This window comes from Pleuronectes platessa, chromosome 7 (assembly GCF_947347685.1).
Source record: "Pleuronectes platessa chromosome 7, fPlePla1.1, whole genome shotgun sequence".
In the NCBI taxonomy this organism is placed as follows: domain Eukaryota; kingdom Metazoa; phylum Chordata; class Actinopteri; order Pleuronectiformes; family Pleuronectidae; genus Pleuronectes; species Pleuronectes platessa.
Genome location: NC_070632.1, coordinates 3955383 through 4091700, shown reverse-complemented (window position 1 = coordinate 4091700; position 136318 = coordinate 3955383). Strand labels below are relative to the sequence as shown.

The 136318-nt window shown below is 41.4% G+C and overlaps 9 protein-coding genes across 10 annotated transcripts in view; 6 read left to right on the top strand and 3 right to left on the bottom strand.

The window, feature by feature from the left end:
• The window catches only part of st3gal2 (ST3 beta-galactoside alpha-2,3-sialyltransferase 2), a gene marked incomplete at its 5' end in the record, with an annotated part of 16524 nt that extends 7796 nt beyond the window's left edge, over positions 1–8728 (top strand). The window contains 4 exons of the mRNA XM_053426370.1: positions 4412–4591; positions 5053–5098; positions 6078–6197; positions 6329–8728. Of these exons, the coding sequence (XP_053282345.1) occupies positions 4412–4591; positions 5053–5098; positions 6078–6197; positions 6329–6502 (520 nt within the window). The remainder of the gene's footprint in view (positions 1–4411; positions 4592–5052; positions 5099–6077; positions 6198–6328) is intronic.
• A 5956-nt stretch (positions 8729–14684) lies between these two features.
• aars1 (alanyl-tRNA synthetase 1) lies at positions 14685–25431 on the bottom strand. Its single transcript, XM_053427497.1, has 18 exons — positions 25090–25431; positions 24779–24924; positions 23925–24116; positions 23316–23460; positions 22624–22769; positions 22401–22509; positions 21694–21844; positions 20770–20894; positions 19732–19876; positions 19470–19648; positions 18740–18853; positions 18437–18643; positions 18152–18336; positions 17115–17223; positions 16583–16696; positions 16287–16493; positions 15747–15860; positions 14685–15650 (listed from the first exon to the last, which is right to left on the bottom strand). Exons 1-18 carry the CDS (start codon positions 25420–25422, stop codon positions 15471–15473), a joined length of 2901 nt encoding a protein of 966 aa, XP_053283472.1. The 5' UTR covers positions 25423–25431; the 3' UTR covers positions 14685–15470.
• A 2672-nt stretch (positions 25432–28103) lies between these two features.
• Positions 28104–29988, top strand: exosc6 (exosome component 6). Its single transcript, XM_053427498.1, has 2 exons — positions 28104–28381; positions 29250–29988. Exons 1-2 carry the CDS (start codon positions 28104–28106, stop codon positions 29794–29796), a joined length of 825 nt encoding a protein of 274 aa, XP_053283473.1. The 3' UTR covers positions 29797–29988.
• Positions 29989–31072: 1084 nt separating this feature from the next.
• psme3ip1 (proteasome activator subunit 3 interacting protein 1) lies at positions 31073–37406 on the top strand. Its single transcript, XM_053426643.1, has 7 exons — positions 31073–31226; positions 32808–32940; positions 33028–33126; positions 33599–33721; positions 35994–36132; positions 36479–36561; positions 37138–37406. The coding sequence occupies exons 2-7, from the start codon at positions 32814–32816 to the stop codon at positions 37389–37391; spliced, it is 825 nt and encodes a 274-aa protein (XP_053282618.1). The 5' UTR covers positions 31073–31226; positions 32808–32813; the 3' UTR covers positions 37392–37406.
• Positions 37407–40068: 2662 nt separating this feature from the next.
• Positions 40069–62924, bottom strand: cpne2 (copine II). Its single transcript, XM_053426122.1, has 15 exons — positions 62748–62924; positions 58770–58949; positions 58496–58570; positions 58181–58252; positions 57951–58034; positions 57659–57748; positions 57332–57430; positions 55848–55934; positions 54216–54275; positions 49478–49611; positions 48735–48789; positions 48243–48294; positions 46183–46316; positions 41572–41808; positions 40069–40176 (listed from the first exon to the last, which is right to left on the bottom strand). The coding sequence occupies exons 1-15, from the start codon at positions 62922–62924 to the stop codon at positions 40069–40071; spliced, it is 1644 nt and encodes a 547-aa protein (XP_053282097.1).
• Positions 62925–67291: 4367 nt separating this feature from the next.
• nlrc5 (NLR family, CARD domain containing 5) lies at positions 67292–93195 on the bottom strand. Of its 2 annotated transcripts, none has more exons than XM_053426113.1 (54): positions 93097–93195; positions 91428–91774; positions 90749–90838; positions 89968–90153; positions 89624–89778; positions 89180–89311; positions 88480–88795; positions 87264–87678; positions 86818–86980; positions 86237–86361; positions 84223–84454; positions 83886–84127; positions 82697–82780; positions 82135–82218; positions 81940–82023; positions 81730–81819; positions 81551–81601; positions 81427–81453; positions 81087–81170; positions 80783–80866; positions 80515–80604; positions 80232–80315; positions 80060–80143; positions 79494–79577; positions 79172–79261; positions 78938–78985; positions 78814–78843; positions 78243–78326; positions 78075–78158; positions 77815–77904; positions 77646–77705; positions 77170–77253; positions 76995–77078; positions 76463–76552; positions 76271–76336; positions 75996–76079; positions 75472–75555; positions 75104–75190; positions 74923–74982; positions 74375–74458; positions 74185–74268; positions 73988–74071; positions 73261–73335; positions 73015–73098; positions 72847–72930; positions 71339–71437; positions 71176–71256; positions 70033–70116; positions 69789–69872; positions 69607–69690; positions 69457–69534; positions 69156–69239; positions 68798–68881; positions 67292–68666 (listed from the first exon to the last, which is right to left on the bottom strand). In XM_053426113.1, the coding sequence occupies exons 2-54, from the start codon at positions 91756–91758 to the stop codon at positions 68585–68587; spliced, it is 5697 nt and encodes a 1898-aa protein (XP_053282088.1). In that variant the 5' UTR covers positions 91759–91774; positions 93097–93195; the 3' UTR covers positions 67292–68584. The 2 variants fall into 2 exon arrangements, with proteins under 2 accessions (XP_053282088.1, XP_053282089.1); XM_053426114.1 differs by having other exon boundaries at positions 74399–74458.
• Positions 93196–96682: 3487 nt separating this feature from the next.
• Positions 96683–106992, top strand: LOC128443906 (myosin heavy chain, fast skeletal muscle-like). The gene is made up of 39 exons (XM_053426116.1): positions 96683–96889; positions 96967–97110; positions 97198–97354; positions 97445–97472; positions 97550–97661; positions 97757–97849; positions 97939–98002; positions 98084–98182; positions 98268–98371; positions 98499–98637; positions 98758–98876; positions 99370–99519; positions 99612–99782; positions 99877–100177; positions 100308–100372; positions 100458–100545; positions 100668–100785; positions 100874–100997; positions 101284–101420; positions 101508–101763; positions 101854–102096; positions 102179–102355; positions 102436–102581; positions 102686–102776; positions 102875–103264; positions 103382–103508; positions 103591–103709; positions 103791–103987; positions 104158–104341; positions 104425–104590; positions 104744–104868; positions 104991–105299; positions 105403–105606; positions 105705–105830; positions 105943–106113; positions 106218–106322; positions 106423–106518; positions 106628–106759; positions 106972–106992. The coding sequence occupies exons 1-39, from the start codon at positions 96683–96685 to the stop codon at positions 106990–106992; spliced, it is 5805 nt and encodes a 1934-aa protein (XP_053282091.1).
• A 2495-nt stretch (positions 106993–109487) lies between these two features.
• Positions 109488–120232, top strand: LOC128443905 (myosin heavy chain, fast skeletal muscle-like). The gene is made up of 40 exons (XM_053426115.1): positions 109488–109518; positions 110086–110307; positions 110385–110528; positions 110616–110772; positions 110865–110892; positions 110969–111080; positions 111176–111268; positions 111358–111421; positions 111503–111601; positions 111696–111799; positions 111928–112066; positions 112187–112305; positions 112651–112800; positions 112893–113063; positions 113159–113459; positions 113590–113654; positions 113740–113827; positions 113949–114066; positions 114155–114278; positions 114565–114701; positions 114789–115044; positions 115135–115377; positions 115460–115636; positions 115717–115862; positions 115967–116057; positions 116156–116545; positions 116665–116791; positions 116875–116993; positions 117075–117271; positions 117442–117625; positions 117707–117872; positions 118026–118150; positions 118252–118560; positions 118664–118867; positions 118966–119091; positions 119174–119344; positions 119431–119535; positions 119635–119730; positions 119832–119963; positions 120212–120232. Exons 2-40 carry the CDS (start codon positions 110101–110103, stop codon positions 120230–120232), a joined length of 5805 nt encoding a protein of 1934 aa, XP_053282090.1. The 5' UTR covers positions 109488–109518; positions 110086–110100.
• Positions 120233–123344: 3112 nt separating this feature from the next.
• LOC128443908 (myosin heavy chain, fast skeletal muscle) lies at positions 123345–133960 on the top strand. The gene is made up of 41 exons (XM_053426119.1): positions 123345–123388; positions 123535–123573; positions 123859–124081; positions 124159–124302; positions 124390–124546; positions 124639–124666; positions 124744–124852; positions 124948–125040; positions 125130–125193; positions 125275–125373; positions 125468–125571; positions 125700–125838; positions 125959–126077; positions 126450–126599; positions 126692–126862; positions 126957–127257; positions 127388–127452; positions 127538–127625; positions 127747–127864; positions 127958–128081; positions 128369–128505; positions 128593–128848; positions 128942–129184; positions 129267–129443; positions 129524–129669; positions 129774–129864; positions 129964–130353; positions 130468–130594; positions 130678–130796; positions 130878–131074; positions 131245–131428; positions 131510–131675; positions 131829–131953; positions 132076–132384; positions 132488–132691; positions 132790–132915; positions 132998–133168; positions 133273–133377; positions 133478–133573; positions 133683–133814; positions 133940–133960. The coding sequence occupies exons 3-41, from the start codon at positions 123875–123877 to the stop codon at positions 133958–133960; spliced, it is 5802 nt and encodes a 1933-aa protein (XP_053282094.1). The 5' UTR covers positions 123345–123388; positions 123535–123573; positions 123859–123874.
• Positions 133961–136318: the final 2358 nt, after the last annotated feature.

The following is a 136318-nucleotide window of genomic DNA, read 5'->3' as shown; positions in this document are numbered from 1 at the left end:
ACAGTCCCACCCCCCCCCCCCCCGCCGCCGCCCACCTCCTGTCTGTCTGCCGTCTCACCAGCATCTGCCTGGTTCACAGATAGGTTGGTGCACGGTGGCCATTATGTTCAGGTGCAGCTTCCTGTTGACTTAAACAACGTACTCCTCCTGATCTGGAGTCCCAGTAAATAGAGCAGACGTCTGGAGCTCACTGAGCTGAGAGGCTCAGCTGTAAACAAGTACACAAAGAAGGAGGAATAATGCTGTGAATGTACAAACATACAACTCGTCCAAGAAGCAGATGATCCTCAGCAGCACAAAGTCGACACAGCACAAGAGGAAGAAACTCAAGGAAACTGAAACTATTTCATGTTTTTCTTCTATGATAAAGGCAACAGTTTTGAATTTAAACCTAAAGACCCAACAAACATACATATAAGTGAGTTTTAAAGATTTTGTCAAAGTCAGACTAACTGTTTTTATAGAGTTTAAACATTTAAATTTGTAATGCTGAACCATTGTGTACATACTGTCAGAACAGATCAGCTTCTTCAGATGTTTTTGTTAGTTTTGTGTCCACTGCCCTGTTCTATCTCCAAATGGCTGAAAACATAATTTATGCATCAACACAAAGCTGCTGTTGATCTTCTCAAGACCCAAAATGATGGATTTTCCTGAAAGTGTATCTGTAACTAAATGATGCCTTAAAAAATAGATTGATATCAATGATCATCAACATATATATATTCAATGCCGTTAATAAAGAAGGAAATTATGGCACATTAAAATTGAAACTCCGGTTATATCCAGTGAATCCTAAATAAATCAAATTTTGTTATGGTTTTTAATTTTATAATCGTTATATCTTTGTAAATTTGAATTTAACTTGATTATGGTTTAATATTAAACAGCAGGCTCTGGGGACGTGGAACGTCACCTCGCTGTGGGGAAAGGAACCGGAGCTTGTGAGGGAGGTGGAGCGCTATCAGTTAGATCTGGTGGGACTTACCTCCACGCACAGTCTCAGCTCTGGTACCGTACTCCTGGATAAGGGTTGGACTCTATTCTCTCGCGCCGCGGTGTTGGAGTTTACCCCGGTAGACGAGAGGGTCGCCTCCCTGCGCCTAAGGGTTGTAGGGGGGAAAACTCTGACTGTTGTTTGTGCGTATGCACCAAACAGCAGCTCAGAGTACTCGGCCTTCTTGGAGACCCTGAATGGAGTCCTGTATGGGGCTCCAGTAGGAGACTCCGTAGTTCTGCTGGGTGACTTCAACGCCCACGTGGGCAACGATGGAGATACCTGGAGAGGCGTGGTGGGGAGGAACGGCCTCCCTGATCTGAACCCGAACGGTCGTTTGTTATTGGACTTCTGTGCTAGTCATGGATTATCCATAACAAACACCATGTTCGAACATAAGGGTGCTCATAAGTGTACCTGGTACCAGAGTACCCTAGGCCGAAGATCAATGATCGATTTTGTGATCGTGTCATCTGATCTGAGGCCGCATGTTTTGGACACTCGGGTAAAGAGAGGGGCGGAACTGTCAACCGACCACCATCTGGTTGTGAGTTGGATCAGGGAATGGGGGAAATTTCCGGATAGACCTGGTAAGCCCAAACGAGTAGTGCGGGTGAACTGGGAACGTCTGGAGGAGGCCCCCGTCCTAGGTATCTTCAACTCACACCTCCGGCGGAGTTTTTCTGGCATTCCTGTAGAGGTTGGGGACATTGAGCCGGAGTGGGCGGTGTTCAAAGCCTCCATTGCTGAAGCTGCGGCGGCTAGCTGTGGCCTCAGGGACTTAGGCTCCTCAAGGGGCGGTAACCCTCGGACACCGTGGTGGACACCGGTGGTCAGGGAAGCCGTCCGATTGAAGAAGGAGGCCTTCCGGGATATGATATCCTGGAGGACTCCTGACTCGGTTGCAGGGTACCGACAGGCCCGAAGGGCTGCAGCTGCTGCCGTGTCGGAGGCTAAGCAGCGGGTGTGGGAGAAGTTCGGAGAGGCCATGGAGAAGGACTTTCGGTCGGCACCAAAGTGTTTCTGGAAGACTATCCGGCACCTCAGGAGGGGGAAACGGGGAACCATCCAAGCTGTGTACAGTAAGGATGGGACTCTGTTGACCTCAACTGAGGAGGTCGTCGGACGTTGGAAGGAACATTTTGACGAACTCCTGAATCCGAATAACACGCCCTCTATGTGGGAGGCAGAGCTCGAGGTTGATGGTGTTTCGTCGTCAATTTCCCTGGTGGAGGTCACTGAGGTAGTCAAACATCTCCGCAGTGGCAAAGCCCCAGGGATTGATGAGATCCAGCCAGAAATGCTAAAGGCTCTGGGTGTTGAGGGGCTGTCATGGTTGACACGCCTATTCAACATCGCGTGGGAGTCGGGTACAGTGCCAAAGGAGTGGCAAACCGGGGTGGTGGTTCCCCTGTTCAAAAAGGGGGACCAGAGAGTGTGTGCCAATTACAGGGGTATCACACTTCTCAGCCTCCCTGGTAAAGTCTACTCCAAGGTGCTGGAAAGGAGGGTTCGGCCGATCGTCGAACCTCAGATTGAAGAGGAACAATGCGGTTTTCGCCCCGGACGTGGAACTACGGACCAGCTCTTCACTCTCGCAAGGATCCTGGAGGGGGCCTGGGAGTATGCCCATCCGGTCTACATGTGTTTTGTGGATCTGGAGAAGGCGTATGACCGGGTCCCCCGGGAGAAACTGTGGGAGGTGCTGCAGGAGTATGGGGTAAGGGGGTCTATCCTCAGGGCCATCCAATCCCTGTACTCCCAAAGCGAGAGCTGTGTTCGCGTCCTCGGCAGCCAGTCAGTTTCGTTCTCAGTGGGTGCTGGTCTCCGCCAGGGCTGCGCCTTGTCACCAATCCTGTTTGTGATATACATGGACAGGATATCGAGGCGTAGTCGTGGTGGGGAGGGGTTGCAGTTCGGTGGTCTGAGGATCTCGTCACTGCTTTTTGCAGATGACGTGGTCCTCATTGGATCATCGGCTTGTGACCTTCAGCACTCACTGGATCGGCTGGCGGCCGAGTGTGAAGCGGCTGGGATGAGGATCAGCACCGCTAAATCTGAGGCCATGACTCTTAGCAGGAAACCGATGGATTGCTTACTCCGGGTAGGAAATGAGTCCTTAGCCCAAGTGAAGGAGTTCAAGTACCTCGGGGTCTTGTTCGCGAGTGAGGGTACTATGGAGCGTGAGATTGGCCGGAGAATCGGAGCAGCGGGGGCGGTATTGCGTTCGCTTTACCGCACCGTTGTAACGAAAAGAGAGCTGAGCCGCAAGGCAAAGCTCTCGATCTACCGGTCGATCTTCGTTCCTATCCTCACCTATGGTCATGAGGGCTGGGTGATGACCGAAAGGACGAGATCGCGGGTACAAGCGGCCGAGATGAGTTTTCTCAGAAGGGTGGCTGGCGTCTCCCTTAGGGATAGGGTGAGAAGGTCAGCCATCCGTGAGGAACTCGGATTAGAGCCGCTGCTCCTTTACTTAGAAAGGAGTCAGCTGAGGTGGTTCGGGCATCTGGTAAGGATGCCCACTGGGCGCCTTCCTTGGGAGGTGTTTCAGGCACGTCCAGTGGGGAGGAGACCTCGGGGAAGACCCAGGACTAGGTGGAGAGATTATATCTCAACACTGGCCTGGGAACGCCTCGGGATCCCCCCGTCAGAGTTGGTCAATGTGGCCCGGGAAAGGGAAGTCTGGGGCCCCCTGCTTGAGCTGCTCCCCCCGCGACCCGACCCCGGATAAGCGGACGAAAATGAGATGAGAGATGAGATGAGATTAAACAGCAGCAGAGTTTCTTCAAACATCACACAAAGATCATTATGTTCTGCTGCACATATTTACTATTTCACACGAGGACTGGCAGCCTTATAATATTGATAAATAATAACGATGAGCGACTGCTGCTGGGGTTTGAACCAAAGCTTGTGAGCTCGCTCCTCCTGGTGAGTCAGTGGAACAGCAGCTGACAAGGATTTCCTCCCTTTTTACAGATTACTCCTCTCAGTCACTTATTTTAAACATCTATGGATTCATCCCTGTGTTAACATGACTTGTTCCAATAATGAACCCGTCCAATCCCTCACCCCCCCCCTCTACCATCCCCACTCCCACCATCTAGTCCTTTGAGCTCCTCATCGCAGAGGAAATAAATAAGATGACAATAACAACAATAAGAACAACAAACAATAGTTAGAATAGTTACAGATTAGTTTTTTTTTGGTCTTGACCCAACACGTGTCAGCTTCATTCACCTTTGACCCGTTTCATTGTTGATCCAAATGCACAACCGTCTAATTTTTCTGACAGTTTGACTGTGGGAATTTTCCTTCATGATCATAATCTGAATATTCCGTTGCCCAGCCTCAACAGATGATGCACACATTCCCTCTCTCATGCTGTTTATCTCTCCCTCCTGCTCCCAGGATAAACCTGGCCCCCACAGTGGGCTACGAGGAAGACGCAGGCAGCCACACCACCCATCACTTCATGTACCCGGAGAGCGCCAAGAACCTGGCTGCCAACGTCAGCTTCGTGCTGGTTCCCTTCAAAACACTGGATCTTGTGTGGATCACCAGTGCCCTGTCCACCGGCCAGATTCGATTGTAAGAAGGCACACACGCACGCATAAGCCACATAAGACACAGAGATGCATAAGCATGGATTAGCACATTTTGTGGACGCACATGCATGTGCACAAAAAAGCACGAGACGCTGAAACGTTGGAATACGTCAATTTAGCTTCAGAGTGCAAAGACACACATGTTCAGTGAGCAGAGTGGAGTGGGAGGGCATGCATACATCACTTTGTAGACACACACACACACACGCACACACACACACACATATACAACCACACACAAAGTTATGAGAAGCCAGAGACTCACTGGGTGGGTACAATCTGTCAGCTGTCAATCATCCAGAATTCATAGCTGCAGCAATCACTTAAAGTGCTGATTGGATGTGTTTAATCAATGTCTCTCTCGCTCTCTCTCTCTCGCTCTCTCTCTCTCTCTCTCTCTCTCTCTCTCTCTCTCTCTCTCCCCCCCCCCCCTCTCTTTCTCAGTACTTATGCTCCAGTGAAGCAGTTCCTCCGCGTAGATAAAGACAAGGTATGAATTTTACTTATTACTTTTGGGCATTCTCATTGTAATGTGCAAACACATACATGTAAGCAGATACACACACACACACACACACACACACTTTGACCCCCCCGTCTGCATTAACCCCCCCCCCCTCCTCATGGTTGATGAAGGATTACAGTTAGATTATAAACCTTCCCTTCGTTTCCCGCTCGTTCTTTAATCCATGAAAATAAAAAATTAACTCAAATAAATCCGGTTCTGTGACGTCTTCATGAACATCTTCTTCACCTGGTCGTAGAATCAGGTTTTAACAGTTTCTAACCTGTAGATTAAAACACATTTCCTCTTCCAGTGCGACGCTCTAAGCAGCATAAAGCCCTGTTTGTTGTGTCTGTAAATCATACAGGTAGATAATACATTTATAATTATAATTACGACTCATTTGGTTAACACTGCATTTTAATCTTTCAGAGCAATTCAAACCACGCAGAGAATTAAACCTTTACTTCGGTCGGACCTTGTGAATATGCAGATGCAATTTGCATGAGATTATTTTAATTGTTTTTCTGTTTGACTCCTCTGAAAGACTTGGATATGAAATCTATATTTTTAAGAATATGACACTTTAGGACAAGGCTGTAAAAGTAATAAACAACAACATCTTCAGTTTCAGTTTGATTCTTATACCAGTTTTACACAAAATGTAGCTTTTATAAAAGTTTTTTTAAACCCACTAAAAAGAAGATTGCCTCCTTTTTAAAATGCCAGTAGAGGACTTATGTTTTTTTCCCTGGAGCCTCTTATCTCAGAGCACTGACAACTGAGGCGCTCTCTCACCTCGCTGCCTTGACAAATCAGTGTGATAGACAGGGTGTCACATTTCCATCATGGCTGACCGCAGCAGATTAAAACTTGAGTCTACTGCAGAGCCATTTGACACGGGAGTGAATGTAGATCAAAATCCATTTAATCGTTTTTCTCTGGGTCTCTGTCCACCGTCCAGGTCCAGGTCTTCAACCCGGCCTTCTTTAAATACATCCACGACCACTGGACCCGGCATCATGGACGCTACCCCTCCACTGGCATGCTCGTGCTCTTCTTTGCCCTTCACGTCTGTGATGAGGTCAGTGCTTCACTTTCTCACTTTGCCTCCACAGTGTCACCAACAAACTGTAAAATGCTGAAACCGTAGCTCAGATTCTTTACATGTAAGCACACCCAGGCTTCTGACACTCCCTTGTCCATCTCCTCCAGGTGAATGTGTTCGGTTTCGGGGCCGACAGCCGGGGGAACTGGCACCACTACTGGGAGCAGAACCGCTACTCCGGAGAGTTCAGGAAGACGGGCGTCCACGATGCCGACTACGAAGCCCAGATAATTCAGCAGCTGGCCAAGGCCGAAAAAATCACTGTGTTCCCCGGGAAATAACCAGCAAGTCCCGCAGCATGAACCCAAGGTTTCATGTTCGGAAACAGACACTTAGAATGTGTTAGATATTCTCACTTTCACTTAGCTCTTTCAGTTCTGGTTTGCAGATGATGTCAATCAAATCCAAACTGAAGGCAAGATGAAGTGTCAAAAGGGAACTGGTACCAATTCTCTTTCCCTCACGTTTGGGAAATAGCTCACCAGTCTTGGTTCTGATTGGAGAGTGTGGTGTAGGATCCAGTAACAGGGATCCTAAGACTCATGTAGATAAGTTGTTGTGCTCACTTTAAACTGACATTAAAGGGAGTGTTGGGCCTTAAGTTTGACCGTGAGGTAACTGACTCACCGTGAGGAGTGACAGACAAAGACCACTGAACTCTTTCCCAGGGCAGCTTCACCACAGACGCCGACTTTGACTGTGTACAGTGCCGAGACAGCCGGAGAGGGACAGACTTCACGGATAAATGTCCCACCTCTGGACTCAAACCAGTGGAATTATTATTTAATCCATGCAACATACTGAAAATACAACCCTAACTGCACCATTAGCATCCAGGAGGCCACATGGTGACTGACAGGGAACTGACAGATCACCTTCTCACCTGTGGAGATTAACAAACACCAGGATCAGACCAGATTGAGGATTATGGACACTGTGGAAAACTGTGGAAAGCTGTGGAAACACTATCAGACGTGATTGTACTGTCAAACATTTCGAGGGCACCGGGACGACTGCTGCAGCTCTGTCAGGACCCCAGGGCCTGTTTTGATTTGCTGTCACTTGAGAGAGAATTGTTCTTATCAAATCACAGACGAGGTAAAACATCTCTCGCCTCTTAACTCATTTATGTCAGAAGACTGCGTCTCAAGGACTTTCTCTGATGGGCTGTAAAACGATTGATTAGGAGACGACAGGTTATTGCTGTGGGTTTCTAGTGAGTGTCCTTTAAACCCCACTGAGGTCCAGACCAGCCTTAGCGAGGCTTCGGTACCTTGCAGATCCATTCAAGACTTTTGCTTTAGGTCCATTCTGACACAGAAACGTTGGCTGCAGCTCGAGCATCAGCTTCTCTGGCCTGATTTCCAAAGCCAAAGAAACCACAGGTCGAGCTCCAGACTCCTGACTCACTGGGAGACTGTTGGTTTGACTCGGTGAGACTCTAATGAGGCCAAAAGTCCATCTCCTGGGATTTCATGTTTGGATGGAGGCACGCTGGTTTCTGGACCTGAGTTAAATCCCCATGTGGTGTGTGAGGGTCTAATTTGGGAGGAGGACTACAGACAGAGAGCTGGGGCATGAAGAGCCAGTCTGACAAAGCCAGCATTAGAAACACATCATTGGCTCCAGTGTTTTAAAGGATGAAACAAAAAGGTTTCCCTGGTGTTGTTTATCCTCTTCACACTCCTACACAGATTGTACTGGGTTCACCACTTTGGTTTTTAAAGGACAGAGACAAAAAGAAAACCCGCTGCTTCTTTTCCCTGTCACACATCTCACACTCTAACCTCCTGCGTCCCAGAGAAGTGCTTTCGCCCCAGATTCAGGGGAAAGAAACTCCCACTGGATCTGGGAACTCTTTAACTTCAGTCAGCAGCTCAGCGTCATTAACCACCAGCCCTATGGTCCCTGCTCAGCCAATTAGAACGCCAGCTATGTCTGGAAGGGGGTGTAGCCACCAGACGCCTTAGACTTCACCCCCCCCCCGTTCTGCAGAAACTGCACTTCTTGTTCTGATCCTCACGCTGAAGGCACATCCTCCTGAAGACTGCAGATATCAGCTGTTAGTTTCCTACTGTTTAGAGTTGAGTTTGCACTTTGGCCGGATTTATACTATTGGCTCGGTTTTCCTTCCAGGTGGCACATTAACGGTTCCATCAGCAAACGATATCCACTTACAAATTTGTGTTCTCCATTATTGGTCATTTGCATCTTGAGCAAGGACACCTGAACAAATATTTGTGAAGGAAGTGCTTCTAGACAGGATCAGAAAAACAAATATCCAGACGGTTTCGTAGACAAGCAGGAAAATAGAGGTGTTGGTTTTGAGCTGAAACTGTAAATCCATGTGAACACGATGTGACAGATGTGTTTGTAAAGACGGAGCCGCAGGCTGCAAAGGAGAAGAGCAGCGTGTCAACAGAAGTTCTACTTACGTGTGGTTTTCAAAGTGCAATGACTAATATCTTTCCTTGAGTATTTACACTAAATTTATCGTTTTGAATGAATCAACACTTTCTTCATATCATTTCACGTGCTCAGCAGGAAGCAGTAGAGAAGGTAAAAGGCTCTGTTCACTGAAATCACCTGGAAACCTGAATTCAAATATTTACGAAATTCAAAGTTAAATGTGTCCTGCGGAGTTTTCAATGAACATTAGTGATATGGACTGATCTTTTTTTTTTTTTATGTGGGTCCCTGTTTTATTTATTCATCAAAATGAGAATTTAATATCACATACATGCTAGTGGCAGAAACGCAGCGATGCACCAAAGGTAGAGAAGAAGAAGATGCTGCACATGAATACTAAAAAGTCATGATATAATATGATCTATTAAAAAAATCTAACAAAAACTCCACAAGGGACCTTTAAGTTTGGAAAAAGAAACATCGTCAGCTATTACTCTGTTTGAGTTTTATCACAGAAAGAAAGTAACCACTTCCTGATCCAGATCCGCAGTTCAATGGCGTCTTCCTTGGGTCATTCCCTGCCCCCCCCTCCCCCCACACAATAACTTTAAAACAAATCAATGAAGTCCCTTTTGGAAATTTTTCACAAACAAACAGATTCTCCACAGAGTTTTGCTCCAGTGACTCATACTGTGAAACAAAGAATAGGGAGATAGTGTAAGTTATGAATAGAGGCTGTGTAGGAAGCTCGAGAGTCAACAGCTGCAGCAGACGTCAGAAGTTTAGGGATAAAACCACGTGACATTGTGACGCTCGTTCTTATTAAAGTTTTCTAAGTTGTTGTTCAAATACATATGGTGAGGAGGGTTGGGGCATTATAGCGCCCCCAGCAGGTGATGGGTAGAAATGTGCCTCCGATGATACTTTTCAGTTGTGTTGCTGTTTTTATTGTGTTACTTGTTAATGATGTTGTGTAACCACACATGACTCATGTTTCACTGTTGTACTTTCTGCTTCCAGTGTTTTGATCCGACTTTGCACATAAGAGATTTGATGCTTTGGTTTTGTGCTGGGCTCATTTTAAGAGTCAGAGTGGCTGCGGACATGTTTGTGTTTTCTCTCTGTCACACACACACACACACATAGACACACACTACCACACGTACACCAGCAGACACACACACACACACACACACACACACACACACACACACACACACACACACACACACATCATTCATGCTTTCGTGCCTTGTCCTGCTGCTGGACGTCACTCAGCTGCAGCTGCTCCATCGCTGCTACCATCGCATTCCTTTTAAACACACACACAAACATACACATGTTTTCCGACTGAGAGCTGTGCCTTGTGAGCTGCACACACACACACACACACACACACACTCACAGTCTACATGAAGACACACACTCTGCCTTCTGCTTGGGGAAGGCTACAGGCACCTCTCGCCTCGCTCTTCAATTCTTACAGCTTTGTACCCTGATAGTGTTTTTTTAAAGATGGCTGTGGGCTAAAGGAGAGGATGTGCTGTGAATTCACATCAGTTCATACTGTTGATACGTTTCTCAACAAACGGCCGATGCTTTGGAGGCACGCTCTGTTTTTCTAGATGTGATGGGGGAGAATAACGACGACATTCACACAGGGTCATCTACTAAAACTGCAAATAAAATCTAAGCTCATGAAACACGTCCTGACCTTCTACATCTGTTTCCATCAGGTGAACAACAAGGTGACAAAGCATCTAAAGGTCAAACACTGTAAATAAAGATGGACGACCTCCCACTCTGCTGAAAAGAAGCTGCCAGTCAGTCTCCACTGTCAATCATGACAAATCACCCGTTAGCATAGGAAATCTAATTAGAACCCAAACACACATCACTGATATTAACTAACTAAAAAAATCGGTGAGAAAAATGTATTTGACGTATTTAACTTACTAGTTTGTGTCCCATCCACTAACTTGGAGGAGGCCAGGTTGATGACCTATACTGCAGCCAGACACCAGGGGGCAATCATCTGGCTTATGGGGAGATGTTATAGACAGTCTATGGTTTGGACAGTGTAGCGCTGTTACAGATGTGTGTTTCCCATGATGCTCCCTCCAGCCTCAGAGTGAATGTGGACCTTGTTGTGGAGATGACGTGGTTTCATGGGGACAGTGGGCCAGAACCACACATTCCTGCAGCTGGTGGGAAACTGTTAATGGTCCACTGACCCCCCCCCCCCCCCCCCCCCCCCCCCTCACACACACAGGCGACACCCTCCAGCTGTTATCAAATTCCTGTCTCACAGCTGAACATCAGATACAGAGACGGTGATCCCTCTGCTGAGCTGAAATTAGACTGGACGGCTTCTCCACCTCCAGCACATGACACAGATACTCGAGTCCTCTGGAGCATTTATAACCTAAAACTGCTCTTTTCTCCTGTCGCTGATCCAACACACAGATTTGTCTCCTCCACCAGAGTTGATGCTTACAGTTTTTCTCCATTGCTTTGGATCATTTCACGAAACAGAAATGACATTCTCAGAGCTCTAAGTGCAAATGGCAAAATAGCCCATATGGTTCAGCACAACTACATAGATCACCTTCAAAAGGTCAGATCTCACCCAAAACAGTTAACTCAAGTTTCAAAACCAAATAATTTTCTCATATAAATAGTCAGTCCCCTCAAAATTAAAATTTCCTTCTCGATCGCTGTGGCTCATCTCTCAAAATAACATAGATGGTTCAGCAAAACTCCATAGCACACCTGCAAAAGGTCATATCTCTCCCAAAACAGCAAACACATCAGTCAAAACTAAATCCTTTTCTCATACAAATAGTCAGTGCCCCCAAAATGAAAAGTCCCTTTGGCATTGTTTAAACACTACAGGTCAAAATGTTTAGATGTTTAGTCAGTATGGCAGTGGACCATAGAAATATCCCTCATGTGCACATTTCAATCTTGGCTCAGTCCTTGAATGGTCACTGAATGGTTACAGTAGATGTTTTCCTTCCAGAATATTATGTGTATCAAACAGAAAAAAGATTAATTCAAGGTTTCACATAAAATATGTTTATTGAACTCATACTGCCATGGAAATTGTTACAGTAATTGCCATACACCATGCTTACAGTAACAGAAAATGTGTACAGCACAATATACTGTCAAACAATAAGCACATCAAAACTAAAATTTGGCATAGTGAGATATGACCTTTTGAAGGTGATCTATGTAGTTGTGCTGAACCATATGGGCTATTTTGCCAATTGCACTTAGAGCTCTGAGAATGTCATTTCTGTTTCGTGAAATGAGCCAAAGCAATGGAGACAAACTGTAAACTTACTGTGTGATTGGTGATCAGATGTGTGAAACTCAACCTTGATTACTAAAGTTCTAGTTGCACCTGAAAATTAAGCCAATGATCCAAGATATCCTTATTACAGTATATACCATGATGTTTTTCATGGTATTATGTGCCTGTACGATTTTGACAGTAGAGTGAACTATTGTGCAGGTGATGATGTAAACAATGAAATTATGCCAACATGTTCTGCAGAGAACAACCACTTGACTGAGAAGCGACAGTCAGTTTTGACCAGCAATATATATTCAATTGGTAATTGGGCTAACTGAAGGCAATTGTACCTAACCGTTTGCAAAGGTGGCCTAATTAATTTAAAATTTGTGCAAGCTGTTGGAAATTGAACTTGTCATTGCAAGGATGTGCTAATACAATTGCAATTTGATTAAAGGAATGAGATATTCCAATCTGTTGTGAACAAGTGCCCAGTGGTTTGGAGGTTTGCACGTGTTGTTTTGAGAATGTCATTTCTGTTTCGTGAAATGACCCAAAGCAATGGAGAAAAACTGTAATACAACACTATGTGACAACAGCGCCCCCTGCAGCCACATGTAGTAATAACCTGATTTTCATTTGGGAGTGTTGAGTGCGCGTGAAAGAGTAAAAACATTCTCCATATTCCTAATCTATCTACAATCAAATGTATTGTTATTTAGCTGCTGGTTGAAGTTGTGTAGTGTTGCTTAAGAATAATTTCTGAAATGTGTCAAATCAGGAAATAAAGAGGTTGAGAGCATTTTGGGAAACATGAATCTTCTTGTTATTTTTCTCACATGTCCTGGTGACAGCAGTTTCTCTGGGGAAGTTTGAATGTGTGGTTCAATCCTCTGGTCGTGGTGATAGATGTGTGTTTCCCTCAAAGCTGAAACTGGACTGATTTTCCCTTTTGGGCCTGAATCTGTAAACCCCCCCCCCCCCCCGCACGGTTCTTCTTGGCGATCGGTTGGATCCAGGTTCCATCGTTTTGTCAGCAGAGCCACAAACGTCGGCCAATTACTGTTCTCCTGAAATATGCTTCAGAGCTTTGTACAGCTGCACAGCAGCAGATGGAAATGACTCATATATATATAAATAAAACCACAATTTCCGTTTTCCTGGAATAAAAGACGACTATTAAACTCATTCAATGTATTTTTTTATGGGTCAATTAAACAGAACGAGGAACAATCTGAATCCACACCTGCTCAGAGGGACAATGGGCCATTGTAGGAATATAGTTTCACATTTTAAGAAATACATTCCAGTAAGTGGAAGACTGATACCACTATAATATCCAAAATAACTGTTTCTATAAAGATGGACGACACATCTTCACTTCCTACATTGTTTGGAACCAGAGGTGGCGCTGTAGTCATCCTGCCAAAACATGCACTTAACCATTCACATGTCATGATGACTGTTCACCCTCTGTTAACATGGAGGAGGCAGGGTTTATGACCTGTACTGCAGCCAACCACCAGGGGGCGATCAAAATGTTTCTCCTAGGAAAAAGTAAAGGTGCTAGTAAATGCACTCTTGTTAGCTTTGGACTGAGTGAAGCTAAGCTAGGCTAACCCTCTCCTGGCTGTAGCTTCACATGTCCTGCACAGACCTAAGAGTTTCAAACTAACGCTAAAAGAAGCAATTTCCCCTAAATGTGAAAATACCATTATAATTATAATGTTGACGGCAGAGTGGAGACGATGGAGATGATTTGGCTTCACTTTTCTCTTCATCCATCTTTATTCACATGGAGGTCATATGGTGCAAGGCCACTGCTAGTTAGCTTAGACACTCATGAAATCTAGTATTAATAATACCGATGTAAAATACAAAGGCGTCAAAATAATGTGTTTATTAGTGAGAGGTACAAATAAATAGAATCTGTTAGCTTTGGACAGAGTGAAGCTAAGCTAAGCTAATCTAACCTTTTGGCTTCATATTCTGTGGCACAGACTGGTTTCAAGCTATAACTGAAAAAAAGTGAATAAGCAAATTCCCCCAAATATCAAACTATATCATCATCATGAATTCATGGAGTTTAGAGAGTTTGTTGTCTCAGTTTGTTTGAAATGTCTCCATCGTGTCCTGATGTCTGAATCCGTCTCATCCCGGCGTGGACGTCTCGTTCTCCAGTGGGACGGACACGTGTGTGTTGACCACATGGTAACATCTGTATGACTAGATCAGACTCTTTGTATCTAATGCTTCTGTAAATAAAAGCTTCATGAAACGTGAGGTTGTGTTTGTGAGTTTTTACCGAAGCAGTTTGGTGTGAAACTTATTGACAAAATCTATACAACATAATAAAAATGTTGACTAACAAACAGTCGGGTGAAACGTCGTCTCCTGGCTGAAAGTACAAATAAATAAAATTGTTAGTTTAAAAAGTATTATTTTAAGTATTTACTTTATATGAAACATACTTTATACTCCATTTATCTGACTTTCAAATACTACTAATACTTTCAAAACAATGGAGAACAAAAGAAAAATAATAAAGAAAATATAAAAATATAATAAAACCAGTTAAAAACAAGAAATTTTAAAGACTTTCCTAAAAAAAAGTTTTAACCAATGATTTTAAAACAGGTAAATTATTTTAGTTGTGATAGTTAAGGTAAATCCAAGGGTTATGAGAGTGCGTGTGTGAGTGTTTGTGTGTGTGTGTGTGTGTGTGTACCGATTTCCAAACACAAATAGACACGTTGAATTTAATCATTGCATTTATTCCATTCCCATTAACGTGACATTTCTTCTAGCTGGAACAGCTACGATGAAAACAGAAACAACATTCTGCACTGAATCAATATTAAATGAGGTTAAACATCGTTGAGACAAGTTTGTGATCATTTTATACAGTGTATGAATTTACTCAATTAAACCTGTTAGTACACATGTCAGATAATCGGCTTTTTATTGCAAAAGCACGACTATCATACAGCTACTGTACGACTTCAACCAATCACAGGAGAGAACTCACACAGGTGGACGGAGCCACTGCTCAGGGATCAGAGGCCGACAAAGGACAGACTGAGTTTGTTTCTAAATGAAGAGGCAGGATGAAGTGTCAGTGAATCAGGAGCTGACTGGGAGTCTGAGGCGTTTCTGTTTCTTCAGCTGAGCTGTGCTGAACCTGCAGGAGGAGAAATCAAGTTCTTTTTTCTTTCCCTCGAGCTTTCAGCGATGACAGACGCGCTAAACGCATTTCATAGATCATCTGTTACCTGTGAGGATCTTTTATATTCAAGCAGTTTCCAGAAATGAATTTTACTCAGCAATGATTCTCCCTATAATATATGAGTGGCTCATTTATTGCGAGCTGAGAGTCAGTGGTCATCTGTCAAATGTCCAGAGAGAGATTCATTTGTTTTCTAAATCGTTTACAAGCGAGGAGCGGGGGGGGGGGATGGAGGGGGGAGGATATGTGATGAATTCTAACTCAGTTAAGACTCTTCCACCGTCACCTTGTTTCCACGACATCTCCTCTCTCCTCAGTTTTCTCCCAGTTTGAGCCGTGCAAACTCGTTGGCCATCTGTAGCGCCTCCTGCAGGCAGTGCATGTTCCTGCCCGTGGCCTGTGCCGACATGTCCTTGCCGCCTCCTTTGCCATCCAGCAGGGGGCACACCTCCTGAACCCACTCACTGGCCTTCAGACCACGCTTGGCCACATCCTGAGGGAGAGGAGGTGATGAAGGTTAATCAGAGAGGAGCCTATTGACTGTAGGTAAAGACAATCTGTGGTCTGAATGAACGAGTGGACGAGTTACCTGAGGAACTTGACACAAGCAGGTGATCCTTCCAGCTTCAGGGTCGATGGTGAAGAGCATGGCAGCGGTCTGAGGGGAGTTCGTCTTCAGCAGCTTCAGTGACTCATTCAGAGCCTGAGGGAGGGGGGAGGGGGGGGGGGGGGGGAGTAGAGGGAGGAAGAGGAGGAGAGAGAATAAATGTAAAGGAAAGAAGGAGGGGGGGGGAGAAACACGGAGGGTAGAAAGAATAACAAGTCTCCTAATCAGCACTATTGATGTCTCAAGGTCAGAACTAATGGGCCACAGCGCTCGTTTGGTCCTGTGGCAACAAAACAAGGAGATAAGCTACGAGGCCGCCGGAGAGAATGTGCGATGCTGCAGACACTAAGTGAATTTTAATAGTGTTTGCACTTTTCATTTGTTTGTCTTCAGGAGGCTGATGAAGTCTTAGAACCTGAGTTATGGATTTACTCTGTGTAGGGTCTTCTCTTACGAGGACCTGTTTGTTTTCAGTCTGGTTTTCAACCCAGTCGATAGATTAGACTCTGCCCCGACTCTCACCTTCGCTGAGGCTCCAGTCTCCATCTCCATTACGAGCAGCGGCTGGTTGGGGCTGCTCTCGATCACCTCCTTCGTCTTCTCCAGGACCCTCTTCTGGATGTCAGCCTTGAAGTTGCGGTCCAGGTCGTCCATGGTCTTCTTCAGGCCCTTCAGGGTTTCCCTCATCTCGTCCTTCTGCCACTGGGAGATCACTGCTGTGCCTATCGACTGCAGAGAAGATGGACGTGAAGCCACAGTCCAGTTTTTCTCTCTTCCGAAGTTTGTCCCGGCACAGATATAGAAACAATGTCTCTTACCTCGGTCATGTCTGCGATCTCTTTCTGAGTGTCCTTGTTCGGGGACGTCTGCTGCTTCACCTTGTCTCCCAGTGTGGACAGAGACTGCAGCAGGGCATCGGCTTTTCTCTGGGCCTGAGGGATGGACAGAGAAACGCAGAAGTGTGAGAGAGGGATGAGGGGAAGAGAGCAAAAACCTCAGGAAGAGGTGAAGACAAAAAAGAAAAAGAAGAGTGGTGGGAGTGAGGCAGAGGAGGAAAAGGCAAAAAGAGAAAGCGGAGGATCAAACAGCGATTGTCTAAAAAGAGTAAAGATTAATTTGTCCTCAGGCCTGAAGAGAAAAATGTTTCTTTCTTTCTCAGAGTTAACGTAAAAAAAACAAGCTTAATTAAAGTTTCATTACCGGAGTGCATGTCCTACCTCAGTCTGAGACACATTTTTAATTTAATTAAGCAGGTTAACACAACTCGACACATGCATTGTGTTAAAATTATGTCTTTTTCTTTAGGCTAAGCTCTTGTCTACCAGTGTGGGTGGATGTGTGTTTCTCCACCTTCTGTGCCTCTGCTCCTGTCACAGCAACAATGCGGCGGATGCCCTTAGCGATGGCCTCCTCTGAGACGATGACAAATGGCGCAGCGTGACCCGAGTTCTGCAGATGGCTGTAGATAGCAGACACCAACAACACATTACCAACAGCGTTTCACAGGAGTGGGCGGCAGATGAAAGGCAGCGCGGCGAGTCGGAGGAGGAGGAGGAGGAGGAGGAGGAACAGGAGCGGCAGAGGAAACATTACAAAGCTACAGCAGCAGGAACAGGGATCGTTTGAAGTTGCTGCACATTTAAAAACACAAAAACTTCTAGAAGCACGACAACAGGTTTATAAAACTTGAGATGCTGCTGGTTGTGAGACTTGCAATCAAACAACTTTGTGTGTTTCTCAGAGTTTGAACATCCTTTCAACACAGCTGGAAAATGTTTGGGACTTTTCCCAGTAATCAAATTTAATGAAAATGTTTGGCTGTAATCGGTGTCGGAGCAGAGACGTCCTGGCTTCAGGTGAATTTCACAGCCGGGAGCAGACACTGTAGAAATCAGTGGAGCTCAGCTCATCGAGAACATGTTCAAGGTCTCGTCTGCACAGGGACGAGATGGATCCGCTGTAAAGACCAGTTCATCCAATCCATGGGTTCAACCTCACACTCCAGAACTGGGCAGGAGTGAAATCGGTTTTCTTCTCACTCAGGAGCAGACTCGTTATTTGTTATGGTCTGTGTTGGTCTGTGTTACATTAAGAACGTTCACAGGAACAACCAGCAGCACTTCAGGTGGAACAATGGACACATTCAAATCAAAGCATTGACAGAACCATAGCAAACTAGATATTATAGAGTAAAGACAACTTATGTATTAAAACATATTATTTAACTGGTGTCCTAGATATTTTTGCAGGACCAGGAGAACTTGAAATCAGGTTTTAAACCCCATCTCCACATGATATTTGCTTTCAGCTAAGTGAACAGAAATGCTGACTGAGCTGGTTTTCATCCTGTGTCACCAGCAAGACAAGAAATAAAGCATCACACTCACGTTCCACCACAGAACTCGATGGAGGTGAGGGAGCCAGCAGCACTGGTGGGCTCGTCCAGTAGGTCCTGAACTGGGATGCCGATGGACACGACTCGGACGGGGTCGGGGTACGTCTCGTCGAACACGGCACGCAGACCCTGAATGGCCTTGGCTTCAGCGAGGGGGGTGTCCATGGTGTACACCGGCTGGATGGTGGATTTGGCAGAAGGGAAAACCATGTGTAAGGTCAGGGTTGACTTCTATTTGCTGGTGAGTGATTATTTTGTGTATTTTCCCCAAACAGACCTTAGCATCTCTTATCATGGCACAAGCGATCTCCTCCGTGCGGCGGACCTCCCCTGTGCTCAGGGCCCCTTTAGCAGTGAAGTCAAAGCGCAGGCGGTCAGCAGCCACCAGGGAACCCCTCTGGTCGGCCTCTCCCAGAACTCCTCTCAGGGCAAAGTTTAGGATGTGTGTGGCGGTGTGGTTGCTCATGATGGGCTTGCGTCGAGCCTGGAGAGAGACCGAGGTGGATGTTTGTCAGAGGAACAACTAAGAGCCGCATTCAGGCAACAAGACAGATCCTGAGAATGAGCAGTGATGCCTCACCTCATCTACTTGTAGGACGACGCTGTCCCCGACCTTCAGCGTTCCATAGACGGTCCCCACGTGGAGGACGTAGCCTCCTCGAACCTGTGTGTTCTTCACCGTGAACTCCATCCTCTGGGAACAGAAGGGAAACCCTGTCAGTGTGGTCAGAAAGCTGGGCTGAGGCTTTGTGCCTTTTGTTCTAGTACTCGAAGATAACATGTACTTGTCTTAAAACTAAAGGCAGAGTTTTTGAATTGCTGGAAGAACGTGTGTGGGAGAACAAAAGGTTTATCATCTCAGATAAGGTTCATCAAATCTTCACATCCTCAGCAGAAATGAGAGGAAGAAAAAAATCAAGAGAGAAAAGACACATTTACTTCATCAGTTCCTTTTAGACAGACAGCGTTCTGGAAACTGTGATATGAATGTGTCTTCATGTCATTCGAGCTCACGGGACAAAGACAAGAACAATTTATCATCTTTTCACTCTTCTTCTGTCAGAAATTAGGTATTTTATTTTTCAGCCTTTGTTTTTGCCTGCAGGCACGATTCTCCACCAGCTTTCAGACGCTGCAGTCCCATTTAAACAACTGCTAACTGCTGACTGCTTTGAAGATAAGATATTATAATTATCTTCTCTCCCCAGTTAAGAGTCAACACAAAGGGATATTGTTCCAGCTTTGGCAAGAACTTGTATTTTTGTACTAGGGGGGTGACCTCACACCTCCACCAGCGACTCTCCACTTACGTCCTCTGTGCTGTCATCCTCCCGGAGCATGAAGCCCTGATCGAATGTCTGTCCGCCCTGCTCAGCATAGAAGGACGTCTGGTCCAGCAGCACGCCGCACTGCTGACCTGTGGTCACCTCATCGCAGAAGGCCCGGTCACGGCGCAGAGCCAGCACTGTAGCAGAGGCCTGATGAAACACTGACAAACAGAACGACGGTCAGAACGTTAGCGTCCTGAAACAAGTGACCTAAAGTCCACCAGTGAAGGTGAACCTCACTCACCATAGCTGCCGCTGTCATCAGAGGTGTATTTGTATTTGAGAGAGTCGTCTGTAGCAGGAACGTTCTTGTTCCTCAGCTCATCGATGGCGTAGATGTCCAACATGATGTGGTCCTGGTCTCCTGCTCCTTTGCCCTGGGACTTCAACTACACACACACAAACTTGTGTTGTTACTCACTCATAACGAGAACGCCACAACATCATCAGTCCAGTAGAATCAAACTTGCAAACTAGAGTGGAAACCTCTTATAGTGATTACATTGAATTAACAGTTAAACCCACGTCTCTCTGGGAATATTACAAATAAACTTTACAAGCTTCATAAGTTGGGAGTGTATTTAACAAACTGGTCACTCAGTCTAAATGACAGGAGGAGGAAACTATGCACAGCAAAAGCAAAGTATCGGAGTAGAACTGCAGTGTTAGCATCTGCACTCATGACGCACTTTGTTAATGTTCGTGTCAAACATCACAATCGAGAAGAAAATTTGTCTTTGACTGCACTATAGTTGTTTGTGCCAGATGAACTGGATTTAATAGTTGTGAAAATGTATTTGAATTCCAGGTCCTCTTCTGAGTAATGTTGCTGATCATGTTCATCCCTTTATGGACGACTTGTGGAATCCATACCACAAAGCACTGAGGCTGATTCTAAAGCAGAGGGAGGCTCTACCAAGGATTAATCAGGTGTTCTTATTAAAAGTGCTTGGTGAGCACATACAGGCTGAAGTTAATGGTGAGGTGTTGTACGAGGCTGCAGTGCTTCAGAAGAGAAATTCATCTTCCTGCTGAATCCAACAACAAGGGATCAGAATAGGGCTGTAAAGTAAATGAGGATTTATCCTAACAGCAGGTGCACGGCTGCTGCTTCTAACTTACAGTGCAATACTGGAGAACGCTGACACAAGGCAAACCCGTGTTCCCACAGGAGCACACACATAACACGGCTCGGTGGAGTTTCCCCTCACAGAGCAAGTCAGGGCCAAATTCAAATAATCAGCGGATATCAGAAGGAGTCCTTCATCCCCGTCTTCCTCACCTGTGCTGCCTTCTTCACCTCCTCAAACTGAGCCAGGTCCACGGCCATGCCTTTCTCCTCTGCGATGAGGGAGGTGAGGTCCAGGGGGAAGCCGTACGTGTCGTAGAGCAGCCACGCCGTGTCGCCTGGACGCACACACAGAGAGAAGATACTGCTTGATATTCAGGACAGGTGTCGGTGTGAAGCAACAGTGCTTGAAGACTCGTGTCCTCCAGTCAAACAGTGAACACACGTTATTGATACAAAGCGGTGCAGTCATGGGTTCTGTCGAGCTCTTTGCAAGGACACCGTCTGTGAGGTCTGTATTTGAAGCGTCTCATTTTGGCTGAGCGCACAAATGATGCGGTCTAACCCTCGGGACAGAGATTTTAATTTTTTTAGAAGTAGATGAAATTCAATACGGTGTCGATGAACAGCCCTGGAGGTCGTTTCTGAGGAAAGCTGGACCTGCATTAGTTTTTATGTCATTTGAATTCATGGTGTGAAATATCAGTCATTCGGGTTTTTAGCCTTTTCTACTTTAAAATTGTATTTTTTTAGCCTGAATAAGAACGATTTGAGACTTCACACGTGACCATCAGATGAATAAAGGAAGAGATTGATCCATAATGTCAACAAAAACAATCAAATTGGATTAAGAGACAAAAACAAACGGACAACACGGATATCGATATTAAGGAGTAAAGGATTTTCAATACCGCAAATATATATATAACACGAATTGTCAATGGTTTCAAATCGATCAGACAGAGGAACACAGAGCGAGAGAGGGGAAGTGATGTAGGAGGTGAGAAATACAGATAAATTATTAGTGTTGAATCAGTGGAGAAATGAACACAACAATGATCTGAGCTCTTGCCACTAAAGTCCGGTGGGACATGTTAATGTGAACTAATATGAGTGATAACATTTCTCTCATTTCACCTGGGATGGTTTTGCTTTCTCCAAGACTCATGATCTTCCTATCGAGGATACGCCGCCCCCTGCTGAGGGTTTTGAGGAACTGCTCCTCCTCCTCATTGATAACGTCCTTCACCATCTCCGGGTCTTTCTTCAACTCCGGGAAAGCATTGCCCTGAAGCAAAGAGGAGAGCAAATCCAAATCAATGATGATGTTGTGTTAAATAATAGAAACTGCTACTATCCCCAACGAATGGTCGTTCATGCACAGCCAAAAAATGCTCACATCGTTATACAACAGTTATTAAGAAGATGAAGTGGTGAAGCTCTGGAACTATTATCATCATCTATAAATCAGTCAAACTACAGCAGATCTTCCATAGTCTTTTCGTTTTTAGCTATGACAGCCAGATTCTAACTACTGTCAAACACAAATAACTAGTATTTAGTATTTGGTCCCCTGAGTGTGAAGCACCACTGGTAAATGATTTGTTTGCTCCCCCCCATTGTCTTCAGAGAGCATAGAGAAGGTAGCGTCCTGTACAGAGCAGCCGACCACACAGTTTAATAAGAACATCTGACTCCATAGAGACGGAGAAACAACAGTTTTAAAACACAACGTTAAATCCGGTTGGTAAGTGAGATTTATATGTAAACGTAAGATGAGGTCTGTTTACCCTTTATGGATCATAGATACACCGACATAAAATCAAGAGGAAATACATTCTCACCAGGGACGTGACCACCACATCCACCAAGGAGGCGAAGAAGCCTTTCTTAGCTCCGAGCTTCTCGTGGGAGTAACGGACTGCACGACGCAGGATCCTCCTCAACACGTAGCTACACATGAAGGAAACACTCGATTACAACACAGTGTTAAAAGTAAACAATCTCTACAGATGCTATATAGATTTATGTTCTTCCACTTTCTGCTCTGAGCTGTCCGTGTCTCACCCTCTTCCTGTGTTGTCAGGTCGACCCCCGTCGGACAAGGCGATGGTGAGGGTGCGGGCGTGGTCAGCCAGCACCCGGTAGGCCATGTCGATACCGTCAGAATCCTCAGCTCCTACTTTACCAGTATAAGGTCGAGCACCAGTTCCCTGGAGAAACAAAAAGGCACAAATTGGGTTGGAACTGTGTTTTTTCCCTTGTGTGCAGCTACAGCCTTCAGTGGAAATTGTTGTGTTTTTATACCAGACATCTTGATATTCGTTCTGTAAATGTTTATGCTTGATCCCTGTTTTGTAAAAAAAAAAAATTAAATTTTAACCCTAGTGTTATTGCATGTCTGCCTCTTGTCTTTTCATATTCTTTTGATTGCCTGACACCAAATTGCCTTCAGGATCGATAAAGTTGTGTTTTAAACCTTTAAACTAAATATTTTAAATAATGTTTTTGCATATATTCTGGCTAATATCTTTATTAGATACTTGGGTTTCTTACATCTTCTCTGGTGGGGAGCATTAAAGCAAAAAACTAAATTCACATGCAAACTATATTTGTCAGATTTTAGCCATAATATTATTAAGCTTCAATTTGTAGCTGCTAAGTTCCTCTGCTGAGGAAAGAGCTGAGTTGAGGGTTTTACTGAGCATTCACATCTTTATACTTTGTTTCAGTTACAGGATTCTCTGTAATGTCCACACCTGCTGAATGGCTTCAAAGTAAGGGACGAAGAGGTCAGTGTCGTAGTTGGACATTTTGTTCTGCAGGACAGACACCAGTCGCTCCAGACCCATCCCTGTGTCGATGCTCTTCTTAGGCAGCGGCTTCAGCTCCGTCTCCGACTCTCTGCACAGCGAAGACATGAGTCACAGACACAGATTGTAAACAACACATAAACGAACCTTTCCAAAGACACAACAATTAAAATGAACAGTAAAACCTGTTTGGAGGGTGTTAACATTTTAATTAGTGGCTGCTCTGCCAATTGTACAAAACAAATTGTGATAAAAAAGGTGTGTCCAAATTCCAGCTTCTCCTGATCTTATAACTGTTGGGTGGTTTATATTTAGGTTTGCTGCTGTGAAACTGACTGAACTGGTTTCAAGCCTGGAGAACAAGCAGCACAGGTGCTAATCATGAGCTGAAACACAATCAGCTGTATGACGACTACAAATACTAGACACTTTTCACTGCATCTGAAGAATTATAACACAAACTTTGACTACAAATGAATCAGTTTAAAATGTGGTTTGGATTATTTATTCCCATCAGCGTCTCTCTCTCTCTCTCTCTCTCTGTGAGTCTGTTACCTGTTGAACTGGATGAACACCAGGTTCCAGATCTCCAGGACGTTGGGATCATCCATGTTCACCAGGTGGGAGGCGTCTCTGCCTCCGATGCGGTCGAAGTGCATCTCGCTGCAGGGGCCGCAGGGACCAGTGTCTCCCATCTCCCAGAAGTTGTCCTTCATGCTGCCGGGCAGGATGCGAGCCTCGTCCATCCTGAGAGAAACAAAAGCACAGAGAGAGAAAACTTCATTAAATAAGTTCTATTCAACATCTAAAAATCTAATCCCTGGAGCCATAAGAATGAGGTTTCTTCTCGTTATTGTAAAATCATCATTGAATCACCAAGAAAAAATGTTTCTTGTAGAGTTAAAACTGATAAGATGAGGTATGAGTTGAGGTGTGAGGTATGAGATGAGGTATGAGATGAGGTGTGAGATGAGGTGTGAGATGAGGTGTGAGATGAAATATGAGGTATGAGATGAGGTGTGAGATGAAATATAAGATGAGGTATGAGATGAGGTATGAGATGAGGTAGGAGACGAGGTATGAGATAAGGTGTGCGATGAGGTATGAGATGAGGTAGGAGACGAGGTATGAGATAAGGTGTGAGATGAGGTAGGAGACGAGGTATGAGATGAGGTATGAGATGAGGTGTGAGATGAAATATGAGATGAGGTGTGAGATGAGGTATGAGATGAGGTATGAGATGAAATATGAGATGAAATATGAGATGAGGTGTGAGAGGAGGTGTGAGATGAAAACAAGTGGAGATAAAAAGATCATCTTCTCAGCTGTTGTTTTATGAAGTTCACAGAACTGCAGTATATATATAGTAGCTACTTTGCAGCGCTCATGCATCCTCAAGCTGGTCTTACCCCAAATCGATCCAGATCTGTTTGCACTCCAGGTCGGGCTCCAGGCCGGCTCCTTCGTCGCCCCCAAAGTAGGTGACGTAGAGACGGTCTATTGAAATACCAAACGTCTTGGTCAGCAGCTCCAAGGCCATTTGACAGGCGAGGTGCTGCAGAGGCAGGTGAGGAGATAACGTTAGAGCATCGGACCATGTGACCAAATCCAAATTAAGTTTATTACAATCAATACCAATCTCAACAAGTATCAGTCTGATTACAATTGTGTAAAAGGTGAAACAGAAGTGACGAAGCTGGAAAGGATGACGACACGATACCTTGAAGTAGTCGCCAAAGGACCAGGACCCCAGCATCTCGAAGAAGGTGTGGTGGTAGACGTCTTTCCCCACATCGTCCAGGTCATTGTGTTTGCCTCCTGCACGGATACACTTCTGGGTGTTGGCGGCACGACGCAGCCTGGCCATAGGGTGGGAGGGATCGATGGTGTTGAGGAAGATGGGCTTGAACTGGTTCATGCCAGCGTTGGCGAACAGCAGCGTGGGGTCGTCCATCGGGATGACGGCCGACGAGTGGACGTACTGGTGCTCATAGCCCCGGAAGAAGTCAATGAACTTCTCACGGATCTCGGCTGCACTCAAAGAGGAATCCATTCTGAATCAGCTTTATGGTTAAAAGAAGAAGAAAGTAAAAATCAGTAAGAAAGACAGACAAATTCTTAAGTGTTTGAAATGTTGAAAATCTAAATTGTGCGTCTTATTTTGTCTGAAACCCAAACAGAAAAAGAAAAACCATTTGGACCTCAAATCTGAAATTCGCTCAATTACTTTCCCGTCAACCGACTTCCTCTGCTGACCACTGCCCTTCCATCAAGTGTCTGTGTTCTAACAAGCCGTCTGAGCAGAGATATTCTACTCTGTGATTTCCCTTCTAACAAACTGGCCTCTGGCTCCTCTCATAAACCAGCAGCAGCTCAGGAATCCTGTGAGGCCTGTGAAGCGTTTCTTGCAGCGATGCACTATAATCAAACTGACAATGAGTTTTGGTTCTGACTGACAACACAGTGTTGTAATATTACTGCAGTATTGCATCAGGGAATCATTCAGCTTGCGGTTGATCTCCAAGCTTTTGAATCTTAAATGGAGAAAAACGACCTGGGGGCTTGAATGCTGCAATGCTGCTCAAACAAGTTGTTTGGTGAGATGGAGTTTTAGTGCCGATCCCCTGAGAGCTGCCTTTAGAGACAGGCCTGAATGAACAGCAGGAAAAGTGCAACTTGCAGTCGAAGGGAAATCAAAAACAATTCTGATAATCAATCAATACCTGAACTTATTAATCAGGTCAAATGACAAGCGTTGCTGTTCCCATTCAGAAGAACTAAGAATTTCCTCTTTATATTATTGTAAACGTTTAGCTTTTAAAATTCAATCTTTAGTAACATTCTGTCAAGACATTAAAATGTATTTTATTTGTGTCTCCTGGGTCCCCCCCCCCCCCCCCCAGTTTCCCTGTGTGCCTTGGTGTTTGGCTTTTATTTTTCTATTTCAGAGATGGAAGAAGTCTGAGTGAAAATCTCACTGAAACATTGCTTGTGATTGATTTTTTTAACCTCATTTGTCACGTATATAACCACAAACACTCCTGAATGATTTAAACCACTTTGTATTTGTTGTCTTGGAACAAACCACTATAACCACAGCGTCAGCAAGAACAGAATGCTTCCCTATTATTATTAATGGCAGCAGAAATGAATTCCCATCAGCGCACTGGTTTATGAACGGGCTACCGGCTCTCTGGGGCCGACACACGGACGGTAAACAGGTGCCGTCCCCATCCTGACTACCCAACCACCCTGATGGCAACCAGAGGAAGTGGAGACATTGGGGTGATGGGATGGAAACTTCTGCCTCTGCAATGAACAGACTGTGTCGTAAAGATGAAACTCAATTCAGTGTGATTATGATGAGTATTGTATATTATATGTCTTAGAGATAAACTGAATTTCAATCCTGTCTATGTCCTGAATTCAGAAGTGACAATAAAGTAGATTGATAGCTGTCTTTTCAAATCTGTAAAGTGTCTCTGTCCATTGTTAAAGGCGCTACACAAATACAATTACTATTGGAAGTCAACACAAAATAGGATCCAATACGTGACAACAGGAGATTAGCTGAGAATTATACAGGTTTAAAGGTTGCAAATAAAAATCACAGCTCTGACAAATGATGAAACTACTCATTAGTATATGACTCAATATTCAGATTAATCAATTGAGCATTGGTTTGTTTTGTTTAGAAGAAAACATCCCACATCTGAACTTGATGGAAGCAACAGAAACAGACTAACACAGGTAATAAGCATCAAACTGTCATTTCTCTCCTGCAGACTCAGCAGCTCGGGTGTAAATAATCACAACTACAAATAGAAAATGTCTCCTCTCGTGTGAGAAGACATCATTAATCTGAGTCTGCTTCTGAGAACCAGCTCTTTGAATCGTTAAACCACCAGCTGACTGAGAACTGCTGTGAACTGAGGCAACTAGCTTGACAAGCTGACGTTAGCCAGCTCTAAGTTCGCTGACCCTGCGGCAGCTGCACCCCGGAGGAGACGTGTCCGCTCGGCCTGTGACAGAAACACACTTTATTAACCCGTAACGAGGAGGTGATGGATCCCAGCGGCGGGTCCGAGGCGGGTGATACTCACAGAAGTCGCTTTTTGTGTCAGGATGAGTCGCTGTTAGCCCCGGTTAGCTCCACGCTGCACGACCAGGAGGAGACAGCACACTGACCGAGGACACGCCCAAGCTCGCCACCTATTGGTCTAGCACGCCTACACGTCGGGAAGGCTCTATTCCCATTGGACGAGCGGGTTGTCAATCAGAGCCAAGCCCGCCACTGCTGCAGGAGTTACTTCCCCTGATCGGCTGATGCAATGGAAAAGACACGAGTCTCAATACATGTTGTATTTAATCAAGAAATATGATATAACAGTTTATATCTGTTAAATATTAATGAGTTGAATTTAGTTTTTTGTCGCTAATTATTTATAGTTTAAAATGTATACGTGTATATGTAGAAATCTTAGTCATCATAAGACGTATCACATCGTTTCCTTGTAATAAATTGTGAAGTATTTATGATGATAAATAATAATTATCACAAACACGCAGGTTTAATTTATTTCCATCGCTGATGTTATTTCATTCAGAGCCACCTCCACGATCTGGCGGAACTAATTATCTGCGTGTCGTGTTTCTGGTAGGACGGGTTTTCATGCCGGACCCGCGCACACGCTGTTGTTACTGTGAAGTGTGTTCGTCTCTCTGCTCCGCATCATGCCGACCGACACCAAACGTGTTCGCGGCCCGGAGGCGTCTCAGAGCCCGTCTCTGTTTGTGAGCAAGCCCGCGGCCGCTCCTCCGTCCCTCGGCACCCGAGCGGACGGCCGGCGCTGGGGTCAGGTGGACGTCCGGCCCTTGTTCGTCCGGTGCGGGCTGGTGAGCCAGGCCAAGGGCTCCGCGTACCTGGAGGCTGGAAGCACCAAGCTGCTGTGCGGCGTGTACGGCCCCAAAGAGACTGAGAGGAAGGACGAGACCGACATGAAGTGTGGAAGGTCTGGAGCCACTCATCCATTTGTTCAACAGACAGTTACACACTTTTAAAAGGCGTGAAATCCAGTGAGCCGCAGCCTAACGTGGTCTTGTGTGATCTGAAAGTTTCATTAAAGTGAGAACATGTTTGTTCTGAAACTTGTATCTAAAACCTAAAGAATGCAACAATTATCAATATAACTAGATTATTCAAAGTTATAGTTATGTTTGTATTGTTTTAATATTTGACTGCTTTTATAAAAATGCCCAGTAATGATGAAAAAGCCATTAGTGTAGTAGGTGCTGAAGTGATAGTAGTAAAAGTATCATAAGCTGCTGTACTTTAAAATAAATCTATATATAACAGTATATTCAAAAGTCTAAAAAGAACTTGACCTCTGCTATGTACATATTGAGGATTTATCAAGTTAAATTATCCCAATTTCTCCCAGCAATGCTCAAACTTAGAGAAATCAACTGTCCGTTTCAGATTCAAAAAGGCCCATTTCATTTGTTCACTTGTATTTGACGTGATATCACCTTTTTGCACACGTCTGAGTTATAGTTGTCATAAATTGTTCTTTTATCCAGTTTTAAACCACATTTTAACAATGTAATCACTAGAGTGTGGTTGCTTTTAGCTGTATATTCTAAATAAATACAGGATTTTAATCATTGAACACCTGCATTAGAGGAATAAGCTGAACAAACATCCCTGCGTCCCCCCGCTTTCAGATCCCGAGACCTCTGTGCACAGCTCCCATGATTTAATGTAACCTCACCATGTCTTTGTTTTGATTGAGAGACCACTAGTCATCCATTCACATCACTACAATGTGTTTTGACTGTGATTTGTAATGTATCAACCTCTGTGTTTCTCTGTTTGTCCAGATTAACCACCGACATGCGTTTCGCTCCGTTCTCCTGCCCAGAGAGGGGCTCCTGGATTCAGGGGAGCCAGGACAAAGACTTATCCCAGATGTTGCATGAGAGTCTGCAGCCGGCGGTGTGCCTCCAGAAATACCCGCGCTCTCAGATCGAGGTCAACGTGATGGTTCTCGAGAACAGCGGCTCAGTTCTGGCCCATGCGATCACGTGTGCTTCCCTCGCTCTGGCAGACGCAGGGATTGAGATGTACGATCTGGTGCTCGGCTGCTCCATCCGGCAGGACGGCGACTCTTATGTGGTCGACCCGTCTTACACGGAGCAGAACAGCTGCAGCTCAGTCGACAGCGACAATCAGGGAAATCTGACTGTTGCTTTCCTCCCGAGTCTGAACCAGATTTCTGGGCTGCAGTCGGATGGAGAAATGACTGAAGAGACTCTGACAGCAGGGGTTCGGACCTGCATCGAGGGATGTTACAAACTGTACCCGGTCATCCAACAAGCTCTGGCCAAGGCTGTACGCAGGGCTGCCCCCCCACCCTCAGAGAGCTGAGAGACTCATTAACTGCTTGGTTCATAGTTTTTGATATTTACTGCTGGAGCACACGTTTGAAAATTAAATTGACATTGATCATGTGGGATATTTTCTGAATGTTTTGTCATCATGTAAAGTACTGAGTGAAAGAACAACAAGAAAATAAACATACTTTTTGCAAATTAAAATAATTCATGAACATTCATAATACATGGAGTTGTTACTCTGCTGTTATCTTTGCTGCAGGTTCAAGTTGAATATGTGTTTAAAGTCATTAGAAACTAGACTCTGAAACAATGGTGCTGTTCCCTGAAGCTGTACTACAGACTCTGATTTAGCCAATTTAACACTTTCTTTAGCCAAAACAGGTTAAGTAGAAGTTCAAATGACTAGATTACTTTCTTCTGGATTAATTTCCAGTCATAAAAGAAGCTCCAAGCTCTTTAACGCAAACAACCCACAATGAAATAAAGTAGATTAAGGCATCTTGGTTCTGTAGGGGTCAAATTGAGTCTGGTTCAGGGGCAACTCAGGGTTCAGTATCTTCAGGACACTTTGGCGTGCCTGTGGGGGACTGGGATCAAACCACCGACCTTCTGGTTTGAGGACAACTGCTCTGTCCCCTCCACGAGAGACGGCAAACTATGGTCACATAATAGTCCAGAACTGAAGAAGGTCAGGTTCAAATATACGATGGACCACAAACAAATCAAGATATGTGTGTAACTTCTGCCTCAATATCCAAACATTTTTACAAAAGTAAAGAAATAAATGACATCCGATGCTTTTACTGCGTAATGAAAAAAAAGCAACAACCTAATGCTTTGTTACGGAGCTCTGCTTCAATACTGTTATACCATGAACTGTTTCTGGAAAGGATGTGCTCGGTATATTTACTGTCATATCTCAAGATTCAACAACTTTATTGTCATTTCACCAGCCTGCTTCCTAGAAGTAGGTGTAACTATAATAAATATAACAGTTATAAACACTATCTCTGCGCCCACATGTTATTTAATTAAGTTAATGTCCACTGCAGGTTTGGTTATAACTATAAATTTAAGAAAGTGTAAGTAAAACAGTCAGCAGAGTAGAGCAGAGATTCATCAGGGAATAATAAAGGTGCTATAATATTTTTACATCTGAGTAAATTTCAGAAAAGTACATTTCAGAATAGAAATTATTTAAAAACCTGAAACCATAAATGATCCGCAGCTAATGGATCGATCGCTGAACTGAGCTCTTAGTTCTTTCCTGTGTGTTTTATTTACACACGAACGTGCAGCACGTGTCTTTTTCTTTTAATGGATCAAATTCCCTCGATGCAGCAGAACCCAAAATAAAACCGAGTCGGAACTAAAAGTGTCGCATCGCCAAAAACCGCGTCGGGCCGGTTTCGCGGTGACTCACAACGCCATTGATCTGGAGCCGTAACATCACACAGGCTGGTGAGTGTCACACATGAGAAACACACACACACACACGAAATCAATCAGTCCCGAGATGGAACCAAAGTCTGCGCGTCTGGGAAACGTCCAGATCGCATCCCGAGCTGCGGCGGTAACCGTTAGCTCTGATGCTAGTGCAGCTAGCGTTAGCGGACGGTCGTAGCCCCATCAGGCTCCTTCGTGTTCTCCTATTAGCTCAACGGCCAAATCCCCAGAACAACCACACACACCCACACCCACTGGGGCTGCTCTACAACACAGTAACACACGTGTTGTGTCACTGTTGTGTCGTCAGCCGTGTGTCTTCCACATGCTAACCGGCTGTGGCTGACGCAGGTGCAGCTGCCAGCCCCCTGAGATCAACGTCCACGAGTGAATGAACAGCTGCAAAGTTCACGTTCAACCCGATCGTCACGTCGTGTGTCGTCTCTTTGTGTTGTTCCTTCATTAAATTCATGTAATCTTTCAGTCACTTGCGATGGCGACATGTGACCGGTAGAGGGAGCCAAACCCTCACAGCCGGAGTCCTACAACATTGTTATAACATCCATAAATATGAAACGATATTTAATATGAGATACAGAGGCTAAAATCACTTCTTAAAACCCATTTTTATAGACTTGCTTTTATGTTATCGTTTTCTTTTCACCTTTTACTTTTTATTGTCATATTACTGCTTTTATTGGTTCCAAGTTTCCACGTGACACAGTTGCTCTTTATTTATTCATTTCATTTGAACTCTTGACCTAAACGTTGTTTTCCAGCCTCCTGGTCACATCCTGCTGATTGTTATTCCTCTTATGTTTCCTTTGTAAACTCTCTTTTTAAAAGTGCTATAAATTACATTGTTTTATTATAATTATACTATTATAAGATAAAAAAAGATAATCCTTCTTTAGTCCCACAATGGGGACATTTGCAATATCACAGTAGCAAGAGTCAAAAATAAGCATCAGTAATTAATAATAAGGAACATGTAATTACTGATTGATTAATTAATGGTCGAAGCCGTGCTTGACTCATGTGCCTTTTTTATTAACAGATTTCTGCAGCGAGCAAAATGTGATGAGCAAGCAAAATTAATTCAAGAAGTGATAAGATGAAATTAAAGGCGGCTGCATCAATCATGGATTTGTTTTGCAGTAAAATGAGAAAAAAATCATTAGACTACATTTGATATTTATTAGATTGATGTGGGATCCACAATCAAACATTGTAGACGTTCATAAATTTGATAGAAAAAGGGAAAATGTCAGAGATTTAAATTTTTTTTTAATTCTAAAATTATAGCTTCTTTTACTCGTTTTCTCCTGCTCTAATTGTTTTATTATTAATTTGAATTCACGTTGATCCCAGTTAGTATTGAACAGTGAACACAGATGAGTAATGGCTTTGTGCAGGAGTCAATAGCTGTGTGTTTACAGGGTTTGGCTCCTGGGACATAAGCTGAGTTTTAATGGATCAGATTGATCAGCTGAGCTACATCGAGTCGATTGAATCCACACATTTTCATCTTTGCTTCCCAGAGGAATAACCATTGACAAATCTAAGCTTTGAATGTTTGTCTGTTTGTGTTTGCAGGTTGAAATGGAAGGGGGAGGGGCACCGGCTGTCGACCTGAGCAGGAAGTTTGTGTCCGAAACTGAGCTTGATGAGAAAAGAAAGCAAAGACAGGAAGAGTGGGACAAAGTGAGGAAACCCGACGATCCAGAGGGTGAGGACACACGTCCATCTACACACACATTCAAAACTGACCAAAGCTCCAAATCACCATCCTGATATGTGTCCATGTCTTCTCCAGAGGCTCCGGAGGAGGCGTACGACTCTCGAACCCTCTTCGAGCGGCTGCAGGAGCAGAAAGACAAGAAGCAGGAGGAATATGAGGAGCAGTTCAAATTCAGTGGGTCTTTGTTGATCTGTTTCTCTGCTGCTTTCAGGACTTTTATCTCCTAGTTTTCATCCAGGTTTCACCCAACAGATATGTACCTGATCACTCAAATCACTGTGGGAGGTGATCTGGTCCTCGGCCCCAGCTCTCACTGTCTCCAAGTCCAGACACATTATTTGTTTCATTTTGCTATATTAATGACTGTGCTACAGATTAATTATTTTCCTGTATTTCACTTCCAGTTGCCGATCTGCAGCTGTGTAAATCCACATCCCATCATTCCTTTATATAATTGGGACAAAAACAAGCTCTCGCTCAGTTAAAGCAGTAAAAATCACACGTCTGACAAATGTTCAGCTGCTGTTCAAGATTTGTCTTTTCACGTGAAGGTTACTCGAGTATTAATTTTGAAACCTACTATTATGGTTTGATGTCTGAAAAAAAAATGCATGTGTTGAGAGCATGTTTGTTTCCATGGTGACAGGGAACATGGTGAGAGGATTGGATGACGACGAGAGCAGCTTCCTGGACGAGGTCTCCCGGCAACAGAGCCTGGTGGAGAAGCAACGCAGGGACGAGGAGAAGAAGGAGCTGCTGGAATACAGAATATCCTTCAAGTGTTGGTCTCAATATATTCATCTTTCATTCTCCATTTTTGAGTTACGATAGATCAGATGTATAAATGAGCACAGAGATGTAGGTGAAGTCACAGCAGTGGAATTATCATTTGTCTTGATTATTTAGTCCATGAAATCCCACTTGTCTGGAGACCAGTGTAGGAATTCAGCTCGGACATCTCATCATGTTGGAATAAAGCTGCAGCTCAAACCCCATTCCAGTCTTAATGCCGCGAAGGTGACGATTGTGCCTGATGGCGCAAATACTACACATACCAAGGAAGGTATTGGAAGCACTCTGCCGCCATCTAGTGGTCAGAGTGGAAAATACGTACTAGCCCCTTGGGACTCTGCAGCAAAGTTATTTCGAGGTATTAAGCTGTATTTGAAATACTGTGATGATGGAACAATATTGGTTGTACAGAAACATATGTTGTTTTTCAATTTCAAGCAAAAGCAGCTTCAATGTACATACCAGAGACTGGAAAATTTGTTAAATTAAGGTTAGGCCCCATTATGCCTAATGTCGCTAATTTGCCTCATACCTTAAGTTTATATCTACTGTATATGCTATATTGAAATTAACAATCTCCAATTAATTTAGCATCTGTATGACAGCCAAAAACACAAATAATATTTTTTTTATATAATTGGAACTTAATTCAGGCATTAGGGGGTTAACACTTTGAGGCGGTGTCCACACGTCAACCTCTTTAGAAATCCTCTGTGTGACCAGTGTGCATGGACTTTAAATCAAACAGACACAAAAATGTTGGTCCGGTGAGAAGTGGCTTTGTAGATCCTACAAGAGGCCGGACATGACGTATGACTCTACTGCAGGAAAGTGTTTTTGTTGACACTGGCTCTGGAATCCTGTTGATTTACCAAGTTGAGATCTTCGTCAGTTTCTTCTACTTTTATCGCTCCTCTCTTATCATCCTGAGATATTTTTATTATTCCAGTTTGTGTGTTCCTGTAGTGTGTTAGAATCGTCATCAACACGCCCACTTGCTCGCTGTGCATTTTACGGGACATTTGCCTGCTGTTTTCTCACTTTGACTCACTTGGACATTTTCCAGATATTAGAAAATATCGTTTATGTTCTCACCTACAGCCCCTCTAGAGCATTTCAGTCAAATGTCCTGATTCCAGTGCAGGTCTGACCGTAGCACCACTTTCTAGCTGGTTTCAGGTCATTCTCTTCACTTCAGGCTTCCCCCCCCCAGTTGCAGCACAAGCATGTTGCTTATATGTGAGTTTCTTCATGCGTGATAAGCAGCTTTCCAAGTGTTGGCAGAGTCAGGCTAGTTTTCCAGCACAGACGAGCCCCTGCTGGGACTGCATCATGCATACATCACACACGCACGCGTCACGTTCACACACACGCGTCATGTTCACACACACGTCATGTTCACATACACCTCTTATGTACATCCTGGCTCATGTGTGAACAGGAAACAGTGAAGGCATTTCTTTGTGTTGCAGCTCGTCTGAGCTTTTACAACATATGTCTTTAGGATTTATGAATTTTCTTTTGTAGGATAATCAGATTGTAACTTATTTTTGTTTGATTTTATTTATGCAGATTGACCTTATGTTCAATAACATACTTCTATCAGACAAAAGGAAATTCTTGCTTTACGTTGTTGGTATTTCCCTCTTGGTCCATGTCGCATGTTGCTTTCAGCTCTTTGTGGGTCTCATCTGCCCCCCCCCCCCCCCCGTCACTCCTCCTCTGTGTTTGCAGACAGACTCGTTTCTGACAGTTTGTCTGTGGATGAAGGGACTGGGTTGTCGTGGAAACTGAATCAAGGGCTGGTAACTACGGTGATGATTTAAAGCAGTCACTTTCTGCTGGTAACACAAAGTCCGTTCAGGTGGGAAAACATCTGTAGCTCACATGCACCGAGTTCCCCGGCTTCGTCCTCCACCTGTGTGATTCTTCTTCTTCTTTGTCTCTCGACCCGGTTTCACGTCTCCTGAGCTCTGTCCATCTCCTGGTCTTGTTTTAGCCTCTTTATCTATGTCGCTCTCTCATCCCTCCCTCTCTAACTCGGTTTCTGTGCCTCGCTGCTTTTCTTAGCCTCTCAGAACTGTGTCACTTATTCTCCCAGAGCACCGATTAGCAGAGTTAATGGTTCCTCCTGAAGGGAGGCCAAACTGTTACTCGCTGAATTGACTGCGGCTAAATGGGTCCTAAGTTTCCAGATGCTCTGTTCCCTCTCCATTATGGTTGATTCATCTTAACTCTGCACCGTCACAGCGCTCTAGTGAAGAAGGCGTCGACTGAAACACGCAAAGAACCTGAAAAGAAGGTAGCGCCTAAACATTCAGGACCAGAGCAGAGGACCAGTCACCTGTCTCAAGCCCATTTATTGGCTGGAGCTGTAAAGAGGCGCAGGTACACTCACATTGAGATTCCTGTTTTTTGTTCACGTGATGAAATGTATATTTCGCTATAATTTAAGTAGTATAATCCAGAAACATCTGGAGAGGCCCTGCTGTGTGGTTGCAGTATAGCACATTAACTCAGCCTCCTCCATGTTAATCTAAGTACATGGTCAATTTTTTGTGCAGCAGGAGGAAAAGCAGAAGCATCTTCCTTCTTTATTTAAATCAAAATCAAATGCTGAGACTCGCTAAACCCTGTATTAAACTTGAAACAACAACATGAGCTCTATCGGGCTCAAACAATGACATGTTGTTTTAAATCTTCCTCCAAATCTCTCTGTTTTTCTCTCTCCCAGTTCCTCCCAGTCGTCAGACACCAGTAAGAGACAGAAGGTGGAAATCACAGCAGCAACGACAGGAAACGGAGACAGACACACAGGTGGGCAGCAGCCTGAGGACCAACAGGACGAGGGTCTGTCTCAGGCTGACACAAACGGAAAAGCTACACAAACTCACATAACTCACTGCTCAGCTGATAGATGGAGCAAGTGCAGTCTGTCACAGACACTGGAAACTGACCCTGGAACCCCAGTGACTTCACACACTTTACAGTCAGTGCAAAATTAGCATTTACTCAACAATCTCCTAATGAAAAAACATTTAAATCGGCTAGAGCCACAATCTTTATTTCGCTCTGCACCAAGCTGCACACACTCATAGACGTCAGTGCCCTAAATCTGCCTGATTCCTTTCAACCAGATCCTTCTAATGTAAGTGGTTCTTTCTTGGCTCAAGAAGTTTTCTTTGAAATCCATCCCGTTGTTTTTACGTAATCCTGCTGATAAACAAAGCAGCCCCCAAACGGACAGAGGCAAAAAAACATAACCTCCTTGGCTGAGGTAATATTCACACAGTTACACCATCTTCTTCACTCATTTCCATCCTTGACCTTTTTTTTTACAGACGAGCCTGTGTGCATGTGTGCGTGACGCTGACAGTGTGTTGTGTTGTTCAGAACAGGAGGCAGGAGGAGCAGGGGGAGCTGAAGACCAACAAACCGTCCCCGACCTGACGTCCACGACGCCCTCGGCTCCCCAGGGCTCCGGCCAGGGCGTCCTACACCTGCCGTCCGCCGCCGTGTGCGTCGGCGTTTTACCGGGAATGTGGGTTTACTCTGGCAGCAGCGACTCTGACAGCAGCTCGGACAGCGAAGGTAGCGTGGACCCAATCATGTTGCCGTACCCCCGGCTCAACAGGGCTTACAGATAGACACACACACAAACACAGACAAACACACACACACACACAGCCTTTGAAGCTTGTTTACCTGCCTGTAGGATGTTTAAAAGTCAGAAAAGGTAACCTCACATAAGAAATGTACACAAACACACACACACACACACACAGAGTAAAGGTCATGCACACACATATTGTTACAGAGGAACACACAAAACAGAGGCAACACAACTTCATATCATGTTAAAGTCAAACACACACACACACACACACACAGACACACACATGTTCAGTATTCCTGTTGTTTTCACAGCTGTGAGTTCAACTGTCTCTTTGTCTCCGGACACAGTTCAGCCCAGTAAACAAAATTCAGTAACATTCAAAACCTTTTTATAATTTGAATTAACTATACTAATATCTATTTGTGTTTCTTTCCTATTGTGGCTCTCAAACGTGACACCGCCGCCCTTCCTATCCCTTAATCACGTCTCACGCAGTTTAAGCCGAGCAACCAATCCCGCACTCTGACGACATCCTGCCCCAACCCCCCCACCCCACACCCCCCCACCCCCCCTCCCGTCCCAAGCCACAGCGACTGCAAGTTGTGCTATTGGCTGAGGGAACAGTGATTGACAGCTGTGGAGCGAGGAAGAGACTGTGACACATGACCCAGAGGAGAGAAGGAAGGACGCGCTTCTTTCTCTCTTCGGGTTCAATGCAAAGTTTGAGAAAATGTTCGTGTGTGTGTTTGTGTGATGTGACGTGTTTTTCCCGTCAGTCTTTTGTTGGAAAGATGCTGGAATGTTTTCTGTCGTCTCGGCTTTGTGTTGTTGGTTAAAGTCTGAGCAGAGAGAAATTAATAAAGAGCTTTCCCTTGTTCTGTGTGTTTACTGTGTCCATGAACGTGTGAGACAGAGACAACTGCAGAGACACTTCCCTAAATGTTTCTTGTTTTTTTACTTTATAAACATCCAAGAATTCCCTGGGAAATTGGTGCATCCATCTTGCAATGTTATGGAAAGTGTTCGAATTAATTCCTGGATCCACTTTCCTGTGTGTTTACACCTGATTCAATTACGGTGTTAAGTTTGATCAGGCTTGATATTTGCCTATGTCAGAAAAGTAGAAAGCTAAAATGTTGCCACCAGAGGCTGATGGGAATTTTATTGGTTGGATGTATTTAGTTATTAACCGCCTCCAAAAAATTATAAAGGATCAAGTGATTTGTTTAAATTCATCCTGTTAGAAATATGAATTATTGTATCATAAGTCTGTACTAATTTCTCAGGCTGAATTTACCTTGGTGGAGGATTTCAAATGTGGCTTTAAAAATGTTAATGGGTTCTCGGAGTTAAAGTTTTTATTTTGTCCCGATCAAATCAGCAGTGAGTCGTGAAGCTGAGGTCAGAATGTGAAGCTGCTGAAACTTTGCAGGAATGAGTCTAAATAAAATGGAAATCTGAAATAATTTGGTTATTTTTACTCGTTGATGCTTTTTTTATTCGATTCCTGAAATAAATAAATTCTGGTGTTAAACCGAAGCTTGCTGCTGTTTTTACACCTGAAGGAAAAGGGTGAGAGAGATTAAGTGTTTATGTAAAACATCCACAGAATCACACAGAACACGTGATATCTTTCTTGAGTTTATTAACCTGAGCGTGGACATTGACACAACTTTATAAAACGATTATCACATTTATTACAAAGATGCACAGTAACACACGTAGTAGCAGTTTTCATTACACAATTCAGCACTGCATAAAAAGTACATTAAAAACATCGGCTTATCGGAACATGAACAGCATCATAGAAATATACATTCGATATCCTGTACATGCATATCAGAAACTTCCTGTCTGCTTCCGCTCGTTAAAACTCTGACATGAAACACTTCCTCTATTTATTCCCGCACAATTAAAATATGTACAAACTCTATTAAATACAGAATCTGGAAAAAAGAAAAAACATGCGTTAGAGATCATCGGCATCGTAACGTAAACAGTGAGTAGATATCCACGACATGCAGGATGAGCCGAAGTCATTAGAAATACAAGGATTTTTTTGCAAAAGCGAATCAAAATGGGTCCCCCGTGTTTTTAAGAGCCTGAGGATTTGACTCAGTAGCTCACATCTAACCTGTGTCGCTGCTACAGCTCCCGCCTCAGTCGGCCCTGCACATTAACACAGTGGAGCCTGAAACCCGCCTCCAGCTCGACAAGGGGATCAAAAGCTTCCCCCGGCCGGAGGAGGTGAAGGAACACCGCTCGGTTCAGTTCATCTGATCTGCTGCCGGAAAAACCATCCACACAAGGACAGGAGAGGATTCAACCACAGATGCTCTTCAGCTCAGAGAGGACGTCAGGATGTATCACATGGTCTCAGGCACAAGACACACACATGCAGAAAGCAAAAAAAACACAACAAATTACCTACGTCCTGATGAATCAAGATATTTTCCCCTTTTCATTGTGTCTTTCCTGCTTGTTGCCGCCTGCCTTCACTTCACACGTTTCCGTTACACACTCATCAAAGATCTGTGCTGCGAAGCTTCAACACACAGAAAGTCACATCTGATGGATTCACACTGGCTGAGCTATCTTCTTATTTTAACACAGAGGCAGGGAGGTTTTCTTTCTGGTTTGTCATTAAGGAGAGGACAGGTTTAGTTGAGCTATGGTACAGCGTGCGGGGCCCTCGTCTTCACGGCGTCTCACTCCGGGGCCGGGTTGCTGGGCGGGAGATTCCTCTGCTTGAAATACTGAGTGACCTGCTGAGGCAGCTCGGCCAGAACCGACTTGGCCAGAGTCTCCTTGGGAGCCTGGGAGAGAAACACAACATTTTCAGACACACACACCCACGAAAACGAGACACAACAGAACTATTCATTTCACTGTGAGATCAAGAGTTCGTGTTTACAGCTTCGGACCTTATCACAAAAAGCTCTCAGATCTCAGATGTCTTCTACGTGTTTTAGTTCCCTTAAATTCAATCTAGCGGCAACAAATTTCACACACTCATAGACATCGGTTCCCTGAACGTGCCCGATTTTTTTTCAAGATCAATGAAACCTTTCCTGAGAAAACAGAATGTTGAAATACGGCATTTCTCGATATGTTGAAAAGAGAGAAAAATAAATAATCCTGGATCCAGCCTCTGATCTGGAGTGCTTCCCCGTCCCACAATGCATCATTCCACCAAGTCTCTAAACCTAACCCTAAATCTGTGCAGTTCTTTCTGTGTAATCTAACATACAACGAACAAATAGATAAACAAATCAACAGACAGGAGTGAAAATAAACGAATGAATCTAATTAACACCGACTGCAACGACGATATGTAGTAAAAGTTGAGCTGCCAACACTTTCATGTTTGTCTCATTAATACGTTTCCTCAGTCTGAGCCTCTCTCTCTCTCTCTCTCTCTCTCTCTCTCTCTCTCTCTCTCTCTCTCTCTCTCTCTCCCTCCCTCTCTGTTCTGGTGTCTCACGCCCTCCCACCAACAAACCAGCAAACTGGACTGAAGCCAGAAAACACTGTCTGTTCCGCCCACAACAAAGGAAGAGAGCTCGCCTACTACCAGCCCACACACACACACACACACACACACACACACACACACACACACACACAAACACACACACACACACACACACACACACACACACACACACACACACACACACAACACACACACACACACACACACACACACACACACACACACACACACTCACACACACACACACACACAAACACACACACACAAACACACACACACACACACACACACACACACACTAATTAACCTGTGTGCTATTCTACATCACACACATGTATGAAAACTCATTAACATCAACACAACCAGTGTAATTTTATGCTCATCAACAGAACACATGCACGTGTTTGTGTGTGTGTGTGTGTGTGTGTGTGTGTGTGTGTGTGTGTGTGTGTGTGTGTGTGTGTGTGTGTGTGTGTGATTGTGTGTCCAGCTGTAATCCAGCAGGCTTCCACTCGATAAACACACACACTCATGACATCATGTCTTTGCAGCCCTGGTGAATATTATCGTCACAATAACTTCAGATTATGTTGACCAGGATGATTTCCAGGGTCTTAGATCTGGTTTCACGCTGCCTATCTCTTAGCTTAGCTATTCTAACAACCAGTAAACCATCCATCCCATAGTGTTCAGTGGTGAACAGGCTGATACTCACATTACGGAAATCCCTGAAGGGGACGAACTGCACGATGTCTCGAACAGCCTCCTCTCCTGAGTTGGACCTCAACACGCTGGCGTCTCCATCCAGAAACTCCATGGCAGCAAAGTCTGCGTTGCCCACGCCAATTATGATAATGGACATGGGTAGTTTAGACGCCTGCACGATGGCGTGACGCGTCTCGTCCATGTCGCTGATGACACCATCTGTGATTATGAGGAGAGTGAAGTACTGCTGCAGGGGGGGGAGATGGATGAGGGGGGGAGGAGAAGAAGAAAAAGTTTGAAAATCCAAGAACATGCAGAGGAAAACAAACCAACACTTCTCTCTCGCTCTAATAGAGAAGGAGTTAGGAGTTTGATAATCTGCTCCAAACTGTGCAAACTCATGTCTGCACCATAAATATGTTAATGAGACGCATCCACAACTAAAGTAGAGTTAGAGTTCTGCTCGGTTTGGTGTAAATTGGTTCAGCACTTTTTTCATATTCCTGCTGACAAACAAAGAAATCGACAAACACACACCAGTGAAAACACAACAAACACAAACAATGATCAGTTCTGCAAACTAGAGCATCGATGGTTTTCCTATGAAACGACCATACGAAGACACACACTGACTTCACTTCAAAACTTTCTTCAAAATTCCACTTCCATGATGCACACACACACAGACACACAAACACACACACACACACATAGACACACACACACACACACACACACACACACACACACACACACACACACAGACACACACGCAGGGAGGGCTCTGAAGCCTGTCTCTTTAATGTGCTAACAGCAGCGCTCATTAGAGAATCATTATCACACAGACAGGGTCGCTCGCACACTGGGACACGCGTAGACTGCACCGGCCACAGCCTGTGTGTGTGTGTGCCTGTGTGTGTCTGTGTGTGGGAGCAGCAGGAGTGTGTTCCTACATGGTCATACAGTTTGCAGTTGTAGGTTCTCTCATTATCAGGAGCAGGGACAAGAACACTGAGGAAGAGCAGCAGCCGATTTGTGTGTGCGGCTTGTTACACACCCACCCACTTACACACACACACACAAACAAACACACACACACACACACACACACACACACACACACACACACACACGCACACATGCACACACGCACACACACACACACACACACACAGTCACCAGCCCCTGTGCCAGCATGTGGTCCACACACTCCTCTGCTGTGCCTGTCACATCTTATTGTGCGTTAACTCCTTGCCACGGTCCACCCCTGTTTGAACTCACAATAATCTGAAACAAGAAAAGGGTCTGTAATCATTTCCTTACTGAAACAATAGGATTTCCAGAACACGACTCATAGACGAGTTCAAGCCTTTTTGCATTTGGCTCGTGTATTTGTTCTCCACAGGGCGACAGGGTACAATTATGGACAAAAAGCCTTGTGGGAGCATAATGATACCCAGCTACCCAGCTCTCTCCACATTCAGGCAGGAGATGTGCCACTGGATGTGTGCACGAGAGGGAAATTAACTGTTTGTTGGAAGCTTGTAGATCCAAACCTCCTGTCACATGGAGTCCCATGGCTGCTTTTCTGTTAATGACTGACCCCAGTGGGAACATCACACTGAGCTTTACATATAACGTTATTCCTTCCTCGAGACTCCCACAGCTCGTTGTGCTCTGATGTGAGCAGAATGTGCAGGTCCCCAGATTGGGTCAGGTCCCCAGTTTGTTCAGGACCCCAGATTGTTCAGGTCCCCAGATTGGGTCAGGTCCCCAGTTTGTTCAGGACCCCAGATTGTTCAGGTCCCCAGATTGTTCAGGACCCCAGATTGTTCAGGTCCCCAGTTTGTGGAGGACCCCAGATTGTTCAGGACCCCAGTTTGCTCAGGTCCCCAGATTGTTCAGAACCCCAGTTTGTGGAGGACCCCAGATTGTTCAGGACCCCAGTTTGCTCAGGTCCCCAGATTGTTCAGAACCCCAGTTTGTGGAGGACCCCAGATTGTTCAGGACCCCAGTTTGCTCAGGTCCCCAGATTGTACAGGACCCCAGTTTGTGAAGGACCCCAGTTTGTGAAGGACCCCAGTTTGTTCAGGTCCCCAGTTTGTTCAGGTCCCCAGTTTGTGGAGGACCCCAGATTGTTCAGGACCCCAGATTGTTCAGGACCCCAATTTGTTCAGGTCCCCAGTTTGTGGAGGACCCCAGATTTTTCAGGACCCCAGTTTGCTCAGGTCCCCAGATTGTACAGGACCCCAGTTTGTGGAGGACCCCAGTTTGTTCAGGTCCCCAGTTTGTTCAGGACCCCAGTTTGTTCAGGACCCCAGTTTGTTCAGGACCCCAGTTTGTTCAGGTCCCCAGTTTGTTCAGGACCCCAGTTTGCTCAGGACCCCAGGCTTTTCAGGACCCCAGTTGGTGGAGGACCCCACATTGTTCAGGACCCCAGTTTGTGTGGAACCCCAGATTGTTCAGGACCCCAGTTTATTCAGGACCCCAGATTGATCAGGACCTCAGTTTGTTCAGCACCCCAGTTAGTGCCAACTGTTGTTTTCTCCACAGTCACAAACATGAGCTCGAGGACATACACATCAGAAACTGAAACAAGCTCCAGCTTCACAGTAATAAATGATCAAATTACTTCTTATATTCATTTTAAACTCTTCTCTCTTGTTATTCTGGACATTAAAACAGACTTATGTGCTTGACATGAGCCTGCTCCTGCCCCTCGGGAGACTCAGGGGTGTGAGCTTTTGGCAGAGCGAACATCTGCTGCCTCACGTTAATTAAGACCGTGGCTAACAGACACAATCTCTTATTTTTGGTCCACGAGAGGCAGATTTAGAAGCTGGAGCAGCAGCAGTGACTGAACATTTAGATGTGATTACAACAGACTCCAAACAGCCAAGCTCAATAAGGATTGTTTTAAACATCTTCTTAGCTGAAGGTGAAAATAAACAATCTTACTCAGGATCAAATAGCAAAAAAGAAACGTTTTAAACTTTGGAAATCAAAGTCTCGAAAACTGAAATTTGAAATTCTGGAAATCAGACGTTACATTCACAGAGGCAGTTTGTTAAGTGCTGCAATACTTCCCATGATTGAAGGTGGGTCGGAGTCATGAGCAATCATGAGTGTTTGGCCTGTGAAGGCTCTGTCCACATGCCCGAGATTTTGGGTGTAGAAAGGCTGATTATTTTAAAAACTTAGTTTGTGTGACGCTGGTGGGTTAAAAATGTGTATGTGTATTTCTATCGATTTTCGTTTTTTAAAGGGCACTTTCCCAGGTTTAACCCTGTGTCTCTGTTTTAATTGCTCATGTAATCTGTCTTTTATTTTCATTCAGGCAGAGTGAATGCAGCGTTTCATGCACCTTTAGCTGTATTTTGTATTTTATTCAGTGGTTATGAATCAAATAATGTCCTACAATTCCCACAAAGTGAAACTATTGTGGGCTTCAGTCGTATTATAATCTCATATCACCATACACTATGAAAGACTGTGTGTTATGTTATCACCTGAACCAGACTGTGCCACAGCTACAGGAGTACTACAAGAATTCCTCCCAAGAAATGTTACTAAATAGAAAATCTCTCCCTGGGTGTGAGACAGACCCTCAGGCTCGCCCCTTAATTTGGATTTGAGGTGTTACTGCTTAAAATACATAGCCAGTGGTTCCACCAGTTGGAAGTAAACTAGCTGCAATTCATTGGTTGAGATCAAACAAGCTCAGCTAGGATTGGTTCTCTGACTAAAAGGGAGATGACAGTATGTGTGCTGTTAATCGTATTTCTCATGTATGAAGATTAACATGTGTACAGTGGTGGCGTAAAGAGGGAATGTATGTATGGAAAAGTAGTGCGAGTAGTTTGTCAAAGCTACGCCTCTAGCTTTAAAATGAGAACCTCAGAAATGTGTGAACTTCCCCGTCAGTATCTCAGCTGGAAAGTGGTGTAAGGACAGAAGATGTCCAACAGGAGGTGTCACTCCAGTCTGTCGCCCTGTGGTCAACATTGCTGCAGTCTTAACCAACAGACGCACAAACTGTCGACCACGAGGCTGCTGAAATGTGAGTACAAACACCCTGACAGGTTTTAGCATATATACTATAAAATAATAATAAAATGTTCTAGTTTGGCGCGTGTCAAAAAATAAAAGAGGTGGGGTTTATGCCGTCAGGGGGCAATCAAGAGGAGTTCTAGTCAGCAGTCTTGTTGTCCGTCTTTATAAAGTCTCAGGTCATTCCTGCTTTAGCTGTTAACAGAAAACGGTGCCTGCCCCAGTTTAACCAGGACTTGACCTTAGCTCTCTCACCTCCAGACGATATCTAATTCGATATCTATATTGATTTCAGTTTGGAATTCTGCAATGTTTCCTCACATTTTTCTTGTATTCCCTCAAGAGACCTGTGGCTACATTTCCAAAGTCTCTCCCTGGAAGACGTGGAGCGTTCCTGCCAAGTGTGTCAACAAAGGAGGGTGTTCAGACAGATAGCAGTAAATAGCTGGCTGTGTATTTGTAATACATGACGGCGCTCTGTCTCATCTTTCTGCTTTTAATTATACCAGTTCAAATGAGGAATAATTAAAATGTGGAAAGGCAGATAACCAGGTTAATTATTGTCACCTACCGCTGCTTTCTCCTGTTGAAGGGCCTGGGCGGCGAAACGCGCTACATGGCTGATGATTGGAGCAAAGTTTGTAGGGCCATAGAACCGGATGTGAGGGAGACAGGTGGAGTAGGCCTCGGCAATGCCCTCCACACCTAGAGACAGATTTAAATGTATACACAACTTAAATTTTAAGAAGAGAGACCAGAAGAATGGAAAACAGATGAGCTGCCTTTAAAAAAAGATTTGTCATGTCGTTTCTCTAATAAACTGAATCCATACTGCAACTAGAATATAACCCCTAACCTGTTTATTTGACTTAAAAGTTGTGAATACTTAATGCATATTTACTTTATAAATACATACACCTTAATAGTAAAAAATGCTAAACATATGGGAAACTTTAAAATAAAATTCAAAAATAGAATGTATTGAAATTCATGAAAATACAAAAAAAAATTATCAGGATCCCAGTATGTGCAGGGCCCCAGTTTGTTCAGCACCCCAGTGTGTGCAGGACCCCAGTTTATTTAGTTGCACAGTTTTTTACTTTTTGTTTCATGAATTGTTTTTATTTTTTATCTACTTTTTTTCATGTACCTTTGTCATATTTTTAAGAGATATTGCTTGTTCTTAGTTCATGAGAGGTTGTTTTTTCCACATTCAATCATTCAATCAAACCAGAGCCAGAACAGGGGTATCTTTTAATCTCATCTCTCATATCAAGTACTTAATCACATCAAGATAAAAACATTTTGTCTTTATTATCAGTTTCAATAGATGTGACAGTGGCAATCATTTGATTTTGAGATATAACGCTAACCCATTGATAGGATGGAATATTGAATATTATATCAAATGTTGTAGTTAGAGCAGCACTTTAAGAATGAACTCCTCCAAATCAGGATTAATTGTTTTGTCTGTTCTTGTCATTGTTGAGTTCATGAAGGCTGCATTGAAAAGCTCCAGGCTTTTATGCTCCTGAGGGTTGTGTTCAAATAAATATGAATAAACTTGCACTGGTCTGAATGATCAGCGGAAATTGTTTGTGCGATTTTCAGCAGAAAGTGTAGGTGAAGTGTGAATGTGTTATTTACTCTGACGCAACAAGATATTCAGAGAAGTGAGACTCCTGCTACTGTCCCAAGATTTAAAGATGTCTTATTAATCAACTCTTTCCGACAGCCTTTAAAAACTAAGCAATCCTCCACTGTTACATGGGCCTGTCAATGTTTTTAAATAAAATACTATTTTAAACATATGTTTTACATCTTTACAGGACAAGACACGTCTCAGTGAATCCTATCTGTTCATGTTGATTGCAGGCAGAACATGTGGGTTCAAGCCAGAAAGAAGATGACAACCTTTAAGCCGATATGAGCGACAGCTGGTGATGAATGAACAGTTGTAAACAATGAGTCAGCGTGTGTGTGTGAGCTAGTTCTTGTTAATGGAAAAGTCACATTTGTTTGTTTGAATATCCCAGGGATGTTTAAAATGAACCGTTAAACAGTAGGACTTTGACGGATTACTAAAAACAGTTTAACACTACACATTATGAACACATTTATCTTAAAAATCACAATGGATGTGGCATTAAATGAGCAGTTAAGACCTTCCTGCATATATTTTAAGACCTTGTTGGAAATGTCTTTACATATTTAAGATTATTCGAGGCCAAAATTACGATTTTTGCATATTTTTTGTGTCTCCAGTGAGAGTATGATGTGAGCAAGTGTTGGAGAATGAGTGAATCCTCATGTTCTACTGTTTATGCTTCTATTAAGCTTCTTGGTATTTGTTAATGTGTCAAGAACATTTAATTCTCGTCAGTTAACTGTTAATGGTTAATTATGAGCGCTGGCTACGAATGAGAAAAATATCGAAATGAATATCTCCAGTTATAACGTTCTTCATTGGGATTTTATGTTGAAATAATATCTCTATATTCATATTTGTCTCAAAGATCCAAGAGAATCAAGAGAACCAAAGATGGAGATTGGTACAATAAAAAAAAGCCAGATATGAAGCTATGAAAGAACAATCAGTATTCCAACTGGGGGGGGGGGGGGGGGTCTCACCTTTGCAGAAGGGGTTAGTGGGGTTGAAGTTGATGGCGAATTCGTGCGACACCTGAGGAGACGACAAACACACAATAGACGTGATTTTCGTCCTTCACTCCGCAGTAAAAAACTGATGAGAAATACATTCCTTTTTCTCCCACACCTTCTCCCTCCCACCCTCCCTCTCTCTCTTTCTCTCCCTCTCTCTCTGTTCACTACTCTCTCTCCTTTGTCCTTTTCATCAGCTCAGTGCCATGGCAACACAGATGGGTTGACAGTTGCATAATCATGTGAATATGTATAAAGCTGCTTTTTTTTTTTGTATGTGTGTTTGGTCCGTGTTTATAGAAACATGTGTACAATACAGGCTTGTTTCAACTGGAAGTTTGTATGTGACCCCCCCCCCCCTCCTGCCCCCGCCTTTATTCACTCTCTATGTGACACATACACAAACACACGCACACACACACACACACACACACACACACACACACACACACACACATTTACCTTCCACTCTGGTGGGAGTTGAGCTCCAAATCCTAGAGCAGGAAACATTTTGTCGCTGAGGAGGAAACCATGAGAACAGATTGGAACACAAGTTAAACCTTTTTCTTATTTTTCAACCTCATTCAACAAGCTGGATTTCCACAGCAGAAGAAAATCCCATTACCTCGTTCACACAAAGACACACGTTCACACACATTTGCAGAGAAACAAGCAGAGGTGGCAGAAAAAAGGTAAAACTGTAAAACTGTGAGTGAGGAGGAAGTTTAGCTGAAGGGCGGGATACACAGATATTGATATTGTCTTTTTTTAAGGTATGTAGGAAGTAATAGTTGAGAACGAATTATCTTGTGTACAAATGCATGGAAAGAGTATTTCTGCCATGCCAGAAAAAGTAAAGAAGGATCATGTTATGAGAAGTTCATTGTTATAATAACATGTTTTTCAGATTTTCTATGTAATACAGATAAACATGTAAACAGAACAAACAGATGGTTGTGTGTTCCATGTATCGTGACTTTCATGCCAAAGCGCTGCTCAGTGGTGCTCAGGTAGGCGGTGGGATTAAGATGAATATTAAGGAACCGATAAACCTGTTAAGAGCTTTCTGTGAACCCCAGTGGGAAGTGGCAGGGAAATCGTTTCTATTTCACTGTTACATTTGGAAAACTCCAGCAACGATAAACCTGAGCTGTCACTTTGTGTTTGTAGAGACATCAACTCCAAATCTTTCTCCTCATACTCACGTATCATAGTCCTGTATGATTTGTCCTACAGCTAAAATGGCAGCGAGGTACTCGTTGCTGCCCAGTGGGTTGATGTAATGGAGGGAGGACGGCTCGCGAGGGTTCCCATTGGATGCTGTGAAGTCAATTCCCACCTATGGACAGAGAGAAATGACGATTCACTAGAGGTCATCCTCTCAAAAACCTGCAGTGTAGTGATGAGTTTCATAGTCTCAATATACTGTGACGGTTGTTCTTCTGACATAAATGATATTGTACAAATCCAGTTTTATAGATTTTCCTCTGAATAAGAGAAACTTCCCAGGAAAAGTCCAAAAGGTAGAATACTTTTTCTGCCATCTACATAAGTCTATAAAACTTAAAGTCTTTTGTTTGAATCTGAACCCGACCTGAGCTTGATGCTGTTAATGTAAAGTCCATTTTCCCGATAACAGACACGAGCAGAGTAAAAGAATCTGGTAGGTTTAAGCTAGTTTCTCAATTAAAAGTGCAGAAACAACATTATACTTTCATTTTCTAAAACAGCTTCCTAACACAGAGGACAATAACAACATTAAGCTCGAAAGATGACAGTCACACAGTCGATACTTTCAATAAACTGACTGAAAACAAACAATGACACAATATGATTCCCTATTTGTTCCATTAAATACAGAATGCAAAGTGAAACAAACATTACAATTACAGAATAGACCTGTTGCACTTTTTTTGATACATCCTTTATAGAAAATTGTTGATCTGAGCAGTTTCCCTGATTCATTAAACACATTAAAATCTTCTGGTTTTCTTAAAATTTAGGACAAAAAAGGTTTTCATCTGAGGACAGATAAAAAATACTGTACTGCAGCCGCGTCTGAAAAATCAAAGAAAGAAAGAAAATGTCCCTGAAATCACACAAAGGCGTCTTATTAACACAGATGACCACAGGGTGACACTGTGAGAACATACACAAAGACACACACACAAACACGCAGAGATACACAGCCTAACATAATATGAGATTAAAAGTGACAAGCTTTTTCCTCAGGCGTCGAGCAGCAGTTTCTGTGGTGACAGCAACCCGACCCAGAACCCCCCCCCCCCCCACCCCCCCTTCTATCAGCTTAAATAGTTTCTCAACCATCTCCCTCTTTTTGTAATTTACAGATATGAGTGTGATAAAAACACCAATGTCCTGCTTCAGCACGGACAACAAAACCGAAGAAGGACAAAATGGAGAAGTGATGGACGAGTACAAGAGAGAAAATTGGGTACATGGGGTGAAGAATGGGAGAAAGAAGAGACAGGGGGGGGGGGGGTGGAATGAAGAGCACCATGGGCAGCAGGAGTGACGGACACACAGATGTAGGGTGACAGAATTAGGGTGCTGCTGTGTACTTTATAAATGTGTCGGCGTGTGTGTGTGTGTGTGTTACTTCCTGGAACATACGTGTGAAGACAGACCCACATGGGCCCCCACTCAGGTGTCAATTAAACCTTCAAATTTCTATTTATCTTCATGTGTCATCCCAATACTTAATTGCTTATACATTTTTCCTTATGTTTACTTATAAATATATATTCAACCTATTATCTTTTAACCTCTGCAAAAGCAGTTTTATTTCACCCCCTGTCCTTTGGTCTGTTTGCTTGTCAGCAGGATTACACAACATTTACACAACAGATTCCCATGAAACTTGATGAAAGGATGGAACAAGACTGTTTGAGTGCCATTCCAGTTTTGGGACTTTTGTGTTTTTTACATGTAAACATATGAGGGAGATCATCGCCTCTTCTGAAGATATCCATAAAAACACAGAGAGGTTGACTGTGTGTGTGTACTCACACTTCACACAGTCTATTTTACCACAGGAGACCTGTTTACTGTACACACTGTACATCTCTTACAACCTGTTCTCCACTCACCAGGCTCCCTTACAACCATTGCTGCTGAATGCTATCAAACACAAGAGATTCCAATGAACTGAGTCTTTTTTCACAAGCAGCAGTGTGAGGCTGTGTCTTTGTGTTGTAGTGTGTAACACAGAGATGTTCCTCTCCCTCTCTCTTCCAGTTTCCACAGCCTCGAGACTTTCTCTTCCTGGAGATTAGGATTAGAGCCAAACTAAGTCTGATTGAACACCGCGGAGCAGCTCTTTCTGCATGCATGTGTGTGTCTGTGTGTGTGTGTGTGTAAAATCTATGCGTATTAGTGGCAATGTGCATGTGAGAAGACGAAAGTCCTCGACGATCAAGCATCTTTGTGAGATTATGTGTGCTTCAGCATGTCTAAATCAGTCCGCCTGCACGAGCAGGGAAGGTGCATGTTTGAAGATTCTGCACACGCTTGTTCACAGTGCCAAAGTGTGTGTGTGGTAAAATGTTTGTATGGAGGAGATGCTGCATTTGGGTTTGTGTCATGTTTCAGGAGATTGTGCGTAAATCAGTCGTAGTGTGTAAGCAGGAGAGAGAAAGAGAGTGTGTAGACGGACAGTATGTTTTTTTTGCTCACATGTGTGTATGTAAATATTTAGTAAGAATAAGAGGAGGTATCTGTGTTGATACTGTATTAGATGTGTGTGTGTGTGTGTGTGTGTGTGTGTGTGTGTGTCAGTGAAAAAGGTCTCCGACAAAAGGCAAAAGATTAGGAGGGAGCAGTGAGGATTTAAGAGTTCCCATTCCGACTAAAATGTTCTCATCTCGTCACCACGAGATGAGAACAGACAAATGTTCCCATCGCACCGAAATTCTGCTCATTACGAATAATCCAGGTCTGGAGGAGGAAGTGATTCAAATGTTCACATCTGTTTCTCATCAAACACTGCAAGCAGCCATTTAAAATTCGGAGGGGAGCCGACTGGAAGTAGAGAGTCCTCATGACTGAAGACTCATCCCTGCTCCTCAAGTCCGAACTCACCGCTCTGGTTTGTACTGGTCATCCCGAGGCCACACGAGAGGAACTAATGTGAGAGTTTTATCACATAATCAGGATCTTTGCATATCCTGCTGTTAAGTGAGAGTGACAGCGTGTAGAGGCTGACGCTTTTTGATTTCATATCTATCCTCGACTAATTCATGCATAAGCATCATCCTATTAAGTTTCAAGCTCGATTTCCACCGAGCACTCGATGCCGAGTGCAGCTATAAAAGTTGACAGATCTACCATGAACATTTTCAGTAGTTAGGATAGATAAGAAAAAGAGGCATCTCATTTTAAAACAATGCTCGTTGATGTTGTCGGCTTAAAATTCAAATCTGTAAATCCCCAAAATCTGGCAATCAAACGCTGTTAGTTTTAAAATCACCTGAAAATATTTAGGGAAATGAAGAGAAGTATTTGTTCCTAATGAAAGCAAACCCTATTTCTATTATGAGATAAACAGCATTGTCTTAACTGACAAATTAAATTACACACATCCAGCCGTGCTGCTCTTATGTTCCCTTTCTCTCCCTTTCTCTCTCTTTCTCTCTCTCACTCGTTCATCACGGTGCCAACTTTGTCTTGAACAGCTGAAAGCGTCACTATGGCAACAATAACCATGCACTTTGCATTAAAGCGTCATTTCAAACAATAAGACAAGGAAAAAAAATAACAGGCTGACATTGAAGGTTGTCACATACTGTGTGTGTGTGTGTGTGTGTGTGTCCTGATTTGAACACAAACTGTCAGATTTCTGTCCCCAGCAGACGAATACAACACATCCCCTGACACCTCTCTGCAAAACAAATGAAATCAGGTCACCCCCACACAACAGCTCCTTTCTCCTTGACCTTGACCTTGAGCCAGAAAAATTCCACACAAATATAACATGTATAAACCTCTAAATTTGTTTTCAAAAGACCTTTGACCACCAAATTATGACCAGTTCATCCTTGAGTGCAAGTGAAAGCTTGTGCCAAATTTAAAGAGATTCCCCAAAAGGTGCACCTGGCAATGGGGAAAGTAAAAAAGACTTTTTAAGGGACTGAATGTTGTGTGTACAGGCTCTTTTTGAATTGTAATGTTGTGTAAACGTGTGTGTGTGAGTCTTATCTTAGTGTGTCTGTGGCTTTAGAATTTGTGCAGTGTGAGTTTTACAGTAGCAATGTGTTGTTCTGAATGGCTGTGGAAATTATCAGCAGAGCAGCAGTATCCAACACAAATACCCCCTGGATAATAGTACGATTACTCAATGACTGTGTGTGTTTGTGTGTGTGTGTGTGCACGCTTGTGGCTCCTATAAACAAGTTTACTCACACACAATAGGTGTGACATCACCAGGGACGTATGAGTTTCTCCTAACAAGATTACAAAATGGACTGAGACGCTGCTCTTTCCAGCAGAAGCTCCCTCTCTTTCTCTTTCTCTACCTCCTCCTCACATATCTCACCATCACACTCACTTACTATTTTCATCGTTTCAAAAGTAATTTTCTTGTATTCGCCTCTTTTCTCCTCCAGTTTTCTCTCTGCCCTCCTCTTTTCAAAATTCAAGCACCCGTGAATCGAGGTTCACAAAACTCTATTACCCTCCCCCCCACACACACACCCTCCCTCCACCCAATTTCTCCATCTCTGAGTAACATCTCCTTGTCTCTCGCACTTTCTCTCTCCTGAATGTAAATGATCATCCCTCTGTAACACCCCCCGGGAGATGAAAATAGAAACTGTGGATGTTTTCCATTCATTTTCAGGAGCAAAGTACGTGGAAGCACGTGTCTCATTATCATGTCGTTTCAGAGGCAGGATAAAAACACAGGGATGCTATAGTGATACTCACGGTAAACATGAGCTGGCATCCTCCCAGTATGTAATCCAGGAAGGTGTAGTCTCTGGTAACCTTGAAGACACAAGAGTCAAAGTAAGAAAAAAAGGAAAATAACTTTAGTCAATGGTCTTTTGAGAAAAGGTGGATAAAGTCAAATAAAACAGTGTAAAAAGGACCTGGGAACAGAAATTAATGAACCTGGCTGCGTCATACAGTGTTTAAATAACACAAATAGACTACCAATGCTTTTTTAAATTTATTATTTTAATCCAGTTTGTCGTTTCAAGGCTTTTTGGTACGAATTGATCCCAGCAGCACAGACTATAACTTAACACAAAGTAAATTGTAAAAATAAAAGATTTTCATTTGTTGTAAGATGACAGACCATGTTTTTGTGAAGGTAACACGGCTGTAACACCACTTATTATCTTGTTTGAACACAATCTCCACTCAAATTACAATGAATGTTTAGCACAGTTTTTACTGTCATTAGTCTAATCCCTGCCGGCAGCCAACAAATATAATTACTGCATTAGCAGTTTTGTGCATGTGCTGTGTGTGTGTGTGTGTGTGTGTGTGTGTGTGTGTGTGTGTGTGTGTGTGTACATTGGTTTCATGGTTCACGGTTTTGCATCTTGAAAAAATAAGGATGGAGGAAAAGAATCAATTATGAAAGCTTGTCATCACACACACACACACACACACACACACACACACACACACACACACACACACACACACACACACACACACACACACAAAGCTTTAATGTGGTTTCAACAGGCATCTAAAGACTCAGTATTCCAGCTCAATGTGTCGTCTGTGGGGCTCAAAGCTGCCACGCTAATTAGTTATTCAGAAGAAGTTATGAACGCCCAGTTAGAAGTGTGTCAGCTGATCAAATCCAAACTGGTATAATCAAATGTTTCATTGTGTCGAGTGTGAGATGGATTTTTATGAGAAACTGAAGAAACTAGTTATTGTTTGTGCAGCTTTAAGTCTCGTTTAGCTTGTTTTTTCCCACTAATTGATTTGTGAGCTGTCGCTTTGAAGCCTCGAGTTTGGCATTTTCTTCAGCGCCATCTTGTTTTTTTCAAACCAGAATGAACCTTATTTGGAAGAGCAGGGGGAGGGGCCTTCCACACCTGCATCCTGCACCCATTGGACGGTACAAGCTGTCAATCACATGGTATCCGCCCCCTAATGCGTACGATGTTTTGTTGTATAGAAGCTCGAGATTGAGACAATAAACTCTATAGGAAAATATATGCTGATGTTGTAAATCAATTAGGAAGACTTCTTTAGAAACTGACTTCCTTCTGTGTTTGTGAAAATGTGTTTGAGAAGATCTCTGCCCTTTAATGTTCAGATATAATACATTGAGATGTGAGGATTCTTGATATGGGCTGAATGGAGGCCAGTAGAGAAGGTAGCTTTAAATCATCTGGTTTTCAAAGTATTTCCCCCAAAAATCTGTGATTTCTTCAGGTCAGTTGTTTGTCTCCTGTCAGCTTAAGAATTACATTCCAGAGGAGTCAATCCAACAAAGTAAATAAACCTTTTCCCCATTTCAAAAGAATATTCCAGGACATGTTCCAGTGTTAAAATGTTTATAGATGTCTTCATCCATCAACCTTCCCTCACCTTACATGACTTGACAATGATAATTCCAGAGTTTTTATAATTCTTCTTCTTCTTCTGTTTCTTGGGGTTGATGCAGTCAAACTCCACCTGCAGAGACACAGCGACAGGGGGAGGGAGGAGACAGATGAGGAGTGTTAGACGGAGGGAGGGAGGGAGGGAGGGGGAAAGAGGAGCAGGGAGGACATGAACAGACGTGACTCTGATCTGCATGTTTCCCTCACACCGCCCACAGCAACTTAGATACTCGGTGATGTATCATGATCCAAAACAAATCACAGTGGTGCAACACTATTGTTTATGAAAAACACTGAATTATTTCTATGTGATGCTGTTTGTCCAACAAATACACACTTTTATGACATTGCGTTTCATCACTACAGATATTTGAGAGACACACACACACACACACACAGTGCACACAGACTCACATGTCTTAAGTCAGTCGCTGATTCAGATGACAGGTAACTCTAAATGCCTCGCAGTGTTCCCGGGGCTCAGCTAAAGGCTGTTTTACATCTCAAAAGCACCTCTCATTTCCCTCATCCCCTTTTTCACGCTGCCTCTCGCTCTCCATCTTCCCCCATCTCTCCATCCTGCATCTGCCCTTTTATTTTTCACTTGTTATTTTTGTGTCCCCCCCCGAACATCATTACCACACATGAAGAGACTCTGGAGAGCGAGTGGAGAGGCGGCCTCTGCACATGTGCAGTTTCATAAATGAACACACGCTCAGATGCACATGCCAGCGCACACACACAGAGCAGCTAATGAATAAACTGTGTTCTGATCCGTGCATCTTTATATTTTTAGCAGAAAAGAATGAATCTCATCAGTGTTTAGTCACTGGAAGCAGAGACTTCAGGCTCAGTCGGTCAGCAGAGGACATAACGTGGGAAAAACTGGTAATCTGTGCATTGTTATTCAATCTTCATTGTATTAGAATGTATTTAAACTGCAAATTAGCCAGAAGCCAATTCAGTAAAATCTAAATCAGACAGAATGAAGCTGATGAGCCCAGTTCTGTTTATTTTCTCTGTTACTTTCTGCAACATCAGATTCAGATTGTTTTTGATCTTTAAAAGAAATTTGAGACATTTAAAATCACACTGTTACCTTCTGCTGCAAAGGGATTCAGCAGCTTTGGTGTAAATTATCAGCGCAGTGGGACGGTAATGTTCATTATACACCAGAGGAAAAACACAGCTTGGATAGTAACAGATTATCACCACTAGTGGGGACAATTTCAACATTTGGCCTGATGGTGGTTTATGTTTAAGGGTTCAAATGGGATTTGGCCAGTGGGGAAACCCAGGAAATGTTTTAGGAATTCTCAAAGTCATTTCATTTTCGCTCCGTATAAGAAATACTAACAAACCTGAAAAAGCATCTCACATCATTCACGTTCACTGGTCACGTGCACCAACAGTCACAGCAGGGATTTGTTTTCTTAGACCGAAATAGGAATTATGCTAAACACGTTTTACCTCCACTGAGTTCTGGGCTTCAGTCATCTTGGAAACCGTAGCTTGAAACTCTCCTATGAAATCATGGCCTCCATCGTTGTCATAGTCATAACACAGAACCTGTTGATGAGTAGAACACATTATATTATATTTTATCTTAACTTTTTTGTTTTCCATGATTTGGCCAATGTGTACGTTTTTCAGTTTTTCTTTTAGTATTTTAGTTTGAATCATTTAAAATGATAAAATGCATCAAAACTAAACAGTGTCTGTCCTTCTCTCCTCTTGTCGATGTCTAACATCTAATAATAGAAGTAATAGTAGTAGAGCAGTGTTATAATCACCAACCTTGATGTTTCTGTCCACATCTCCATTGCAGAGAGAGATGAGCGGCACAGTAAACGATTTCCACGACGGGTCTAAAGTGTTCTTTATGACCTGAAGTCCCAGACACAGAAAGACTCAAGTTATCATGAGATGACTCTGCAGCACTTACAGTTCATGATGCAGCTGCAGCCACAGTAGAATTACCTCAGCATCAGCACTCATGCACCTACTGTTACAGTGTCTGACCTTGTGTAAAACCAGGTTTAGCTGACAATCACGGCTCATGACACTTGCAGGTGGACCCGTGACTCACCTCCGTCCTGTGCACCAGCATCCATTTACCATCTTCTCCTTGTTTGTGAAACTCTAAGTAAGGGTCCGACTTCCCGAAGAAGTCCTGAATGAAACAGAGACAGATTGTTGTGAAGTCTTTTAAGTGTTTTATCCTAATTCATGCTCTTCTCAGCCAAAATGCTCCACTGGGGTGTCACCATGTGACCAAAGGGGAGGACTGGAAGGGTTCAACCGGGGCAAGCTTCCTACCTTCTTATCCAGTTTACGCCCACTCAGGGTCAGAGTGATGATTCTGTTGTCAGACAGCTCTTGGGCTGTGATCTGTAGAAGGAGTTACAGCTCGATATTAGATCCAGCAAAAATACTGGTCCTTCACTATTAGACTCACATCAACATCTGCAACAGCAACAGTCACAGCAGCAGCAGCCTCAATAACATCCTTACTCCTTGATGCCATAATAAGAAGCGACAGTGACCACATGAGATGATCGATGCAACATGTGTCCGTCAACAGGAGATACAGAAAGAAAAGCAGGATATAAAGGAAACAGTACTGATGCTTACTGTAATGGATCCCTTGCCAGCTGGCTTCCCATTGGCTAAGATCAATGGTCTGTGGAGTTTTTTATTGGACACAATCTAGAGGTAAATCAAAGAGAATGAAGAATTAAAAAAAATGAGGGTTCGAACTATACGGAAAGTCTTAGATTCAAAGAATTGTTGTTAAAATATTAGTTTGATTCCAATTCCCTGAATCAAGTATCTCTTAGAAACTTTCACTCAACTCCTTTTTAAAACGGAACCAGCTTTAGAGGGGAAAGGAGAAATCAAGTCCTACCAGTCCGAGTGTACAAATTAATTCTCCGAGGAAGTCGTGTTCGTAGAGCTGAGTGGCGCACTTGTCTTCGTCGAACAAGGCAAAGCGAAGCTTCTGGATCTCCTCGAAGTGATAGTCCACCCGAAACTTCACTCCGAAAACTGGATTCAAGTTGTTCACAGCGGTTTCAGTGCGGCCGAGCTAAACCACAAGACACAGGGAGAGAGAGCGACACGTTAAACAGAAACGTAAATCACTTTAACTCGTGAAAGTCAATCAGAGTTCATCCTCCCGTCTGTCATCCTAAAAAACTGGTGAATCAGGTTTATTAGGTTCTAAGTTTGAAATGTTCAAAAACCCTTTAAATTAAATGTTAATTTCGGCAAATGTGATGATATTCCCATCAGCCTCAGATTATTTAATAAAAGCTGCATTTGAATAATTTTAGTATTTAATGCTAATTAGCAAACGTTTGTTATTCTATGAAACTATGATGTTTAATGGTTAAAAAAATGATAACTCCCAAATAATTACAATATGTAATAATATTTGTTTGTGTATCACTGCCCTATCTAGTAACTGTATAAATGCAATTTACATTTACAAAGTGTGGTTTTTTCATGTGATTATGTAAGTGTTTATTCAAATATCTTACATTTCTCTGATTATAGATATTGTTCTCATTAAAGGACTGAGAAGGGAGATGTTGTGGACTGACAACAGAGAAGTAAAGGCTCTAACTTCCACCTGCTAACGGGGCTCACAGCACTTATCCATTTATCTTACGGATGAGAGCGGAGCGCAGGAGAATGGCTGCACTTTGAGGCTTAACAACAGAAATGACTGGGGCATCACAGAGCTCTGGCAGGCAGAAGTGCACATCTCACATTTGTGTCACTGTGGATTTGAACCTGGCTCACCGGGCCGTGGATATGAATCAGACCCTTGTGGCACTTCATCCCCTCTCTGCCTTCCTCTATTTTTATCTGCTCGTGTTCACTTTCAGATAAATGAAGCGAAAAAAGAAACCAACAAAACAGACAATGGAAAAAAAAGACTGGTATCTGGCTTAATGCCTTTAGTCAAACAGGAAGACCAAATATCACAGAAGCTTCAATAACATGTGTCTGTGTCACTGCCTGGTTACCTGACTGGAACATGACGCTGATAAAAGCCACGTGAACCCAAAAAGAATGAACTCAAAGATGCTAAAACACTCAGTTCACCCAAAGAGAACTAAGTTTGGACCCTGTCCCATATAACACAGTGATTTGACCCATCATTAATATTAAAATATTGATTTAATAGCTTCAATATCTTTTTTTATATATTGATATACTTTAAATATCGAGGGTTCTACATATCCGGTTGTATTTGTGTTTTCTTTGTATTAATTGTTGACAATAAAGTTTATGATTAAACTGTTAAATATCAAGCCTTAATTATATTTCTTTATCGTACTGGTTTGATGATGACATCTGAAGAATCATTCCCAAGATACGTATTGAGTGAAATATCGTTATTGGAAATGATGAATGCCCTAATATTGGTATTGGCTATATATATATATATATATTTTATTAGCATAATGAGACAGGTGATGGGTTGTCAAACAGGGTTCATTATTACAAAAACTGAACCAGTAAATAGTAGCTCAGCTCCATAAAGCTGCACTTTACAGTAGACCACTGCTGAAGATGTGATTCTTTTGGCTCCCTACAGTTTGTGATAAACCATCACATGTGAGTTCTCCCTCACGTGTTCCAGGTGTTTATTTGTTTCCATAACACGTGTTGAGATTTGCATTCGAGTCCAAAGAAAACAAACAAACAGAGGATTTAGCAAATAGCTCATGTGGTGTGATAACCCGGTGCTGAGATCAATACTTCTGTCAGCCGGTTATAATCTATAATGATGTCTTTACAGCCAGATTTAACTATCACATCTTACTGGTTCTCTTCATTCTCTCTTCTTTCCATCCTCCCGGAGGTTCTCCTTCCCTCTCTCTTGCTAATTTCCCCCCTCACTCTTTTCTCATCTCCCTCCCTCACACCTCCTCGCTCTCACACTCTTATCCACTCTCGCTCTCTTTCCCCACTGATGGACCCAGCTGCTTCTCACACCTCTATCTCACAAGACAGACGAAGATAGACAGGAAGTGAGATGAAGGGGGGGGGATGACGGGTGCCAGGAACGAGAGGAACAATCAGAGAGAGTGAACAAAGCTAACAGGAGACGAGCGCAGGGAGCGAGAACACTGCGAGCGTGTGTGAGAAGAAACTGTGGAGCTGTGGACGATATCCAAGGAAAGGTTCGGGCCTCATTTCTCCTCCTCCATCGTTCCCTCGCTCCAGGAGCCCCCAGCTTTTGTTTCGCTACCCGTTGCCACAGCAACCGTTGGCAATTTCACATCAGAGCCTCACACCATGCTGACCGACACGAGCTACAACCCGAGGCACTCGCCTACACACACACAGACACGCACGCACACTCGTACACAAAAGCCGGCTTTGCCCCTGTTGACCAGCCGTTCGCTGTAGAGAAGCCTGGAGGCAGCAGCCTACACACGACAAGTCTTCATCACCACGTTCCTCTTCAGCGTCTTCAAGTTGAGGCTTGTGTCCTTCCCCCCCCCTACACCACGAGAACATGTCAATCACATTCACATTGTGTGGTGTTTATGGAATGACAGCGACGAGGTTCAGAGAAGAAACAGAAGACATGAACAATGAAAGGCTCCACGCACAGAGTCTATTCTCAATGTTTGATTTAAAAGTGTAAACAATTATGACCATGATGTTATTTTCCATGTTTCGCTAATAACAAATGTGGCTTTGATCTTAGATTAAAGCCAGAGTCAGAAATTATTATGACATGCTTACCTGACTATAAACTCAATAGAAATCAATACTTCTATCTATACATGTTCTAAATCAGGGGTTTTCAACCAGGGGTCCGCGGCCCCCTGGTGGTCTGCGACGGCATTGCAGGGGGTCCGCGAAATTCGCTTTGATATTTCAACACATTTCCAGATTACTCTTGAATATCGTGAAAAATATTTAAAATAAGAAAAATATGTCTAAAATATAAAGGTGATGAGGGGAACCTTGAAACCGGCTATCTATCTATATTTAGGTCATGAACGTTATATATTGACGAACATATGGTCCTGAGATGCAGTACAACTGCAAACTGCATTTTAATTTTGTTTCAATTCTTAAGCACTGAAAATCAACCGTTTTTGTTGTTTTTTACACATTTTTGTAGATTTGTTTGAGGTTTTTAAATAAAACCAACATGGAAAACCAAATGTTAAAACTTCCTTCCACACACAATCACACACACACACACACACACACCCACCCACCCACCCACCCACCAGTGGGCCGCAGATTACTTTCTAGTCAGAATGGTGGTCCCTGGGACAGAACCAGTTGAAAACCCCTGTTCTAAATGATCAGTGACCTGGTTTAACATTCTGTCAACAGTAAAGGAAGAAGTAAGAACTTCATATTCTTTACTTTACATCATTTAACTTTAATCAGGTCTACAGTACCAGACTCAAACTTCCCACTGGGCCCAGTACGGCCTGCCTCGTGCCAGATGGTGAAGACATCGTGAGTTTAGAACATACGCTGCTTGCAAACAGAGACAACAAACACAGTCCTCTTATCTCCTCCTTGGCTGGGACACCCACCACGGAGAAGGTGACCTTGAAAGCACTTCTAACACTTGTTCAAATCTTCCATCTTCCCTTCTGTCTCCTCTTTATCTCCTCTTCCCTTTTAACATCGTCCCTCCACCTCCCTGGAGTCGACGCCCAGCACGGAGAAGCAACAGAAATTGATTTTTACTCCTTATTATCCAAACGTTAATCTCTCGTCTTGCTCTTCATCCTTCACAGCTCCATTTTTGGAGCCTCTTCTTCACTTCCTGTCCCCTGCCTCTCCACCTCCACCCCTCAGTTCTTCCTCGAACCCCCCATCCCTCCATTCTTACCTCCACCCAGTTTCCATCCACCTCGTGGAAGAGAACACAGAAGGGGTCGGACTTGGACGCTACATCTCGGTCCAGCAGGCTGGCGGCGGTGACGGACAGCTCCACCCGGGTGACGCAGCGCTGGGGCCCGACACTGAGCGTCTGGCCCTCGGTGGCTGAGCCCAGAGTGTAGGCCATGATCTGAACTCACAACTGATCACCCTGAAAGAAAAAACACAACAGAAGAATAACTTTAAGTAGAAATAAGTTGAACCAAGTGTTGAACACACCCACTCACATCCCACACTGACTCTTTCTTGGCTGAACAAAAACTCCTGAAAGCTTCCAGTGGTAACATGATGAGCATTTGGACTGTTGATCAATGGTGGTGGTTGAAAGTACAGTGTTAAACCAGGATGACGTGCAAACCTCTGCCAAGCCCAGTTACAGTCGCCTTAATTCAATTAAGCTGCACAAATTTCACTGGAGCGGAACTCAGGAAGATTATCTTATCTTATCTTATCTTCACAGAACAAGGCAGAAAAGATTTGCATTTATATTTTACATAAAAGAACAAAAATTCTAGATTAAAGTTTAACATATTTGGTTGTATTTGTGTTTTTTTCTTAATTCTTTGTAATAACGTTTTATGTCAAACTGTAAAATATAAATCCTCAATTAAATTTTTGAAACATAAAAAATTATAATTATCAACAAGTAAATAATAGTCAATAAATCCCAATTACAATAAAGCACATGTGGTTTTAAAGCCCTCAGCATATGAAGGAAATAACCAATGAGACTCACATGTAGAAAAAACACCCACACCCACACCCACACACACACACACACACACCCACACCCCCACAGACACACAAACACAGATCAAAGCTATGACAGAACCTCCAAAATCATGACACCTCAATCATTGAGTGCAAGACGTGAGGAGAAAACACACAAATTGATTCTTTGTGCGTCTGTACATTGTAACATTTGCTTCTCTGTTTCTCACATTTTAAACAATTTTCCACGAGTGTTAAGGACAAATAAAGGTTTTGTTCTCATGCTATAACGATGCCGTCTGTTGCTAAGATACTAATGTGTCCTAACCAGCGTGCTCATCATCCCCCCCCCCCCCCCCCCCCGCCCTGCTCCTGTGATGTCACGCTGGTAGTTCGGTGGTGCACTGAAAATACCAGTGCAATATTTTCAGCCAATCACTGGATAGCCTGTTTTGACTGACTGAAATATTCTTAATCACTCACTCATTCATCCGCTCACTGGACTCATTAGACAACCAACAGACACAGGCTTCAGTAGGGGTCTGAATGATCAGGACAAGACATGATGGACGATCCTGGACATGAAAAGGCTGTGCAGAGTAAAAATGAAGATTTATATAAACATATATAAGATGAGCCCATGAAAATGAAAAGAAACAAAGAATGAACAGTCAGGAATCAGACTTGAAGTTGCGATGCATTTGGGAACATGTTACAGGACTTACAACACAAACAATGAATGGCACACCAGGGCTGGGCACAATACAATATCAATAATTATCACATTATCATTTTCATCAATAGCAAAAGCACAAAGATTCAGCATATAGATTGATATATTAATAACGAATTATGCGGTAACACAGCTGATCAGATTTGTGAAGTGTTTGTTTGTCCATGAAGGATTCAAAAGTACAACAATCACTCAAAGAACAACAATTTATCGTCATATTTATCGTCATCGACTGGAAGAACCTTCACTTATTTATATGTCGCAAAATTAGAGTCGATACAGAAAGAAAGTGAAGATATTCCAGCATTTATGTAAAAGCTGTTGACACCATCAGCTGCTGCACCGTGTGATGCAGCTTTAAACAGTGGCAAGAGCCTGTGATGGTACTGACCCTGCAGCTGCTGCACATTCACACCTGAGTCCTGAGCATGTGTGTGTGTGTGTTTGTGTGTGTGTGTGTGTGTGTGTGAACTAAGGCTAGGGCAGACAGTCATTAAGTGTATTTACAGGTCCCGGTGCCAGACAGACGGTAAACAGCAATCCATCACACGACTTCAATTCAACGTGACACTGATAAAAAAAGATGATCAAACTCAATGACCGATACACAAACACGATGTTCACCCAGAGAACAAGATTCTAACTCGGCCCCCTCCTCGTCACATCCTCCCTTCAGGAAGCATCCACACCCCAGGACCAGGATCTGCTCCCACCTGTGGAACCAACTACCTGAGGTCTGCTGAAACGGCCGGATCATTCAAATCAGGACTAGTAACATGGTGGTTTACTGCAGCTGTCACATTAAAATCACTAACTTAACTATTGATTGTCGTTTTTTGACCATTTTCCTGCCTCTTTAATGCATTTTACTGTCTTCATCTGTTTTCATTTCTCTGCTCTGCTGCTTTATCTGTCTGTTTAATAACCTTGTGCATGAACCGTGCCACAGATACATGAGCCTTGAGTGGGCTGATTGTATTTACATGTTGTTTGTGTTTTTAATTAATTTACAAAGACGTGGACCTTTTTGTTTGCAAAATGTATAATTGAATTGAGTCCACAGTTAACAATAAAATCTATTTACAGTGTTTCTTGAACATTTTACTATAATGCATTTTACTCTATTGTACTGTTTCATTTCAAGGCTTTGCTGTCATTTAATTTGATTAGTGTATTGAATTATCTTGTATGATTGTATTTACATGTTTGTTTGTTTTTATTTGATCATACTTTATACAGATGTGGATCTTTGTTTCTGCAATAAAGTTGAATTCAATAGATTTATAGCCTTTAATTAGTAACAATTTAGTGTATTTTTTGACCATTTCTCTGTTTCTGAAATACAGTTTACTCTCTTACACTGTTTTAATTCGAGGCTTGAACGGAGCTGTACAGATACATGTTTCTTCACTGGGCTGCTGATGGTTGTATTTACATGCTTGATTGTATTTTATCTAATTTCTTACAGATGTAGATCATCTTTTTTTTCTGCAATAAAGTTGAAATTGAACGGAGCAAACAGCTGTTGCCAGATGTTTGAACATCTTCTCTGTGTCACAAAATCAAAACTCACACACAGATCAGTGGTCAAAATTCTCCATTAATCAGTATTTCCCAGTTTCATCTGCACAGATCCACGTTGAAGGTGTGAAAACTCACCTCTGATATCAAAGCAACTTCTCTCTTCAGCTTCAAAGGATGAACACCAGGGAATGGAAATCTGTGTCTTCTGTCTTCTTCTATGAGGGAGTGAAAAGTGCTGCAGCCATGTTCGCCGGAGGGAGACACAGTGTCGCGGGTGTGATTCCTCGTCAGCCCGGATTCACACTGTACCTCAGAGACGCTGCAGCTCCGACAGCAGACAAGCTCACGGTGCTGGCTCCGCACCAGAAGTACCCTGAGCGGGCCTACAAAATAAAAGCGTCAGGGTCTAAGCACTTCCGCCTTGCTGCAGTTATTCCAACAGTTTTATTCCTTCTTAGTTTATGAGACTATCTCAGTGTTTGTTTGTTTAATTCACAGTCTGTTGTGTTATATTTATTCACCATTTGTTTTCATGAGCTCTATAAATAACATTATTATTATATTATTACCATTCAGGATGTTATTACCATTCAGGGGTTTTTATTTTTTCTTTCTAATTATGAAAAGTTTATTTTTATTCTTCTGCTCTTTTGTGGTACATGCACTTAAGTGTCTTTATCACTTTTTTTTAACACATTGCATTAACATTAACACAGCTGGAGTACATTTACTACATTGTACTATCTTAGGTTATTTAATTATTTTTGTACTTGCAATTTGTTGGGGTATTACATTTTTATGGTATTCTAAATATAATATAATATATAACACATCATTATTCTAATATTTCATATATTATATTTAAGCGATATTTATTAAATTTTTAAATATTCTCTTACACTTTGGGTGGGTATTTAATTTGTTTCTACTACATATATATATATATATATATATGTGTGTGTGTGAGTGTGTGCGTGTGTGTGTCTGTGTGTGTAGCTTTTACACCACTCGAATTCTCCACTTAACCATTCAGATATTTATTATATTTATTCTACAAATTATTCAACAGCCACATATATAACCAATGTTGAACGAGACTATTTAATTGGAACGATTAGCTCATTGTAATAATGTTCATGCACCTGTAACATGTCATAAAGTGCCTCAGGTTCAGGGCGGTTCATTAAAAAAAAAAGCATATAATCCAGATTCTTTATAATTATATAACAGCTGTTAATTTAATTTACTAAAATATTTAAAGGAACTAAGATTAAATTCTGAAACATCACGATTATTTTGTGTTTGGTGCTTTGTTTTATTAATTTAGCAGAAACAATTTCACTATATCTGTACCACCAGTCTTCACCACGAGGGAGCGCCAGACCAACACAAATGAATGAGAGTCCTGTTTGGCCAGTGTTCATCACCAGCTGTCACATGAGCTGACCTCCACACACAAACAGAGAGGAAACCATACGGAAATGAAAAAGATAAATAAACAGACTATTTAAATAAATACCAAGATCCATGGTCGTCCTTTTGTTTATTCTCACATGACGGCTCAGTGCAAGTCAGAATGAATGAAAGAATGAATGTCAAGGAAAGAAGCAATTTTTTCACACGAGAAATTAAAAACTCAACCTGAGCACAAACACTTAGAGCAAAATAACTTTAAACAGTTCAGCTGCTTCACGACATCTCGTCTGTATTAGTTAAAAAGACGAGAATTGACCTGAATGAAGTGGAAGAGCTGGACAACAACACACAGGAACAGGAGAGTAAAAAAGATGCAGCAGTTTCCATTTAAGAGATCGGAAGTGAGACCGAATCTTACTGTTTGTTTAAACATAGTTCTCCTGATTCAATAACATAATCTACAATTGCATAAATAAAAAGAAACAATTAATTTCCATGCATGAAATAAGCAATTTAAATACGTACATTGTCCAGAGACCACAACCTAAAAGGAGGATCAGAGAGGGGATCCTCCATCGTCTTCACTGTGAGTTATTGTGTTTTTTTTTTCACCTATGTGGCCTCCAGTCACAGTAAACAGCATCACAGTGCAAAGTGACCCAGAGTTCCAGAATCTGTCTACATAAATACACACTATATATTCTCATTATTTCATCCATATTTTCTCACAGCAGTGTTAGAAATCAAGGAATCATTATCTCATGGCCTCTAGGTTCACAGCAGTGTCATACAAAAACGCTCCCCTGTTCTGACACTAGGGGGCAGAGTGTTTGGCATCAGGACCTTGAGGCTCTTTTAAATCTGAGCTTAAAAACAATCTTTTTTCTGGAAGCGTATTCCTAACTTAAAGTGCCTTTGTTCTTTCATCTCTATTATTATTAATATTATTATTATTTACGTACTTCCTTAAGAAGTTGTTGTCTTGTTTAAAAGTGCCCTATAACTGATGATGTGAATTCACTACTGTGGAACTAGAGGCTGGTTATTGCATCGTCAAGCATTTTCAATTTCAACTCTTTCTCAAAGACATTCAGCGGAATAATCCCAAGATCAACTCTCAAAAAAAAAATGTACAGCTACAGAAAAACTAAAAGGGAATCATTTAATGTACTCTAGTGCAAAAACCACATAGTGGTGTATTAAACATTCATGCTGGTACAACACCAGCAGCTGCCCTCATTGGATACACAACTGACCAGGGCTCAGTACCCTTTGAAGTTGGACACAGAGACCTGGATGATTTTATGTATGAGCATATGTTTTCTGGAAAAACACATTTAAACTCAATTTTGTGGCACTAACACTTCTTTTTAAAGCTCCTCCTGAGAACCACTTCCTTCCCGTTAGGTGGAAGAGAAATTCAGCCTCCTGTCCTTCACAGTCAGCCTCTGAGCTTCTACGGAGGACACGTCATTCCTCCACAGCCTGAACAAGACAACAGAACATTTAATATATATTTCTAAATTCTCTATATAACTGATTGGAGGTAAATAACAGGTACCAGATTCACATTTTCCAGAGTTCATGTCTCACACATGTCATGAGTGGACGTTTACCTGATGAGCTGCAGAGCGGGACACGACTGTAAGACTTTAACCAAAGACTCCACTCCAACAACACTCACACTGTTGGACTCCAGACTGAGACACAAACATGAACATGCATATTGTGTTACTTCCATGTATTGGTGTGAGGGCCAAGGACCTCAACTATATCTGAACTGGCTCTTACACATTTTATCAATTGCAATAGAAACCTAACCAGGCTGAATACACCCACATGCACTTGGGCAAGTGTCAGAAAATACAAACTGAAAAAACACCACATGAGATCTTCCTCACAGTGAGAGAAATAGAGAGATATTGACATATGAAGACAAAAAACAGCATTGATGGTGTGTTTTTATAAACTCACTCTATTCTGGTCAGATTGTGACAGGAGGGTAAAACTCTGGCGAGCTCCAGCACCACGTCATCACCACAGTTATTCCATCCCAGACTAAACAGACAGGGAGAAAATTAGTATTAATTTTCTAATCGGCCCCTTTCAAAGACTCTGCTTTAACTATGACACATGGGACTGTGAAGTATTTAAGTTTTGTAATTAGCAAGAGATATGGATTGGAGAAAATGTGTACTTCTGCTGCCAGATGTTTAAGAACATGAGCTATCTGTGAGTTATGAAGATTTAATTTATAGTAAGACTTTAATCTCACCCAACATCCTGTATGAGTGGACAGTGAGCCAGACCTGCAGCTACAGCACAAAGCTCAGACGTCCCAACAGAGGTCAAACTGAGAGGCAAGAGAGAAACAATCAGTGAATCTATTCCATCATTAATGTTGTGAGGAGCTGATGAGTCTTACTGGATCTTGGTGAGGTTCTTCATGCTCTTCATCGCTTCAGACAGATTCACCGACCCTTCATTTCCAATACAGTTGTCGGAAATACTAGAAAAGACACGTAGGGGCAGAGAGAAGAGGAACGTTTGATATATTAATAATATGATAAATATCAATTAGAAAGAATTGAAATGTCGGTGACTTACTCCAGCACTGTGATGTGCGTCAGCGATGGTAGAACAAGAGCCATTCTGGCAGCTGTGAGGTCACCAAGATGGTTGCTACTCAGACTGGACGACAGCACAGAGACAAGTTTGAATTATTTAACGATTGAAGAGTTTTCTTCTCTTCTACCAAAATACATCTGATTAAATTAATAAAAGTATAAAAAAATAAGATATAAGAATAAAAGTGGTTTGACATGTGAGACGTGTCATTTCATGTTCTTACTCGAGCTCCTCCAGATGAAGACAGCTGCTCAGAGCCTCCAGCAGCTTGTCTCCTGATTGGTCGCTGATGAGGTTCTTTGACAGACTGGACGATGGATACAAAGATAAAATAATTGAAAATTGAACATATAGTTTGAAGTTTTTCTATGAAAGCCTTGGTACTTCCAACTAAGAGGATACTTGATGGGATTTGGGCATGCTGCTGTATTCTTTGACACCACTGGGTAGGGCCAAAGTCCTGGATCAATTCACAGCAGAGTCTCCCTCTGCTGGTCATACGAGAGACTACAGGTGTCAGGCACTCCCGCATTGGCTTCACTTTCCACACCCGGAGTGTATTTTTAAATACGGTCTATGATTTCCTTCCACCTCTCCCCCACATTTCTTCTCCCATCTCCTGGGGCGGTCGAGGCTCCTCCCCCAGCCACAGTCTGGCTCTGCTGGTGGTATCTAACTGTTAAAGGGGAGTTTCTCCTCTGTACTGTTGCCCGGGGGGGGGGGGAACTGCTGTAAGGTCCTGACCTCACTATGTAAAATGTCTGCAGATAACATGTAAAGTAAATCATTGTTTTCAAAACAAATGCCTGAGCCACGAGACCTTGTAGAACTCTCCAGTCTAACAGGAAGAGCCTGCTGACGAATGGGAACAGCTGGTCCCCGACCAGGGGAATGGTGAGTCCACAATAACACAGTGAGTGACATTCATTCAGCACTAATACATCAACCAGAGGGGCAGAGCTATGATTTATAGGTACAAAAAACACTCTTCTCTGATGCTTTACATTCTACAGGATATGGTTATTGATTGGTTTCATGGGGGGGGAGGGACACAAAGCACATGTAAGAAAGTTTATTAAAGATCAAAGAAACTACAACTGGACCAAGGACCATGGAGGAATTTAAAGTGTCGATCTTCAGATTTATAATAGTGATGTGTAAATGTGTACACAGGAGGTGGAGCAGGTCATTCACCTCCTTGTATTTGTATTTATGTAGTTTGAAAATACAGTATTTGTGCTCTGTTAGCCACACCCACTCAATCTAAACAGAAAAGGAAGGCTTAAACATGTCATACAAGTTATATATGACTAAATGAAGAGCTGGGTCTTGGGAGGAGATAAGTACTTGTGACTTTTTTTCCCACCTGATCTTCCTGAGCTGTGTCCAGAGAGGAAGGCGTCTGATCAGCTGTTCGACTCCATCAGACATCCTCCAGCCGTCCAGCCTGAAACCACCAGAGATCACACATCACTGAGGAAGAGGTTTCTGACAAACTTCAAACTGGTTCATCACATTGAAAATCTCACTCTATCTCCTCCATTAGTGTCAGTTGTTCCAGAGCAGCTAGAAGATCCAGCACACTGTTCTGTTCTGAGGGTTCCCCCACTGCAACAACCTTATTGAGCCTGTCACACACACACACACACATAAAATATAAAAAGTAATCAGGAATAAAAAGTAAATAAAACTGAACTAAATCTAATCAATCACTCAGATAAAAAAATACAACTTATCTGGTTGCAGAACTTAACGGAAATCAAGAACTAAAGAAAATGTCAACACTACGATTGTTTAAGTCTGCAAACAATAATATTTGCATAGCGCAAAATCAATAAATACATTATCTCAAGGCAGTTCCCACTATGAGCGACTGTGGAGAGAAAAAAGTCCCTCATCTACTGGAAGAAACCTCTAGTGGGCGAACATCTGCCTCCACCGGCTGGTGGTTAACGGGGAAGAGAGGAGAGATGGGAGGAGAAGAGGGGAGAGAGAGGGAGGGGCTCAGTCAAACTGTTTGTTTCTGCCAAGCCAACATGTGAGGAGGATTTAAACTTACACTCATGCAATCTGTAATAAAGCCCCGTCCAAACCAGCCGGACATTTTGTCTTGTGATCTCACAGGCCGTCAGTCAACGTGTCTTTGCAGCCAAATACTACGAGCGCACAGGGGATGTTAATGGGGGGGGGCTGAATAACAATGACAGATCATTTAAATTGGCTAAGAGGAGCATGTGGCGCTCGCGACACGCTGGTATGACAATGTGGACCGTGAAGCCACAGCTCTGGCAGGGACCCTGTGAGGAAACCCATGTCATAAATAGACCAGATTATCCAAGTAGTTTGAATACGACCGCAGTTAAGTTTTGGCTGAAAACGAAAGGCCTGAGATAACAGGCTCACATTACTGGATTAAATAAATACCAACAACTAAGTAAGTAAGTGGCGACATCTTACCTGCTCTTCAAAATGACTTTGGGATCATAAATCTATTTTTATGAAAATGAATTGTCCACATTTAAATCGTTATATACAACTGTAGTAATGCTGACAGCTTTTCTGAGGTTAGTCCAGCGCCATCTTGATTTATTCAAACCAGAAGTAACCAGATTTGGAGGAGCAGGGGGTGGAGCCTAACTGAGAGCTCAATGACACTGTACACCCGCCTACACCGGCGACCTGCACCCATTGGTTGGTACTAGCTGTCAATCACATGTATCCATGCCCCAATACATACAGGGCTTTATGCTAAATGTGACTTTAATTTATTAAGTGAGTATTATTCTGTAATGAAGAAGACTTGAAACTAGTGATCGAGACATAAACTCCAAAGGAAAATGTTTATTGACGTTATAGGTGAAAAGTTATTTTCACCTTGACTTTTATGGGAACTGACTTAATTTAGCGATCAGTGGTGTCGCCCTCTGCTGGTCGGTTGAGAGAATACAGGTTTAAGGCACTTCCACATTGGCTTCACTTTCTGGAACCAGCGTAAACGTCCATATTTAAAGTTCTGTATATATCAAGTTGTTCTTACCTGAGACTGTGAATAGAGGGGATCTTCTTCAGAACTTGTGCCAGACACGCCCTGCTGTTTCCATCCAGGCGCACCGAGTCCAGACTTCAGTTAAACACAGAGGGAACATCATAGAAAGTACTCTCAGACGTGTTTCTACATGATCCTTGATATGTACGAGTGTCTTACCAAAGACCTTCCAGACTGACACACTGCCCCAGTGCTTTGACGAGCTGCAGCCCTGCAGCCGCGGACCACGAACAATGAGACAAACTAGAGACGACAAGTCGAACGGTGACGTTATCAAGTGCTCGAGCAACGTGTGACATAACTAAAACACAGTTCATACAGTAAACAGAAGTTGATCTTTTTACATGTTGACCACGAACCAAAGTTACGTACAGTTTACAACACTGTCTGGATTTCAATGCTTACTTGAGCGATCGTAAACGGGGGAGTATTCTGATCATCGTCTGAGTTGCTGTGTCACTAATCACATGACCTGATAGACTGAGAGACACAGAGAGGAAGACCATGACCATGTTGCACAGGAAGTGATGCAGAAAAATAAGGAACTGTAAATAGTAAAAATGTGAATAAATAAATAATGAAGCAAAATGTTAATTTGTGTCAATATAAAGAAATATTGTAATTATGTGAATATGAACAATAGTTGACAATAAGTCTGTGAAATACAAAACACAGGCATCACACTTTAACAGAAGAGAAACTTAGTATTTTATAATAATAATTCTTTCAGTTGATATATTTATTAAAAAGAAGACAGGGGTAAAGACAAATATAGATTTCATAGCACTTTCCCAGGATCACATTTCTCTGTGCATCTAGAAATAGATGTGGATACATGTCTTTGTACCTGTTAGATGGTTTGAGAAAGTACTATGAACAAATAATTCCTTGACTACCTTCAAAATAACGTATGACTAAAAAAGTTTTATTTATTTCTCTGTTACCTAAAAAAGAGCTGAGTTTTCTTGAATCTGTTTTTGTAGGGAATACTCTGAGCTCCTCTATACTACCTATGATGCACTCTGTGGAATATAATAATAATGTGTAATATGAACAGAGCAAAGCTGCTGAATTAGACTCTGTTCAATACACCAGACATGTAATAATATATGTTTGTGGTTGTGTTGCTCACTTGAGGCACTGAACAGTTGTAGCGTGCAGCAAAGTCTCCGACAGCTTCTCAACCACAGTCTTACACGTCTCCTTCGAAACGACACTGTAAAAGACGTGAGCAGATGGGTTAGGGTTAGGGTTAGGGTTAGGGTTAGGGTCAGGACTTTAAAACTAGGAAATGGTCAAATATCGTCAACTGCGACAGAAGCTTCGAACCTGAGGGAGGTGAGTTTGGGCAGCGAGGGCAGAACAGAGCAGAGAGACTTCACTCCCTCTGCATCCAGGCTGTTGTGGGAAAAACTGAAAATAACAAGATCACAAGAAACACCATTTCTTCCATGAGTGTGTGTCTCCATTTTGCATTCGGCCGTGTTCATGATTCAAACACACAAAACAGTGAACTAACTCCAGCTCTGTGAGTAGAGGGCACCTCTGGATGATGCTCTTCAGAGGAGACAGCTGACGTCCCTCAACTGCACAGTCTGCAAGGCTGAGGGGGAGAAGAGAGAGAAACACCTGATCTTAACATCCTCACAACTGATGTGACAACAACAAATGAGCTGTTGGACTTTTTCCTGCTGTCATCAGCTCTGTAGAATAATAATGTTTGCCTCTATGACAGGGTTTTAAAGTGAAGACATGAGCCTCCATGTAATGTTTGTTGAAAAGAGTCAGGATTCCAGCAGGACACAGTCTGAAGAAAAGCAACTTAAAGTTTATTTCAACGAGGCAAGTTAACTTTACTATAGATAACTTTATAGATAAAAACTTCACGTTTTATAAAAGGATCATATTTTCTCTTCAGCCATTGATGGAGTTAAAGCTCTGAAGTTGTGAAAATTGCAGCTGGACTACAAAGTGACTGCAGATTCATATTTCACACTTTATTTATAAGTTTATAGTTAATGTGTATTTAAGTTATAGCTTAATAATGTGTTATTTATAACGCATTACCTGACTGATGTCGGTCCTGTGGATTTCATCAGAAACAGGTGCAGTGTGGTCTGGTGCACCCTGAAGAACAATTTAGTTATTAATCACAAACACATATATTCTACAAACTGATTTGGAAAATTCCACAGTGAGTTTGAATATTTAGTCGAGAGTGTTTAGTGTCTGGACTTGTGTTTCTCACCTGATTGTCTGAATGTTGTGTTTGAGCTCCAGACAGCGACAAACCAAACTAACGGCTTTTGCGCCTCTGATCCAACACTCGTCAAAACTGACAAGAAAAGAGAAAATGTGTATAAATATAAATATAACTCAGCCGTTTAACAACAAATAATTCAGCTGTTTGATAAGGAGCAATTTGGGACTAATTTTGAAAACTTCTAATACAGGACAGAATTTTAAGCTGTAGCCGACACAAGTGACCTGCAGCACTCTGACCATTTATACTCATGTTTGAGAATACACTGTCAAACACTAGTTGTCAGTGTGTACTATACTTATTCAGTATAAATTTAAGGTATAATACTTGGTTGATAGAGTTCTCTGTCTCACCTGATGCTGCACCCACTCTGACCGACATTCAACCCTCTCACAAAGTCTTCAATCCCCTCAGGCTGCAGTGAATTGTTCTTGAATCTGCAGATCAGCCACAGAGAATTCATTACTACCTGTTAGAGGAAATTCTCTGACCAGTCAGCTGATACATCTTCAATGAGCTCAGTACTCACATTAGAATGATACAAATCTCTTTTTTTAAAACAGCCTTTTTGTATTTTGGAGAAAAAATAAAGACAGTCTTGATTTCAGATTAAAACCTTTTAAAATGCTAATTCCTCAGAAGTAATATCACTTGTTTTCACCCACTGGGTATTGAGCGAGTTTCATAAGATCATGTAGTGTCTGTATTTTTAACAGAATTTTGTTATAATAATCTGTGTATCAAGTAATGCTTCAAAATAAATGGAACAATTATGGAAGATTGCGCCATTTGTAGTATAAAAAGCTACAAAAAAGCTTTTTATTTTATTGCAAAAATATGATCTAAGAAAGAAATAGTCTTAGGCAATGTTACGTACTCCAGTTTGGTCAGACGAGGACAGTGAGACACAATCTCTGCCAATCTGTCCAGATGTTCGCGTTCCAAACCACTGTCCCTGACACTGGTGGAGAAGCAGAGAAGATGGAGGGAACAAACAGATAAAGTATAAACTGTCCAGTGAATTCAAAAGCACTTCTAAGACGACAGAAGAAGGAGAACTATTGCTGTTGGTTAAGAAACAGAAGGTTTCCTAAGTGAGCATTAACACAGTATCTGCTCTGAATTGGAACTCACTGTGTATTCTGGTCTTACCTCAGAGTTTTTTCACAACCTCCGTATTGTCTGAACCAGATAAGACACCTCTCCTCGGCCCCCAGACTTCCAGTGGACATCACAGGGATTTCACAGGGACGAGAATTAGCATCATTTTGCTATTTTCTTCACACGTGCAACAGTTGATTTTTTCCTTCTTGCTTCATTTATTTCTACGCTGCACATGCTCACCTGACTTCTACAGCAGAGACGTCACCACAGGTACACAGTGACCCGGCCACATCGAGCAGTCCCTGCTGGCTCAGGCTGTTGTTGCTCAGACTGCGGATGAACCAGTTACATTACTGCCAAAGACTTTCCAATATAAACCAGTTACTGAAGCTGAAGTTTGCTGTTAATTCCAATACTGTGGTTAAAGACTAAAAGATAAAGATTTACAATATATTTCAAAATGTATTAATATGAAAAAATAGAAAACATTTTCTCACGTCATAGTATAAAGGCACAGATGTAAATACTTAAAGATTAAAACAGTTTGTCTTCTGACATCTCACATCTGTTTAAAAGATGCCTGCTCCATTAAATAGTCCATTATGTGGTATTATTTTTAAGTATTCCACATGACCGACCTTCACGTGGTGTGAAATAATGAAAATTATCGGCAACAGGGATTAATTGAACTTCAATACTTCACAGAAACCGTTAAATAATACAGAACTTCTGACTGTGAAATGTTAAAAAACTTAAATATTTTGTATCTTACTTGACAAAGCTGTTGATTTTAAGCTTCGGAAGAGAATCAACGAAACGCTTCACTCCTTCATCCCTCAGTTGGTTACTCGATAAACTGCAGTGAGGAGAAAAAGGTTCTTATTGTTCAAACCTGACAGTTCAGTGAAGGCTGGTTTCATGTATATAAGAGTGTGTGAGGGTCATACTCCAGGTCAGACAGCTGAGGAACCCGCTGCAGGATCTTAATCAGCTGCTCCATGTTGTCGCTGGACAGGTTGAAATGTGTTAACCTGTGGAAATCAGTGAATCAGACAGACAGACAAATTCCATCAGGACATGAATGTCTCAGGAAGTCACAGCCAGATGTGGTGTGTTCACAAAATCTTGTTTTGTTTGGTCACACAGCAAAGAGTCAACAGCTCTTAGGGAACCTATTGTTCTTCAAACTGACAAATCATAACCTGATAATCAATTACTGATAATTATATGTAATAAAATCTATGACTCTGAGTGGTTGACAGCTCTTAAACACTGTATATTCTTCCAGTTAAACACAAAAAAAGTTAGCAGCACATACTTTTCTAAATAAATACACAGGGGGAGAATGTGAGAAGCTAAATATGATACAACTGCGAGGTCTGAAAAATTATCAGTAGGCAAAAACATGTAGCTGATCACAGACCTGCAGCTGACTTGCTCTGCCTTCACTCTGTCAAAATGGACGAAGCTTTCACTTTGAGGCCTGAGGAAAGAGGAACCAATTTATAATAACTCCTCATGATTGTTACCCACAACTGCAGGGAACGAACACTTTGACTTTCAAATACATTGTGTTCACATTAGGGTCACACCTGAGCTCTAGAGCTGTGACGCGCGGGATGTCCATCAAACAACGGACCATGATCACCGCCCCGGCTGCTGAGGTGATGCTGGAGCTGACACTTCAATGAAGAGAGGATGGGGTTGATAAAAATGAAGGTGATCACATAGCTGATGAAAGGATTTAATATCTTTGTTCAATATCTGTTAGGGATTTTAGGTTTATCATGATAACAAAATAAAGTGGACACAACTAATAGATATTTACATTCTTCATGTGTGTGTGTCTCACTTGAGTTTCTGCAGCGACGCCATCTTTGGTAAAACCTTGAGCAGATTCTCGATCGCCCCGTCGCTCAGTGAACAGCAACACAACCTGACGGGACAGAGATGTTAATGTCGACATGTCACTTAACGACAAAGACATAATAACATGTGGATAAACAAGTATTACACTTACTCTAACTCGAGGGAGGAGCCACACTGGACCAGTCTCGTGCACAGTGTGGTTACATCAGAGGGCCGGAGGCTGCTGTTCCTTATCCTTCACAATAAAAGAGGATCACTTTCTGTATTTTAACTCCAAAGTAATGACTACAGAAGAATATAGGGCTGCAATCAACCAATCATTTTATTATCGTTTAATCTGCTGATTATTTCCATGATCAATGAATTGATCAATAAAATATGAAATGATGGGAAACTAACATAACAGCATCCAGGAATCCACAGGTGTCTTCAAATGGTTTGTTTTGGTCAACCGATTGAACATAAGTTCAAACAATTTATTCAATAATTCATTATTATTAATAAAAAAATGATTTTACAGACCAAGAAGTTCATCAAATCTTACATCTGAGAGGCTATACCAGCAAAGTTTGTGGATTTCTTTATTAAAAAATTACCAAACCATATGGATTATTACACAATTGCCAATTAATTTAATGTTGATGGACTAATCCACGAATACCTAAATAAATAAAGACCTTAGCTTAAGTTTTTTACACCAATTCTTTATCCGCTGACTTTACCTGAACATCTTGAGCTTCTGTTCGTCATCGCTGAAAAAACAAGACAAGCACAGGATCCGATAAACACACAAATACAACTATATTCAGATTTGTGTGGGTTTTTTCATGAATGAAGCTTTTCTACCTTTGGTCAGAGCAGAACTTCAGGATCAACTGCTCCGTCCCCCCATCGCTGTAAAACCAACAGGACAACATCACTTCACCATAACACCATCGACCTCTGCACAAATTTATATGCACATGTGTATTTATTATTATTCATAGACAGACTTATATGTTCAAATGGTGTTGACAGCTGCTCACCCTGCTGCTGCTCTAACAGAAACTTTAAATACCTAAAGTGTAAAGCAATAAGTACCTGATGTGGATTTCTGCTAAATTGTTCCTGGAGCACAAAGCATCAGCCAACATCACCAGACCCTCCATGCTGACGCTGTTGTTACTGGCACTGAAACACACACACACACACGATGAGCCAGGTGGAAGGACAGTTTTATGTCAACATGGGACATTTATACTGAATAATGAACCCGGGTTAAATCTAGCACACAGGATCAGCAGGTTTTCTTGAAATCTATTTGACGAGAAAATAAGTGAGTCCAGCCTCCTCCAGCATACGAAGGGTAGTTTGAAATATTTTTAATCTGAAATCTTATTATATATTTGTGCACGAGCCTTACTTGATTTCCTGGATACTGCTAAGACAAGGCAGGAAATCCAGCAGCTTCCTCAGACCTTTGTTTCCTAAACAGTTACTGGACAAACTGGAAAAAGAAAGGGTCAGAAGGGTGAGATTAGAACAAAATACACAACAAAACAAGGGAAACATGAACATAACCTGGTGATACAGAAAGTATAACCTCAATATATGAAGATACTCTGTCGTTAGATGTACAGTCACAAATAAAATTGGCCGTAGAGACACATTGATTACAGATTATTTACAGATAAAAAAAGAGGTAGTTGATTTTCAATGGGAAAATGATGAGCTTCCTGCATTGTGGAGTTCTGTAGGGTGAAGTGTGAGTGAATGCAGGTTTGTCAAGAACAATCTGTCATACACATAAACCTGAAGGCAGAATAAAGCAAATACACATGTGTACACAAGTTTTCAGTTTTCATTGTTATCATTTACGATTAACAACAAGTCTACTACGTCAATTCTAGTGGTTCTGTTCCTTCTGTGTTGATGGAGGAATGTTTAATTTTGCCACACATGTGTGCGTGTGAGAACTTTGTTTCTTACTCTAGCTCAGTGAGATCACAGGACTTCCCCAAACTCCTCCACACTCTGGTCAGATGCGTATGAAGCAGACCACAGCAGCTGAGACTGACCGGCCACAGAAAGACAGGAAATACTGTAATAATGTTTTAGCATTTCAAAGAATAAATGAACTTCACACAAACTTCACACATACCAGAGTGTTTTAGTGTTTGCAGGCTTTTTGCTCCCTCCAGAGAAAAGTATAGACACCGGAACAGGATCTGGATCAGACTGAAGTCTTAAATATGAAGAACCATCAGGGTTAATTTGTGTTTCTGTGTTTCTACCTTCAGCAAGTTAAACAGACAATGTGCTGGTTGTTTCTGCACAGAAGCCACGAGGGTTTCAACAGAATGACATCATGAAGTTGATCTCTTGTGGGAACTCTGTGTATTTTAGACAGAAGAACTTTCTTGCTTTGAGGTGAGTGTTTGTACCTGATGTGAAGCTCGATCACAGCAGGGCAGTGAGACAGCAGAGCAGTCAGGACCACCAAGTCCTCCACCAAAGAGCAGCTGCCGTTGAGACTGAGAAACAACAAACCATCATCAACAACCTGATGAGCACTGCTTTGTTTATTTACCTTTCCTCAACCACAAAGAATGTTCATGTATTGAAAGCATTTGGGCAAAAGGTTATATTGCATAAGAAACACCATAACAAACGCCATATGCAGCTTTATGTCAGTATCATATTATGTCTTACATGATCTCGTTGGTGACATTAAACTTTGGCAAACACTGAGCCAATGTCTTTAGAGTTCCCACATTCCACTGGCCTCCAGACAAACTAGGACACAAACACAGACTTTAAATGGTATTTGATTTTCGCAAAATACAAAATACATATAAGAAACTGTCGTAATAATTTGTGAAGATAACAAATAAAACTGTAAATTGCTAACTGGCTACTTTATTGTAATTATTTATGCATTATTTGTTCTCATTCGGTTGAATCATTATTAGCGAAGGTTTCATAAATCTGGAAAGATGTATTTTCAGTTACTTACTCCAGGACAGACAGAGCAGGACAACAAGCCAATGAATTGGCAACTTTCTGCATCCCAGGCTTGTTCCATTTCTGGTTCAACAAGCTGGAAAAAGCAAAACAAATTAATAATAATAATGATTATAATAATAATTTCATCAAATGTCTGCATAGAAACTTAACCATTTAATCTAATCAAATAGTAGTAATACAGCAGTAGTACTGAGGTTTCAAGAGCACATGCACTTTGCCAGTAAACATATCAAAGTTCAAAGAGGGAGTAAAGTTCTCTAAGGAAACTGGATCCACACTAAAGTTTTGGAAAGTAGTCAAAATGTGATACAAGGTTTATTGTATCTTACCGGACTGTTGCTTCAGTCTTTTTATTGCTGTAAGTGAATGAAGGAAATGCATAAGACAGAATTTCAGTGAGATCATCATTTTGTTTTATAGATTTATTAGTTTTATCAGACCATAAAAACTCACCCCTCCATATCTGAGGTTTGGGAGAAAGTTACTTTGACTTCTTTCTTCGCACTGCAAAAGGGCAAAAGAAACGGTGGTTGGGTAAAGTATGTCAGTTACAGCCTGGGTGATACATCATGCAAACTTGGAAAGATACCGGTAGCTGTGTGTGTTTGTGTGTGTGTGTTGTGTAGTCATACTCTGCGTGAACCTGCTGGATGTTCAAACATGAAGACATTTTCCCAACGAGATAGTCCACAGTTTTCAGGGAGCTTTTGTTATGACTCAGCCTGTAAGTTGCACAAATCCACACGTTAACCTCCGCACAATACAGCTGCCCTGAAACACGACGACCTTTGAGATACTGCATTATAGTGGTTAACAGAAGCTCATCAGAAGTATGGACTTACGTGACAGACACCAGTTTTGGTAGTTTGGTAAAGATGTCAGCCACGTGTTTGATCCCTTCGTCTTTCAGGTTGTTGTCACTGAAACTTTTACCAAAAAAAAAAGAAGAAAAGCTTTGTATCAATGATTTGTGTTTAAATCTGTTATTTACTTTAGTAGTGAAATTTGTGTTTTACATGACAAGATAGACAATATACTTGATTTCAGCGATGTCTGGACACTGCTGCAGAGCAGAAGCCAAACAAGCTGCTCCTGTGGACGTCAGACTGGAACCACAAAACCTTGAAGAGAAATCAGTCAATTACTATTAATAATTAAAATAATAAAAAAAAAGAAAGAAAATATTCACACAGAACTTTTAACTAAAAAAGTTTCATAGTACTTCACATGGTTGAACCAGATTTAAAATTATTTCATTACTACAATTAAATAAAAAGCTAACATATTTAAAAAACACCCACTAATAACATAAGCAGCAATTCATAGTAAAACAACATGCTGGGAAAAAAGCAGTGTGGTAAGTGGGAGGAGTTCGGGGGCTGCCTTTACTTTATTCATCTTCTTGGTTGTAATCCCCCTAACTATGTATTATAAATGGTATAAATAATAATTAATACTCAAATTGTCTGCTTCCATTGTAACTTGTCCTTCCGAAACACCACAATTTACCCTGAATTTAAACTTCTTAAACGACAGACTGTAAATGTTAAAATGATAAAATCTAAAGAAATATTATATGTCATGGAATACAGATCTTACTCTAGTTTCCTCAGGGTTGTGAACTCAGGCAGAACGGAGGACAACTTCTCTGCAAACCTGTCGCCATATTTGCGGCTGCGAAAACTGAAGTTATATAAAAGGTTAAAAAATTGCTTGCATGACACAGAATGACACAAGGCTACACATGGGCCTGGAAGCTGAGGTGCAAGCATGATATGTTGATGTGTAACCAACACTGTCTGTTGAAGATCACCTTCTATAAAGCTCAGAGGATAAATGATGTGTTGATATCACCAGACATATTTGTTGTGTGCTTGTTGGTTAAGACGTTGCCCTGCACAGAACTCTTGCCAGTTGGACGGTAACTTCTCGCCCCTGATCCATGTGACACCGACACTGAGACTGAATGCACAAAGGCCGTGAGAGCTGCACAGGAGGAGCAGTTGGCAGCTGCTGACCTAGTAATGTCCCCGATCCCCTTCCTGGGAACAGATTCCTTTGCCAGCACATGGCTCTGCATGTTGCTGTATAATGTGACCACCATCTTGTGTACTTTACACTGAGAATCTGTTTATGTATTTTGGCAGTGTAGTCTGTTCTCTGGCCAGTTTCACTTCGGCTGCCTCCTGCATTTACTGTTTTATGTGATGATTCTCTCTTGAGCTGGTCTGATAAAATGAACTAAAAGGAGCCAGCTGCTGTCTTTCTGCTCTAGCTGTCGTGTGCAGGCTCAGCTGACCTCAGTGTCACAAAAGGGAACATGTAGCACCGGATACTTTGACAGTTTGCAGGACAGGTGGCAAATCAGCAGTGGAATGTAGGGGGCAAAGAAGCAGATCTTTCCGGAGCCTCTGTTTAAGTGTTCCCTCAGCATAGTCTAAACGCAGATTTTCAGATTCTTGACAACCTAACACCATCCATTTGAAATGCTTCTTTAATGCACTAAACCTTTGAACGTAAAAATAGAATAGTTCTCCTCCTTCACATGCACTGAGTATTCTAACTGTACACTCATCTTGGTATTCTGCCCTTGCACTTTAAATGAATGACCGAGTGACGCACGTATATCTGCACCAATGAGGAGCAATTGGTGAATATCATAGAAAGTGATCCTGAGATCATTTAAAAAAACAGACACAGTGATAAAGAAATGCTATTTGATTTTGATTCTGAAAGTGTGCAGTGAAATGTGTCTTTTTTCTTTGTGTGAGTGTTAGTGCCCGCATACCTGAGGTGGTGAATGAACTGACACCTTGGCAGGACATCTAAACACTCCGGCTCCATTGAGCAAGATCCAAAGTCCAGACCAATACCTTTATCACCTACTGAGTTAACTACAAAGGCCAGAGCATCAATATCCTTCGGTAAGAGCTGGATGTTGCGCAGCTCCAGAGTGCATCTTGATCCCACAACCTCTTTGGCCAGTTTGTGTTCCTGGCTCTCCTGGACGCACTGGCATAGCTCCAGTATCTGGAAATATGTCAAATGAAATGGTCGCTGTCAAAATGGGCAGAAAGAAGAAAGGGTACCCTGAAATTGCCAGAACACTCATGTGATGACGCTACCTTGGGTCCAGTCAGGGTGTTGCGTAGGCACAGGTTCTTCAGGAGTTTCAGAACAAGGGCTTGTCGTGTTTCGACCCAACTTTGTGCTCCTGCTCGACCAGAGGCCCTGGTTAACTGAACTAAGGCCTGAGTGCAGTCACGGGAGGCCAGACCACACACGTACAGGTGCAGAGAGTCGGTGAAGACTGTCCTCCGCTCTGACCGGGTCGTCCAACGAGTTTTCAAACTGAATCTGAGACGGCAATGAGGCGTTAAGTCAATGTTTTCATCAGTTCATGATTATTTTTTTTATTTTTTTTAAATATATATGATTTATTTGTAGAAATTTCAAAACAAGACTTTATGTACAATAGTCCTCACAGATAAAAAATGAGAGGATAACATATCAGACAGCCAAATGGTGAGGATACACATTACAGCCCCCCCACCCCCCTCTCCTCGCCTCCCCTTTCCAAAACAAATATACAACTAAAGCTATTTGATACACAAACAGAAAAGAAAAATTACAAAAGCAAACAAAACCCAACAACAACAACTGGCTGTTAAATGCTTGCAGTGGCAGATAATATTGTAGAAACATATGCTTATGCTCATTCTTACTATCCCACCTTCTCTGACCTTCAACTCTCTCACTCACATCCACTCACACACACACACAAGCACATCCACTTGCATTAATTGAGTAATGTAAGTTTATGATTAAGGTTTAAGGTTTACATGATATTTCTGTGGAAAAGAAAGTTTCTAGCTTCTTCAGTCGTATGAAAATAATCCACATGATGGATTGATGAGTTTGCCTAAAGAATCAAACCAGTTGACACTTTTTACACTGACATTTTAAAGGGTTTTCGGCTTTGTTGGATATTGTGAATGAGTCTAAGTTGGTTTAGACTGAGGAAACTTTGTGTTTAGGGTTAAGATTTTTAATTCATTTAATTCAACATGTGACTTGGGAAGGTTTCTAACAGCCTCTGGAACACAAGTCATTCGAGGGTGTCCATTAGTATTCTTAGCAATATAAGACAGAGAGAAGAAGGGAGACTGGTATTTTTAATGCAGACAGGACAGCCTTTACTGGTTGACACTGGATACCTCCTGCTGCGTCACACTCACATCTCAGTTTCACTACAACCTCACATGCTTCCAAAGCCCCCCCCCTACCGGAAATCCCCTGCTGATCTCCTTTAAGGGAGAAGGGTAATTCACATCTCAGTGTACTCAACTTACGCAGCTTACATTGCTTTCATGTGAAATGTATTTCTGGAATACAGTGTGACTTTATACGGTCAAAATCTATTACACCCCCTCTGCTGGTGTTAATAACCTGATCGTCCCAAAATGTCTCAGCACACACGCAGATTAAGTTGCCATTTTACAATTTGGTTTAGACACTCTTGAACTAGTTTTATTGTATTTGAATAAATTAATTTTTTTTTTACTATTCACGAGTAGGGTCTATTTTGATTATCGGAGAAAAGGCTCATGTAAGCAGTGCAGCAACAGGGTGTTAATTATCTGACCTGATTTGAATTCATTGTCCATTTGAAGTTTTGTTACCAGCAAAGATCGAACAGCACAAAGATGGAACACAGGTGCAAACAGAACTCATCCAGGGGAGGGAAAGAAAATTCTGCATTTGGAAAATTTTGTCATACATGTAATTAAAAAGCAGTCTGAACCTGGTCTGTTTGAAAGGAAATGGACATAAATTATATAATAATTTTTAATGATGGATTGTTTGTTTGTTTGTTGATCTGTTTTATGGAGGAATATGGGATCTGAATAAATCCGTGGATCCGGGAATCTTTTTCCCTTTCGTTAACATTGTGGGAGGCGGAGTTCGAGTTGTCATTGTAACTGACTGAACACACCAGGCACAGTGCAGGTCATTGGTCACTAAAATAGAGCCCACACCTCCACTACCAGGGGGACGGCTTGAAAGCTCCTCGGAGGAACACTCACATGGTCTTAATGTTCATTTCTCCATTTGTCTTCCTTGAATTCATGTCCTCACCTTTTCGTGAGCTGCTGGTCACTGACATCTTTACTGGTCATGATCCTGAGTGCAGCCAAAAACTCCTGTATCGTCAGATGAATGAAACAGTAGGCGGGCGTCCCGTTGTCAAGTCTGAGCTCCACCTTCCAGGAAGACAGGGACCACCCAGTTATTTATTGTGACGTGTGCTCTGTGAAGATTGACTGGAAGAAAGTTACGATCGAATCTTTGTCTTAATTGTTCACGTTAAAGTAAATGTAGTACTGGCCACTGGCTGAAAGTAAAGTTCTTTGGATTAATAAAGATCTTTTGAGTATTTAAGTGTCCACATGCTTCGATATTAATGCTACAGCATCATGCAGATATTCTACATTGCTACTAAACTATTGGCCATGGTAGAGTAATTTAACACTTTGAAGGCTAAACAAAACAAAGTGTTCTAAATTCCTGGTTTTCAAACAAACCAAGTCATAAAACACAGATGGTACACTATAAACCAAACACACTTCAGTTCGACCTTCAACAAGAACGATCAGCCTCTCATTTCGCAGGAGACTCTGCAGCACAGGCACAGAGTGAATGAAGATCCTGAGTCTGACCTGTGAGAGGAGCCCGGTCCTGATGGCAAAATCCAAAACATTGTGAGGAACATCTTCTTTCAAGAAGAGGATCTTGCTCTCCTCTAAACCGTTCCAGGCCAATCGACTTAGCTCACATAACTCTGATCGATACTGACCCAGAGCGGATAGCGGACAGACAGTTCTGCACAAAGACACAGAAAACATTAATTTAACTAAACCTATTATAGCACTTCAATAAATAATGTTATTATATGGAAGTGAGAACTGGATTTAAACTCAATGATAATGTAAAAAATAACATGTTATACTTCTTAACAACTTTTCTTAAATTTGTCTTCACTCAGTGTTTGCACTTAAGTAAGATGCACCTCTTTCCCTTTTTGTTTTAAGACTAAGGGAAAATGAATATTATATATTACATGATGTTGGTGTGAAACAGTATAAATACTCTACTGGGTCTGCACCTCTGTTGAGATTTTGAGGATTTCGTGGTCTTTGCTTTGACAGTTTTTCTTCTTTCATCAGGGCCATGGCTCAGAAAGGCACATAGAACATTGAGGTAGACCTGGGTGAGAGTGGCGGGAATCAGGACTTGTGTGGGAGGTGGCTGGTCTATGTCATTCGTCCCACTGGTGGCGAAGTCTTCTCTTCCTCCTCTTGGTTCCGGCCCTGTACCTTTTCTTCTTGTCTCATTTCCTCCCTCTTCTTCTCTGGAATGTATTGTTGTTGTCCCCGACTCTTTACCTTCCAGCAGCAGATGCTTCAGACAGATGCAGCAGATGTTGCAGAGGGCTGGGAGGTACGACAGGGATAGGAGGTGTCGGCTGGAAAGGAGGAGGTCTGCAGCCTGCAATCCAAGGGCTCTGTCTGTGGACTCACCTTTGGAGATGAGCGAGAAATTAGTTTCAACTCAGAGAAAATCAAGATAGATTTTAAACTGAGATGTAACTGATTCAACATCTTCAAAAAACAGTGTAGTTCTGTTCAAGCTGAGATTGATTCACATCTGCCTGAGCCTGTTCTTCTTTTTGTTGCATCTTGACTGATTCTTGTTATTCCCTGAAGTTCGGGTATCTCATGTCACGTTTCAAGCTGAGGTCAGCAACACTAACTTTAAACTGTTTTGCATCCAAAATTTTCAAATTTGTATGCCTATTTTGTACACAATTGTTAGTCATTATGCATGAATATACTGTATTATACTGAGGTCACAGAAATATCTGTATTCTGATTGTTTGCAAGGTGTGAGGTTAACTTTTATAAACCTTATGTGACCCGACACCATTTATAAAGTGTTTGTTTGCAGAAATAAATGAATAGTCTATTAACGTAATTAAGATTTTGACGGTATTGAATAAACCTCATTAAATGAATTAAATCACTTCATAACTTTATCTTTCTAGACATTTGTGTGAAGGGTTAGGTTTAGGGTTAGTAATGGCGAAAAATTTGTTTTATTAGGTTCCAGGTAAATTTATCTAAACCATCAAATTCTTATCAGTTCAATCTCGAGTCCGAGGGAACAACTTGCTTTTGAGATAGCGTGTTTAGAAGAATGGGCCAAACGGATAAACTGAAAACATCATGCCACTTACAGCTGCTGCAACAGACTCTCAGTATAAAGAGATGTGGAGAAGTCACAGTTGAGATAATAAAAAGAAAGGCATGAACACTCTTTACCTTTTACTCCAAAGAAGTTGTCCACATACTCCTTGATCTGATGGCAGTCCCATCCCATCAGCTGCCCCGATTTATCCGATACGTCGTCCAAATCCATGACATCACGTACGCGACAGGTGACCAGCACAGTGCATCCTGGGAGAAGCTGACGATATAACAGTGCTGAGATGAGGTTGGCGACAGGCAAAGGGATTTCTGGGTCCAACCGTTCTCCCGGCACCTCTTGTCTGGTGAGTTTGCTGTTAAACTCATCGTAGCCATCGAGCACCCAACAGCATTGCTCTGGATTGGAAAGGAGGTAATCCACAACGGCTCTCTGCCCAAACAGAGAATATATGCAGACGGTTAGAAAATAAGCATTAGTTACCTAGATGACAAGTGTGAGTGTCTGTTATTCATTAGTTAGAGTTGTTAAATCAGTTTGGTTTACTAGTAAAGCAGAAAAATTCCTCACAAAGCAAAGCTTGAGTTATATCTGCTGGGGCAGCTCTTCACAGACGTCCTCCAGAGAGGAGGTGCTTAGTCTACTGTCATACCCCCTTATCTCCCCATTTTCCGGTCTTTCTACACTAACTGTCAATTAAAGGTAAAATACAAAATGAAAAAATCATTTAAAAAAAAAAAAAAAGCTACTTTAGCATGTAATGCCATAAAAGTCCAGATTTATGAAGGTATTGTTCTGATAAGGCTGAACCCATACCTTTTCCTCGTCGCCCCCTTTCGGAGGGAGGTAGTGTTGGAACAGCAGGTCAGACAGGGAGAGAGGGCTGGACAAGAGATTGAGCAGACGGAACTCTAACAGGACAAACAGGCGGGATGAAGGGATTGGGCCCTGGAGGATGAAAGAGAGGACAGAAACACAGGTAAGGCAGGATGTCAGAGATAGAATAGAATACTGTCAAAGGGACGGCTGGTCAATACACCCCACCACTCTCCACACCGCACAAGCTCTCGCCTCTATGCCCCCTCTGGGGAATGGAGCTGCTCCTGCTGACATGTTTCACACGTATCTGACAGCTAAGTGTCAACCGATCAATACAATAATAATTTTATCTGCCCCAGCCCCAAACCACAGATTATCCGTCATAATGCAAATATCTACACAAAATAACTCTATTAAATAGTAGGGAAGTATTTAACTTACAAGATCGCGTGCCCACTCCCGACCCAAACAAGACGTCAGCAGAGTCTTTCCTGATCCAGCCGGGCCAACGAGGACCGTCACTTTTCCTGCACATCCCTGGAGGAAGGTCTCCAGTGTCACTCTGGACTCCAAAGAACCAAAATCTCCATCAGGCTCTGAGTTCAGTGAAGGAAATGTGATTAGTAAGTGGACAACAAAATCGTATTATAAATGATATACGGAAAGGTTCTTAAGTCTTGTATTCAGTTCAACGAGATGCTATATATTTTCAGATGAAAATTTAATTCAAACTAGATAATAATCAAATAAATGAATCCGACACTTTGAGCGGAAGTCGTGTGGACCTGGTGTTCTGCTGCCTCTGTCTGTCGGTCCTGGGGTTTGATCAGGTCTGTCCCTGCCTCTAGTTGCCGTCCTGAGGTTGACCCACACGTTCTCCAGCTGGACCTCCTTCACCAGGGCCTCACTCAGTCGCTCCCACCTCCTCAGCAGTAAACTCCTCACTGCAGCAATGTACTGCTCCCAGTAGTCTGTAGTACATACAAAATACACATTATTTGCAGAGGTCAATTTCTTTGAGAAGAATTCTTTATTGTTATTTCTTAATTTGGAGATGTCCCCGTATACCAACAAAGCACTTCATCGGGTGCTGGTTACGCTTATAAACACATTTTAACAAGAGATTTGGTTAACCCTAGTAATTTAATACCCATTAAAAGACACATAGTTAACATGCCTTTTTTTACTGGCAACTTCTTTTTCGGTTTTTACTATTTGAACAAACTCAGGTTGCAGTATCCCGGTTATGACCTGATGTTGGTGGCAGCTCATGACACAATTCTGTGTCTCCGTCTCTCACTCTGCTAACTCATCACTCTGATAACTTATAACTTATAACTTAACTTTATTTTAAGAAAACATATGTTCATTGTGCTCTGCTGACATTTTTAATTACATTACTATAATTTCCACTCTCACAAAGAGATAACACAGCTGGTTCTTCTACACCATATTCAATCCTCTTTCAAATTCCATGGATTTAAATCAGTCAGTGACATTTTGCCAGGTTAGTTTGTGAATGTGACTGTAATGAAACAAGGTTGAGTAGCGCTGTGAATGTTCTACCGATCCGTGGGCGTTTGATAAGCTGCGGCTCTGCATGTGATGATGACGACTCCTCATTCGTTACAGCGGAACTGGAATTTTCACAAACGTCTAAAGTGCAGAAAAACACATACAAGACACACAGTACATAAAATACAGAGCGATACTAGAAAATATATACAAAAAGACTACTGCACTGCAAGAGTTTGACATGTTTTGTACTCTTACACTCTCACTTTCAGTTTCTAAATTGTCTATACATTTTTTAAAAAGGGAACTATTGGGGATTCCCAAAGTGAAAGAACTAAAAAGGTTATAAGATTTACTGAATAACGGCTGCTGCTGCTCCCACAGCTACCTTTTCACTTTCACTTTTCCACTTCAGCCTTTCTGTCTGACTACATCTACTGTTGAGCATTTACAAAGCATTTAAAAGAGCATACAAACATTTTAAATATTAAATAAAATAATTGAGAGATTATTTGTTGTTTTTCAAACATTCAAGGAAAATGAATGGGTGAATGTTAATCAGGAATTTCTTATATCTAATTAGTGTATTAAATTTGTGTCATCTACCAGGTAAACTACATTTTATTTTGAAAGCTGAATTGGTTGCTGTGTGATACAGTCCTGCATGCAAAGGCCACCTTAACTAAAAGACTGATGCTCTCACAACAGTGAATCTTCATTTCATACTCACTATTTGCATTTCCAGCCGCTGACATTAGCCTAGATTCCAGGCGCATGGGGATATTCTCACACAGGATGCACATGCTCTGGAGGAAATTGCGGCAATCCGAGGCCTCGGCCGTGATGAAATAATCCAACACATCTTTGATACCTGCTGCAGAGGAGCGAGGGGGGGGTTCGAGCTGAGCATCAACGCTCCACGTATCACCACCGGGCATCATGAGGCACAACTCCTTTATGACGTCGGGCGACTGACTGCTGAGGATGTGGAACAGTTCGGAGGATTCCTGAGCCAAGACGACGTTTACATTTTCATCGCCAGGGTCAAGGTCCTCATCCATGGTCAGACTCCATCAGCTGAGGCACAAAACAAGGACACACGGACACAAGCACAAAACAAATTGACACACAATTCGCCCCAAACGTTTTTCTGCCTCAAATATTGACTTTATGTATTTCAAGTACATATTTAAGGTCCATGTAACTTTATTGCATAAGTTTAATGTTCAAATAAAGTTAAACTCATACATTAAACACACAAAATATTTAATCAAACCACCGTGACGTTTCTTGATTCATTCACAGTAACTCAACATGATAGAAAACACTTCCTCAAAAGGGAACCATTACATTGACCTTTAATGTAATTAAAATATATTAAGTCAGCATATTCTTGAGTGGGTGGAAGAATGTCCAACAAAATTAAACTGACTAAACTGTCTAAACTGACAGGACATCTACCTGGACCTCATATAGTCCCTATAAGTCAATAACACACACACACACACACACACACACACACACACACACACACACACACACACACACACACACACACCCACACACACACACACACACACTTCACAGTTTGCACAATGGATTCATGGGTATAAATCATTCATCTGTAGACGTAGAAAATTATTAAATCTGAGTTATGACTTTTTGAAGGCCCTCATGTTCAGTCACACATAATTTGCCTCCTTCAATGACTTGCAGCTGATATTTGTTTTCATTAATACCAGTTACAACGTTTCTCCTTTTTCAAAGACTTCGAATTACCAAATGTTTCCATTGGCTTAGATATCACGTTGTGTTTTTTCAGCCCACTATTGAATTAAAATGCGAAAGTGAAAGAGTAATTACAGAGAAATAGACTCATATTACACTAATGACAGTTTCACGCATTATATTATCCATACATATAAATAGGAGATAATAATACGTTAAATCTGCCTAAATGACAGCATATTATCACGCAGTATATATTTATCATTGTATAGTTAATCAAATTATATGTGTGTGTGTATTCTCAGTGTTTCAAGAGTTTATTTCTGACACCGAATAAGGAGCATGTGCATTTGTTTTGATTTGAGTTTTTCTTATATGTTGCGCACATATAAGTACATGTATTTCACCGCTGTAATAATCATTAAACTTCTCGTTTCTTCCGTATACATGTTTTTTTTATGGTAACACTCAATGAGACAGGGCGTCTATGTTTTCGGATCATTTCCTCCATCGTGTCCCCAAATCGTCAGCGAGGTCATTTAAGGACACGGAGTCAGCGGAGTGTTCACACCGTAAATCCGCACGAACACGTTTCATGGTGAACACAACGATGCATTTGCGTTTATTGGGTTAAATTCACAGTAGTTAAGTATCGTATAATCAACACTTACCAACAGCCGGTGTCGTTCAGCGCATCTCTCTGCAGCCACGGTCTATTATTGTAAAGCGAAACCAAAGCAGAGGACTTTTGGTTTCGCTTTCGCGCAAACAAAACTGCCATTAGTTCTGCATGAGCCGTCATGTCTTTAATAACTAACAATAAGTGCACAATTTATTAATCTTGTGCGCAAAAGACAATGATCTAGTAAAAACAAGATAGTTTTACTCGTGTGCACAACTTCATTATCTTGTGTGCACAAGATAAATACGTTGTGCACACAGTCCTTCCAGCTGAGCAACAACAATTTCATTGTGTGACATGCAGGTGCAATAAAACTTTTAGCTTTTAGATTAGCTGAATTTTCTGAAACTATTGTACAAATCTTGTGGCTGTGTGCATCTGAGTGATTAAAACACTGACATCTTCTTCAATAAATATCTTGTGCTATAGTAATTTGATAATAACTTGTGCAAACAAAGTAAAAAATACATCTTTTGGGATTTCAAGGGGCTCTGTAGGACACAGATCAGGTGGGTGTTGCTTAAAGTATCTTGTTAATGCAAGTAAAAAAATAAAATAATCTATGGTTTAATTAAATTGTGGGATTGTGCCTCAGATTAACGTTTGGTAAGGCCCCTTTGATAATGATGAGCTCTGTGTACATTGAAACAAATGAAGCTGCATGGCTCAGACAATGATTCTTACTGAAGCCTGTACCCGTGTGTGAGGTACATTCTGGGCATGGATTAATATGATTGAGCTGTAAGTATTGAATAATTAAGTATTGAGTATTGAGTATTGAACCAAATTAGTTTGGTTTAAATAAACAGCTCTTACTGTAAAACAGGAATATCTATCAGAGAAGGAGGGAGAGAGCAAGGAGACTGGTTGTCTGTCATGGGCCAGTTAGGGACCATGACCCAGAAAAGAGCTGAAGCCTGCTGTAATGAATAGTTAAAATAAAATAGTTAATAGTTGATGGCATTCTTTTCATATGATCCCCGAGAAACGCACTCAGGATTCACAACAAAAGGGGAACAACACAACTGAAGTCCAGCGCTCCAAGCTGAGTAGTAACTGAGGTGGACAGAATGAACAAGACGCCAGATCTGTCTGCCCTCTGAGGATTGCAGTCTCTTTTATCATCATTTTTTTGGACGCAAATAACTCACACCATTAGTGGTCCCACCATTTACACTCTCTCACTATGGTACCTATTCTGCTGACTGGCTTTTACAAAACCCTTTGCAACTGCTTGTGCCTCAAACCACCCCATACCGTGACATGACACCACTTTAACGCTGACCTCCCAGTTCCCACCTTTATTCTTAGTGTCCTGACACCTATCCCATTACATTGAACAGGCGTAATTGGATAGACGCAGCTTGTTCAATTTTAGTTGATCCTAAATGAAAAGATGTAAAGAAAGAAGATTAAAATATGTTTATTACAATAATAATTGTTTCAAATGGATTTAGACTCATCCCAGACACACTTCTACAACCAGGCGATACCCATCTTTATGATCTGTCTTCCTTGAGGAACATCACAAAAAATATCCTAATTTACCCAATTTTAAAACCGTCATCGACTGATTACACAGATTTTTTCAGTGACAACTGGGTTTTCTTGGTTGACTGAAGAGCAGCTAGTAAAACATCTTGGTACACATGCTTTTCGACCTAGCATCCCTGTACTAATAGTGTCAGATTCTCTACAGCTTGTAGTATTAATCTCGCAATTGACATTTATTTTCTAAGTATTGATCTATTTGCGTTTGGATTATTAGCTACATGTTTTCAAATAATTCATTAAAATTAAATATTGATAAAGATATATTAAATTAATTAACTTTTTGGCACCCAAGTGAAAACAATTATTGTTCTCATTAAACTTTAGATATTTCTTATAACTGCATTCCACCAATTCAGTGTAAGCCCAGCACCCTCTTACTTTTAGATGACAAGACAACTTTGTTAAACCCAATACTTTGCAACTGCTCAAGTTACTTGATGGATTATGACATGGGGCCCCTGAAACGTAGCATGTGCTGGACCCCTAGTTAGCTGACAAATGTCACATAATACATACTGGGTTAATGTGTACAGTAAAGATCCCAATAACAATTTGATTAAAATTCAATTCTTAGTATTCATACTATTCAGAGGAAATTATTAAGATTTTTCTTAGAGAAAAATAAAGGGTTTAAACTTTGATGGATCATTGATTGCTTCTTCAGAATCCCTGCTTTTATTGGACATTCACTTTATCAATGAAATGCAGCATTATGTCAAAACAATTACCAACCAAAGTTTACCTCTAATCTATAAAAAGGAAACAATCTGTTACCGATCTCAACAGAACAAGAAGTGATAAAACTAGTAAAAGCAGAAAAACATCAGCTGCATCTGCTCATCGGACAGTGACACCCACAAAACTGTCGCCCCCTTGTTTTTCTTTATGAGCAGCAGCTATTAAACACAAGTTTGCATTTCTCCTAAAGTCGTATAATCTCACCCCATGACCTTAAAGCAAAGGACATGATGATTAACCATTTAAAAGCTTAATTGGTTTCCAAGGTTTCATCACAGTGTCAAATAATCAAAAAATATTTATGTGTCATGTTTTGAAACTGAGAAAGTGAAAAAACATGAAAAAAAGTAAAAAATACCCCTAGTGAACCCAGAACGTTTAAGTTGGACTACATTAAACACACATGTTACAGCTGTTCACACCCTAAAGTCAAGGTATTTATATGAAACAATTAATCCATTACTATAAATGTATGAATACAGTATATATGTTTGAGTGTTTGAAAATAATTCATAAGTCACATTAGAAAGGGATTCTCTCATATTTACTGAGACCAAAATATTTCAAACGCCTACAGACTCATCTGTCAGTCTTACCGTATTTGGAGGGGGGCCAAGCTTAGACCTCTGCTTTGCAAGCAAACAGGTTTGTATATAAGGGGCTTGCTGGCACCTTCAGAGTTGTGGACTGGTGAGGCTCCCATCTCTGGTGAGGACATCTACTATTGAGTCTTGTAACATTCACATGTAATTCTCATATTATAAATTAGTTTACAATATATGTCATGTAAAAGTGCAAAGATGTATGAAGTTATTAATCAGTGCACACTGTGCTTTTGCCTGTTTCTTCCTTTTAACTTTGTTAATATTTGATTATTTTGTATTTTGTACAGTTCAGTTTTGTTCATGTCCTGCTATAATATTCTACCTTTTTTTACAGGATTCTGGAATATAGCATTAATTTCTCAAAGGGAAAGGGGAAGGTATGTATGAATTTTTACAATTGATTGATTGGCTTTTTTACATATGTATAGGGAAGGTGTATTAGTCAGTTTGTCAATGGCACCAAATGTCATTCATCCAGTTGGGAAAAAAACAATGTAATGGTTAGTGTTAACAAGTTTAAAAACCTGTACCAAGTCGAAGGCCATCTGTAGTTGTGAAAATATATTCTTTGCGATAGAAAAGCAAACAGTTTAGTAAAAAAAAACAAAAAAAACAATGCACTTTGCTAGTGGTTAAATTTTTGTTTTTTGACTTTCTACACAGACATAAGCCGCCACCATGAGTACGGACGCGGAAATGGCCTTATACGGCAAAGCAGCCATATACCTGCGTAAGCCAGAGAGGGAGAGAATTGAGGCTCAAAACGCACCTTTTGATGCCAAGACTGCCTGCTATGTGGCCGATGTCAAAGAGCTGTACTTGAAGGGAACAATCGTGAAGAAAGATGGTGCCAAAGTCACCGTCAAACTCCTGGAGACTCAGGAGGTTTGTATCATAAAATAAGACTCAGCTGAAGATAAAGTGTTTTCTGAGTTGTAAATGTAACCAATGTCCTGTTGCAGGAGAAGGTATATAAAGAAGACGATGTCCATCCAATGAACCCTCCCAAGTACGACAAAATTGAGGACATGGCCATGATGACCCATCTCAATGAAGCCTCTGTCCTGTATAACCTCAAAGAGCGTTATGCAGCATGGATGATCTACGTAAGACAATCTTTAAAGCCCAATAAGTTATATTGAAATCAAAAACTAAACATGGAGTTAACTGTTTATCTCTATGTTCACTTTCAGACCTACTCTGGGTTGTTCTGTGCCACTGTTAACCCTTACAAATGGCTCCCAGTGTACGATCCTGAAGTTGTAAGTGCCTACAGAGGCAAGAAGCGTATGGAGGCTCCACCCCACATCTTCTCCGTCTCTGACAACGCTTATCAGAACATGCTCACTGGTATGTCCTTATTGTGGAATTTGTATACAGTATACAGAATGATGTTTTACTGAAAGAAATGTTTAATTCATTTGGTTTCTATGTTCACAGATAGGGAGAACCAGTCTGTCTTGATCACGTAAGTTCATATCTGTTGACTTTTATTTAGAATCAAATATGTTGAGCAAATTCTTATAAGTCTGTCTTCATACCCAGTGGAGAATCTGGTGCTGGAAAGACTGTGAACACGAAACGTGTCATCCAGTACTTCGCCACAATCGCAGTGGCAGGAGGAGACAAAAAAAGTCAGGGCGAGAAAAAGTATCAGGTATGTAGTGATGACACCATTGAGCCCAAGTAAAGTAGAGTAGATGTTCAGCAAGAAAGCTATTTTCTGATTTAATTTCAAAACTTGGATTACAGGGGTCACTGGAGGATCAGATTATTGCAGCCAATCCCCTGCTGGAGGCCTACGGTAATGCCAAAACTGTGAGGAATGACAACTCTTCTCGCTTTGTAAGTATGGGGTTATTTTGTACAAGAATAAATTATTGTTAGACATTGGTTATGTGGGGAGATGACAACAATTCGTATCTTCTAAACAGGGTAAATTCATCAGAATCCACTTCGGCACAACCGGCAAACTGGCCAGTGCTGACATTGAGACATGTAAGTAATAATCCTTGTAGCAATTGCAGATTACTGAAATTCAGGACTGACCAGGTTGTGACTGATGATTAACATTTGTAGATCTGCTGGAGAAGTCAAGAGTGACATACCAGCTTCTTCAAGAGAGAGGCTACCACATCTTCTACCAGATGATGACAAACCACATACCGGGCATTATTGGTAAACAGATTGAGACTTGCACAATTGTAAATGTACATAAGAGTTATTCTGTGATAAAATCCAACTAAACTTTTTTTATTTTCAGAAATGGCACTCATCTCAACCAACCCCTACGACTTCCCCTTGATCAGCATGGGTCAGATCACTGTGGCCAGCATTGATGACAAAGTTGAGCTGGAAGCCACTGATGTGAGTGATCGAGGTTTTAATATTTTACATATTGCATATATCTGATGTTTATCATATCTAAAGTAAGTTTATGAATGTATTTTCCAAAGTGGAGATGTTTTGTAAAAAAGAAATCTTCTGAACACAGAATGCTATTGATATCCTGGGCTTCACTGCTGAGGAGAAGATGGCCATCTACAAGATGACTGGTGCTGTGCTCCACCATGGTAACATGAAGTTCAAGCAAAAGCAGCGTGAGGAGCAGGCTGAACCCGATGGCACAGAAGGTGACTATCTGAAATCATATCAAAGTGAACAACAGAAGTTCTCAATCACACTGGTTTTGTTCTGTCATGAACACAGATATATTCACAATACTACATAATAAATAATGAAACCATTTTCAGATGCTGACAAGGTTGCTTACCTGTTGGGTCTGAACTCTGCTGACATGCTGAAGGGTCTGTGCTATCCCAGAGTGAAGGTCGGAAATGAGTTTGTCACCAAGGGACAGACTGTGCCTCAGGTAAAGGAGTCACACTGGTTTCATTAGGTTGTATTTTGAAAGTAACTTTTATTATATATATTTTTTAATTAATTATATTTGAACTAATTCCAAAAATATGTTATTGTGCATTTAACATGTATGCACCTATGTGCTGTGTATTATTAAGTGAAGGAATATCGCATACATTATTTGTCACGAAATTAATTCAACTCAATTTTTTTAATCTCATTTATCTCATCAAACATGATACAGATAAGCGTTATTTTAATTTGATTGGTGGTCTGAATTTCAAGATGCATTAATTATGGACAAAATAACTATAAATAATGTGAAAGGTTAATAAGGGAAGGGAATTATCGAAATTTTTTGTAACAGGCATTGCTTGCGAATTAATTTGACAAGACTGATAAAAAGTGAGGTAATATCAATGATTTAAAGATTGTTATGGGAAGTGTCGAAAAAACGTATAATCCATGCAGCTTAAGTCAAATATCATCTTCTCTTCTGTCAGGCGAACAACTCAGTGACTGCCCTGGCCAAGTCCATCTATGAGAGGATGTTCTTGTGGATGGTCATCCGTATCAACCAGATGTTGGACACTAAGCAGCAGAGGAATTACTATATTGGTGTCCTGGATATTGCCGGCTTTGAAATCTTTGATGTAAGCTTCAAACACTTCAACTCATTATTAAAATAAGACATATCCTTTCCTGTTGTCTATGAGCATCAGGCTGACTATTTGTCACCTCACAGTTCAACACCTTGGAGCAACTGTGCATCAACTTCACCAATGAGAAACTGCAACAGTTCTTCAACCACACCATGTTCGTCCTGGAGCAAGAGGAGTACAAGAAGGAGGGTATTATCTGGGAGTTCATTGACTTCGGTATGGACTTGGCCGCCTGCATTGAGCTGATTGAAAGGGTAAACACCAATTTTATGATTCTATTGTATGAGATTCTCCTAAAAAACACCAGTCACTTCATGATATACTTTATTTCTCTGTACTTTCATCTAGCCCATGGGCATCTTCTCCATCCTTGAAGAGGAGTGCATGTTCCCTAAGGCTGATGACACATCCTTCAAGAATAAGCTCTATGATCAGCATCTTGGCAAGAACAAAGCATTTGAGAAGCCAAAACCTGCAAAGGGCAAGGCTGAGGCCCACTTCTCCCTGGTGCACTATGCTGGTACAGTGGACTACAATATCAGTGGCTGGCTGGACAAGAACAAGGACCCACTGAATGAGTCTGTTCTGCAGCTGTACCAGAAGTCATCAGTGAAACTGCTGGCTCTCCTGTATCCCCCTGTTGTTGAGGGTATGACACACAATTAAATGTTCAATTAAAACATATTTTAATATTGTATAACTCTTTATTCAATGTAGCAATTTCTCTCTGTATGTATTCAGTTTCTCACAAAAATAATTCTACTTGAAATGATCAACAGAGGCTACAAAGAAGGGAGGCAAGAAGAAGGGAGGCTCTATGCAGACTGTGTCTTCACAGTTTAGGGTAAGCTTTGGCATTGTAAACCAAGAAATAACATCACACATTAAGTTATACACAAACTTACTAACTAACTCTTTTGCATCTACAGGAAAACTTGGGCAAGCTGATGACTAACTTGAGGAGCACCCATCCTCACTTTGTGCGTTGTCTGATTCCCAATGAGACAAAGGTTCCAGGTAAGATTTGAACTCTTTGGGGAATGGCATGTTTTTTTGTCAGTAAGGTTTCAGTTCATTGCTGGTTCAATGAGGAGTATAACTATTCACAAAAATGTAAAATGAAATTTCTTATAAAATAGGTTTGATGGAGAACTTCCTGGTCATCCACCAGCTGAGGTGTAACGGTGTGCTGGAGGGTATCAGAATCTGCAGGAAAGGTTTCCCCAGCAGAATCCAGTATGGTGACTTCAAGCAGAGGTACCAATGAATATATTAATGACATTTAAAAATGTTGTCACAAACTCCAAAAAATAGTTACAGAGAACAATATCTTCTTTATTAAAAGGTACAAGGTATTGAATGCCAGTGTCATTCCTGAGGGCCAGTTCATTGACAACAAGAAGGCTTCAGAAAAGCTGCTCGGATCGATTGATGTTGATCATGACCAGTACAGATTTGGACACACAAAGGTAAGCACCATGTTTCCTTGTTTTACTGTTGGTAAAATTACAGATGAGGTGGATTTTTCTCATTGATTTAGTTTGTTTGTCTGATAATCAGCATTGTACCTCAAGGTTTATCAAATGTTTGAAGTGATTTGTTGTAAAATTAGACCATGCACCTGGAGCAATTACTCATCAATTGTATAGTTTCAAAGCCTTTATCTCATGTGTACATTTATAAAGCATCCTTGCCTTGCGAGTCTTTAACAATTTAGGATACCTGAAAGTTCATTTATATATTCTGTTTATTCAGGTGTTCTTCAAAGCTGGTCTGCTGGGTACCCTTGAGGAGATGAGAGATGAAAAGCTTGCAGCTCTGGTCACAATGACTCAGGCTCTCTGCCGTGCTTACCTCATGAGAAAGGAGTTTGTGAAGATGACGGCGAGGAGGCAAGTTGAAAACAATAAATTTTGGCCAAAAAGACATGGGGTGAAAAATCTGCAAAAATTCTCATGACAACGATTTCTCCTTCACAGGGAAGCAGTGTACACTGTCCAGTACAACGTGCGCTCATTCATGAATGTCAAACATTGGCCATGGATGAAGGTTTACTACAAGATCAAGCCTCTGCTGAAGACTGCTGAAACTGAGAAGGAGCTGTCTCAGATGAAGGAAAACTATGAAAAGATGACAACTGACTTGGCTACTGCCCTGGCCAAGAAGAAGGAGCTAGAGGAGAAGATGGTGTCTCTTCTGCAAGAGAAGAACGATCTGCAGCTCCAAGTGGCATCCGTAAGTAAATCTCAGATTGTACCTACAATTGTTCATGTTTAGGTCAAATAATGATGGGCTCACACTTGATTTGTTCATACAATGACACAGGAAGGAGACAATCTGTCAGATGCTGAGGAAAGATGTGAGGGACTTATCAAGAGCAAGATTCAGCTGGAGGCCAAACTCAAAGAAACAACTGAGAGACTTGAGGATGAAGAGGAAATGAATGCTGAGCTTACTGCTAAAAAGAGAAAGCTGGAAGATGAATGTTCTGAGCTCAAGAAGGATATTGACGACCTGGAGCTTACATTGGCCAAGGTGGAGAAAGAGAAACATGCCACTGAAAACAAGGTTTGTAAATATGAAAATGTGTAGCATATCAAGTAAATTCATGGTTACTATGTGTTTAATAACATTTTACTTGCAAACATAGGTTAAGAACCTGACAGAGGAGATGGCCTCTCAAGATGAGAGCATTGCTAAGCTGACTAAGGAGAAGAAAGCCCTTCAGGAGGCTCATCAACAGACTCTTGATGACCTGCAGGCTGAGGAAGACAAAGTCAACACTCTGACCAAGGCCAAGACAAAGCTTGAGCAGCAAGTCGATGATGTAAGTTTACAATGTCACTTAGGTTGACAAAACAAGATTCTTTAGCATTATATTCACAATCTCAATGTCTCAATGTTCAGCTGGAGGGTTCTCTGGAACAAGAGAAGAAACTGCGTATGGACCTTGAGAGAGCCAAGAGGAAGCTCGAGGGTGATCTGAAACTGGCCCAGGAATCCATCATGGATCTTGAGAATGACAAGCAGCAGTCTGATGAGAAAATGAAAAAGTATTGAAACTTTGTTTCCCTCCTTATTAAAAATTACCATCATGTTTCTAGTAATGTTCAATAGCATGAATGAACTCTTACTATGAACTTTGTCACTCTCACAGGAAAGACTTTGAAATCAGCCAACTCCTGAGCAAGATTGAGGATGAGCAGTCTATGGGATCTCAGCTTCAGAAGAAGATCAAGGAGCTTCAGGTATCAACATATTGCTTTAAACACAGCACAACAGGCTTTCATGTTTTTGTGTTTCACATTTAATGTTCACTAAACAATAAAACATATACTTGAAACAGGCCCGTACTGAGGAACTGGAGGAGGAGATTGAGGCTGAGCGTGCTGCTCGTGCCAAGGTTGAGAAGCAGAGGGCTGACCTCTCCAGGGAACTTGAGGAGATCAGTGAGAGACTAGAGGAGGCTGGAGGTGCCACTGCTGCTCAGATTGAGATGAACAAGAAGCGGGAAGCTGAGTTCCAGAAGCTCCGTCGTGACCTTGAGGAGTCCACTCTGCAGCATGAAGCCACTGCTTCCGCTCTTCGCAAGAAGCAGGCTGACAGCGTTGCTGAGCTGGGAGAGCAGATCGATAACCTCCAGCGTGTCAAGCAGAAGCTTGAAAAGGAAAAGAGTGAATACAAAATGGAGATTGATGACCTCTCCAGCAACATGGAGGCTGTTGCCAAAGCAAAGGTTCAAAATAAATGAAATATTAGAGTATTAAATGCCTTTTTTATACATTAAAAAAACAATAAATTAAATAATTGTGTTAAAATTTAAATGTATATTTTCTGTTCCTTTTTTCTCAAGGGAAATCTGGAAAAGATGTGCCGTACTCTTGAGGACCAATTTAGTGAACTGAAGACCAAGAATGATGAAACTGTTCGTCAAGCGAATGACTTGGGTGCACAGAAAGCCCGTCTCCTGACAGAAAATGGTATGCAAATGACAGCGATTTCAGTTTGAGACAGAACAAACAGAAACTGAAAAGAAACTAATGTTTTTTATTTTCACACAAGGTGAGTTCGGCCGTCAAATTGAAGAGAAAGAGGCTCTTGTCTCCCAGCTGACCAGAGGCAAACAGGCCTACACTCAACAGATTGAAGAGCTGAAGAGACAGATTGAAGAGGAGGTTAAGGTAAGAAAACTCTCAGTGTGTCCATTGCTCGTTGAATAAGATTTAAAAGTTCTACACATTCAATAATATTTCTAATCGTAGGCCAAGAACGCTCTTGCCCATGGACTGCAATCAGCCCGCCATGACTGTGACCTGCTGAGGGAACAGTTTGAGGAGGAGCAGGAGGCCAAGGCTGAGCTGCAGCGTGGAATGTCCAAGGCCAACAGTGAGGTGGCTCAGTGGAGAACTAAGTATGAAACTGACGCTATTCAGCGCACTGAGGAGCTTGAGGAGTCCAAGTGAGTAACATTCAAACAATTAAATTAACTGACTTTTTCTTTGCATATATTTTGTACATTTAGCTGTGAAACATTACTTTACTGTCTTTATTTAATTTGATATATGTAAGAATATCTGTAAAAGTTTACAAGATATTTTGATTGAGAGAAAATTTGCAAATGTTTCAAAGGAAAAAGCTGGCTCAGCGTCTGCAGGAGGCTGAGGAGCAGATTGAGGCTGTGAACTCCAAGTGTGCTTCTCTGGAGAAAACCAAACAGAGGCTTCAGAGTGAGGTGGAGGACCTCATGATTGATGTGGAGAGGGCTAATGGACTGGCTGCTAACCTGGACAAGAAGCAGAGGAACTTCGACAAGGTGGCCAATTCACACAATGTTTTTTTTTTACTGTCTTTGTATTGCTGAATATCTATCTGAACACAACAAATTGTTTTATTCAGGTGTTGGCAGACTGGAAGCAGAAGTATGAGGAGGGTCAGTCAGAGCTTGAAGGAGCTCTGAAGGAGGCTCGTTCTCTCGGCACTGAGCTGTTCAAGATGAAGAACTCTTATGAGGAAGCTCTGGATCAGCTGGAGACCATGAAGCGTGAAAACAAGAACCTGCAACGTGAGTTCCCACCTGACATCGAGAATAACGTATTAATATTTTTGTGTTTGAGTTCCTACCTGATTGTCATTGATTATAATCAACACATTTTGTGTTAGTGTTTCTATTTTACCTTTAAAGGCTTGACGATATATAATATGTTTCTTTCTGTAGAGGAGATCTCTGATCTGACTGAACAGATTGGTGAGACTGGCAAGAGCATCCATGAGCTGGAGAAGTCCAAGAAGCAGGTGGAGACAGAGAAATCTGAGATCCAGACAGCTCTTGAGGAGGCTGAGGTATGTTTGTTTTATCCAGGGAGATTTTCTGAGGAGAAATAATTACAAATCTGGGACAATGCAGTATATTGGGCTAAAACCCTGACTGTAAGGACAAAAATCTAACTCTATGATGTCATCAGGGAACTCTGGAACATGAAGAGTCTAAGATCCTGCGTGTCCAGCTGGAGCTCAACCAGATCAAGGGTGAGGTGGACAGGAAGCTGGCAGAAAAAGATGAGGAGATGGAGCAGATCAAGAGAAACAGCCAGCGGGTGACTGACTCTATGCAGAGCACTCTGGATTCTGAGGTCAGGAGCAGGAACGATGCCCTGAGAATCAAGAAGAAGATGGAGGGAGACCTGAATGAGATGGAGATTCAGCTCAGCCATGCCAATCGCCAGTCGGCTGAGTCCCAGAAGCAGCTGAGGAATGTGCAGGCACAGCTGAAGGTATTGTCAAACATACTGCTGTTGTACAAACTACATTATAGTGAGTGCACCTATAGTACATTTTGAGATTAATTTGTGTATTTTCCTGCTATCATTTCACTAGGATGCTCAACTCCACCTTGATGATGCTGTTAGAGCCGCGGACGACCTTAAGGAACAAGCTGCTATGGTGGATCGCAGGAACGGTCTGATGGTGGCTGAAATTGAGGAACTTAGAGTGGCTCTGGAACAGACAGAGAGAGGTCGCAAAGTCGCTGAACAGGAGCTTGTGGATGCCAGTGAGCGTGTTGGACTTCTGCACTCTCAGGTGAACAACTATACAGTACTTCAATATATAAAACCAATGAAACGTTAAACAACATGAAATGTTGATTACTTAAGTTACTTCATTTTTTCATCCTTTAGAACACAAGCCTTCTGAACACCAAGAAGAAGCTTGAGTCTGACCTGGTTCAGGTCCAGAGTGAAGTTGATGACACTGTTCAGGAAGCAAGGAATGCAGAGGATAAGGCTAAGAAAGCCATCACTGATGTAAGCCTAACCCTAACCCTAACCCTAACCCTAACCCTAAGTTTTTACTTATTATCAATACTTTCTACTAATAGTTTTTTGACATTTCTAAATCAAATATTGTGTTTTCCAGGCTGCGATGATGGCTGAGGAGCTGAAGAAGGAGCAGGATACTAGCTCTCACCTGGAAAGGATGAAGAAGAACCTGGAGGTTGCTGTTAAGGACCTGCAGCACCGCCTGGATGAGGCTGAGAACCTGGCCATGAAGGGTGGCAAGAAGCAGCTCCAGAAACTGGAGTCTAGGGTAAGAGAATCATCTTAGAATTATACACATATAGACAAAGTAAAAAAACAAACATCAAACACTTGTAATGTAAACTGAGAATGCATTTGTCTTTTTTTCAAAAGGTGCGCGAGCTTGAGTCAGAGATTGACGCTGAGCAGAGACGTGGAGCAGATGCTGTTAAGGGTGTCCGCAAGTACGAGAGGAGAGTGAAGGAGCTCACCTACCAGGTAGAGTCACTTTGACATTTAATGTGTATAGTACAAAACAAGCAAATGTAAAAATATACTTCCCTTTAAAACATAAAAATCTATGTATTTTCAACTACAGACTGAGGAAGACAAGAAAAACGTTTCCAGGCTGCAGGATCTGGTTGACAAGTTGCAGCTCAAGGTGAAGGCCTACAAGAGGCAGTCTGAGGAAGCGGTAAGGGCAAAACATTAATTTTTAAACAATGACAAATCAATACGACATCATATCTCATGTGCAGTATATCTGCTGGTCATTTAACCATTTGCCCTGTTTTGTCTTCCAGGAGGAGCAGGCCAATGTCCATCTGTCCAAGTGCAGGAAGGTCCAGCATGAGCTGGAGGAGGCTGAGGAGCGTGCTGACATTGCAGAGTCCCAGGTCAACAAACTGAGAGCCAAGACCCGTGACTCCGGAAAGGTAAATATCTATCGGTCTGGTGTACTAAAAGAACACAAATTCAGTTGTCATTCCTCATTACTTTATATGCTAATTTATAAGGGCAGATAGATTAGATTATTAATTATGTTTATTTTGAATTAAGTTTATAATTTGAAATTCAGATCAAAATGAATTGTCCCTCAGGCTAATATTAAACTCTACCTAACACCAACCATGTATCTGTTTTACAGGGAAAAGAAGCCGCTGAATAAAGCCCACTGAAGATTTTGCTTTGTTGAATCATATAATATGATAAAATGCTGACACAATAAAGATTAAGCTGTTACTCCTAAATTTGCTGTCTTTCATGTCTTTGCTTAAAATTAAATAGCTTATTTGAGATTTGAATATTTTGCAATGTCTAAATGGAAACAAATGGAAATTTATTCCAATCCCTAATTGATCTAGACTATTTCGGTAACTGAAACATCAATTAAATTCTTTAATAACGCAATTAGATAATACTGTTGTGAAATGTGTAGCCAAAATATTTGTCATAGCACCGAACGGCTAGAAGAGGTTTACGGAAACAGACTAGAATTAAAAAAAAGAAGCAAATGTGCATAACACAATGTGTAGTAACTTTATTTCTAACCAGGAGTTCACAAACAGGACTTAAAACAACAAAACAAACTCTATTATCTTAGAATCACACGTAAACATATTTGGCTCGGATCGAAAAACATTCAGCTGCAAGACTAATAACAATATATTCAATCAAGTTGTATTAATATGACATACATAGGCAGAAGGCAAACTTGTCAGTTCATATAATATAACAACCTTCATATAAAGCCAAACATGATCTATCATCTGAACAGTCTCTCCTAATAAAGGAGCTAATGATATATGACACTGACTCAACCACTCTTAACAGCTGTTATAAAGTGCCTTGACCAGCCTTTAAAACAATAACATAAAAAATTTGTCACAAAGGACTTCACATTCCAAATTACAGCTTCATGTGACTTTATTGGATGATAGACGAGTGTTTTGCAGCTGTAGAGCAGTGAAGTGAAGTGACCTTCACTGTCCACTTATGTACATGAGCCAAAAATGAACTCTGCTATGTCTGCAGAGTCAGTCAAGGTGTTAATAGTTTGACATATGAGTGTGAATATCACAAACATATCTGTTACACTTAATCAAAAGTACTAGAAATATAATTTTTATTATTTATTCACTGTGAAGATGTTTCAAATTTATTGTTGATATTAATACTATCTTACCTTTTTTTAATTTATTTCTTAAACCACATTTATTTCATATAACTTTTATTTAGAATTATTCTATTCAAAGTCATTTATTCATTATTGAAATAACTATTTAATGAAAAAACAAACAAAAGAGCCAAACTGTTGAATGTCGCCAGAATACTAAAGATTTTAACAAACTATTTTGAGTACGGTTGCAAACTCAAGATCTTCCTTTACTGATGGGAACCTGAGACGTAGAATGGCTGTACCAGCAACAAATGTTAATCTCATGTGACCATCAGCTGTCACCCTAACCATATTTGGCAAGTGTCCCTTTTTAACTTCTGCTTTGCAAGCATAACACATTCGATGCAAGCATTCCAGTCCAGGTCTGTGAGAGTGGAAGACGACCTATTGACCTCATGTTTTGTGAAATGAAAAGAGTACTGATATATCGCATGTTTATAAGGAAAATATTATTTTAAACTAATTAAATATTTTTGCATCTAAATATATTTAATCCACAATGACCAACGTTTTTTATTTATTTCAACTTCAACAAATTTGAAGTTGTGACTATAAGGTATATGTGTTTTTTGGGTCATTACTTGTTCAGTCTGAAAAACCATTCCGCTAAAATCCAACTATAATAAAGAAAATACATTATTTCGCCATTAAAGGGAATCAGATTTAATCAAAGTCACACACAAATAGCCTAGCACGGGTTGCAACATGTTTGAACAGCTGGTGATGCCAATGACTATTATGGACTTCTGAATCAAACCTTTTTTCACTTTAAAAAATCAAATATAAAAAGCTTGAGAGAAGTAGATGATCCTTTGCACAAAACATTGTGTATTAATACGCAGAAGACAACAGCAGCCGTTGTAAACCAGGATTTATAAGAGGAGTGATGAAAATAACACGATTACATCAAAATGTTCATTGGAGATTAACTGAAAGTTTCATTATTTGTAGTATAGCGTCAAGCATGACTGAAAAACAAGCCACTATGAAGCCCATGTGCATATTAAAACCAAAGCAAATCTGTATGAACATTGAATAGTGGTATCTAAGGGCATTTGAATGTTACAATGTTAATCGTGGCCAAGGCAGCAAAACTGATATGGGGGACATATAGATGCCTCATAAAAGATGAATTGGCCTCCCTGACATCTAACATTTTAGATATATTAATTAATACTACAGCTGTACCGGTTATCAACACCACATTTGGAAATCTCCCCCTTATAACTTTGGCATCATTCGCAATCTGAAACTAATATAAGGAGTGGAATCAAACCTAAGAGTGTTGTAGAGGACCCCTGAAGACTCCTGCTACTGGTAGGTGTATCATCAATCTGCTTTAGAGCATTTATTGTTTATTATAAAGATATGAGAACTTTCTTTGATACTAATTAAACAGCAATATCAACAAAACTAAGATAAACATTCATGAACTTTCATAGAAGACTAAATATATGTTTTATGATTTCCACAGGATTGTGAAATATAAAGGAAGTTTGACATAGAAAGGGGCAGGTATGAACTACTTTTTTTATATTTGTCCAGTTTGTGTGAAACATTGAATTTAACTGGATAGTTTTGTCAAAACTAGGATTAGTGTGACTCTAATCACAACAACTTCAAGTCATGTCACTTGTAGTGGACAAAAGTGAATAGAGAAATGTTATTAAGTGTCTGTGAAGACTCTCAGTCATAGTATCTTCAAAAGTCGAAAAGAAGTGTCCATAGGCAACTGGACATGCTTGAGTTGTTTGAAGAAATGTCATCTCTGATTCAAGAGGCTAATTCATTTCTAAACTTAATAAGAATGTTGGTGAAAGGTGAAGCTAGCCTTTCAAGAACCTCAAGCAAGTCAAGTTGCCTATGTTCACTTGCAGCTCCTGAAGTAAATTAAATAGTTTAACTCAGTTTTTTGGTCAGTTACGTGAACTTCAGGTAGCAGCTCTAACACAGAGGCTTCAAAGGCCGTATGTAATGATGAACGTATAATCTTCAATGAGTATGGATGCACATAGCCAGTGTTAAATCACATTAAGAGTCAGTCATCAGTTTAAGATTTATGTTTTTTGACTTTCTACACAGACATAACCCGCCACCATGAGTACGGACGCGGAGATGGCCATTTATGGCAAAGCAGCCGTATACCTGCGTAAGCCAGAGAGGGAGAGACTTGAGGCTCAAAGCGCACCTTTTGATGCCAAAGCCGCCTGCTATGTGGCCGATGTCAAAGAGCTGTACTTGAAGGGAACAATCGTGAAGAAAGATGGTGCCAAAGTCACCGTCAAAGTTCTGGACACTCAGGAGGTTTGTATCATAAAATAAGACTCAACTGAAAGTAAAGTGGGCTTTCAGTTGTAAATGTAACCAATGTCCTGTTGCAGGAGAAGGTATTTAAAGAAGACGATGTCCATCCAATGAACCCTCCCAAGTACGACAAAATTGAGGACATGGCCATGATGACCCATCTCAATGAAGCCTCTGTCCTGTATAACCTCAAAGAGCGTTATGCAGCATGGATGATCTACGTAAGACAATCTTTAAAGCACAATAAGTTATATTGAAATCAGAAACTAAACATGGAGTTAACTGTTTATCTCTATGTTCAATTTCAGACCTACTCTGGGTTGTTCTGTGCCACTGTTAACCCTTATAAATGGCTCCCAGTGTACGATGCTGAAGTTGTAACTGCCTACAGAGGCAAGAAGCGTATGGAGGCTCCACCCCACATCTTCTCCGTCTCTGACAACGCTTATCAGAACATGCTCACTGGTATGTCCTTATTGTGGAATTTGTATACAGTATACAGAATGATGTTTAACTGAAAGAAATATGTTTAATTCATTTGTTTTTTATGTTCACAGACAGGGAGAACCAGTCTGTCTTGATCACGTAAGTTCATATCTGTTGACTTTCTTAAGAATCAAATATGTTGAGCAACTTCTTATAAGTCTGTGTTCATACCCAGCGGAGAATCTGGTGCTGGAAAGACTGTGAACACGAAACGTGTCATCCAGTACTTCGCCACAATCGCAGTGGCAGGAGGAGACAAAAAGAGTCAGGGCGAGAAAAAGTATCAGGTATGTAGTGATGACACCATTGAGCCCAAGTAAAGTAGAGTAGATGTTCAGCAAGAAAGCTATTTTCTGATTTAATTTCGAAACTTGGATTACAGGGGTCACTGGAGGATCAGATTATTGCAGCCAATCCCCTGCTGGAGGCCTACGGTAATGCCAAAACTGTGAGGAATGACAACTCTTCTCGCTTTGTAAGTATGGGGTTATTTTGTACAAGACTAAATTATTGTTAGACATTGGTTATGTGGGGAGATGACAACAATTTCTATCTTCTAAACAGGGTAAATTCATCAGAATCCATTTCGGCACAACCGGCAAACTGGCCAGTGCTGACATTGAGACATGTAAGTAATAATCCTTGTAGCAATTGCAGACGACTGAAATTCAGGACTGACCAGGTTGTGACTGATGATCAACATTTGTAGATCTGCTGGAGAAGTCAAGAGTGACATACCAGCTTTCTCAAGAGAGAGGCTACCACATCTTCTACCAGATGATGACAAACCACAAGCCGGAGCTAGTTGGTAAACAGATTAAGCTATTGCATGATTTTAAACATATGCTGATTGTTTTTTGTGAAAAACTGTTTTTAATCTTCATTAAATTTTTAATCTTCAGAGGCGTCACTCATCACAACCAACCCCTACGACTACCCCTTGATAAGCATGGGTCAGATCACTGTGGCCAGCATTGATGACAAAGTTGAGCTGGAAGCCACTGATGTGAGTGATCAAGGTTTTAATATTTAACATATTGCATATATCTGATGTTTATGATATCCAAAATTATCTTATGAATGTACATTTCCAAAGTGGAGATGTTTTGTAAAAAATTCATCTCCTGAAAACAGAATGCTATTGATATCCTGGGCTTCACTGCTGAGGAGAAGATGGGCATCTACAAGTTTACTGGTGCTGTGATCCACCATGGTAACATGAAGTTCAAGCAGAAGCAGCGTGAGGAGCAGGCTGAACCCGATGGCACAGAAGGTGACTATTTGATATCATATCAAAGTGAACAGCAGAAGTTCTCAATCACACTGGTTTTGTTCTGTCATGAACACAGATATATTCACAATACTTCATAATAAATAATGAATCCATTTTCAGATGCTGACAAGGTTGCTTACCTGTTGGGTCTGAACTCCGCTGACATGCTGAAGGGTCTGTGCTATCCCAGAGTGAAGGTCGGAAATGAGTATGTCACCAAGGGACAGACTGTACCTCAGGTAAACATAAAGTATTCATTTCTAATATCATAGTGAATAATATATATATATATATATAAAGAAAAAAGTAATTATACAAAACATGATATAAATAAACAGCACTAATGGCACAGTGGAGCATTAACTGAGGCCAAAGGCCTTCGTGAACAGTGGGTGATTGAGTCGTTTTTTAAACTGTCCAGAGATGTAAAGAGATTGAGATGTACTGGCTGTGTTATGTTTTTATTGACTATTGATCGCAAAAATCAAGTTTTATACCTATACAGGGTATTCAGTAGCACAGCATTTTACAAAACAACTATACAGAAGCCTACAGGGAAAAAATATTTTTACATTCTTCTTCAGGTGAACAACTCAGTGACTGCCCTGGCCAAGTCCATCTATGAGAGGATGTTCTTGTGGATGGTCGTCCGTATCAACCAGATGTTGGACACTAAGCAGCAGAGGAATTACTATATTGGTGTCCTGGATATCGCTGGCTTTGAAATCTTTGATGTAATCTTAATACACTTCAACTCATTATTAAAATAAGAATAATACTTTCCTGTTGTCTATGAGCATCAGGCTGACTATTTGTCACCTCACAGTTCAACACCTTGGAGCAGCTCTGCATCAACTTCACCAATGAGAAACTGCAACAGTTCTTCAACCACACCATGTTCGTCCTTGAGCAAGAGGAGTACAAGAAGGAAGGTATTATCTGGGAGTTCATTGACTTCGGTATGGACTTGGCCGCCTGCATTGAGCTGATTGAAAGGGTAAACACCAATTTTATGATTCTATTGTATGAAATTCTCCGTAAAAAACACCAGTCACTTCATGATACACTTTATCTCTCTGTACTTTCATCTAGCCCATGGGCATCTTCTCCATCCTTGAAGAGGAGTGCATGTTCCCTAAGGCTGATGACACATCCTTCAAGAATAAGCTCTATGATCAGCATCTTGGCAAGAACAAAGCATTTGAGAAGCCAAAACCTGCAAAGGGCAAGCCTGAGGCCCACTTCTCCCTGGTGCACTATGCTGGTACAGTGGACTACAATATCTGTGGCTGGCTGGACAAGAACAAGGACCCACTGAATGACTCTGTTGTGCAGTTGTACCAGAAGTCATCAGTGAAACTGCTGGTTGGCCTGTATCCCCCTGTTGTTGAGGGTATGACACACAATTAGCTGTTCAATTAAAACATATTTTAATATTGTATTACTGTTTATTCAATGTAGCAATTTGACTCTGTATGTATTCAGTTTCTCACAAAAATAATTCTACTTGAAATGATGAACAGAGGCTGGAAAGAAGGGAGGCAAGAAGAAGGGAGGCTCTATGCAGACTGTGTCTTCACAGTTTAGGGTAAGCTTTGGCATTGTAAACCAAGAAATAACATCACACATTACGTTATACAAAAACTACCTAACTAACTCTTTTTCATCTACAGGAAAACTTGGGCAAGCTGATGACTAACTTGAGGAGCACCCATCCTCACTTTGTGCGTTGTCTGATTCCCAATGAGTCAAAGACTCCAGGTAAGATTTGAACTCTTTGGGGAATGGCATGTTTTTTTGTCTGTATGGTTTCAGTTCAGTGCTGGTTCAATGAGGAGTATAACTATTCACTAAAGTAATTATGAAATCTCTTATGAAATAGGACTGATGGAGAACTTCCTGGTCATTCACCAGCTGAGGTGTAACGGTGTGCTGGAGGGTATCAGAATCTGCAGAAAAGGTTTCCCCAGCAGAATCCAATATGGTGACTTCAAGCAGAGGTACCAATGAATATATTTATGACATTTAAAAATGTTGTCACAAACTCCAAAAAATACTTACAGAGACCAATATCTTCTTTATTAAAAGGTACAAGGTATTGAATGCCAGTGTCATTCCTGAGGGCCAGTTCATTGACAACAAGAAGGCTTCAGAAAAGCTGCTCGGATCGATTGATGTTGATCATGACCAGTACAGATTTGGACACACAAAGGTAAGCACCATGTTTCCTTGTTTATTGTTGGTATAATTACAAAGGAGGTTGATTTTCTTTCTTTATTTTGTTTGTTTGTCTGATAATCAGCATTGTACCTCAAGGTTTATCAAATGTTTGAAGTAATTTGGTCTAAAATTAGAACCATGTACCTGGAGCAATTACTCATCAATGGTATAGTTTCAAAGCCTTTATCTTATGTGTACATTTATAAAGCATCCTTGCCTTGCGAGTCTTTAACAATTTAGGATACCTGAAAGTTCATTTATATATTCTGTTTATTCAGGTGTTCTTCAAGGCTGGTCTGCTGGGTACCCTTGAGGAGATGAGAGATGAAAAGCTTGCAACTCTGGTCACAATGACTCAGGCTCTCTGCCGTGCTTATGTCATGAGAAAGGAGTTTGTGAAGATGACGGAGAGGAGGCAAGTTGAAAACAATAAAGTCTGGACACAAAGACATGTTGTGAAAAATAACCAAGAACATTTTTCATGACAATTTCTCCTTCACAGGGAAGCAATCTACTCCATCCAGTACAACGTGCGCTCATTCATGAATGTCAAACATTGGCCATGGATGAAGGTTTACTACAAGATCAAGCCTCTGCTGAAGAGTGCTGAAACTGAGAAGGAGCTGTCTGAGATGAAGGAAAACTATGAAAAGATGACAACTAACTTGGCTACTGCCCTGGCCAAGAAGAAGGAGCTAGAGGAGAAGATGGTGTCTCTTCTGCAAGAGAAGAACGATCTGCAGCTCCAAGTGGCATCTGTAAGTAAATCTCAGATTGTACCTACAATTGTTCATGTTTAGGTCAAATAATTATGGGCTCACACTTGATGTGTTCATACAATGACACAGGAAGGAGACAATCTGTCAGATGCTGAGGAAAGATGTGAGGGACTTATCAAGAGCAAGATTCAGATGGAGGCCAAACTCAAAGAAACATCTGAGAGACTTGAGGATGAAGAGGAAATGAATGCTGAGCTTACTGCTAAAAAGAGAAAGCTGGAAGATGAATGTTCTGAGCTCAAGAAGGATATTGACGATCTGGAGCTAACATTGGCCAAGGTGGAGAAAGAGAAACATGCCACTGAGAACAAGGTTTGTAAATATGAAAATGTTAAGCATATCAAGTTAATTCATGTTTACTATGTGTTTAATAACATTTTACTTGCAAACATAGGTTAAGAACCTGACAGAGGAGATGGCCTCTCAAGATGAGAGCATTGCTAAACTGAGCAAGGAGAAGAAAGCCCTTCAGGAGGCTCATCAACAGACTCTTGATGACCTGCAGGCTGAGGAAGACAAAGTCAACACTCTGACCAAGGCCAAGACAAAGCTTGAGCAGCAAGTCGATGATGTAAGTTTACAAAGTCACTTAGGTTGACAAAACAAGATTCTTTAGCATTATATTCACAATCTCAATGTCTCAATGTTCAGCTTGAGGGTTCTCTGGAACAAGAGAAGAAACTGCGTATGGACCTTGAGAGAGCCAAGAGGAAGCTCGAGGGTGATCTGAAACTGGCCCAGGAATCCATCATGGATCTTGAGAATGACAAGCAGCAGTCTGATGAGAAAACGAAAAAGTATCCAAAATTTGTTTCCCTCCCTATTACAAATTACCATCATGTTTTTGGTCATGTCCAATAGCATGAATGAACTCTTACTATGAACTTTGTCACTCTCACAGGAAAGACTTTGAAATCAGCCAACTCCTGAGCAAGATTGAGGATGAGCAGTCTTTGGGATCTCAGCTTCAGAAGAAGATCAAGGAGCTTCAGGTATCAACATATTGCTTTAAACAAAACACAAAATGCTTTCAGGTTTTTGTGTTTCACATTTAATGTTCACTAAACAATAAAACATTTACTTGAAACAGGCCCGTATTGAGGAACTGGAGGAGGAGATTGAGGCTGAGCGTGCTGCTCGTGCCAAGGTTGAGAAGCAGAGGGCTGACCTCTCCAGGGAACTTGAGGAGATCAGTGAGAGACTAGAGGAGGCTGGAGGTGCCACTGCTGCTCAGATTGAGATGAGCAAGAAGCGGGAAGCTGAGTTCCAGAAGCTCCGTCGTGACCTTGAGGAGTCCACTCTGCAGCATGAAGCCACTGCTTCCGCTCTTCGCAAGAAGCAGGCTGACAGCGTTGCTGAGCTGGGAGAGCAGATCGATAACCTCCAGCGTGTCAAGCAGAAGCTTGAAAAGGAAAAGAGTGAATACAAAATGGAGATTGATGACCTCTCCAGCAACATGGAGGCTGTTGCCAAAGCAAAGGTACAAAATAAATGAAATATTAGAGTATTAAAAAATATTTTTTATACATTTAAAAAAACAGTAAATTAAATAATAGTGTTACAAATTAAATCTCTGTCTTCTGTTCATTTTTTACTCAGGGAAATCTTGAAAAGATGTGCCGTACTCTTGAGGACCAATTTAGCGAACTGAAGACCAAGAATGATGAAACTGTTCGTCAAGCGAATGACTTGGGTGCACAGAAAGCCCGTCTCCTGACAGAAAATGGTATGCAAATGACAGCGATCTTCAGTTTGAGACAGATTAAACAGAAACTGAAAAGAAACTAATGTTTTTTATTTTCACAAAAGGTGAGTTCAGCCGTCAAATTGAAGAGAAAGAGGCTCTTGTCTCCCAGCTGACGAGAGGCAAACAGGCCTACACTCAACAGATTGAAGAGCTTAAGAGACAGATTGAAGAGGAGGTTAAGGTAAGAAAACTCTCAGTGTGTCTTTGCCTCGTTGAATAAGATTTAAAAGTTCTACACGTTCAATAATATTTCTTATCCTAGGCCAAGAACGCTCTTGCCCATGGACTGCAATCAGCCCGCCATGACTGTGACCTGCTGAGGGAACAGTTTGAGGAGGAGCAGGAGGCCAAGGCTGAGCTGCAGCGTGGAATGTCCAAGGCCAACAGTGAGGTGGCTCAGTGGAGAAGCAAGTATGAAACTGATGCTATTCAGCGCACTGAGGAGCTTGAGGAGTCCAAGTGAGTAACATTCAAACTTATAAATTACCAGATATTTTCTTCGCATATATATTTGTACATTTAGCTGTTCAACATCACTTTAGTGTCTTTATTTAATTTGATATATGAAAGAATATCTGTAAAAGTTTACAAGATATTTTATTGAGAGAAAATTTGCAAATGTTTCAAAGGAAAAAGCTGGCTCAGCGTCTGCAGGAGGCTGAGGAGCAGATTGAGGCTGTGAACTCCAAGTGTGCTTCTCTGGAGAAAACCAAACAGAGGCTGCTGAGTGAGGTGGAGGACCTCATGATTGATGTGGAGAGGGCTAATGGGCTGGCTGCTAACCTGGACAAGAAGCAGAGGAACTTCGACAAGGTGGCCAATTCATACAACTTTTTTTTACATGTCTTTGTATTGCTGAATATCTATCTGAACACAACAAATTGTGTTATTTAGGTGTTGGCAGACTGGAAGCAGAAGTATGAGGAGGGTCAGTCAGAGCTTGAGGGATCTCTGAAGGAGGCTCGTTCTCTCGGCACTGAGCTGTTCAAGATGAAGAACTCTTATGAGGAAGCTCTGGATCAGCTGGAGACCATGAAGCGTGAAAACAAGAACCTGCAACGTGAGTTCCCACCTGACATCGAGAATAGCGTATTAATATTTTTGTGTTTGAGTTCCTACCTGATTGTCTTTGATTATAATCAACACATTTTGTGTTAGTGTTTCTATTTTACATTTCAAGTCTTGACAATATATAATATGTTTCTTTCTGCAGAGGAGATCTCTGATCTGACTGAACAGATTGGTGAGACTGGCAAGAGCATCCATGAGCTGGAGAAGTCCAAGAAGCAGGTGGAGACAGAGAAATCTGAGATCCAGACAGCTCTTGAGGAGGCTGAGGTATGTTTGTTTTATCCAGGAAGATTTTCTGAGAAGAAAATATTACAGATCAAGGACAGTGCAGTATATTGGACAAAAATCTTACTCTATGATTTCATCAGGGAACTCTGGAACACGAAGAGTCTAAGATTCTCCGTGTTCAGCTGGAGCTCAACCAGATCAAGGGTGAGGTGGACAGGAAGCTGGCAGAAAAAGATGAGGAGATGGAGCAGATCAAGAGAAACAGCCAGAGGGTGATTGACTCTATGCAGAGCACTCTGGATTCTGAGGTCAGGAGCAGGAACGATGCCCTGAGAATCAAGAAGAAGATGGAGGGAGACCTGAATGAGATGGAGATTCAGCTCAGCCATGCTAATCGCCAGGCTTCTGAGTCCCAGAAGCAGCTGAGGAATGTGCAGGCACAGCTGAAGGTATTGTCAGACATACTGTTATTGTACAAACTACAGTATAGTGAGTGCACCTACAGTTCATTTTGAGTTTCATTCGTATAATTTCCTGCTATCTATTCACTAGGATTCTCAACTCCACCTGGATGATGCTGTTAGAGCCGCGGAGGACCTTAAGGAACAATCTGCTATGGTGGATCGCAGGAACGGTCTGATGGTGGCTGAAATTGAGGAACTTAGAGTGGCTCTGGAACAGACAGAGAGAGGTCGCAAAGTCGCTGAACAGGAGCTGGTGGATGCCAGTGAGCGTGTTGGACTGCTGCACTCTCAGGTGAACAACTATACAGTACTTCAATCTATAAAACCAATGAAACGTTAAACAACATAAAATGTTGATTACTTAAGTTACTTCATTTTTTCATCCTTTAGAACACAAGCCTTCTGAACACCAAGAAGAAGCTTGAGTCTGACCTGGTTCAGGTCCAGAGTGAAGTTGATGACACTGTTCAGGAAGCAAGGAATGCAGAGGATAAGGCTAAGAAAGCCATCACTGATGTACGCTTAAGTTTTGACTTATTATCAATACTTTCTACTTACCTTTTTTCGACGTTTCTAAATCAAATATTGTGTTTTCCAGGCTGCGATGATGGCTGAGGAGCTGAAGAAGGAGCAGGATACTAGCGCTCACCTGGAAAGGATGAAGAAGAACCTGGAGGTTGCTGTTAAGGACCTGCAGCACCGCCTGGATGAGGCTGAGAACCTGGCCATGAAGGGTGGCAAGAAGCAGCTCCAGAAACTGGAGTCTAGGGTACGACATTTATTAAAGATAGTTATGTGGATGATGAAAGGTATGAAAACATACAAAACATTTGTATTGTAAACATTTTTCTGAAGGTGCGTGAACTTGAGTCAGAGATTGAGGCTGAGCAGAGACGTGGAGTAGATGCTGTTAAGGGTGTCCGCAAGTATGAGAGGAGAGTGAAGGAGCTCACCTACCAGGTATAGTCACTTTATTACATTTAATTTGTACAAATCAATCTTATTTGCCCTGTTAACAATTTATATTTAAATCTATAATCTATGTATTTTCAACAATAGACTGAGGAGGACAAGAAAAACGTTTCCAGGCTGCAGGATCTGGTTGACAAGTTGCAGCTCAAGGTGAAGGCCTACAAGAGGCATAGTGAGGAAGCGGTAAGCAAAAGCTTTATTTAAAAATGATTAGAGATACATCATATTGCATATGCAGTATGTCTGCTGGTCATCTAAACATTTTACTATGCATTGTCTTCCAGGAGGAGCAGGCCAATGTCCACCTGTCCAAGTGCAGGAAGGTTCAGCATGAGCTAGAGGAGGCTGAGGAGCGTGCTGACATTGCAGAGTCCCAGGTCAACAAACTGAGAGCCAAGACCCGTGACTCTGGAAAGGTAAATATACAATTCTTTGTCGTAAAAACAAATTAAATAAAAAAATGGCAAGTTAAAGGTGTTTGAAAGGAACATGATCGAAGCTTTGGCAAGGTACACATTTATGGTTATACATTCATGGTAATGGTGAATTTTTGAGTAGACAGTAATTCATAAAATCCAGAACATACGAAAATTCTATATCTGCACGAAGCGCATTGTTTCTTTGCACATATGTAACATCAGTATTTCTTTTTCTCTTGTTACAGGGAAAGGAGACAGCTGAATAAAGGACTATTGAGTTGTTTTCAGTCATATAATATGATGTGAAATATACTACAATAAAATACCTTTTCTTCCTAAATTACTCTGTGTTATTAACAACTCATTGTGTGTTGTGAGAGCAAATGAGATATGGATGATTTGTGACACTGTTAGAAAACATCTTACACAAAGTTAGACAACCTTCTACACTTTATACACTATGAATTGCCTTCTGGGTACTGTCTTGAAGTCAACAATGACCAAAAATATTAATCCAATGTAGTCTGTTCTTAAACCTTTGACGTTTAGGGTATCAATAACAATTTAGCATTTATTTTATTGTGTCTATATATTACCGAATCTTACAAATGCAGCAACAAAGGTGTCAATTGGGATTTGAATAAACCTTAAAAGAAATCAACAGCTGTCAAAATATACTGTGAATTCACCATTACTGTCTTTATATGGTAGGAGCATTTAGCCATGACCGATCTAAAATAACAATTTCAAATAATTCATGATGCTTTTTCTGTGGGGTAGCATTATTACATACTATACTGTTTTCATCACTTTATTTCATGGGCACATACATTTAACAGTGAATTTGGCAGCCAGCAAAATACTTAACTGGGCAAAACTGAACTGCTCAAGGAAACTATATTACCAAACTTCTACTGTTTAAAGGGGACATATTATGAAAATTCCACTTTTATAGTGCTTCTACAGGTTAATTTGGGTATCTGGCATGTCTACCGTCCCAAAAACTCTGGAAAAAAACAACTCCCGCGATTTGTTGTGGTTCCTCATTGCAGAAACGATACGCTAGAGTGTGCGTAGAATGGGATTACAACCGAAATAAGCGTCTTAGTCACAACATGCCCATGTAGGGAGTCTCGCTACATGGCCTTGGACGGGCGAGTTAACGCTAGCCGGGGAGCCGGGCTCGCGATCTCCCTAGGGGCTCCCCCCGGCTAGGGGAGCCCGGCTCCCCGGCTAGCGTTAGCTCGCTGCTGCTACCCGTCAGACATTTACGTGGCCGCATAAACAAGGAACCCCCGGGACACCTCTAAACGTTGACTCAACAGTGTGGAAGGATGCTGCTGCTGCGCCAGCTCAAGCTCCCACTGCGGGGCTGCGCTGGGGAGCTGGGACTCTCGCAGCCAGGCTCACCGGGGGTGAGGGGGTCGGGTCACTCAAAACAGTTCAATCTGAGGAGGGCTGTTTTAGACAGGGTAAAAAGGTGCTGTTTTAAATGATCCTTGTGGTATTTTGACCAAAATATGTTACAGACATTTCAGTAAGACCCCAAGGAATCATATCAACTGTGGTAAAATGAGCATCATATGTCCCCCTTAAGTTTTCCAATCATACATTAAAAAGATTACTTTACATTCCTGCTCTATTTGGCATATCAGGAGAAGATATTTTGGACCTGTTACATTACATTACATGTCATTTAGCTGACGCTTTTGTCCAAAGCGACTTACATTTTTAGAACACTCAGCATTTTATGAGGGGCCATTTAGGGGTTCAGTATCTTGCCAAGGACACTTAGGCATGCAGATGGGGTAGAGAGTTCGGTTCGAACCAGCAACCTTCTTGTTGCAGAACACCCGCTCTATCCCCTAGGCCACGCTCTCCCATTGGAATAGAATCATTACAATTATACAAATACGCAAATGAAAATGTCCAATTAAAATGTCAGATTTATCATCAAAACATAATAACAATGATTAATAATGAATTACTTCTAATTTGACTCCCAATTAAATTGAATTCCAACCAAAGGAGTAACATTCTGGACTGGTGGAACATGAACTTGTAAACAGGCAGAAAATACACATGACGCCCTTAAAATGTATCTAAGGCCAACCAAACACTTCCACACAAGGTCACCTTCAAAATAATTGATTTAAATGCATGAAGGATTTAATTTTTTTTTTTAGATTAATGCAGATTAATACCTGCTGAGAAAGTAGTTTTAACACTTGAATAAGAAAACTTGAAACTCAGAAAACCATGTTTAACACAAAACTTTGCATTCTTCAGAATAAAAGTTTGCTGTAACTACGAGTTTATAAATCATCTAAAATATTAGCCTAATTTCAACCTGCCATTAAAGAATAAAAGTCTTCTTCTACTAATTAATGAGAGTAATCCTGCATCAAAGCCGAATCGGACCTGTGTCAATGCACTACCATATGCTAAACCCAGCACCAGTGGGCAACAGCTGTTGTCAACTACAATTCATTGCAGCAAATATAGCTTCCTAACCTTGAGTTAAAAAAAACAAAAGTCAAGGCTCTCAGGATTTCAAAGCAGTCCTGTCATTTGAGCTACTGAAATGTGTGTTGATCATAGCTTTTTATTTGATATACTATTATAGTTGTCGAACTAGAATTTTTTCCCCTTCAATGTTTGACCAGGATCCACGTTGTAGTTATGCTTTGAAATATACCAATTACACATTAGGATCAAATTATGATGTTGACAATTATTAACACTTGGCTTCCTTCCAACCAAAAGGGTAACACTCAGGACTGGTTGAACTCAAACTCGTAAAAAGGCAGAAAATAGACATGAAGCCCATAAAGATGCTTTAGGTTGTCGCGCTTGTAAACCTGATTGAAATGAGAGACTGTGAATAAAGCTGTATTGATTGAACTTAAAGAATATCTGCTCCTTCATTTGTGCGTAAGAGGGTAAATGGGGTAAACAGATCTTGCAGGCTGTGACATTCATTGTTGACTCAGTGGTAAAACATCCAAGGCAGCCTCTGGGACATCAGATGGAACAGAATATTTTCTATAAATAAACATGTTATACAACTATAACTCATATAATTAAAGATACCACTGCATATTGTGCACCTTTGCCCCTATGTATTTCTTATGTGTTGAGCAAAAAATAAAAATCTTTGGATGAACAAGAAAATATTTCCAAATTGTTAAATTTAAATAAAATGTAAAAATAAACAAATAAAGAAATTGGGGACATGGTCTGGTATGTATGCACAATACCTGTTTTAGGACTGTTTCAATAAATCTCCACTGAAACTCCTCCACACCCTATTTGGCATCAGTCCCATTATAGCTTCAGCTGGGGGGCCAGTCAGTTCCAATATAAAGGGTCCAACAAGACACAGCAGCGTTGTAGCAGACCCCAGAAGACTCCTGCTTGAGGTAGACTCATCTTCTGTCTGTAAGACAGCTTTTCAATATTTATGGCCAATGTCTTTAAAATACTAATTAATCAGCAGTGGTTGTTTAACAAATGTAGGTTTAACACTATCATCATTAACTGAAAATGTGTTCTATGATTTCAACAGGATTGTGGAATATAACCGATCTTGAAGAGAGAGGGTCAGGTAAAGGCAACTGTTTTTTTTAATGAACTTTGAACTTATTTCATGCTAAAGATTTCTTAAAGTTTTCCAGTTTTTGCTTCAGAGAGTTGTAAAGGTTATAGTTATTCAGATCAATATTAACTAAACACAGGTCAAGTCACTTGTGGTGATGGACAGACATTGATTAAATATAGATAGGTTAATTAAGAGGTTCAATGCAGTTTTTTATTCAGTTCAGTTATATCAGCTGAAGATAAGAGGTTTGACACAGATAAATAACATTACTCTTATTTGCTATTCTCTCAGGAAGTAAACTGTCACCATGAGTACGGACGCGGAGATGGCCATTTATGGCAAAGCAGCCATATACCTGCGTAAGCCAGAGAGGGAGAGACTTGAGGCTCAAAGCGCACCTTTTGATGCCAAGACTGCCTGCTATGTGGCCGATGTCAAAGAGCTGTACTTGAAGGGAACAATCGTGAAGAAAGATGGTGGCAAAGTCACCGTCAAAGTCCTGGACACTCAGGAGGTTTGTATCATAAAATAAGACTCAACTGAAAGTAAAGTGTGTTCTCAGTTGTAAATGTAACCAATGTCCTGTTGCAGGAGAAGGTATGTAAAGAAGGTGACGTCTATCCAATGAACCCTCCCAAGTACGACAAAATTGAGGACATGGCCATGATGACCCATCTCAATGAAGCCTCTGTCCTGTATAACCTCAAAGAGCGTTATGCAGCATGGATGATCTACGTAAGACTATCTTTAAAGCGCAATAAGTTATATTGAAATCAAAAACTAAACATGGAGTTAACTGTTTATCTCTATGTTCAATTTCAGACCTACTCTGGGTTGTTCTGTGCCACTGTTAACCCTTACAAATGGCTCCCAGTGTACGATGCTGAAGTAGTAAATGCCTACAGAGGCAAGAAGCGTATGGAGGCTCCACCCCACATCTTCTCTGTCTCTGACAACGCTTATCAGTACATGCTCACTGGTATGTCCTTATTGTAGAATTTGTATACAGTAAACAGAATGATGTTTAAATGAAAGAAATGTGTTTAATTAATTTGGTTTCTATGTTCACAGATAGGGAGAACCAGTCTGTCTTGATCACGTAAGTTCATATCTGTTGACTTTTATTTAGAATTGAATATGTTGAGCAAATTCTTACAAGTCTGTGTTCATACCCAGCGGAGAATCTGGTGCTGGAAAGACTGTGAACACGAAACGTGTCATCCAGTACTTCGCCACAATCGCAGTGGCAGGAGGAGAAAAGAAAAAGGATACAAGCAAGATTCAGGTATGTTGTGATGACCCCATAGAGTCCAAGTAAAGTAGAGTATAGGTTGTGAAAGAAGGTTATTTTCTGATTTAATTTCTAAACTTTGATTATAGGGGTCACTGGAGGATCAGATTATTGCAGCCAATCCCCTGCTGGAGGCCTACGGTAATGCCAAAACTGTGAGGAATGACAACTCTTCTCGCTTTGTAAGTATGGGGTTATTTTGTACAAGACAAAATTCTTGTAAGACATTGGTTATGTGGGGAGATGACAACAATTTCTATCTTCTAAACAGGGTAAATTCATCAGAATCCACTTCGGCACAACCGGCAAACTGGCCAGTGCTGACATTGAGACATGTAAGTAATAATCCTCATAGCAATTGAAGATTACTGAAATTCAGGACTGACCAGGTTGTGACTGATGATCAACATTTGTAGATCTGCTGGAGAAGTCAAGAGTGACATACCAGCTTTCTCAAGAGAGAGGCTACCACATCTTCTACCAGATGATGACAAACCACATACCGGGGATAGTTGGTAAACAGATTAAGCTATTGCATAATTTTAAACATATGCTGATTGTTTTTAGGGAAAAACTGTTTTTAATCTTCATTACGTTTTTAATCTTCAGAGGCAGCACTCATCACAACCAACCCCTACGACTTCCCCTTGATCAGCATGGGTCAGATCACTGTGGCCAGCATTGATGACAAAGTTGAGCTTGAAGCCACTGATGTGAGTGATCAAGGTTTTAATATTTAACATATTGCATATATCTGATGTTTATGATATCCAAATCGATCTTATGAATGTACATTTCCAAGGTGGAGAATTGTTGTACAATATTTATCTTCTGAACACAGAATGCTATTGATATCCTGGGCTTCACTGGTGAGGAGAAGATGGCCATCTACAAGTTTACTGGTGCTGTGATCCACCATGGTAACATGAAGTTCAAGCAAAAGCAGCGTGAGGAGCAGGCTGAACCCGATGGCACAGAAGGTGACTATCTGAAATCATATCAAAGTGAACAGCAGAAGTTCTCAATCACACTGGCATTGTTCTGTCATGGACACACATATATTCACAATACTACATAATAAATAATGAAACCATTTTCAGATGCTGACAAGGTTGCTTACCTGTTGGGTCTGAACTCCGCTGACATGCTGAAGGGTCTGTGCTATCCCAGAGTGAAGGTCGGAAATGAGTATGTCACCAAGGGACAGACTGTACCTCAGGTAAACATAAAGTATTCATTTCTAATATCATAGTGATTTTTTTTTAATAATGACACACACACATATACATATATATATATATATAAAGAAAAAGTTATTTGCACAAAACATGATATAAATAAACAGCACTAATGGCACAGTGGAGCATTAACTGAGACCAAAGGCCTTCGTGAACAGTGGGTGTTTGAGTCGTTTTTTAAACTGTCCAGAGATGTAAAGAGATTGAGATGTACTGGCTGTGTTATGTTTTTATTGACTATTAATCGCAAAAAATCAAGTTTATACCTATATAGGGTATTCAGTAGCACAGCATTTTACAAAACAACTATACAGAAGCCTACAGGGGAAAAATATTTTTACATTCTTCTTCAGGTGAACAACTCAGTGACTGCCCTGGCCAAGTCCATCTATGAGAGGATGTTCTTGTGGATGGTCGTCCGTATCAACCAGATGTTGGACACTAAGCAGTCAAGGAACTCCTATATTGGTGTCCTGGATATCGCTGGCTTTGAAATCTTTGATGTAAGCCTCATATTCTGCAACTAATTATTAAAATAACACAAAGCCTTTCCTGTTGTCTATGAGCATCAGGCTGACTATTTGTCACCTCACAGTTCAACACCTTGGAGCAGCTCTGCATCAACTTCACCAATGAGAAACTGCAACAGTTCTTCAACCACACCATGTTCGTCCTGGAGCAAGAGGAGTACAAGAAGGAGGGTATTATCTGGGAGTTCATTGACTTCGGTATGGACTTGGCCGCCTGCATTGAGCTGATTGAAAAGGTAAACACCAATTTTATGATTCTATTTTATGTAATTCTCCTAAAAAACACCAGTCACTTCATGATATACTTTATCTCTCTGTACTTTCATCTAGCCCATGGGCATCTTCTCCATCCTTGAAGAGGAGTGCATGTTCCCTAAGGCTGATGACACATCCTTCAAGAATAAGCTCTATGATCAGCATCTTGGCAAGAACAAAGCATTTGAGAAGCCAAAACCTGCAAAGGGCAAGGCTGAGGCCCACTTCTCCCTGGTGCACTATGCTGGTACGGTGGACTACAATATCTGTGGCTGGCTGGACAAGAACAAGGACCCACTGAATGACTCTGTTGTGCAGTTGTACCAGAAGTCATCAGTGAAACTGCTGGTTGGCCTGTATCCCCCTGTTGTTGAGGGTATGACACACAATTAGCTGTTCAATTAAAACATATTTTAATATTGTATTACTGTTTATTCAATGTAGCAATTTGACTCTGTATGTATTCAGTTTCTCACAAAAATAATTCTACTTGAAATGATCAACAGAGGCTGGAAAGAAGGGAGGCAAGAAGAAGGGAGGCTCTATGCAGACTGTGTCTTCACAGTTTAGGGTAAGCTTTGGCATTGTAAACCAAGAAATAACATCACACATTACGTTATACAAAAACTACCTAACTAACTCTTTTGCATCTACAGGAAAACTTGGGCAAGCTGATGACTAACTTGAGGAGCACCCATCCTCACTTTGTGCGTTGTCTGATTCCCAATGAGTCAAAGACTCCAGGTAAGATTTGAACTCTTTGGGGAATGGCATGTTTTTTTGTCTGTATGGTTTCAGTTCAGTGCTGGTTCAATGAGGAGTATAACTATTCACAAGAGTAATAATGAAATCTCTTATGAAATAGGACTGATGGAGAACTTCCTGGTCATCCACCAGCTGAGGTGTAACGGTGTGCTGGAGGGTATCAGAATCTGCAGGAAAGGTTTCCCCAGCAGAATCCAATATGGTGACTTCAAGCAGAGGTACCATTGAATATATTTCTGATGTTTAAAAATGTTGTCACAAACTCCAAAAAATACTTACAGAGACCAACAACAACAACCTTTGTATTAAAGGTACAAGGTATTGAATGCCAGTGTCATTCCTGAGGGCCAGTTCATTGACAACAAGAAGGCTTCAGAAAAGCTGCTCGGATCGATTGATGTTGATCATGACCAGTACAGATTTGGACACACAAAGGTAAGCACCATGTTTCCTTTTATTAATGTTGGTATAAATACAAAGAAAGTTGATTTTTCTTAGTCATTTTGTTTGTTTGTCTGATTATCAGCATTGTATCTCAAGGTTTATTAAATGTTTGAAGTAATTTGGTCTAAAATTAGAACCATGTACCTGGAGCAATTACTCATCAATGGTATAGTTTCAAAGCCTTTATCTTATGTGTACATTTATAAAGCATCCTTGCCTTGCGAGTCTTTAACAATTTAGGATACCTGAAAGTTCATTTATATATTCTATTTATTCAGGTGTTCTTCAAGGCTGGTCTGCTGGGTACCCTTGAGGAGATGAGAGATGAAAAGCTTGCAACTCTGGTCACAATGACTCAGGCTCTCTGCCGTGCTTACCTCATGAGAAAAGAGTTTATGAAGATGATGGAGAGGAGGCATGTTGAAAACAATAAATTCTGGATACAAAGACATGGGGTGAAAAATCTGCAAAAATTCTCATGACAACAATTTATCCTTCACAGGGAAGCCGTGTACACCGTCCAGTACAACGTGCGCTCATTCATGAATGTCAAACATTGGCCATGGATGAAGGTTTACTACAAGATCAAGCCTCTGCTGAAGACTGCTGAAACTGAGAAGGAGCTGTCTCAGATGAAGGAAAACTATGAAAAGATGACAACTGACTTGGCTACTGCCCTGGCCAAGAAGAAGGAGCTAGAGGAGAAGATGGTGTCTCTTCTGCAAGAGAAGAATGATCTGCAGCTCCAAGTGGCATCTGTAAGTAAATCTCAGATTGTACCTGCAATTGTTCCTGTTTTGTAGGTCAAATAATGATGGGCTCACACTTGATGTGTTCAAACCATAACACAGGAAGGAGACAATCTGTCAGATGCTGAGGAAAGATGTGAGGGACTTATCAAGAGCAAGATTCAGCTGGAGGCCAAACTCAAAGAAACAACTGAGAGACTTGAGGATGAAGAGGAAATGAATGCTGAGCTTACTGCTAAAAAGAGAAAGCTGGAAGATGAATGTTCTGAGCTCAAGAAGGATATTGACGATCTGGAGCTTACATTGGCCAAGGTGGAGAAAGAGAAACATGCCACTGAAAACAAGGTTTGTAAATATGAAAAGGTTAAGCATATCAAGTTAATTCATGTTTACTATGTGTTTAATAACATTTTACTTGCAAATATAGGTTAAGAACCTGACAGAGGAGATGGCCTCTCAAGATGAGAGCATTGCTAAGCTGAGCAAGGAGAAGAAAGCCCTTCAGGAGGCTCATCAACAGACTCTTGATGACCTGCAGGCTGAGGAAGACAAAGTCAACACTCTGACCAAGGCCAAGACAAAGCTTGAGCAGCAAGTCGATGATGTAAGTTTACAAAGTCACTTAGGTTGACAAAACAAGATTCTTTAGCATTATATTCACAATCTCAATGTCTCAATGTTCAGCTGGAGGGTTCTCTGGAACAAGAGAAGAAACTGCGTATGGACCTTGAGAGAGCCAAGAGGAAGCTCGAGGGTGATCTGAAACTGGCCCAGGAATCCATCATGGATCTTGAGAATGACAAGCAGCAGTCTGATGAGAAAACGAAAAAGTATCCAAAATTTGTTTCCCTCCCTATTACAAATTACCATCATGTTTTTCGTCAAGTCCAATAGCATGAATGAACTCTTACTATGAACTTTGTCGCTCTCACAGGAAAGACTTTGAAATCAGCCAACTCCTGAGCAAGATTGAGGATGAGCAGTCTATGGGATCTCAGCTTCAGAAGAAGATCAAGGAGCTTCAGGTAATTAACATATTGCTTTAAACAAAACACAAAATGCTTTCAGGTTTTTGTGTTTCACATTTAATGTTCACTAAACAATAAAACATTTACTTGAAACAGGCCCGTATTGAGGAACTGGAGGAGGAGATTGAGGCTGAGCGTGCTGCTCGTGCCAAGGTTGAGAAGCAGAGGGCTGACCTCTCCAGGGAACTTGAGGAGATCAGTGAGAGACTAGAGGAGGCTGGAGGTGCCACTGCTGCTCAGATTGAGATGAACAAGAAGCGGGAAGCTGAGTTCCAGAAGCTCCGTCGTGACCTTGAGGAGTCCACTCTGCAGCATGAAGCCACTGCTTCCGCTCTTCGCAAGAAGCAGGCTGACAGCGTTGCTGAGCTGGGAGAGCAGATCGATAACCTCCAGCGTGTCAAGCAGAAGCTTGAAAAGGAAAAGAGTGAATACAAAATGGAGATTGATGACCTTTCCAGCAACATGGAGGCTGTTGCCAAAGCGAAGGTACAAATAAATTAAATTTTAGAGTATTACATTTTTTTTATACATTAAAAAAACAATAAATTAAATAATAGTGTTAAAAATGTAATCTTTGTTTTCTGTTCATTTTTTACACAGGGAAATCTGGAAAAATTGTGCCGTACTCTTGAGGACCAATTTAGTGAACTGAAGACCAAGAATGATGAAACTGTTCGTCAAGCGAATGACTTGGGTGCACAGAAAGCCCGTCTCCTGACAGAAAATGGTATGCAAATGACAGCGATCTTCAGTTTGAGACAGATCAAACAGAAACTGAAAAGAAACTAATGTTTTTTATTTTCACACAAGGTGAGTTCGGCCGTCAAATTGAAGAGAAAGAGGCTCTTGTCTCCCAGCTGACGAGAGGCAAACAGGCCTACACTCAACAGATTGAAGAGCTGAAGAGACAGATTGAAGAGGAGGTTAAGGTAAGAAAACTCTCAGTGTGTCCTTGCCTCGTTGTATAAGATTTAAAAGTTCTACACATTCAATAATATTTCTTATCCTAGGCCAAGAACGCTCTTGCCCATGGACTGCAATCAGCCCGCCATGACTGTGACCTGCTGAGGGAACAGTTTGAGGAGGAGCAGGAGGCCAAGGCTGAGCTGCAGCGTGGAATGTCCAAGGCCAACAGTGAAGTGGCTCAGTGGAGAAGCAAGTATGAAACTGATGCTATTCAGCGCACTGAGGAGCTTGAGGAGTCCAAGTGAGTAACATTCAAACAATTAAATTAACCGACATTTTCTTTGCATATATTTTGTACATTTAGCTGTGAAACCTTACTTTACTGTCTTTATTTAATTTGATATATGTAAGAATATCTGTAAAAGTTTACAAGATATTTTTATTGAGAGAAAATTTGCAAATGTTTCAAAGGAAAAAGCTGGCTCAGCGTCTGCAGGAGGCTGAGGAGCAGATTGAGGCTGTGAACTCCAAGTGTGCTTCTCTGGAGAAAACCAAACAGAGGCTTCAGAGTGAGGTGGAGGACCTCATGGTTGATGTGGAGAGGGCTAATGGGCTGGCTGCTAACCTGGACAAGAAGCAGAGGAACTTCGACAAGGTGGCCAATTCATACAACTTTTTTTTACATGTCTTTGTATTGCTGAATATCTATCTGAACACAACAAATTGTGTTATTCAGGTGTTGGCAGACTGGAAGCAGAAGTATGAGGAGGGTCAGTCAGAGCTTGAGGGATCTCTGAAGGAGGCTCGTTCTCTCGGCACTGAGCTGTTCAAGATGAAGAACTCTTATGAGGAAGCTCTGGATCAGCTGGAGACCATGAAGCGTGAAAACAAGAACCTGCAACGTGAGTTCCCACCTGACATCGAGAATAGCGTATTAATATTTTTGTGTTTGAGTTCTTAACTGATTGTCTTTGATTATAATCAACACATTTTGTGTTAGTGTTTCTATTTTACCTTTAAAGGCTTGACGATATATAATATGTTTCTTTCTGCAGAGGAGATCTCTGATCTGACTGAACAGATTGGTGAGACTGGCAAGAGCATCCATGAGCTGGAGAAGTCCAAGAAGCAGGTGGAGACAGAGAAATCTGAGATCCAGACAGCTCTTGAGGAGGCTGAGGTACGTTTGTTTTATCCAGGGAGATTTTCTGAGGAGAAATAATTACAAATCTGGGACAATGCGGTATATTGGGCTAAAACCCTGACGGTAAGGACAAAAATCTAACTCTATGATGTCATCAGGGAACTCTGGAACATGAAGAGTCTAAGATCCTGCGTGTCCAGCTGGAGCTCAACCAGATCAAGGGTGAGGTGGACAGGAAGCTGGCAGAAAAAGATGAGGAGATGGAGCAGATCAAGAGAAACAGCCAGAGGGTGATTGACTCTATGCAGAGCACTCTGGATTCTGAGGTCAGGAGCAGGAACGATGCCCTGAGAATCAAGAAGAAGATGGAGGGAGACCTGAATGAGATGGAGATTCAGCTCAGCCATGCCAATCGCCAGTCGGCTGAGTCCCAGAAGCAGCTGAGGAATGTGCAGGCACAGCTGAAGGTATTGTCAAACATACTGCTGTTGTACAAACTACAGTATAGTGAGTGCACCTATAGTACATTTTGAGATTAATTCGTGTATTTTCCTGCTATCATTTCACTAGGATGCTCAACTCCACCTTGATGATGCTGTTAGAGCCGCGGACGACCTTAAGGAACAAGCTGCTATGGTGGATCGCAGGAACGGTCTGATGGTGGCTGAAATTGAGGAACTTAGAGTGGCTCTGGAACAGACAGAGAGAGGTCGCAAAGTCGCTGAACAGGAGCTGGTAGATGCCAGTGAGCGTGTTGGACTGCTGCACTCTCAGGTGAACAACTATACAGTACTTCAATCTATAAAACCAATGAAACGTTAAACAACATGAAATGTTGATTACTTACGTTACTTAATTTTTTCATCCTTTAGAACACAAGCCTTCTGAACACCAAGAAGAAGCTTGAGTCTGATCTGGTTCAGGTCCAGGGTGAAGTTGATGACACTGTTCAGGAAGCAAGGAATGCAGAGGATAAGGCTAAGAAAGCCATCACTGATGTAAGTCTAAGTTTTTACTTATTATCAATACTTTCTTCTAATAGTTTTTTGACATTTCTAAATCAAATATTGTGTTTTCCAGGCTGCGATGATGGCTGAGGAGCTGAAGAAGGAGCAGGATACTAGCTCTCACCTGGAGAGGATGAAGAAGAACCTGGAGGTTGCTGTTAAGGACCTGCAGCACCGCCTGGATGAGGCTGAGAACCTGGCCATGAAGGGTGGCAAGAAGCAGCTCCAGAAACTGGAGTCTAGGGTAAGAGAATCATCTTAGGATTGTATACATATAAACAAAGTTCAAAAAAAACATCAAAAGACTTGTAACATAAACTATGAATATATTTGCCTTTTTTTCAAAAGGTGCGCGAGCTTGAGTCAGAGATTGAAGCTGAACAGAGACGTGGAGCAGATGCTATTAAGGGTGTCCGCAAGTACGAGAGGAGAGTGAAGGAGCTCACCTACCAGGTAGAGTCACTTTGACATTTAATGTGTATAGTACAAAACAAGCAAATGTAATAATATACTTCCCTTTAAAACATGCAAATCTATATATTTTCAACTACAGACTGAGGAGGACAAGAAAAACGTTTCCAGGCTGCAGGATCTGGTTGACAAGTTGCAGCTCAAGGTGAAGGCCTACAAGAGGCAGTCTGAGGAAGCGGTAAGGGCAAAACATACATTTTTAAACAATTACAACTCAATACGACATCATATCTCATGTGCAGTATATCTGCTGGTCATTTAACCATTTGCCCTGTTTTGTCTTCCAGGAGGAGCAGGCCAATGTCCATCTGTCCAAGTGCAGGAAGGTCCAGCATGAGCTGGAGGAGGCTGAGGAACGTGCTGACATTGCAGAGTCCCAGGTCAACAAACTGAGAGCCAAGACCCGTGACTCCGGAAAGGTAAATCTACAATTCTGTGTGGTAAACAAATAAAAAATGAAAATTATTGCAGGTTCAAATCACTGCAGGTTAAGGTTGTTTGAAAGGAACCTGATCAATACTTTTTGTTTCTTGGTCGTTTTTAGGGGAAAGAGGCAGCTGAATAAAGCTCATAAGCTGATCGCCTGTTTCAAATCATATAATATGAGGTGAAATATGCTGTTAAAATAAACTGTATTTTTTGCTCTGAAATTGATGTCTCTAATTTTATTTTCATCTGCCTGTTTCTTCTGAGAAACTTTTTGTCCGTCCCCTCTTTAGAAGTCTCTTCTTGGGTTTTACCATCTCCATCAGATAAGATAAACTGTTTCAGGTAGTTTTTCTTTACCTTCATCTTTCAGTCATTCCACTGTTGCCCGTTTAATTTCCCTCTTTCCCTGTCTAATACATTGAAAATATGGGCATAAAAAGCTGTAGTTATTTAGATGCATATGAGCAAGATTTACTCACCAATAATTTTCCTAGTCAACTTTTGCCTGCATGTCGCAATGTTATCAGGTTTTACCTTGCTAGCAGTGAAACTGTTTGAACTCAAGGTAGCTACGGAGTGGCAACCAGGCTAACTATGCTGCACATATGAATAACTTATCTTGAATCATACAAAAGGTTATTTAATCACATATAACATCACTGTATTGAAAATATTTAGATACCTTATCTTGTATGTCAAGACCTTTCATAATTCATTCATAATACCAATATTGTTATTTGATCACATATTACAAAACAGTTTACAATATATTAAGATTTGTCAAACCTTTTCTAGATGAGGTGAGGAAGATCGTGGATGATGATTATGATGAAATTAAACACAGCATCGCACTCACTGTGTAAACAGCCAAACCATAGTTTTTTTTCGATATATAACAGTGTCTCCTCCTATTTCAACACTAAGTTTAGCAAATCTCAAATACCGGATGTTCAATATAAAATTAAACAAGTATTTTCAATAATAATAATAATTTGTCTTACCACCGTTAACTTATCACACATTACGATACTGTAATATATTCAGATGTCTCACCTTGTCAGTCAGACCTTTTCTGGATGAAGTAAAAACCACATAACAACACCAGCAGCATCGGCCACACTTTGAAAACAGCCACACCATAGTTTCCAATGTAAAATCAGCAGTGTCTTGTCCTGTTCCGAAATAATAGATAACTGCATTTATACGGCACTAAGCTTAGTCATAGTTAAAAATGATTAAAAGTATGTAGCCTACTGACATTAATACAAATATATCAAATAGCACGTTTAGCTAAGTGATACTACAACAAAGCCTTGAGCCTTGTTGGTCAGATGGCATAGAACAGGGGTGGGCAATCTTTTTCACTTGCGGGCCACAATGGGTTCTAAAGTTTGACAGAGGGGCCGGGCCAGGACCAGATGGTTGGAGTGTTTTTGTGAACTAATATAAATGACATGGAAAAATCATTACATGAAAGGATTTGGCCTTTAAAAAGTACCAAAGCTACTCGCCTTCAGAGAAAGGCTTGCTAGCCTTTGCTATTTCGATTGCACCAAAAAACTTGCCTTGTAGTTGACTCTTGAATCGCAGTTTGTCGGTGGAAAAAATGTTGCTGTGTCTGTAAATTAGCCGCCAACCTCTGAGCCATAGCTGCCTGTTCTTGCGTTGACTGCTTGCTATCATAGTTAGCATACTTCGTAGGAACAGTTTCTCGGCATATCAGGCATACAACCTTCGATTGGACTTCAGTGATAAAGTATTTTGTAGTCCACTCAGTGTTAAACACTCGGCACTCATTGTCCACTTTTCATTTCCTTGATCCGCTCATTTTACAGAAGGGCTCATAGGGCAAAGCGAGAAAGTGAAGGAAGATCACATGCCCTTTCGAGCCCTATACACCAAACTCCCGGTCAAATTTAATTTAGCTGACGGTTTTATCCAAAGCGACTTACAATAAGTGCATTCAACCCCGAGGGAACAAACCCAGGACAAGAAGCAAGAAAGTAAAATTTCTTAAAAAATTAAGCAAAACTACAAAGTGCTATAAGTAAGTGCCATTTAAGTGCTACTAAATTGTTAGTTTAAAAAAAAAAGTAACAAAAAAAAATTGAAAAGTTCGACGGGCCGTTAACGGCCTGTCTGGCATAGAAACTACATCTCCATCTATTGGTGACATCACTATTAAAATATTTCAAGAACAATCCAACAAGTGCTGTTGATCAACACAAAAGTTTATGGATCATGGAATTCCGATGGAATTTATCTCGCAAAACTGAACTTGTTTTGTTCATTTTTTGTTTTGATTGTTTGTAATTAATACAATCAACTCTAATGATTTATTTTAATATTGAAAAATAATGAAAGTAGAAACTCAAGTCCTAATTTAGATTATTATTAAGTTTAAGGTCAGAATTAATATTGCACAGTTGAAAAGTGAACCTGACTGAAATAGCAGTTCATTATGGGTGCGTGTAGTTATACTGATTAAATAATA

What these genes read in the sequence shown, in the direction of transcription:
- aars1 (XM_053427497.1), bottom strand. Translation starts at nt 25,422, where the DNA reads ATGGATTCCTCTTTGAGTGCAGCCGAGATCCGTGAGAAGTTCATTGAC. An exon ending in ACTTTGAAGCCATTCAGCAG is followed by an intron (nt 22,770 to 23,315) that starts GTGTGGACATTA and finishes TTGTTTCTCCAG; the next exon opens with GGAACTGGTGCTCGACCTTA. An exon ending in ATGTGGTGGTCACGTCCCTG is followed by an intron (nt 21,845 to 22,400) that starts GTGAGAATGTAT and finishes TCTTTGCTTCAG; the next exon opens with GGCAATGCTTTCCCGGAGTT.
- exosc6 (XM_053427498.1), top strand. Translation starts at nt 28,104, where the DNA reads ATGCCGACCGACACCAAACGTGTTCGCGGCCCGGAGGCGTCTCAGAGC. An exon ending in ACCGACATGAAGTGTGGAAG is followed by an intron (nt 28,382 to 29,249) that starts GTCTGGAGCCAC and finishes CTGTTTGTCCAG; the next exon opens with ATTAACCACCGACATGCGTT.
- psme3ip1 (XM_053426643.1), top strand. Translation starts at nt 32,814, where the DNA reads ATGGAAGGGGGAGGGGCACCGGCTGTCGACCTGAGCAGGAAGTTTGTG. An exon ending in GGAGCTGCTGGAATACAGAA is followed by an intron (nt 33,722 to 35,993) that starts TATCCTTCAAGT and finishes TGCACCGTCACA; the next exon opens with GCGCTCTAGTGAAGAAGGCG. An exon ending in AAACGGAGACAGACACACAG is followed by an intron (nt 36,562 to 37,137) that starts GTGGGCAGCAGC and finishes TGTGTTGTTCAG; the next exon opens with AACAGGAGGCAGGAGGAGCA.
- cpne2 (XM_053426122.1), bottom strand. Translation starts at nt 62,924, where the DNA reads ATGGCCTACACTCTGGGCTCAGCCACCGAGGGCCAGACGCTCAGTGTC. An exon ending in TGGATGGAAACTGGGTGGAG is followed by an intron (nt 58,950 to 62,747) that starts GTAAGAATGGAG and finishes CTTGTGGTTTAG; the next exon opens with CTCGGCCGCACTGAAACCGC. An exon ending in TCATTGTCAAGTCATGTAAG is followed by an intron (nt 54,276 to 55,847) that starts GTGAGGGAAGGT and finishes TGTGTCTTCAAG; the next exon opens with GTTACCAGAGACTACACCTT.
- nlrc5 (XM_053426113.1), bottom strand. Translation starts at nt 91,758, where the DNA reads ATGGATGAGGACCTTGACCCTGGCGATGAAAATGTAAACGTCGTCTTG. An exon ending in AGCGGCTGGAAATGCAAATA is followed by an intron (nt 90,839 to 91,427) that starts GTGAGTATGAAA and finishes TCTGCACTTTAG; the next exon opens with ACGTTTGTGAAAATTCCAGT. An exon ending in GACCAGCAGCTCACGAAAAG is followed by an intron (nt 84,455 to 86,236) that starts GTGAGGACATGA and finishes TTGCCGTCTCAG; the next exon opens with ATTCAGTTTGAAAACTCGTT.
- LOC128443906 (XM_053426116.1), top strand. Translation starts at nt 96,683, where the DNA reads ATGAGTACGGACGCGGAAATGGCCTTATACGGCAAAGCAGCCATATAC. An exon ending in GTGAAGATGACGGCGAGGAG is followed by an intron (nt 101,421 to 101,507) that starts GCAAGTTGAAAA and finishes TCTCCTTCACAG; the next exon opens with GGAAGCAGTGTACACTGTCC. An exon ending in TGAAAACAAGAACCTGCAAC is followed by an intron (nt 104,591 to 104,743) that starts GTGAGTTCCCAC and finishes TTCTTTCTGTAG; the next exon opens with AGGAGATCTCTGATCTGACT.
- LOC128443905 (XM_053426115.1), top strand. Translation starts at nt 110,101, where the DNA reads ATGAGTACGGACGCGGAGATGGCCATTTATGGCAAAGCAGCCGTATAC. An exon ending in GTATCCCCCTGTTGTTGAGG is followed by an intron (nt 113,460 to 113,589) that starts GTATGACACACA and finishes AATGATGAACAG; the next exon opens with AGGCTGGAAAGAAGGGAGGC. An exon ending in TGAAAACAAGAACCTGCAAC is followed by an intron (nt 117,873 to 118,025) that starts GTGAGTTCCCAC and finishes TTCTTTCTGCAG; the next exon opens with AGGAGATCTCTGATCTGACT.
- LOC128443908 (XM_053426119.1), top strand. Translation starts at nt 123,875, where the DNA reads ATGAGTACGGACGCGGAGATGGCCATTTATGGCAAAGCAGCCATATAC. An exon ending in CAATGAGTCAAAGACTCCAG is followed by an intron (nt 127,626 to 127,746) that starts GTAAGATTTGAA and finishes CTTATGAAATAG; the next exon opens with GACTGATGGAGAACTTCCTG. An exon ending in TATGGTGACTTCAAGCAGAG is followed by an intron (nt 127,865 to 127,957) that starts GTACCATTGAAT and finishes TTTGTATTAAAG; the next exon opens with GTACAAGGTATTGAATGCCA.